Source organism: Erinaceus europaeus, chromosome 9, assembly GCF_950295315.1.
Source record: "Erinaceus europaeus chromosome 9, mEriEur2.1, whole genome shotgun sequence".
NCBI classification, from domain to species: Eukaryota; Metazoa; Chordata; class Mammalia; order Eulipotyphla; family Erinaceidae; genus Erinaceus; species Erinaceus europaeus.
In genome coordinates, this window is record NC_080170.1 from 53,617,620 (window position 1) to 53,737,372 (window position 119,753).

The following is a 119,753-nucleotide window of genomic DNA, read 5'->3' on the forward strand; positions in this document are numbered from 1 at the left end:
TTAGAGATCTAGGCCCAATATTTATATGTGAGAATCCCAAGATTCCCTGATGAGAGCCCTGGATGATGGGGTGGCCTGATAGTGACCAAAAGAACCATCATTAAAGTATGCAGTTCTCTTGCCCTTATCCAGCTTTTGTAGTCCCTACTTGGTCTGACAAAGTTAGCCTTGGATTGAGGGAAGTGAAATAGGAAGTAGTTGAGGAGGGTATCTAGGTCTAAGTAGAAACTATTTGATTAAGTGCTTTATGGTATTTAATTTAAAAAGTGTCTTTTTTAGGTCTTTTTACTTGGTTGCTGCACTTATTGTGTCACTGCAAACTATTGTGCATTTTTACTGTAAGGTATATACTCTCCCCTAACTTATGGATACATGTGCACATGTGCTCTATCTCATGGACCCTGGTCTATATGTAGGTTCTGTGGCTTTGTTAGGAAGTGCACCACCCAATATGGAATTGAGGAGTATTATGAGCTATGAAAGGTCTCACCATAGTAATGGAGCTGAAGAGCTGACATTCTATACCTGGTGTCTCTGAACACAATATGAAATGAAACATGTCGAGGTGGTTTCATTGATTTGGTTGAGATCAGCAGATGCAGTATCAAATGGCAGGGATTGGGAGAAGCATGAAGGAAAATGAGTCACACCCTAGAGGTTCCAGGATTGGGAGATACATGGTTTTTTAAAAAAATTAAAAAGGAAATATTGACAAAACCATAGGATAAGAGGGGTACAACTCCACAAAATTTCTACCACCAGAACTCCATATTCCCTCTCCTCCCCTGATAGCTTTCCTATTCTTTAACCCTCTGGGAGTATGGACTCAAGGTCATTGTGGGATGCAGAGGGTTGAAGGTCTGGCTTCTGTAATTGCTTCCCTGATGAACATGGGCGTTGACAGGTCGATCCATACTTCCTCTCTCTTTCTCTAGTAGGGTGGGGCACTGGGGAAACAGAGCTCCAGGACATATTGGTGGGATTGTCTGTCCAGGGAAGTCTGGTTGGCATCATGCTAGCATATGGCACCTGGTGGCTGAAAAGGGAGTTAACATACAAAGCTAAACAAGTTATTGAACAATCATGAACTTAAAGGCTGGAATAGTGCAGATGAAGATTTGGGGGGTACTCCATTTTGTAGATAGCTAGTAGGCATATTTTAGTTATATTCCAACGGACCTGTGGCTATACTAGTTTTTTTTTTTTTCCCTGAGCCTGAAGTCTGATATGCAGGTGCATCCAAGTTATTGTCTGGGGAGATGATGTCATGGCTGGCAGAAGGACCAGAAAAATTGATCATATTAGCTCTCTAATATGGGAAAGGAGTATAAATATTGTTGACTATAAACTCCATCGATTTGATTTGGTCTGGAGCCCATATTCAGCTTAAGAACCTATGTGACCACTGCATCTCTATAGATCTGAGCTCACATTCTTTGGTCATGAGTAGGAACATTCTAAGCTACCCCCATATCGACCCATCTTCCTCAGGTGTAGCATAGAGTATCTTGTCCATCCTCCCTTCGGAGGATGGAACATTCTCTACTGTTGTTGATCCAAGTTGAGGGCAAGGTCCTATGGGGGGCCCACAAAGGGGTCTATTTTGTTGTTCCTTATAGAGATGACTGGTAACAAGGCAAGAGGAATTTATTTGAGGTCTAGGCCCATCATGACTGTTCGGGAATCTTAGGACTTTCTGAATAGGGCCCCAGTTGATGGAGTGCCCTGATAGTGACTAAAGAGTCATCATTAAAGTATGCCAGTTTTTTGCCCTTATTCAGTTTTTGCAGTCCTTGCTTTGCTAAGGTTAGCTTTGGAGTGAGTGAGAGAACTGTAACAGTAAGTAGGTGAGGAGAGTATCTAAGTCTAATTAGATACTATTTCATTAGGAACTTTATACTGACTCACTGCAGACTATTTTGTACTTTTGCTTTCAGGTATATATTTTGCCCTAATTTATGGATACATGTGGATATATGCTCTATCTCACAGGACCTGGTCTATATCTAGGTTTTGGGACTTTGTTAGGAAGTGAACCACCTGGAATGGAATTAGAGAATACTATGAAAGGAAAGGTCTCACCTGAGTAATGAGGGTGAAGGGTTGACATTCCACGCCTGATGTCTCTGGACACAGTCTGAAGTGAACTTGCCGAGGTGGTACTCATTGCATTGATATATGGGTTTTATAGAGAATGGGGAAGGTTCCTGCTGTCTTAGAGTTTAAAAAGGCAATAGATAGTTATTATTGTAACCAAGTTATTTGGGAACTTGTTTTACTCTGAAAATCTCATGGTAAGACCTGCTGCATCATACAAGACCTCATCATGAATTATGTCATTTAATACTATTTACATATAGCTGTATCTTACATAGTGACACCACCAGTTGCTTCTGGTCACCTTGATCTAAGATTAAGAAGTAGTCATTAGAAATGTATTAACAGTTTAAGCCCACTGTTAAAATTCAATCAGGTTACCAATTTGAAACTTTACATGCTAAGATTGAAGGAATATATGCATTAAAAAGTTCAAGACATTCAATGTATTTTTCCCTTCTTATATTGATTAAATAGTGATTTTTAAGACTCTAATAGGAGTGTATAATAACACTATTCCTGTCACTAAAGGTCTGTATCCCTACCCTCACCTCCCTATAGTGAAGCTATAGGGAAAAAACCTAGAGTTTTTTGCAGAGAGTAGATAGCATAATGATTATGCAAACAGACTCTCATGCCTGAGATTCCAAAGTCCCAGGTTCAATCCTGCGTGAGCCAGAGCTGAACAGTGCTCTGCTAAAAAAAAAAAAAAAAAAAAAAAGTGTATTCATTTCTAGGGCGGAGGGTAGATAGCAAAATGGTTATACAAACAGACTGTCATGCCTGAGGCTCCAAAGTCCCAGGTTCAAGCCCCCGCACCACCATAAGCTAGAGCTGAACAGTACTCTGGTTAAAAAAAAAACAACTAGAGTTTTTCACTTTTATGCAATATTCCAAACTCAGTCAAATTCTACTTTGTGTTTCCCTCTCTGTTCTCCTTTCTCAATTTCTGTTTATGAATGGGATCATCCCATACTTGTCTTTCCCTTTCTGACTTACCTCATTTAATATAATTCCTTCTAGCTCCATCCAAGATGGGTCGGAGAAGGTGGGTTCATTATTCTTAATAGTTTAGTAGTATTCCATTGAATGTATATACACTACCACCTTCTCAGCTGTTGTTCTCACTTGGGTTGCTTCCAGGCTTTGGCTATTACAAATTGTGTTACTATAAACATAGGTACACATATATCTTTTGGGGTGGGTGTTATTGAGTCCTTAGTATATACCCCTAGGAGAGGTATTACTGGGTCATAGGGAAGGTCCATTTATAGCCTTGTGAAATCTCCAGACTGCTCTCCACAGGGGCTGGACATTCCCACCAGCAGTGCAAGAGCATTCCTTTATCTCCATAACCTCTCTAGTATTTGTTGGTGCTGTCATTTTTGATGTATGACATTCTCACAGGGGTGAGGTGGTATCTCATTATTAATCTTATCTTCATAAAAGCTGGAAAGGAATATTCCTGTGTGTTCAACCTTTAGGAAGAGTTTTAAAAGTAGAGATATTAACTCTTCTTTGAAGGTTTTGTAGAATTCATTTGTAAAATCATCTGGTCCAGGACTTTTATTCTTGGGAAGGATAACTGTTTCAATTTCTTTGACTGTGATTGACCTGCTCATATTTTCTAGTTTCTCTTTGTTTAATTTTGGAAATTTGTAGGTATCTAGGAACTCATCCATTTATTCCAGGTTCTTCAGCTTGGTGGCATATAGTTAGTTGTTCATAGAAGCTTCACATGATACTCTGGATTTCTGTGGCATCCATTGTGCTATCTCCTCTATCATTTACAATCCTATTTATTTGAGTCTTCTCCTTTTTGTGTGTGTGTGTGAGTCTGGCTAAGGGTTTGTCAATTTTGTTTACTCTTTCAAAGAATCAACATTTAACTTCATTTATCTTTTGTATGGTTCTCTTATATTCGATGTTATTTACTTCTCCCCTAATTTTAGTTATTTCAGTCCTTCTGGTTGCTTTAGGGTTACTTTGTTCCTCTCTTAAGTCTTTAAGGTGCACAGTCAGATTGTTTACTTAAGTTCTTTCTTGTTTCCTAGTGTGTGCTTGTATGATTATGAATTTCCCTCTCAGTACTGTCTTAGCTGTGTCCCAAATATTTTGATAGCTTGTGTCTTATTTTCACTGGTTTCTCGAAGCTGCTTTTTTTTTTTTTTTTTTTTTGCCTCCAGGGTTATTGCTGGGGTTCCATGCCAGCACTATGAATCTACTGCTCCTGGAGGCTATTTTTCTCATTTTTTTTTTGTTGTGGTTATTACCGTTATTGTTGTTATAGCTGTTGTTGTTGGATAGGACAGAGAGAAATCTAGAGAGGAGGGGAAGACAGAGAGGAGGAAAGAAAGATAGATACCTACAAACCTGCAGGTATCTAGATAGATACCTTCACCACTTGTGAAGCAAGCCCCCTGCAGGTGGGGAGCTGGGTCCTCAAACTGGGATCCTTACGCTGAACCTTGTGTTTTGGGCCATGTGCGCTTAACCCACTGCGCTACTGCCCAGCCCCCTTCTCTAAACATGTTAATTTATTCCTTAATTTCCTCTTTGATCCAGTAGTTGCCAAGTAATATACTATTGAGTTTCCATATTTCCATATAAAATATTTTCCATATTTTACTAATTTTTTTCTTTTTTAAAAGTTTGTTATCTTTATTTATTGGATAGAGACAGATGGGATTTAAGAAGAAGAGGGAGACAGAGACGGAAAGAGACAGAGAGACACCTGTAGCCCTGCTTCACCACTTGCAAAGCTTTCCCCCTGAAGGTGGGGACCAGGGGCTCAAACCTGGGTCATTGAGCATTGTAACATGTGTGCTCAACCAGGTGTGCCACCACCTGGCCTCACTTGTTAAGTGTTACTTCAATTCCACTGTTTTCTGAGAAGATGCTTGGGATAATTTCAATGCTCTTGAATTGGTTCATGTCTTTATGGCCTAACATATTGATCCTTGAGAATATCCCATGTGGACTTGAACAGAATATGTATTCCAGTTTCTTGGGATGAATGACTCTGAAAATGTCCAATAGTTATAGTTTATCTATCTCTTCATTTAATCCCCTTGTTTCTTATTAATTCTATGCTTAGATCTGTCAAATTGAAAGAGTGGGATGTTGAAGTCTCCTACTATTACTGTGTTGTTATTGATATATTGCTGTGGTTCTTTCAGTAGCTGTTTGATGTATTTAGATGGCCCTTCTTTGGGTGCATAGATGTTAATAATCGTTAAGTCCTCTTGGTTGACTGGTCCTCTGAGTATTAAGTAATGTCCATCCCTATCTTTTATTGTTTATTTTATTTTAAATTATATTGTGTTAGATATGAGAATAGTTATTCCTCCCAAATATATTCTATGAAGCCAGTATCACTCTGATCCCAAAGCAGGAAAGAATTGTACAAAAATGATGATAGACCTATATCCTGGATGAACACTGATATAAAAAAAAATCCTCAACATAACCTAGTGGGGTTTGTATTATTATATGAAAAACTGGGAAATATTGTGCATGTACAAACTGTTGTATTTACTGTCGAATATAAAACATTAATTCCTCAATAAAGAAATTAAAAAAAATCCTCAACATGATCTTGGCAAATTGAAATCAATAATATATAAAGAGAATAATCCACCAATACCACATGGGATTCATCCCAGCAATGTAGAGATGGTTTAATATATGCAAATCAACATAATATACTACATCAACAAAAAGAAAGTAACTACATGGTTATTTCAGTATATGTAGAAAAAGCATTTGAGCAGGTGGTGGCACCACACATGGTCAAGTGCACACACTACAGTGTGTAAGGACCTGGGTTCAAGCCCCTGGTCCTCAACTGCAGGGGAAAAGCTTCATGAGTGGTGAAGTAGAGCTACAGCTGTCTCTCTGTCTCTCTCCCTCTTCCCTCCCTCTCAATTTCTTTCTGTCTGTATCCAATAATAAGTAAACAAAAATTTAAAAAAGCATTTGGCAAGATTAAACACCTATTTACGATGAAGACCTTTGAGGAACTGGGACTAGAAGGAACATTTATCAGCATAGTAAAGTCCATATATGACAAGCTCATGACTAACAATCAACAGACAAAAAGTGAAATCTTTTCCACTCAAATCTGACATTAGGTAAGGATGTCCCCTCTCATCACTACTGTTCAACATAGTCCTAGAAATCCTTGCCAGTGTAATCAGGTAAGAAAGGGATATTAAGGGGGTCAGGAGGTAGCGCAGTGGGTTAAGCACACATGGTGCAAAATGCAAGGACCAGTATAAGAAAGGGATATTAAAGGAATCCACATAGGAATGGGAGAAGTTATGCAATCAATATTTGCAGATGATGTGATAATAATCACAGAAAGCCCCAAGGAATTTCACCCCAAACTACTAGAAACTATCAATAAATCCAGTAAAGTGGCAGGGTGCAAATCACTATAAATAAACCTGTGATACTTATATACATAAATGATGAGTTAGAATAAAGAGAAGTGAAGAATGTAACCCCATTTACAATTGAACTGAAAAAGATAAAATATCTTGGAGTAAATCTAACAAGAGAGGTGACAGGCCTTTACAATGAAAACTATTGGACATTGCTAAAAGGAATAGAGGGAAACACAAAGAAACAGAAGAATGTTCTTGTTCATAAATCCAAAGAATAAATATTGTTAAAATGGCAGTTCTATTAAAAGTAATCTAGATTCAATAGAATCCTTATTAAAATCCCAATGACATTTTTTTCCAAAACGTTGAAGAAACAATTCAAAAATTCATGTGGAACCATAAAAGACCACAAGTAGCCAAAGCAATTCTGAGGATGTAATCTGACACAACCTCTATGGAAAACAGTTTGGGGAGTCCTTAAATAAATAAAATGAAAATAATATATGGTTTAGCAACACCACCCCTAGACATGAAAACACTTATTTGAAGGGTTATATGTACCCTGTGTTCATAGCTGAATTATTCCTAAACACCATTGCTAGATGACTAAAGGAGTTACTTGAAAAAATATTCTCCTTCTTTTCTTCCCTCCTTTCATTTCTTCCTTATTTCCTTCCTTCTTTCTTTCCTTCCTTCCTTCCTCCCTCAATCACTTTCTTTCTTTCTTGAATAGAGACAGGCAGAGAGCAATTGATAGGGAATAGAGAGATAGTAAGATTTGCAGCGCCCCAACCCGAACGCCAGGGAGACTGACAAGGTCATCTCCTCTGGACCTGCATTCAGACTTCAAGGAAGCTGGGCAGAAGGATGGGAATGGGTCGACACATTCTCCCCTCCGTTATTGTTACAAACAATTATACTGTCACAATTGATTAATAATGCTTTGGCAGTGCCTGGTGGAAATGGAGAGTTAGAAGCACCCCCTCTCCCTTACACAGGGGCATATTTGAAAGTTACATTATGAAAGTGGAGAAGGTGGGTCAACATAGACAGACAAAAGAAGTCATGTTATGACTTGCCCCTCATAGAAACAATGCAGAGATTGAGGCCTCCCAGGTACAAGTTGACGTATTGAAACAAAGAAAGATTAATAGTTAAACTGTAGCAGAACTAGATGAGCAGTGGTCCACGACTAGGCAAAGATCTGTATGCCCGCCATAGAAGATTAATGGTAGAGATAGCCCTCAGCAAAAGTCTAAAACAATTCTGGGTATGACCTCCCCTGAGAACAGAACGATACAAAGTATTGTACCCACTCTTTACAGTTATAGGGGAGTAACATGTAGCTTGCCGAAGCCACAAGACTATGATGTTTATTGTTACTTCTTTATGAGCTGGTTGCTTAGGCAACCTGAATGTAACCTGAAAAAAGTATAAAAGCTAATGCAGTTTCACTATTAAAATGAGTCCAGATTCACCCTCCAATAGAGTGTGGTGTCTATCTGTTCTCCCTCGCCGACTCCTGACCCACCTGGGAGGTTGCCTTCAAGACCCCTGACCCTCCTGCTACTCATCCACTGTGGTGGTCCGTGGCAAAGATTGAAAGAGAGAGAGTTACAGCACTGCTTCATCATCTGTGAAATTTCCCCTTTGGCATGTAGGATCAGGGTCTTTGCACATGATCATGTGTGTGCAATATCAGGTATGCCAGTGCCTGGCCCCTAAAAGTTATTTTAAAAACATTATATTCTGTCCTATGGGACTAAATGGATGGAACTGGAGGTAAGCATGCTTATTGAAATTACTAAAGAGGTAAAAGATAACTACAGGATTGTTTTACTCACATGTGGACTATAGATAATTAAGGCATATGAACTTGCAAAAAAAAAAAATCAAACAATTTATCTCTCAAATTTTGTGGAACTATGGCACTTGTGAGGGCTATAGAACTTTGATGGTGGGTGTGGTGTGAAACCCTGAAGTCTTACAATTTTGTAAATTATTACTAAATCACTAATAAAAATTAAAGTGAAACAATATTTAAAACACTAATTTGTAGTAATATCTGTACCCCATGTTCATTGCAGTATTATTCATAAAAATGGAGAAAACTCAAGTGCCATGTTCTTGTAAATATTTCTAGTCAAGTAGTAGTCCATTGTGTATACAAACTATATCTTCTTCATTTACTTGCCCTTCATTGGACACTTGGGTTGGCTCCATTTCTTAGCTTCACATAGTCTTTTTTAAAATTAGTGATTTAATAATGACTTACAATATTATAAGATTATAGGGGTATAATGTCCTACCACACTAACCAACAAAGTTCTGTGTCCTCCATATCCATCCCCAATGAAAACCATGATAGTTCTGCAGAGGCTGCTTTTAAAGTTGGTCATAACACATTGAGCCCAGGCCCTTGGGGCCTCCCACCCAGGTGTCCTCTGGCCTTTGTGTAGTGCTCAGGGAGGCTGGTTACTTCAGTGTTGGATGGAAGACAGGCTCTGAAACCAACCAGATTTGGAGTAAGTACCTGATACAGTCTGCTAACATTTAGATTTGACATAAACTAGAGGTAATGAGGCAAAAAGTCATAGCCTATGATTTTGTATTTCTCCCTCATTCCTCCTACCCCCATAAAGTTTCTGCTCATGGTTTCTTCTTACAAATAATATGTAGGTGATGAGCTCTGATAGAGTGTTCTTACTCTGTTCAAATGGCCTCCAGTGGATAATAAACTTAAGTTAATCCTCACACAAACACACAACAAAGAAAGAAAGAAAGACCCCCACACCTATGGACATTTAATCTTTGACAAAGGGGCCCAGACTATTAAATGGGGAAAGCAAAGTCTCTTCAACAAATGGTGTTGGAAACAATGGGTTGAAACATGCAGAAGAATGAAACTGAACCACTGTATTTCACCAAATGCAAAAGTAAGTTCCAAGTGGATCAAGGACTTGGATGTTAGACCACAAACGATCAGATACTTAGAGGAAAATATTGGCAGAACTCTTTTCTGCATAAAATTTAAAGACATCTTCAATGAAACAAATCCAATTACAAAGAAGACTAAGGCAAGGATAAACCTATGTGACCACATCAAATTAAAAAGCTTCTTCACAGCAAAAGAAACCACTACCCAAACCAAGAGACCCCTCACAGAATGGGAGAAGATCTTTACATGCCATACATCAGATAAGAAGCTAATAACCAAAATTAAAAAAAGAGCTTGCCAGACTCAACAACAAGACAACAAATAATCCCATCCAAAAATGGGGGGAGGACATGGACAGAATATTCACCACAAAAGAGATCCAAAAGGCCGAGAAACACATGAAAAAATACTCCAAGTCTCTGATTGTCAGAGAAATGCAAATCAAGACAACAATGAGATATCACTTCACTCCTGTGAGAATGTCATACATCAGAAAAGGTAACAGCAACAAATGCTGGAGAGGTTGTGGGGTCAAAGGAACCCTCCTGCACTGCTGGTGGGAATGTCAATTGGTCCAACCTCTGTGGAGAACAGTCTGGAGAACTCTCAGAAGGCTAGAAATGGACCTACCCTATGATCCTGTAAATCTTCTCCTGGGGATATATCCTAAGGAACCCAACACACCCATCCAAAAAGATCTGTTTACACATATGTTCTTTGCAGCACAATTTGTAGTAGCCAAAACCTGGAAGCAACCCAGGTGTCCAACAACAGAAGAGTGGCTGAGCAAGTTGTGGTATATATACACAATGGAATACTACTCAGCTGTAAAAAATGGTGACTTCACCGTTTTCAGCCGATCTTGGATGGACCTTGAAAAATTCATGTTAAGTGAAATAAGTCAGAAATGGAAGGCTGAATATGGGATGATCTCACTCTCAGGCAGAAGTTGAAAAACAAGATCAGAAAAAGAAAAAACAAACAAACAAGTAGAACCTGAACTGGAATTGGCATATTGCACCAAAGTAAAAGACTCTGGGTGGGGAGAATACAGGTCCAAGAAGGATTCAGAGGACCTAGTGGGGGTTGTATTGTTATATGGGAAACTGGGGAATGTTATGCTTGTACAGACTATTGTATTTACTGTTGAATGTAAAACGTTAATGCCCCAATAATTAAAAAAAAAGAAAGAGAGAGAGAAAGAAAGAAAGAAAGAGAAAGGAAGAAACAAAAAAACACTATAGTTCTCAGTCTTAGAGATGGTTTGCCTCCTCCTCCTCCTCCTCATCCCCTCCTGTCCCCCTTTCCTCCTCTTTTTTCAGTTCCATGTGCTTTTAATTCTTTTTTTAAAAAATTATTTATTGGAGGATTAATGATTCACTGTCAACAGTAAAATACAGTAGTTTGTACATGTGTAACATTTCTCACTTTTCCACTCAAACCCCTACTAGGTCCTCCTCTGCTATCATGTTCTGAGACCTGAACCTGTCCCCCCACCTCAGAGTCTTTTACTTTGATGCAATGTATTTTTAATGATTGATATCCCAAATATGAGTAAAAACATCCAGTAGTTGTCTTTCACCTCCTGACTTACTTCACCTCCAGTTCCATCAATTTTGTCCTAAAGGACACAATGTCATCTTAATTTTTTTATTATTTTTATTTATTGGATAGAGACAGTCCAGTGTCATCTTTTTAATTGCAGGGTAATAATCCATGAAGTAAATATTTGATAATTTATTTATCTAGTCATTCAACAATGGGTATTTAGGTTACTCAGATGTTTCTTATTTTATTATTTTATTATTTTTTTTATAGAGACAGAAAGAAACTGAGAGGGAAGGGGGAGATATAGAGGAAGAGAAAAAAAGGGATGCCTGCAGAAAGGCTTCTCTGCTCATAAGTTTTCCACCTGCAGTTGGGACCACAGGTTTGAACCTTGAAACGTGTGCACTATAGCATGTGCACTCAGCCAGGTGCACACACTCCCACTCACAAGCTGTTTATTATGCAGCATCAGCTCCTAAATTCTCATCTTGCTTTTTGCTCTGGAACCATGACTTTCCCAAGATCATTCCTTTGAGGGCTTGATACAACTACCTCCACACCAGACCTCTATGGAGCACTGATTCTTTCCACCCAATATCCCCCTTAGCTACTGAATTAAATTCTCAAACATTATCTCATCCAGACTTTAATTAGTACTTCTTTTTACACGTAAGAAAACTTGTCAAGACACTATTAAGAACAGAATAATCAAACATGCCTCCTTTCCCCTTTGAAGTGGCAAATTCCTTTGCATTTGAAAATTAGCATAATTATTTAATGTGCATCACTTAAAATTAACACAGTTACCTTATCCTCATGCACATGTATTTTTCTATAAGTTGCAGCTAGTGTGTATTCAAATCTTATATTCAGCTTTTAAAATGTAGCTTCAGAATAATTTTCTGTGTTACCACATTCTTCAAATGAACAGTTTACTGGTGATGGAATAAATGTTTTCCCTTGTGAACATTTAGGTTGTTTCCAGTATGCAGTTGTCCAAGTCAAATCATTAAATTCTGTTTTTTGTTACTATGAAATTAGTTCCTTAGAATAAATTCTCAAGAGTGTTACTATTAAATAAAAGGCTATAAACATTTTTATAGCTTTTGTTGCATGGTGTCACCTTATTAGGCAAAAGGACTATCTAAATCAAAGTGGTCTATACAAGTAAGTAGAGAATTGATGTTTTCGAAAGAAACCAGGATGTTTTCCATTCAGGCGATATGATGAATGTGAAACCTTGAAAGATCCTCAAGATTAGAATAATGAAGATACTGAACAAAACACACACACACACAGAGACACACACACAGACACACACACACACACACACATGTTGTATAATAAATTACAACTCTGGAAAGTAACAGCTTTGTGTCATCTGTTTAACACAGAAATCTACTGCAAAGATTACTTTGTTACCATGTGTGATGGTAGAGACACATTAGCAGTTTGTTCTACTGTTGCTGATATCAAGTTTGATTACTAGATCAAGGTTATTTCTCTCTCTCTTCCCATCATTATCTTTGGGGCTCAGTGGTGCATGAAAAATTCACTGCTACTGGTACTCATTTTTCCTTCCCGTCTCCTTTTACTTTTATTTAATAGGGCAGAGAAATTGAAATGAGAGGGGGAGATAGAGGAAGAGAGAAAAAGAGACACCTGCTTTACCACTCATGAAGCTTCTCCCCCCCCCCCCCCCCCCCCGCCACACACACAGGTAGGAACTGGGGACCTGAATCCCAATCCTTGCTCATGGTAATTTGTGCACTCAACCAGGTGTGCCACCACTCAGCCCCAATTTATCTATAGTAAATATTCCTATTTGAAGTTAGTTATCTGTAAGGTGATACCTTGAAACTCTGAATACCTTATTTTCCCATCATCTTTACCTGATGGCTATACATCTGTGAATAACACTTGCTTTAATAAGATTATTTCTCCCTATTGTTTAAATTTAGTCAAATAAAGATGGACTGTTTGGGTCCACCTGTATTCCTATGACAGTCTGGTGTGTGTGTGTGCACACGTGTGCGTGTGTGTGTGTGTGTGTGTGTGTGTGTGTGTGTGACAGACAGGGACAGGGACAGAGTCACACCAGGGCATCAAGGTTCTAGGCCAACTTTTTTTCCTGATATCAAAGTTTTTATTTGATTGCAAAATATGTGAAATTATGCCCCAGGCTAGCTTTTTCAGATCAAGAAAGACAGACAGAGACAAAGGACCAGAGTTTCCCCCATGTGTGTACTAGGTGCTTGAACTCATTCACACACATGTTAAAGCAGGTGTCCTCCCAGGCGAACTATCTTGCCATCACCAGGCTCCCCAGACCACCATCTTAATATATTTTGCTTTGTTAAGATTTTCTTTAGTTCTGTTAAATATTCCGGAAATACTAAAAACTAGGAGTATATATTTTATTTTTAAATTAAATTTAGAGCACTGCTCAGCTGTGGTTTATGGTGGGGGTGGGGGTGGAAGTGGATGGGGAGACAAACTTGGGACTTTGAAGCTTCAGGCATGAAAGTATTTTTACATAACCATTATGCTATCTCTTCTGACCAAGTAGATCATGTTTACCTTGGAATTTCTATCTTTATATTTTGAGATAAACTGCTTGTTTGCAATAATCTTTTCTAGAACAGGAATATTGTGCTCCATATTTTTAGAACACTTAAACACATTAATAAATTAAGATAGTTCTTTAAATGATCAGCTATGCAAAAGTCACATAATAGCATGCTAAACATTGCAAAAACAAAGCCAAATTTTTTTTGGGATCAATCACTCAACAGAACAAAAGTCAGAAAAAGCTTCTCCTGCTTTGAACTTTTACATAACAAAGGGAAAATAAATATTCAAACTAGTACTAAATGTTGTAGTATTGATGAAAAAAAATGTTAGAGAAAAACATCTCTCATTTCTGCTTATGTAGGTAGGATGCTTAGAATCTTACACAAAATGCTTTCTTTCTTTTTTTTTTAATATTTTATTTATTTTATTTTTGAGAGATATGCAGACAGAGAGAGACATAGAAACACCAGAGCACTGCTCAGCTCTGCCTTATGGTGGTACAGGGGATTGAACCTAGGACTTTGGAGCCTCAGGCATGAGAGTCTGTTTGCATAACCAATTATGCTGTCTCCCCCACCCAAAATGCTTTCTTCATTTCTATCAGCACAACTATTTTCCTTGGAGGAGAACCAGAGCTTATAGAAACACTTGCCTCCTCCTCCTCCTTCTTCTTATTATTAACAAGGTTATCATTCTGGGTTGGTGTCTGCATCATGAGTCCGCTGCTCCTGCTGGTTTCTCTTTTTCCCCCCCTTTCCTCATCCCTCCCTCTCCCTCTTTTTCTGATAGAGACAGAGAGAAATTGAGAGGGAAGCAGGAGATAGGGAGAGAGAAGGAGGTACTTGGAACACTGTTCCATTGCTCAGGAAGCTTCTCCCCTCAAGGAGGGGACCAGGGACTTGAAACCAGGTCCTTGCATGGTAACATCTGAGCTGTACTAGGTATATCACCACCCAGTCCTGAAAACTCTTCTTTTTATAGATATTATTCTATTTTTTTAATATTTTATTTTTTGTATTTATTTATTTATTTATTTTCCCTTTTGTTACCCTTGCTTTTATTGTTGTTGTAGTTATTATTATTGTTGTCATTAAAGTCATTGTTGTTGGATAGGACAGAGAGAAATGGAGAGAGGAGGGGAATACAGAGGGGGAGAGAAATATAGACACCTGCAGACCTGTTTTACTGCTTGTAAAGTGACCCCCCCTACAGGTGGGGAGCCAGGGGCTCCAACCAGAATCTTTACGCAGGTCCTTGCGCCTTGTGCCGTGTGCGCTTAACCCGCTTTGCTACCACCCGGCCCCCAATATTATTCTATTTTATAGGCAATGAGCCTACAGTTCAGTGAGACTTAATAGCCACTCTGAGTTTGTGGCTACATTCAGAATATTTTGCTTTGCTGTCTTTTGCATCACTAAAACAACCACGTTTTTCTACTATTCTGTATTGCTTTCCCAGTAACTTAGCAAAGTAGGCACTTTAGTGAATTATCTGTTAGATAATGAATACCCCAAGGAGCATAATTTTGCTCCAATTCTGGGGCATTTCTGGGGGGAGGAAAATAAGTCATTTCTGATGAAATAAGTGTTTTGTTCTCTTGGATATTTTGGTCCACTCAGGTCACAGAAAGCACTTCATCTGAGAAAGCCCTTCATTTCCCAGAGCCAGGCATGGCTCTCCAAATTCAGGAAACATACACTTGTGAAGAATCCCAGCTAAAGATACCATCTGATAATCCCCTTTCGCCAGACTAGCTGGAGGCCTCTTTCGATGCCATGAAGAGATAAAGCTCAACTTCTTAAAAAGGCATTGTTCCTCTCTTCCTATCTCTCAGAAGCAGAGATGAGTCTTTGCTGGCTTTGTGAAACTACCCTGAAATGTATTCCTGGAACATTCCATGGAGGATGACCTGTGGGTTTTTGAACTCTTGTTTTCTCTCCAAAATCAACAGTGTTGAACAACGAAAAGAACCTTTCACCATCAAAGGTCAAGGAAGTCCACACCCAGAGAGCACTTGGAAATTCCGTTTGGAAGGCAGCCCTGAGTCTTCTTCCACAGTCTCTTTTGTGGATATGTGCACCATCAGATTTATCACTTCATCACCCTGGATGTTCTATTTTATATATGTATACTGACAGCCCCACCTCCACCTCACAACTTAGGGAGACTGTCAAATCTTCCAGAATTCTCTAGTGGGGTTGAGTCCCACTTTCTCTAAATATAGGTTTTACTGGATTTCTACCCACATTATTATTATTTTTTTCCTGAGCACAATTATTGCTGGGGCTCTGTGCCTGCACCATGACTTCATTATTTCCAGCAGTGGCATCCCCCCCACCCCATCTCCACACCTTACTTTCTTTTCTGATAGTGACAGAAAGAACTAAAGAGGGAGAGGAGGAAAGAAAGAGAGACACTTGCAGCACTACTTCACTGCCTGTGACGTTCCCCCTGTGGAGATGGGTATCAGGGTCTTGAACCAAGATCTTCCCATATGGTAGCATATGTGCTCTACCCCGTGTGCCACTACCCGTCCACTCTACACACATTCTTCTTCTCCTTCCTCTTCTCCTCCTCCTCCTCCCCCTCCTGCTTACTTTCTCCTCCTCCCCTCTCTCCTCCTCCTTCTTTTTGTAGAGCACTACTCAGGTCTGGTTTATGGCATTGCAGGGGACTGAACCTGGGATTTTGGAGCTCAGGTATGAGAGCCTTCTTACATAACCGTTATACTATCTACCCCCTCTACTCACATTCTTTTCTCAGGGTCTACTTAGAAAGGAACTCAACCTAAGATCTGACCATATTGTGGACAGGAAGGTTGCTATGAAATTTCTTTTTTATATTTATGAATGAGTTTTTGTTACTGTACATGTACAACATAATGCAAGTTAAAATATAAGCAATACACGAAAGTGTCCATTTCTGCTACCATGTCATATGATTAGTTTTCATTGTGAATATTGTAAAAGCTAATGAAAATTATGCCATAGTGTACCATAATTGTTTTATAACTCTTCTTGTATGTGAAATCTCAACTCATGTAGTAGTGTCTTAAAAATGTCACAAAATGTCAGAAGATGCATAACTTACTAATCCCTTGCTCTGCCCACATTGAAACCTCGATGCTACAAGTGGAATTACAAAATGACCAGGGCAATGAAAACACCTTGAGTCTTATCCAAGTTGAGCAGTGTTCCAAAGGATTCCACATTATAATCAATTATGCAATTGGGAGGCTTTTGTGTTATTTATTTTCCCAGGCACACATATCTGATCTTAAACTTCTTGTTCACAAGGCATTTTATTTTGGATGATAGTATTTAAGGAAGTTTTTTTTTTTTTTTTGTATCTATCTATAAACCAAAAGCTGTCAAATGAGCAAGATGGTCAGTAGTAGCATTTTTTATGCAGAAAAACAAAACAAACAAACAAATTAATTAGCCACAGCATGCCATCTGAGTAAGCATGGAGTCAACATAAGGATGTGGGTTTTAGAATAACATAGATATGGGTTTACAGATCTTATTTGCTATGTTAACTAAAAAAACATAGACAAATTAACCTGAGTGTGTACTTCACCATGTTCAACAACCTGGACTCAAGCCCTGGCACCATATGGGAGTACTATGGAAAGCACTGAAAGGCTCCATGGATCATGTATTATCTGTTTTCTTTCTCTTTATCTTTCCCTTCCTTTATAAACAAAAAACTAGACTGGGCCCAGGAAGGTTCTCAGTGGTATTGTACACGTACAATCCTTTGCTCAAGTAAAATATAAAAGGATGGAATTGAAATAGTTTATTTTTGGACCTGAGAGGTAAAGCATATACCTTATTTTGCATGAGGCCCAGGGTTTGATCCCTGCCACTATGTGGGAGCATCACAGATGGTGTCAAGGGAACTCATGGATGGATGGTGGGTTGGAACTTGGTGCCTCCCCCCCACACCTTTCTCCTTCTCTCTCATTCCCTCTCAAAAAAAGAGATATTCTGGGGCGGGCGGGTGGTGGAGCACTCAGCTAAGCACATACAGTATGAAGTGCAAGGACCCACAGAAGGATCCTGGTTCTAGTTCCCAGCTTCCCACTTGTGGTGGTGGTGGTGATGGGGGTCTTTTTACAAACAGTGAAGCAGATCTGCAGGTATCTATCTTTCTCCTTCACTATCTTCCTCTCCCCTCTCAATTTCTCTCTGTCCTACCCAAAGAGGAAAAAAAATGGCCTCAAGAGCAGTGGATCCATAGTGAAAGCACTGAGCCCCAGTGATAACTCTGGAGGGAAAAAAAATTCTATGAGATGAATATGAGCAATGTACTTGGCACACAGTAGACATAGTATTTCTTTTTAATTAACCAAACACTTCACAACAGGGAAAAATAACAAATATTTGGATTTTAATTCATATCTTTTCCTATATGCACAATACATCATTGCTAGCAGGGACTGTAGTCTCATATCAAAGGGAAATTTGAGTCTTTTAGAGAGATACTGAGACTTAACACCTGTCATAGAGTGAATTAGTGTATAGCAGAAAGCTCCTATTAGCAGACCAGAATTTTTTTCTGATGAGAAGCAATGGGCACAGAGTTAATAATAACTATTTAGGAAACTTCTGGATTACAAAACAAGCAGTGTAGTGCCCAAGAAAAACAAACGAGGGCTTTTCTAAGGTCTGGGGGCATTTGTCCTACTCTGTGAATAACTGTCGGCAAACAGTCTGACTGCATTCAGGAAAAGCTCTGTCAATTTACCACCTACTCACATTTATTTTTTTCTGCTTTGGGAATTCACCAGTGTTGGCTCTGTTTGCAGATATTCCCATTAGGATCTTAGATCCCAAAGCAAAGAATGGAAACTTAAAGTTAAGGCATTGCCAAATAGGAAGTAGGAAGCACATTAAAATTCTAAGTCTCAGAATCATTTAGGAAATTCAGGAGAAGGAATTAGTGGAATTATAGAGTCCTATTAAATAAAAGGAAAGCAGAGAACAAACTGATATTTAGAGAATTGGGTTATTTCCTTAGCAGATATTCTCTTTCTTTGGTTAAGTCCTTATTAAGAAGAACTTATTTTATTTTTTATTTTTATTTTTTAAAATTTCTTTATTGGGGAGTTAATGTTTTAAATTCAACAGTAAATACAATAGTATGTACATGCATAACATTTGCTAGTTTTCCATATAAGAATACAACCACCACTAGGTCCTTTATCATCCTTTTTGGACCTGTATTCCCCCCCCAAAAAAAAAAAAAAAAACCCAGAGTCTTTTACTTTGGTGCAATACGCCAATTCCAGTTCAGGTTCTACTTGTGTTTTCTTTTCTGATCTTGTTTTTCAACTTCTGCCAGAGAGTGAGATCATCCCATATTCAGTCTTCCATTTCTGACTTATTTCACTTAACATGAATTTTTCAAGGTCCATCAAAGATCAGCTGAAAAACGGTAAAGTCACCATTTTTTACAGCTGAGTAGTATTCCATTGTGTATATATACTACAACTTGCTCAGCCACTCATCTGTTGTTGGACACCTGGGTTGCTTCCAGGTTTTGGCTATTACAAATTGTGCTGCAAAGAACATATGTGTACACAGATCTTTTTGGATGGGTGTGTTGAGTTCCTTAGGATATATCCCCAGGAGAGGAATTGCAGGATCATAAGGTAAGTCCATTTCTAGCCTTCTGAGAGTCCTCCAGACTGTTCTCCACAGAGGTTGAACCAATTGACATTCCCACCAGCAGTGCAGGAGGGTTCCTTTGACCCCACAACCTCTCCAGCATTTGTTGCTGTTACCTTTTCTGATGTATGACATTCTCACAGGAGTGAAGTGGTATCTCATTGTTGTCTTGATTTGCATTTCTCTGACAATCAGAGACTTGGAGTATTTTTTCATGTGTTTCTCGGCCTTTTGGATCTCTTTTGTGGTGAATATTCTGTCCATGTCCTCCCCCTATTTTTGGATGGGATTATTTGTTGTCTTGTTGTTGAGTCTGGCAAGCTCTTTTTTTTATTTTGGTTATTAGCCTCTTATCTGATGTATGGCATATAAAGATCTTCTCCCATTCTGTGAGGGGCCTCTTGGTTTGGGTAGTAGTTTCTTAGATGTGCAGAAACTTTTTAATTTGATGTAGTCCCATAGGCTTATACTTGCCTTAGTCTAATAAGAATTTATTTTTACTGAAATAACATTGGTTTAAAATATTACATATGGGCCCAAACTGTCTCTCAGACATGGTGAGAACTATGGTGGTTGTCAGAGGAGGGAAGTACAGTGTGCTGGGTGCTGTGTGGAACAATATCTGTGATCTTATAATCTTGTAAACCATTATTAAATCACTAATTAAACTATATTAAAAAATTACATGTGAGCCAGAAGCTAGCTCTCCTTTAGGATGTGGATTTTGTTTCATGCTTGGCCTAGGTTTGAGTCTTGGTAGAATAGGGAAAAAAAAACAAACAGTGATGTGGTCTCTCTCTCTCTCTCATGTGTGAGTGCTCAAATACAGAGAAAGTAAACAAAAATCAGCTTGGGAGTGGTGAAAGCACACATGTGCAAGGCTCCAGCACCACCAAAAAAATTGTGTAAGTTTCAAGTGTATGGTGTTAAAATTTGACATCTGTATATATAGTACTCTATAATTGTTATCCATAGTCAAGTTTCCCTAATCCTTCCAAACCATTTATTTTTTGTATATCATGATTCAAAGACATGAACTCATTCTCAGCATTCCTTGCAGTATTAGAGATGGAGTCTCTAGATTTCCAGTAGAAAGGGTATCAAACAAATTGCAGGTACATTTTGGTCAAACTTCTGCTCCCAGAGATGAGCACTACTCATAGGGTCTTCTTTATATTTTCTCCCAAAGTAGGTGGTCCTGAGCTAAGATATCTTACAGTATGGAAACATATAGGCATCTGTGTCTCATAATCACCGGAGCTTCATTAATTCATATAGCAAATTTCTTCATCTTACCAAAAAAATCAAAATCTCTGAATGTTGGAACTGAAGATACACATTTTATATGAAAAGCCCACGTGAGTCTTGTGATGACAGAAATCTGTAACCTCATTCTCCCCCTGTGTTATAGGAGCACAGGCCAAGAGAATTTGATATTTCTTCTGTCCCAGATGTTCTAAGATGCCTAAAAATCCCAGATGAGTAAGCATGTCTTCCTGAGGAGTGAATTTATAGGGAACACAATGAACTCCCTATCAAACATGTTTGTGTGCTTGCGTTTTGACAGAGATACCATTCTACACAGTGGTGGTACACTAACACTAATTTCACATCACAATATTAAGTGTGCAAGAAATATCACATTTATATTCTATAAATAGGATCACACCCCTACCATGGACTCTGCAGAAGAACTTTTGATGTTAATTGAATAGAACTGTGGAGAAATTTTTACTTAACAAAAACAAACACGGGGGCTGGGCGGTAGCACACCTGGCTAAGCACACATGGTGCAAAGTGCAAGGACCAGCGCAAGTATCCCGGTTCGAGCCCCTGTCTCCCCATCTGCGGGGTGGGTCATTTCATAAGTGGTGAGGCAGGTCTGTAGATGTCTATTTTTCTCTTCCCTTCGCTGTCTCCCCCTCCTCTCTTGATTTTTCTATGTCCTATCCAATAGCAATAACAATAGCAACAATAACTGCAAGGGCAACAAAAAGGGAAAAATGGCCTCCAGGAGGAGTGGTTTTATAGTGTAGGCACTGAGCCCCAGCAATAACCCTGGAGGCAAATAAATAAATAAATAAATAAATAAAAATAAATAAGCACTTAGCATTACTGCCCAGAGGGAAGGGAACTGAACGATTTCCCAGGCCTTTAGTTCCCTTCAGCAAGAGGGAACCAAATCTAAATCCACATGCTATTTATTTATTTATTTAGGATTTATTTTTAGCAGAACACTGCTCAGCTCTAGCTTATGGTGGTGCTGAAAATTGAACCCGAGACTTAGAGTCACGGGCATGAAACTTGTTTGCATAGCCACTGTGCTTATATTCTCAGCCCAAATTAACACTTTATTAATGGTATGAATTTGTTACTGTAGTTGTCAGTGTGACCTTCTATTAAACCTAATGACCACCAGCCCAGAGCTTTTGTGGGTCACTGGGCAATATGAATTCACTGGTCTTGGGATTCTAATATGTTTTCTCCAACTTTATCTCTCATTACTTCTACCATAAAGGTGAGAATGAGCTGGCCTTTGCACAGAAGCAAAAGTGGTTCAAGTCCTTGAGGCCTCTTTTGGGATTAGGGGTATGGAGAAGGGAGCCAGGGAACTTCCAGGAAAAAGGATGATGAAGACGGAAAATGTGGCGCCACTAAGACCAGTGTCTCTGGTGGTGGGGCACTGCTTTCTTTCCTTTTCTTTCAGCCGCCTCCAAGAGGGAGTTGGAAATGGGGTCCGTGTGAGGCTGGGGTTATGAACTGCAGTCCAGGCATAACTATGTCTTCAGGGCTTGGGAGACTCTGTGGGGTCTAGAGGCATCTCAGATTTTCTGATTATTTGGGTGTGGGGGAGGTCAGTTTATTTGGAAAGGAAAAATAATATTCCTAGCTAGTCAACTGTCACCTTATTTCCTCTTCTACTCATTCTTTTTTTTATTATTTATTTTATTTATTCCCTTTTGTCGCCCTTGTTGTTTTCTTGTTGTAGTTATTGTTGTTATTGATGCCGTCCTTCTTGGATAGGACAGAGAGAAATGGAGAGAGGAGTGGAAGACAGAGAGGGGCAGAGAAAGACAGACACCTGCAGACCTGCTTCACCGCCTGTGAAGCAACTCCCCCGCAGGTGGGGAGCCAGGGGCTGGAACCCGGATCCTTACGCCGGTCCTTCGGTCCTTCGCTTTGCGCCACCTGCGCTTAACCCATTGCGCTACCGCCCGACTCCCTCTTCTACTTATTCTTCCACACCTAGCAAGTGGGTGCCTTACATTTGACAATATCAAGGAAGTGGGTTAAGTTACAGCCTGGCCATGTATTAAATATATACTATATTATCATATTTATGTTATTATTGCCAATCAAGGACCTTCACTCACAAATCTCTTCTCCTAATTTCTTTTATCCCTTTTTCTGGTGTTGGATTCTCTGAAGTTCTCTCAATGCAAATTTATATTAAACATTTTGTCCACTTGATGTTTTATCATTTGACAAGGTGGAGAGATGGACTGGTTATACAATCACCTTAAAGAAATGTCAATATGAAGATACCCTCTGTTGCATTTGAAAACAGGATTCTTTAAACTTTTTTTTTTTCTTCTGTAAAACTAATGGCAGACTGCACACATGTGTGAAACACAGGGATCAGCATAAGGATTCCAGTTCCAGCCCCCTGCTTCCCACTTGCAGGGTGGTCGCTTCGCAATTAGTGAAGCAGGTCTGCAGGTGTCAGTCTATCACTCTCCCTCTCTGTCTTCCCCTCCTCACTCAATTTCTCTCTGTCCTATCCAACAATGACAATGACAACAATAATAACAGTAACAACAATGATAAACAACAAGGGCAACAATAGCAAAAACATAGCCTCCAGGAGCAGTGGATTGGTAGTGCAGGCAGTGAGCCTCAGCAATAACCCTGGAGGCAAAAACCCCCACAAAACCAAAACCAAACAAACAAACAAAAACAGCTAATGACAGACCATTGTAAAAAACTAAAAATAATCATGAAATATATAAACATTAGCCAAAACCATGATATCCAGAAGTAGTTATGGCTAATATGTTGGAATAGTTTTGTTTTTCACTTATTTGTTAAGACAAGTAAAATCTGGGTCAATTAATTATGAGTAAGCATATAGTTTCCATCTTCATTTTTTTCACTAAACAAATAACACATTTGCTAGATATATGGACATCCAGTCTGTCTGCTATTTTTCTTATTTTTAAGAAACAAGGCATTATTTCAAAAAAATAATATTAGGTACTTATTTTTAGTAATTTTGTCATATCTCTGCTCATAATCTGGGGATTAACCTATACCATCTGATTAACTTCTTTAGAAGCTATACCATAAATGGGTTGCTAGTAGGTGAGAGAGGAAAAAAATGAGTAAAGAATCATTATTTCAGGTGATAACATATAGAAAACTAAAGTTATAGCCTACACATTACAAAACTACTATCAGTTTGCTTATTTTTCTAAAAATTTGCCTACTACACACAATTAAACAGATGAGACATTGTTAATCAGCCAAACTTCCTTAAATTTTTAAGAAATTGATTTTATGAAATTAGTATGAAAAACCATGCCTATAAGGAAGATGATTCATGGGGGCCAGGTAGTAGTAGCATACCTGGCTGAGTGCACGCATTATCAAGTGCAAAGACCTGAGTTCAAATCCCCAGTTCTCACCTGCAGGAGAGAAGCTTCATGAGTGTGAAGCAGTGTTGCAAGTTTCTCTTCCTCTATGTGTGTGTCTCTCTCTCCCTCTTTACTTTCCATTCCTCTTTTAATTTCTCTGTCTAATCAAATTAAAACTATAAATATATTATAATTTTTAAAAATTCCTCTTATGTAAGAAGAGTCAAACAAAATATAATCAGCTTTGAAAATTAAAGTTACTGACATCATTGTAGTTGTTAGCATTTTGGATATTCCCAGGAAAGTTTTTTGGATGCTGCCGGGGAATTCCTCTCTCCTTAGTTCGGACACTTCCTCTCATTATTCCCTCACAGGAAGCAGTCTCCTATAAAGGTGCAGGGTAGAAGTCAGGTTCTGCTATTGTTGACTGACTCACATCAGAGCTGCAAAGAGTGACCCAGAGAGACAGAATCAGCAGTGACCCACAAGTACTTGGACACGGGAAAGACTTCTTTGCACCGCAGTAAGTACTGAAGTCTTTCCAAGGGCACTTTTTTTTTTTTCTCCACCAGGGTTAGCGCTGGGGTTTGGTACCGGCTATGAATCCACAGCTCTTGACAGCCATTTTTTATCATCTTTTTATTTTTATTTTTATTTTATTTGATAGAACAGAGAGAAATTGAGGAGGGGAGAGATAAGGAGAGAGGAAGAGAGATACTTGCAGACCTGCTTCACCGCTCTTGAAGCTTCCCCCCTGCAGGGGGTGGGAAGCCTGCATTTGTACCTGGGTCCTTGTGGTGCATGGTAACATGTACACTCAACCGAGTACACAACTGTGTGGTCTTCCCAAGGGTAGTCTTGAGTCATGAGATAGAATTAATCAGTATGGACAGAGATACAAAATGTCTTTTGAGTAAAGATTTGTATAATATACAACTGTATTTAAACTAGACAAAATCTGACTTTCTCTTTGACATAAAGGAAGACATTTAGAGTCTGCATTTATTCCTTTGAGCAAATGTCTTAGAAATAGACAAAAATTGTGCCACTGTGATCTTTTATCTCAAATCTTACAAGACTGCAAACATCACTGTATGTTAAAATGAGCAATTGGCTCCCTAGGATTTCACTCTGAAATTAATTATGCCCTTTTCTCCACCACCCCCCCAGAAATGTATTCCAAGTCTCATCTTTCAGTGAAAAGAACCCCTGTACTCATGGCTGCTTCCTGTCTTCTCAAGATTCTCACTTTGGGTAAGTTAATGCTATTGTAGATCAGAGTTTCTTCTCCTTGTGCTTTGAACATCCAAGGTAGGTCATTTCTCCCGTCAGGGACCCAGTTGTAGAGCACTGAATGGAATGCTTGGACTAGAGACAGTTTACTTATTTTTCTTATCTTCCTTATGAATGCAGATAATAAATGACCTTCTTGGAGGCAGTGTGAGCATTCCATGTTAAGGTTCAAGTAAAGTGCCTCAGACTGTCTTTTTGATTCTTGGATTATGCTCTATTGTCAAACAGGCATACTGATAGGTGAATTTAGGTAAACACAGGTCAGGCATCCCATGAAGGACTGAGCACAAAACAGAGATACAATGCATAGTAATTCCTTCACCTTGCTTTTACTTATTCTGGCAAAGGTAAAGAGTATGAGTCATTCCAAAGCCAAAAATTAGGTGGCAAGCAGCACAGCAGAGTACTTACAGCTGGGTAAACTTTCCCCTTTCCTCTCATTTATCTCCTCAGTGCTCTTCCTGTCTGAAAAGAGTCGTGCCTGGTCTTACCACGCCTCCACCACAAACATGACTTTCGATGAGGCCAGTGCTTACTGTCAGGAGAAATACACACACCTGGTTGCCATTCAAAACCAGGAAGAGATCCAACACCTCAACTCCACATTTGTTTACTCCCCGAGTTACTACTGGATTGGAATCCGCAAGATTAATAAGAAGTGGACCTGGATAGGGACCCAGAAACCTCTGACCAAAGAAGCCCAGAACTGGGCTCCAGGAGAACCAAACAATAAGCGTAAGGGTGAGGACTGTGTGGAGATCTACATCAAGAGAGAACTGGATTCTGGCAAGTGGAATGATGAGAGGTGTGACAAGAAGAAACTTGCTTTGTGCTACACAGGTAGGGTTCTGCAGCAGAGCATGCGGGCATGTCTGACTTTGTGCAGAAACTGGTCTCTCTTGTAGTTGTTTTATCTTTAAAAGGGCATAGTTTTAGAATGCTGGTTAATACAGAGTATTTTGTCTCTTTGAGTGGATATAGACAAGAATGTATGCAGATGTGTGCATGTTTTTCCATCTACAGGCTATGTCTCACATCTGTAGACTATGTCCACATATAAACAATCCACATTTTAGTTAACTGTGTACTTGTGGTTGGGAAACTCTCTTGAGAGTTTGTGATAAAATGAATTTTCTAGTCTTGGTGTCAGTTACTTCTTCTTCCCTAACATCTGTATGCTCACACCAAGGCGTAAAATAGTTTCAAACTTAGCTTAAGGTATAACATAAGCTTCTCTGTATCTGTGGTGATATTTGTTGCACACTGGTGATCCTGAATTAAAAGGGATTCATTACTAACCCTCCTCCTCCTGGACTGTGTTTTCCATAGCTGCCTGCACCAACACCTCCTGCAGTGGCCATGGGGAGTGTGTGGAGACCATCAACAGCTACACTTGCCGTTGTCACCCTGGCTTCAGTGGACTTAGTTGTGAACAAGGTGAGTCCTAGCTCTTACCCCTCCTTATAGTGGAAGCACAATGCCATGTCCCACCTGCCTTTCGAGTGGTAGGGTGTGTGTGTGTGGAGAGTCATATGACAGTAGTACAGTTATGTAGGTAAGAACCTCCTGCGTTCTAATCTCAGACTCACCAGTCCTGATATGTTGATAGAATGGCTATACTCTCTGAGTCCTACCTTTCTTATTATAAAATGAAGATACAATAACACTAACACCAACTTCATAGACTTGCAGTTAGGATTATGTGAACAAATGCAGGCACAGCTGACCTTGAACTGTGTAGATCCATGCCTATATGAATTTTCTTAGAAACAGAAAGTGTAAATTTATGCTATCAATATCTACAGTCTATTTCTGTAAACCTATTTTCTCTTCCTTATGATTTTATCAGTAACTTTTCCTGTTTTCTAGTTTACTTGATTGTAAGAAAATAGGTTCTTAATACATGAAACATACACACAGGTATCTATCGACTGTGATGTCATGGTGAAGTTAGTAGCAGGCTCTTAGTAGTTAGGTTTGGGGGGAGTCATAAATTACAGGTGGACTTTCAACTAGGTGAGGCAGGTTGGGCACCCCTGATGCCAGCACACAAGAGAACATTCAATAAATAGAAATCAGAGTTTCCAGGTTTCCTCCTATCTTCTAAAGTGAAAGGAGGAGCAGGACTGACTTGGTTTCCCTTTTCAGTTGTGACCTGTCAGAAAGCAGAAGACCCAAAGCATGGAAGCCTGAGCTGCACTCATCCTTGGGGGAACTTTAGTTACAATTCTTCCTGCAACCTCAGCTGCCAGAAGGGCTATCTCCCTAGCAGCACTGAGGCCAGACGGTGCATGGCCACAGGAGAATGGAGCACCCCTCCTGCAGTCTGTAAAGGTAAACAAGTCACCGGATGCCAGGACTTTCCAGAGGATTTTCTCATTCTGTCCCCATCACCTTTGTCTTTTACCCAACTTACACTATTTTTAAAATCTAGGGAAAATTCTTGTTTTGCATGGAAATTGTGGTCTTAGCCAATGAGTATGGCAATATGGTATCTGCTAGATTGAAAAAAGTTTCTTCCTTTCTTTCTTTTTTCTTTATGGGGGGTGGGGGGCACTTTCCAAGGCTTCACTACTCTGGGCCTACTTTTCTAGATAAAAGGAGCTAGAAAGAGAGAAAAAGACAAAGGACAGCACCAAGTTTCCTTGCACACTGGCTTGCGCATATGGCAAAGCAGAGCACTACTGAAGTGAAGTATTTTGTCTGTCCAGAGAAGTATCTTTATTCTGGGCTTGTAATGGATGTTTCTGTGGCTCTGATGAAGTGGAAGGGGATACGTAAAATAGTGGAACCCCACTCTAGAAATCTTACTGACTTCCTCATCTTCACTCCTTGTTGAACCCCTTTCTTTTTTTTTTAATTTTTTAAATATTTATTTTATTTATTCATTCCCTTTTGTTGCCCTTGTTGTTTTATTGTTGTAGTTATTATTGTTGTTGTCGTTGTTGGATAGGACAGAGAGAAATGGAGAGAGGGAGGGGAAGACAGAGAGGAGGAGAGGAAGATAGACACCTGCAGACCTGCTTCACCACGTGTGAAGCGACTCCCCTGCAGGTGGGGAGCCGGGGTTTGAACCGGGATCCTTATGCTGGTCCTTGTGCTTTGCGCCACCTGCGCTTAGCCCGCTGCACTACAGCCCGACTCCTGTTGAACCCCTTTCTTGCAGTGGATGAAACTACAACCACAATAATCAAGCAGCTTTGATATTTATTTTTTCTTCTTTCAGTCTTACAAAAAATCAAAACAAAACAGAACAAAACAAGAATTCTTTCCTGCAGGTCTTTCTGGGCCAACATAAATGCATGTCTTGTGTATGTCAATGCTGTTTTCTTCTAGCATCTGGGCTTCTCTCTTCAATTTTTTAAAAAAATATTTATTTTATTTATTTATTCCCTTTTGTTGCCCTTGTTGTTTTATTGTTGTAGTTATTATTGTTGTTGTCGTTGTTGGATAGGACAGAGAGAAATGGAGAGAGGAGGGGAAGACAGAGAGGAGGAGAGAAAGATAGACACCTGCAGACCTGCTTCACCGCTTGTGAGGTGATCTCACTGCAGGTGGGGAGTCGGGGTTCGAACCGGGATCCTTATGCCGGTCCAATTTTTTTTTTTTTTTATGAAAATGAGAAAAGAGAGCAGAAACCACTCAGCATAGTCAAACTAAGAATTAATCAGAGAGGAGAGAAAAAATATCAATAAAAGGCACAAAGGCGGAGACCACGTGGTGGCATACTTGGTTAAGCGCACACATACATTGTCATGTGCAAGGACCAAGGTTCGAGACCCAACTCCCTACCTGCAGTAGGGAAGCTTTATGAGTGATGAGGCAAATATTGCATCTCTCTGTCTCTCTCCTTTTCTATCTCATTCTCCCCCCTCTCAAATTCTCTATGTCCTATTAAAAAAAAAAAGGACAAAATGGCTGAGAGGAGTGGTGGATTCATTGTGCAAGCACCAAGTTGGGGCTAACCCTGATGGCAAACTAATCCCTGATGGCAAATAAAAAAACAAAATAAACAAACAAGGGCCTTATCTTGTGTGGATAAGCATGCAGGTCCCAAAAATTAGCCTAGGATTTGGGGATCAACCTTATTAAGGCTGCTTCCTTGTAAACTCTAACCCAACAGGAAGTGAATCTATTGTTCTGAAAATTCATGGTGTTCTTTCAAATTCCCAGTGGTTGAGTGTGATGACTTGACAAAACCCACCAATGGATCCATAAAATGCTCTCAAGGCCTTCGCAGCTTCCCATGGAACTCGACCTGCAGCTTTGGCTGTGAGAATGGATTTGAACTCTCAGGGGCCCCAGTCCTCCAGTGCTCTTCCTCTGGGAACTGGGACAATGAGAAGCCAACATGTGAAGGTAAATAAATGTTCCACATCAAAGTTTACTGTCAATGTGCCTTTGCTCAGTCTGTTCTTAAAGTGGGCAAGTGGCGCTGCTAATGCCAGTGGGTTCCTATATTGCAGCAGTGGTGTGTGTCGACCCTGGCCAGCCTCAGAATGGCTCCGTGAACTGCAGCCACTCCCTGACAGGAGCATTAACCTACAGGTCCTCCTGTAAGTTCACCTGTGAGGACGGCTTTCAGCTGCAGGGTGCAACGCAGGTGGAGTGCACAGCTGAGCGAAAATGGACACAGGATGTTCCTGTTTGTGAAGGTAGGACTATACTCTCTCCTTTACATGTTCTCTCTTATTTATTTTTTATATTTTTTAATATTTATTTATTATGTATTCCCTTTTGTTGCCCTTGTTGTTTTGTTGTTGTAGTTATTATTGATGTCGTCGTTGTTGGATAGGACAGAGAGAAATGGAGAGAGGAGGGGAAGACAGAGGAGGGAGAGAAAGATAGACACCTGCAGACTTGCTTCACCGCTTGTGAAGCAACTTCCCTGCAGGTGGGGAGCCGGGGGCTTGAACTGGGATCTTTACGCTGCTTGCACTTTGTGCCACCTGCGCTTAACCTGCTGTGCTACCGCCTGACTCCCACATGTTCTCTTTTGTAGAGAGCAGCCTTCTAACCTGGGCAGTTGAAACAGAATCGATACCCAGTGTAACTGTGGAAATTTGGTTTTATGAGCAATATTCATCTGACAGCTTCAAGAATAACATAAAGCACTTGTCCAAGGGAAAGGACCGTCTATAGCTAGAAGGGGTGCTTTCCTGGCATCTTCCTGTACTGAGCTAATCTAACTTTACAGCCATTAGCACAAATCCCAGCTTATGGGGGATTTGAATTAGAATGTAGGGTCATGGCATAATTCTGAATCTCTTGCCGCATTTCTCCTAAAATGGTTCATAAGTCATAGAGATAAGATTGTTTTAAGAATAAAGGCAGTGGTCCCAGAGGTGGTGCAGTGACTCAGGCATTGGACTCCCAAGCATGAGGTCCCAAGTTCAATCCCCAATAGCACATGTACCAGAGTGGTGTCTAGTTCTTTCTCTCTCTCCTCCTAAGGTATCCTTAGAGGGTGTGGAGATACCTCATCTCACAAAGTGCATATTTTGCCATGTGTTAGGACCTGGATTTGAGTCCCCAAACCCACCTCCCACATGGGGAAAATTTCACAAGTGTCAGACCACTGCTATGGTGTCTCCTTCTCTCTCTCTCTCTCTCATCTTCTATCTAATAAGAAGAGTTGTATTGTTAAATGGGAATCTGGGGAATGTTATGCATTACAAACTATTGTATTTACTGTTGAATGTAAAACATTAATTCCCCAATAAAGAAATAAATTATTTTAAAAAAAAGAAGAAGAGTTGATCTAGAGTGGTAGAACTGTGCACGTGCAGATACCAGAGATAGTTCTGCTGGCAAACAAAACAAAGCAAAGGAAAACAAAATTAAAGAAAAGAAAATATAAGGCATGCTTCTGTGGATATATACAGAAACATCAATGTTCTTTTAGCTTAAATCAAGTTAAGGCATCACTAGTTCTGTTGAAGGTTGTTTTTTTAGTTATTAATGATATCATTGTCAGTGAAGTGGCTGAAATTCATAGGAAATATAGCCCTTTTCCCAGGTATCTGGGAAAAAGGAAGAACCTGCAATTTCCTGAGCACTGCTTTGTCTAAAATCAACTGGGTTTTCTGAGACGGAAGGAGTAGGGATGTTGTGGGGTGGGGGGGTGGGGGCAACAACGCCCTATACTGGAGAGAAAGGGCACATTGACGGTGGGTTAGGTGGGCTAGCACATTATTTGGGGGAGATTTGAAATTATGTCCCTGAGCCAACAGCAATCTTATAAAACAAGTTCCTTATTAAAAATAAATTAAAGTAAAACAAACTAGGTATACCCATCAGATGCCAGGTCCTCTGCAATAAATATTTTTTATTGCTGTTGGTGTCTCAGCTTTGTAGTGCAAAGCTCTGTCCATCCCAGAAGCTCTATAAATTATTGTCCTAGTGCTTCTGGAAATTTTTGAAGTGGGGCTAGCTGTGAGTTCAGGAATTCATGTTGAAAGGATCCAGAAGGCTTCAGTGTGGCCCACATGCCAAGGGAGATCTTTTGCCTGCATTCTGTTTTAAGATAGAAACTATAGGGGAGATGGGAAAGTTGCCTTGAGATGCCTGCAGCAACTGAAGAACATGCACAAACATTTCCTGTGCTGTCTCTTCCAGCTGTGAAGTGTGATACTGTTCGCCCACCCCAGGGGGGCTTCATGAACTGCTCCCACCCGCCTACTGGAAACTTCACCTACACATCCTCCTGTGTCTTCAGCTGTGATGAGGGCTTTGAATTGCAAGGCTCAGCTCAACTTGAATGCTCTTCTCAGGGACAGTGGACACAAGAGATTCCCTCCTGCCAAGGTAGGGCTGAATTCAAACTTTAAGATGCATTTCCTATATTTATGAATTGATATTATACTCATGGGGCTAGCTCCTGATTTTCTAGTTGTTGGGGAAACAAAATGAACCAAAAAAAAAAAAAAAACAAACCTTCAAGTTCCATTTATTGGAAACTTTGGGGCAATTTTAGAAGTTTTCCAATAGGTTCCCTTCATCTCTTCATATACCTCTCCTCTGCAGCTGTGTCATGTGCAAGTTTAGAGGTCCCTGCCAAGGCTGAAATGAACTGTAGTGGGGAGCCTGTGTTTGGAGCAGTGTGCACGTTTGCATGTCCCCAGGACTGGGTGCTCAATGGCTCTGCTGCTTTGAAGTGTGAAGCCACAGGACACTGGTCTGGGATTTCACCTACCTGTGAAGGTGAGGCCCCAATTATGGGTAATTGGGGGGAGAGAGGAGAGAAAAGGGAGCTGCCTGCCTACAGTGATGTCCAGGTAGTCATAAAGGATGCCCAGCTTTATGGAGAGAGAAGGGGTTGGGAGTAGAGGAGAAGAGAGAGAGAGAAACAGAGAAAGGGAGAGGGGGAAAGGAAGCCAAAGAGAGAGAGAGATAAAGGGGGAGAGTGGGAAAGATGAATGAGTAAAAGAGGGAGGAAGAGGGGAAGAAGAAATGAGAGAGGGAATGAGAGACATCAAGAGCTAATGTACAAATTCCTGAGGTGTGGTGTGGGCCCTAGAATGGTTTGACTCAGGAGCCACTGCCTAGCAGGGGTGGGGGAAGCCTGCAGAGGTGACAGCTCATGGGAGTAGCTCACAGGCTTTACATGCCGCCTCTCCTTGAGTATCGAACTAGATGGTAACCAATGTAGGAAGAAAAGAACAAAAGGACAAGAAAGAAGGACTTTAACTTTCCTTACCACAACAACGTTCTTCTCTCCCCTAGCTCCCACAGAGTCTGAAATTCCCTTGGCAGTTGGACTTTCTGCTGCTGCAACCTCGCTGCTGACTTTAGGCTCATTTCTCCTTTGGCTTCTGAAACGGCTTTGGCTTCGGAAGAAAGGTGAGGTTTGTGAATGCACCCCCAGACTGGGTTTGAAAATACTTTTCTTCTTATTAGTAAGTTGAGTCTTTGCTATGCAGATACGGAACAGTTGTTCAAACCTACTAAACTTTAAAATTAAAAAAAAATTTTATTTACTTTTTCCCTTTTGTTGCCTTTTTTTTTTTTATTGTTGTTATTATTGATGTCTTTGTTGTTAGATAGGACAGGGAAATGGAGAGAGGAGGAGAAGACGGGGGTGGGGGAAGAAAGACAGACACCTGCAGACCTGCTTCACCACCTGTGAAGTGACTCCCCTGCAGGTGGGGAGCCGAAGGCTGGAACCCGGATTCTTAAGCCCGACCTTGCGCTTCGTGCCACGTGTGCTTAGCCCCCTGCACTACCACCAGACTCCCCCTACTAAACTTTTTCCCCCTTTCTTTCTGTTATACTTGGTAGGACAGGGCAGAGAGAAATTGAGAAGAGAGAGGAGAGGAGGGAAAGAGAGAGATAGACATCTGCAGATCTGCTTCATAGCTTGTGAAGCACCCCCTTGCAGTTTGGGGGCAGGGGCTTGAACCTGGGTCCTTGAGCTTGATAATATGTACACTTAACTGGGTGCACCACACCTGGCCCCAAACTTCAGTTTCATTCTGCAGGAGTTTCAGGGAAGAATTCAGAGAGCAGTTCAAAGTAGGTAGATTCTCAGGGAAACATATGATAAATATTAACTGGGTTATTCTGCAAGTTGTGTGGGGAGTGCGGTTCACATTAGAGTCTATGGCACCCCTTACAGTTGTGCTATGAGGCCGTCATGATCTGTGTTTCTGGGAAAGTAGATAAAATGATCCCCCCAATTACTGAGACTACAGTCTTAAATTTGGGAGAATCTCTTAGGGAATGTGTAAGCATACTTGGTCATTCTTATGTTGTGACCTACAGAGCACTTGAATATTTTAAAATTAAGTTCTGACATTAATGAAACCTGAAATTTCATATACTGGCATCCGGCTTAAGCACACATGTATTATGTGTAAGGAGAGACCTACGCAGGGATCTGGGTTTAAGCCTCTGGTCCCCACCTGCAGCCAGGATGCTTCACAAGTGGTGAAGCTGACCTGCAGGTAGATGTCTATCTTTCTCTCTCCCTATCTTCTTCTCCCCTCTCAATTTCTTTCTGTCACATAGAATAAAGAAAAAAAGGAAAAAAAAATGTCCACTATGAGCAGTGGATTCGTAGTTCTGGTACTGAGACCCAGCCAGTGATAACCCTAGAATAAAATAAAATAAAATAAAATAAACTTATCCAGATTTGGGACTTCTCATAGGAAAATAAAATGAGGAGAGCAAGGTAGGTCTGCAGCTACTTGCTTCTTTGTAAGCTGCTGTTCTCTTCAAATGGGTGTGCTCTGTGCATCTTACCCTAGCTGTTACCAAGTCATTCTTTGGCTCCAAGGTATGAGTTTGCAACCCCTATTGATTGAGTTGTATTGTTTCTGGATTTTTTTTTTAAATTTATTTATTTATTTATTTATCCCTTTTGTTGCCCTTGTTGTTTAACATTGTTGTGGTTATTGATGTTGTTGTTGTTGGATAGGAAAGAGAAAAATGGAGAGGGGGGGAGAGAAAGACAGACACCTGCAGACCTGCTTCACCACTTATGAAGCGACTCCCTTGCAGGTTGAGAGCTGGGGGCTTGAGCCTGGATCCTTTGCCGGTCCTTGTGCTTTGCGCCACGTGCGCTTAACACGCTGCACCACCGCCTGACTCCCTGTTTCTGGATTTTTATGTCAGTAAAGATTATAATCCTTTTTTTTTTTCTCTTGCAGCAAGGAAGTTTACTCCAGCTAGGTAAGTTGCATTCTTGTACAAAGTATGCCATTAGATGTTATAAGCACTTGTCTCTCTTAATGTTGGAAAATGGTATTTTGCTGATTTTTTTATGTCTTTTTTTTTCCAGCAGCTGCCAAAGCCTGGAATCAGATGAATCCAGATATCTTAAGATTTAATTTAAGGCTAAAGGAATCAGGTAAGATTGCAAAATCATATATGGTTTGAAAAGATAATATCCAACTTGCTCCTTGGACTCTACAGACCTGCAGATTTTTGGAGGGAGAGGGATCACCACCTTCACAATTTATGGAAATCTGTTTCATTTGTTTGTAGGGGAGGAAAGGAACAAGAATTTGTCTTTATTGAGCCACTTTGTTTATGAATATTAATAATGACTGCAAATATGTATAAGGCACATGCCCTCTGATCCTGCCCTTCAGTTTACTTGATTACTATTAATGTTTTGCACTAGTGTAGTATTGAGTATTGGTAAACCAATATGTGATTACTAATAGTCACATGCCATAATGGGGCTCACCTTTGCTGCGGCACATTCTAAGTGTTTGACAAATGCATAATGACAAGCATCCACATGAAAGTGTCCTACAGACTAGTATCACTGCTGGACAGAATATGATTTTGATGTTCATATTTGAACAATTATAGAGTGCACACAGTGGTTTGTGCTAATAAGTAAAGTTTCCTATCAATATTTGTATGTGGAATATGTTTTATTTTATTATTTTTGGTAAGTAGAATAGTAAGTGCACTGATGGCATGTACTCTGATATTTGCAGGAACACGTATACAAGCAAGGGCCCAGTGATGAAGATGGCAGAGTTCTCCTTGAGTCTCCTCATTCATCACATCATCTACCTTGATAGTTTGGGACACCCACAAGGACATCAGTCAACCCAAACCCAGTAGTCAACCTGTCTCAACAAAGACACATTTTTTCTTTCCTATTCTCAGGATCTGGAAAGTGCTAGCTTTCAGAAGGAAAGGCTAAAAAGGAAGAGACCATGACTCTGGGATCTCAACATTCGTCTTCTTTTTAAAAACTCTCCCAAGCTTGGGGGTCTGGCAGTAGTGCATCGGGTTAAGCTCACATGGCACAAAGCGCAGGGACTGGAGTAAGGATCCCGGTTCCAGCCCCCGGCCCTCCACCTGGCAGGAGAGTCGATTCACGAGTGGTAAAGCAGGTCTGTGGGTGTCTATCTTTCTCTCTCCTCTCTATCTCCCCTCCTCTCTCCATTTCTCTCTGTCCTATCCAACAATGAGATCAGTGACAACAATAATAACCACAACAACAATAGAACAACAGGGCAACAAAGGGGAAAGGGTAGCCTCCAGGAGCAGTGGATTCGTGGTGCAGGCACCGGATGGAGGCAAAACAAAACAAAACAAAACACCCAAACTCTCCCATGCTCAGTGTGAATTCTGGGTGGAGAAACATACTATTCTGTGTCATTGTTTCTTTCTTCTGCCTCTCCCAGTGTTAACTGCTGATTATGTGGTTGATGTTGTGGGCTTAAGTAATTGTCAAGCATTTAGATGAAACAAATTGGCCAAAGAAATTCAATTGCTAATTAAAAAAAAAAAAGAAGACAAAATTTTAACATTTCCTCAGCAACTGCATGGGGAAGGCTTATTGATGGTGCAAATTCTGTGTAATACACTGTGCCAGGCATGGTTTTCATCACTTTCATCCCTATGGGATTCAGTGTTTTGTTTCTTTTTTAAACAGTGTCCTTATAGATTATGTTTTTTACTTGTACTGGCTATATATCATCTATGATTCTTAAGTCAGTAAAGTATTGTAGGGGCTTTAAAACATGTAAATGCCATGTATGATGAAGCAAAAGTTATATATCCTAGACCTCCACTTTGTTTATTAACAGATTCTGATGTTACAACTACAGTCAGTTTATTTCACAAGAGGTCAAAAGCTATGGTCTAGCTTTAACTTGTGTAAAGTTGTGAATACTTACTACAGTTGCTTTTAGTAATATGAGTAGTAGGGGACAATTGGTGGCTCATTCGATAGAGCGCACACACTACTATGCACAAAGAACTGAGTTTAAGCTCCTGGTCCCCACTTGTAGGGGGAAGCTTCATGAGTATGTTTATCTCTCTATATACTTCCCCTTTTCCTCTCAGCTTCTTTTGAGTTCCACAAAAACAAAAAAGAAAAGAAAAGGGCTTCCAGGAGCTGTGAATTCATAGTGCAGGCACTGAATCCCAGCAATAACCCTGGTGGCAAATAAAATAAAACAGATAAGATAAAAATAAAAACAACTGGGGCCAGGTGGTGGAGCACCTGGTTAAGTGCATGTATTACCATGCAAAAGGACTGGGATTCAAGCCTCTGGTCCCCACCTGCAGGAGAAAAGCCTCATAAGTAGTAAAAACAAGGCTGGAGGTATCTCTCTGTCTCTTTCCCTCTTGACCTCCCCGCCAACATCTCAATTTCTCTCTGTTCTGTCAAAATAAAATAAAGTTTTAAAAAATAAATGTTTAAAAAAGTAAAAACAACAAATATGAGTAGTATCAGGAGAGTAATAACTGAAGACAACAGCTTGTATACTGTCAAGTATTTTTAAAAAGAAATATGTGATTTCCATTATGAGTACCGTTTATGACAGGAATTAACCATGCAAGCCAAAAGTTAATAGGAAAGTATGATAAGAGTCATAACAGAGGCTTTAAGGGGCAAAAGAGCACAGGGAAATAAGAGAGAAAGAAAGCCAACTATTGGGGTCTGGGTGGTAGCACAGCAGGTTAAGCACACATGGCGCACAGCATAAGGATCCTGGTTGGAGTCCCTGGCTCCCCACCTGCAGGGTCTTTCTTTCTTTCTCTTTCTCTTTCTTCCCCTCCCACCTTGATTTTTCTCTGTCCTAACCAACAACAATAACAATAATACTAATAACAACAACAACAATGATAAACAACAAGGGCAACAAAAGGGAAAAAAATAGCCTCCAGGAGCAGTGGATTCATAGTGCATGCACCGAGCCCCATCGATAATCCTGGAAGCAAAAAAAAAAAAAGGGAGTCAGGCAGTATCGCAGTGGATTAAGCGCAGGTGACGGCGCAAGAGCAAGGACCGGCGTAAGGATCTGGGTTCAAGCCCTCGGTTCCCCACTTCACAAGCGGTGAAACAGGTCTTTCTCTCCCCTTCTCCATCTTCCCCTCCTCTTTCCATTTCTCTCTGTCCTATCCAACAGCAACGTCATCAATAGCAACAATAAAGCAGCAAGGGCAACAAAAGGGAATAAATATTAAAAAAACAACTGTAATTAGATTACATACAGAATTAGTAATTATTTTCTCTAAAATTATCTATATGTTGCAAATATTTATATATGCCATACTCTAAATAGCTATGTAAAATCTAAGTGTGGTCTGTGTTTGGGTTTATAAAGTGCTTTAAATTATGTTTTAAAATATTTTATAGTTGTAAAGTATGTATTTATTTAAGCTGATGTCATACTTATTGTATTTGACATGGCATTATAAAGTTTGATAATAAACATGTTTATATTTATCTCTGTGTATAAGTAATTTTTAAAATATACTCTACTGGGGAGGGTTTAATGGTTTATAATACAGTTGGTGACACAAAGGTACAAGCTCTCATCTCCTCCTGAGAGGTGTTTAGGTGTCTGCAAGATAATTGTCCCCCAGTCTAGGTCCTTTCCCCACACCATACACCAGGACCCCAGTGCCCTTCTATCCCGTCCCTTTCCCATCTTCCCCAGAGTCCTTTGCTTTGTCATAATACACCACACCCAGTCTAAGTTTCAACATATGTTTTCCCTTACTGTCCTTGCTTCTTAAATTCCATCTATATTTGAGATTATTAGCTAATGTCCTTCTCTTTCTGTGGGATAACAGCATTGGAAACTTAACTCTGTCCTAATGGGCAGCAATAACAGAACTGGTGATGACTGGGAGGTTCAGAAGGGTAGTATTAAGAAGTACTGTGACAGGAGTTGGGCGGTAACGCAGTGAGTTAAGCAGACGTGGCACAAAGAGCAAGGACTGGCTTAAGGATCCTGGTTTGAGCCTCTGGCTCCCCACCTGCAAGGGAGTCGATTCACAGGCGGTGAAGCAGGTCTGCAGGTGTCTTTCTCTCCTCCTCTCTGTCTTCCCCTCCTCTCTCCATTTCTCTCTGTCCTATCCAACAACAACAACAATATAACTACAATAATAAAACAATAAGGGCAACAAAAAGGAATAAATAAATAAATATTTTTTTTAAAAAAAGAAGTGCTGTGACAGTCCCAGGAGGTGTCACAGTGGATAAAGCACTGGACTCTCAGGCATGAGGTCCTGAGTCAATTTCTGGCATTGCATGTGCCAGAATGATGCTCTGGTTTTCTCTTTTCCTACTGTCTCATTAATAAATAAATCATAAAAGAGGAATTGTATACTGTAGCCCACATGCAATGTTAATTATTGGGTTCAGGCAAAAACTATTAAAGTCACGGGCCCCTTGGAATATACCTAAAATAGACTTCCTAGTTTATTCCCACATGAAGATGCTTAGTTACAGCTGCTCTTTTCTTACCTTTAGGTTCCTGATTATTAAACAATTTGTCCTGATATATATATTTCCAGGGTTATTGCTGGGGCTCTGTGCTTGTATTATGAGTCCACTACTCTTGGAGGCCAGCTTCCAATGGAGAGAATGGGATGTGGAACACTGGGGGTGGGAAATGTATGGAGTTGTACCCCTCTTATCCTACAATCTTTTTTTAAAAATTTATTGATTTAATAATGATCAATAAGACTCTAGGATAAGAGGGGTACAATTCCATACAATTCCCACCACCAGAGTTCTGCATCCCATCCCCTTTTATTGGAAGCTTTTCTATTCTTTATCCCTAGGGAGTATAAACCCAGGATCATTATGGGGCAGAGGGTGGAAGGTTTGGCTTCTCTGCCGGACATGGGCATTAGTAGATTGATCCATATCCCCAGCCTGTTTCTGTCTTTCCCTATTGGGGTAGAGCTCTGGGGAGGTGGGACTCTAGGACACATTGATGAAGTTCTCTGCCCAGGTGAGTCAGATTGGCATCATGGTTTCATCTGCACCTTGATGGCTGGAAAATATTAAGATATAAAGCAGAAAAAATTGTCTAATAATCAGAAACCTAAAGGTAAGAATATAGCAGATGATATTTGGGGTATCCATTTTGGAGGAAGCTAGGAAGTCTAATATATTATTTCCCTCCAGGCAAATTTGCCTGCACCATGAATCCACTGCTCCTGGAGGCCATCCCCTCCTTTTGTTGCCCTTGTTGTAGCCTTATTATGGTTATTATTGTTATTGTTGATGTCATTCGTTGTTGGATAGGACAGAGAGAAATGGAGAGATGAGGGGAAGACAGAGATGGGGAGAGAAAGACAGACACCTGCAGACCTGCTTCATGGCCTGTGAAGCGACTCCCTTGCAGGTGGGGAGCCAGGGGCTCAAAACAGGATCCTTACACTGGTCCTTGCACTTTGTGCCACGTGCGCTTAACCCCCTTTAGGTATATTCTAAGGGGTCCATGACTACTAATTTTTGCCTGTGCCCAATAGCTAACATGCAGGTGGGCTAAAGGTATTGTCTGGGGAGATGGTGTAAGAGTTGGAAATAGGACTAAAAAGCTGAATCAGAGAAGAGAATAGCTCCAAATATGGGAAAAGTATATAAATTCCATTAACTATAAACTCTATTGATCTGATCTGGGGCCCATATTAAGCACAGGAATCTATGTAACCTGTGCAGTCCTGTGGGTCTGAGCTCACATTCTGTGGTCATAGCTAGGAATATTCTAGGTTGCACTTATTGCAGGACCTGTCTTCCTTGAATGGCAAAGCATGTTGACCCAGCCACCCTTTGGAGAGTGGGTAAGTTTCTACCATTGCAGTTCCACATTGAGGGCAAGGCCCTGTAGAGGCCCACAAGAGGGTCCACAGTGCTGTTGCTGATTCAGATGACCAGCGACAGTGGAGAGAGAGATCTGTTAGAGTTCTAGGCCCATCATATCTATGTGGGAATCCCAGGATGCCCTGATGAGAGGCCTGGATGATGGGGTGGCCTGGTAGTGACCGAAGGAGCCATCATTAAAGTATGCAGTTCTCTTGCCCTTATCCAGCTTTCGTAGTCCCTACTTGGTCTGACAAAGTTAGCCTTAGAGTGATTGAGGGAAGTGAAATAGGAAGTAGGTGAAGAGGGTATCTAGGTCTAAGTAGAAAGTATTTGATTAAATACTCTTTTTTGCCTCCAGGGTTATTGCCGGGGTTCAGTGCCTGCACCATGAATCCACCACTCCTGGATGCCACTTTTTCCCTTTTGTTACCCTGGTTGTTTTACTATTGTTGTGGTTATTATTATCATTGTTATTGATGTCATTGTTGTTGGATAGGACAGAGAGAAATGGAGAGAGGAGGGGAAGACAGAGATTGGGAGAGAAAGACAGACACTTGCAGACCTGCTTAACCGCTTGTGAAGCGACTCCCTTGCAGGTGGGAAGCCGGGGCTTGAACTGGGATCCTTAGGTGGTCCCTGCGCTTTGTGCCACGTGCGCTTAACCCACTGCTACCGTCTGACCCCCGATTAAATACTTTTTGATGTCTTTTTTTAGTTCTTTCTACTTTCTTGCTGTACTTATTGTGCCACTGCAAACTATTGTGCACTTTTACTGTAAGGTATATATTTTCTCCTAACTTATGGATACATGTGCACATGTGCTCTATCTCATGGACCCTGGTCCATATGTAGGTTCTGTGGCTTTATTAGGAAGTGGAATATTGAATTGAGGAATATTAGGAGCTAGGAAAAATGAGTAATGAAGTAATGGAGCTCAAGGACTGACATCCCACACCTGTTGTCTCTGGACACAGTCCAAAGTGAAACATGTCGAGGTGGCACTGGTTGCATTGATTCGGTTGAGATTAGCAGATGCAGTATCCAATGGCATGGACTGAGAGAAGCATGAAGGAAAATGAGCCACACTTCAGAGATTCTGGGACTGGTACAAATATTGGTTTTACAGAGAATGGGGAAGATTCCTGCTGTCTTAGAGTTTAAGATGGCAATGGATAATTATTGTTATAAGCAATTTATTTGGGAATTTGGTTTACTTTGAAAATCACATGGCTAGGACCTGCTGCATCTTACAAGACCTCACCATGATTTATGTCATTTAATGCTAATTACAAATAACTGTATCTTATTATTATTTATTTATTTTTTTTGCCTCCAAGGTTATCACTGGGACTTGGTGCCTGAACTATGAATACACTGCTCCTAGAGGCTATTTTTTACCTTTTGTCATCCTATCCAGATATAGACACAGACATAATAGATATTTTCAGAACTCCTATGTTCATAGTATTATTATTCATAATAGACAAACAGAACTAACTTTAATGATGCCCATAATTAATGAATAATGAAGCTGTGGGGTAAAAAGACACTGGTGGTTGGAGCACCATTCAGTTTTAGCTATAGGTAGGACTGGGAATAGAACCTGGAACCTCTTACATGTAAGTCCTGTGTGCTACTGGTGTGCTATCTCCATGGCCCAATAGTTGCTCTTCACAAAGATTAAGTATGGAGATAAATATTAGCTGTTAAGCCTTGGTGCTATTGTTTTATTATTATTTTTATTATTTTTTTTAAATTTCTTTATTGGGGAATTAATGTTTTACATTCAACAGTAAATACAATAGTTTGTACATGCATAATATCCCCCAGTTTCCCATATAACAATAAAACCCCCACTAGGTCCTCTGTCATTCTTCTTGGACCTGTATTCTCCCCACCCACCCACCAACCCCAGAGTCTTTTACTTTGTTGCGATACGCCAATTCCATTTCAGGTTCTACTTGTGTTTTTTTTTTTTTTTCTGATCTTGTTTTTCAACTTCTGCCTGAGAGTGCGATCATCCCATACTCATCCTTCTGTTTCTTTTTCTTTTTTTTTTTAATAAATAATTTATTTCTTTATTGGGGAATTAATGCTTTACATTCAACAGTAAATACAATAGTTTGTATATGCATAACATTCCCCAAATTCCCATTTAAAAATACAACCCCCACTATGTAATTCATCATCTTTCATGGACCTGTATTCTCCCCACCCACCCACCCACCCCAGAGTCTTTTACTTTGGTGTAATACTCCAATTCCATTTCAGGTTCGACTTGTGTTTTCTTTTTCTAATCTTGTTTTTCAACTTCAGCTTGGGAGTGAGATCATCCCATATTCATCCTTCAGTTTCTGACTTATTTCACTCAACATGATTTTTTCAAGGTCCATCCAAGATCGGCTGAAAATGGTGAAGTCACCATTTTTTACAGCTGAGTAATATTCCATTGTGTATATATAACACAACTTGCTCAGCCACTCATCTGTTGTTGGACACCTGGGTTGCTTCCAGGTTTTGGCTATTACAAGTTGTGCTGCCAAGAACATATGTGTACGCAGATCTTTTTGGATGGATGTGTTGGGTTCCTTAGGATATATCCCCAGGAGGGGAATTGCAGGGTCATAGGGTAGGTCCATTTCTAGCCTTCTGAGAGTTCTCCAGACTGTTCTCCACAGAGGTTGGACCAATTGACATTCCCACCAGCAGTGCAGGAGGGTTCCTTTGACCCCACACCCTCTCCAGCATTTGCTGCTGTTACCTTTTCTGATGTATGACATTCTCACAGGAGTGAAGTGATATCTCATTGTTGTCTTGATTTGCATTTCTCTGACAGAGACTTGGAGCATTTTTTCATGTGTTTCTCGGCCTTTTGGATCTCTTCTGTGGTGAATATTCTGTCCAAGTCTTCCCCCCATTTTTGGATGGGGTTATTTGTTGTCTTGTTGTTGAGTCTGACAAGCTCTTTATATATGTTGGTTATTAAACTCTTATCTGATGTATGGCATGTAAAGATCTTCTCCCATTCTGTGAGGGGTCTCTTGGTATGGGTAGTGGTTTCTTTTGCTGTGAAGAAGCTTTTTAATTTGATGTAGTCCCGTAGGTTTATACTTGCCTTAGTCTTCCTTGTAATTGGATTCGTTTCATTGAAAATGTCTTTAAAATGTATGTGGAAAAAAGTTCTGCCAATATTTTCCTCTAAGTATTTGATCGTTTGTGGTCTAACATCCAAGTCTTTGATCCACTTGGAATTTACTTTTGTATTTGGTGAGATACAGTGATTCAGTTTCATTCTTCTGCATGTTTCAACCCGTTGTTTCCAACACCATTTGTTGAAGAGACTCTGCTTTCCCCATGTAATAGTCTGGGCCCCTTTGTCAAAGATTAGATGTCCATAGGTGTGGGGCCTCATTTCTGGGCTCTCAATTCTATTCCACTGGTCAGTGTGTCTGTTCATGTTCCAGTACCAAGCAGTTTTGATGACAATGGCCCTATAATACAAATTGAGATCTGGGAGTGTGATGCCTCTTGTTCTGTTATTTTTTTCTCAAGATTATTTTGGCAATTCTAGGTCTTTTCTGGTTCCAGATAAACATTTGTAGCATTTTTTCTATTCTCCTAAAAATGTGCTTGGGATCTTGATGGGGATAGCATTAAATTTGTAGATGGCTCTGGGTAATATATTCATTTTGATGATGTTAATTCTTCCAACCCATGAACATGGAATATCTTTCCACTTCTTTGTGTCTTTTTCAAATTCTTTGATTAGTGATTCATAATTTTCAGTATATAAGTCTTTCACTTCTTTGGTTAGGTTTACTCCTAGATATTTTATTGTTTTTGTTGCTGTAGAAAAAGAAACAGATTTCTGGATTTCAATTTCTTCTAACTTAGTGTTTGCATAGAGAAATGCCACTGACTTTTGAATGTTAATTTTATAGCCTGACACATTACTGTATTGCCTGATGATTTCCAAAAGCTTCTTGCTGGATTCCTTAGGTTTTTCCATGTATACTATCATGTCATCTGCAAATAGGGAGAGTTTGACTTCTTCTCTTCCAATCTGTATGCCTTTAATTCCTTGCTCCTGCCTGATTGCTATGGCAAGAACTTCCAACACTATGTTGAATAGTAATGGTGATAGTGGGCAGCCCTGTCTAGTACCTGATCTGAGTGGAAATGCTTCCAGTTTTTCACCATTGAGTATGATGTTGGCTGTAGTTTTTGCTATATCTAGACTCCACTATCTTGAGGAATTTTCCATCTATTCCCATTTTTTGTAGTGTTTTGATCATAAAGGGATGTTGTATTTTGTCAAAGGCTTTCTCTGCATCTATTGATATGACCATGTGGTTTTTGGTCTTGCTTTTGTTGATGTGGTGGATCACATTGATTGATTTACGTATATTAAACCAACCTTGCATGTCTGGGATAAACCCCACTTGGTCATGATGAACAATCTTTTTGATATACTGCTGTATCCGGTTGGCTAGAATTTTGTTCAATATTTTTGCATCTATGTTCATCAGAGATATTGGTCTGTAGTTTTCTTTTTTGGTTGTGTCCCTGTCTGCTTTTGGTATCAGGGTGATGTTAGCTTCACAGAAGCTAGCAGGGAGTATTCCAGTGTCTTCAATTTTCTGGAAGACTTTTAAAAGTAGAGGTATTAGTTCTTCTTTGAAAGTTTTGTAGAATTCATTTGTAAAACCATCTGGTCCAGGACATTTATTTTTGGGAAGATTTTTGATAACTGTTTCAATTTCATTAGCTGTGATGGGCCTGTTCATGTTATTCACTTCTTCTTTACTTAGTTTTGGAAGTTGGTAGGTATCTAGGAAATCATTCATTTCTTCCAGTTTCTCTAGCTTGGTGGCATATAGTTGTTCATAGAAGCCTCGCATGATATGTTGAATTTCTGCAGTGTCTGTTGTGATTTCTCCTCTTACATTTACTATCCGATTTATTTGGGTCTTCTCCCTTTTTTGTTTTGTGAGTCTGGCTCAAGGTTTGTCGATTTTGTTTACTCTTTCGAAGAACCAACATTTACTTTCATTGATCTTTTGTATGGCTTTCCTATTCTCAATGTTATTTATTTCTGCCCTAACTTTAGTGATTTCTGTCCTTCTGGTTGCTTTAGGATTCCTTTGTTGTTCTTCTTCTAGGTCTTTAAGATGTGCAATCAGGCTGTTTATTTGTGCCTTTGCTTGTTTCCTAATGTGTGCTTGTATAGCTATGAACTTCCCTCTTAGGACTGCTTTAGCTGTGTCCCAAATATTTTGATAGCTTGTGTCTTCATTTTCATTGAACTCTCGAAACATTTTGATTTCTTCCTTGATTTCCTCTTTGACCCAGAAGTTGTTAAAAAGTGTACTGTTGAGCTTCCACATTTTGAGACTGTTACTAATCTTTTGTTGATTGTTAAGTGTTAGTTTAATTCCACTGTGGTCTGAGAAGATGCTTGGGATGATTTCAGTGCTCTTGAATTGGCTGATGCTGTCTTTGTGGCCTAACATATGGTCTATCCTTGAGAATGATCCATGTGGATTTGAGTAAAATGTGTATTCCAGTTTCTTGGGATGAATGACTCTGAAAATGTCCAATAGTTCTAGTTTATCTATCTCTTCATTTAGCTCCCTTATGTCTTTACTGATTTTCTTCCTGGATGATCTGTCAAGTTGAGATAGTGGGGTGTTGAAGTCCCCTACTATGATTGTGTTACTGTTAATATATTGCTGTAGCTCTTTCAGTAAAAGTTTGATGTATTTAGATGGCTTCTCATTGGGTGTATAGATATTAATAATTGTTAAGTCCTCTTGTTTGACTGATCCTCTGAGCATTAAGTAGTGTCCATTTCTATCTTTTTTAATCTTATCTATTTTAAAGTCTATCATGTCAGATATGAGAATAGCTGTTCCTGCCCTTTTTTGTGGGCCATTGGTTTGTATGATAGTTTTCCATCCTTTCACTTTAAGTCTGTGTTTGTCTTGTTGAGTTAGGTGAGTTTCCTGTAGACAACATATTGTTGGGTTGTGTTTTCTGATCCATCTTCCTACTCTGTGTCTTTTAATAGGTGAATTCAGGCCATTGACATTTATTGATATCAAAGAATGAAGATATTTTAACGCCATTCTTGTAGAGTTTTAGAGTGTTTTGATATATGTCCTATTTGTGGTGGTCTGGTTGTTTATAGGAGACCTTTCAGAACTTCTTTCAGGGCAGGATGGTGATGGTTGCTTCCTTCAGCTGTTGCTTGTCTGAGAAGGTTTTGATGCTTCCATCTAGTCTGAATGACAGTCTAGCAGGATATAGTATTCCTGGCTGAAAGCCTTTCTCATTGAGCACTTGATAGATATCTTGCCATTCTCTTCTGGCCTGTAGTGTTTGTATGGAGAAGTCTGCTGCTAATCTTATGGGTTTTCCTTTGTAGGTGACTCTTTGTTTTTCTCTTGCAGCCTTGAGGATCCTTTCTTTATCCTTATTCCTTTCCATTCTAAGTATGACATGTCTTGGTGTCTTTAGGTCTGGGTTAATTCTGTTTGGGACCCTCTGGGCTTCTTGAATCTTTATGTCTTTGGTGTTGTCTAGACTAGAGAAATTTTCAGGTATTATGGCCTGGAGAATGCTTTCTTCCTCTCCTTCTCTTTCTTCCTCTGGTAAGCCAATAATGTGTATATTGTTTCTTTTGAAGTTATCCCATAGGACTCTGTTGTTGTTTTCAGCATCTCTTAATCTCTTTTTGAGATCTCTTACTTCTTTTTTAGTTGTCTCTAATTCATCCTCAATCTTGCTAATTCTGTCTTCAGCCTCATAGATTCTATTCTCTCTGCCCTCTACTGCTTTCTGGAGTTCATCTATTTTGTTGCCCTGCTCTGATACTGTTTTAGCTTGTTCAGCTAGTTGCCTTCTTAGCTCAGTGATTTCAGCTTTCAGCTCTCTAATAACCATGAGATTATTAGAATTTTCTTCCATATTCTCATTTGTTGTTCCTGCATTTCTGATTACAATTTTTTCAAATTCTTTACTCACTCCTATTATTATTACCTTAGCTAATGTTTGGATGTTGAACTCGTTGTTTTGTGCTTCACCCTCTGGAGGACTTTTAGCTGGACTCTTGTCCTGGTTTGAGTCCCCAATATTTTTTCTTGTTGTTTTAACCATTTTATATATTATGTTATGAGTTCCCTTTATCAGTACTTTTCAAATTATTGATCACTATTGCCTGGATTGACTTGTGTCTAAGTAATTTAATTAAAGGTTTTACCGTGGTGGAAGTTAACAGTTTTTTCAGTCCCTGAGTTGGAGCTCAGTGATGTAAAAGCCTCTTTTTTTTTTTCTTCCCTGTAGGCTATGGGAGCCTGAGGGCTTTTCAACTATCAATAGGCTTCTTAGCTTAATCACTGACTCCTGACCAAGAGATAAAGCAGGGTGTGGCAGAGATAATCCAGTGGTTATGCAAAGAGACTTTCACAGCCCCTCAGCTATGCCACCGAGGTATAGGTCTTCTCCTGAGTTTCCCGGTTAGATCTCTGTCCCCTGGTGTCCCTCCCTGTTGCTGCTCCAGATTCTGAGGGTAGTAGCAATGGAGACTCAGAGTTGTACTTGGTGAGTCTCTGGGGAGTTCTTTCCTCCCTTCAGCTGTCCCCTTGTTGGTGGAGCAGACTGGAGGTGGTGTCTCCACTGATAAACTGTTGAACTGTTAGCAGTCACTTAATCTCTCCTTAGGCCCCTCTCTCCTCTCTGTCACCAGCCACGCGTGTTTGTACTCACGGGTGATTTACTGGGTTCCTGTGGTCAGTCTAGTCCTGTCTTGTTTCGGTCCGGGTGGTCTCCTTTGGTATTCCTAGTTGATCCGGGAGAGGAGACCACCCTTCTGTTTCTGACTTACTTCACTTAACATGAATTTTTCAAGGTCCATCCAAGATGGGCTGAAAACAGTGAAGTCACCATTTTTTATACCTGACTAGTATTCCATTGTGTATATATACCACAACTTGCTCAGCCACTTATTTGTTGTTGGACACCTGGGTTGCTTCCAGGTTTTGGCTATGGTGCTATTGTTTTTATCTCTTTAAATGCCACTCAGCTTCAAATCATGCCTAACATGACAAAATGGCTGGAACCTGAGGTGATTATAGTTTGTGAAATAAGACAGTGAGCAAGAAAAAATTACAAGATGACTTCTCTCATATGCAGAATATAAAATGAAATAAAGGAACTAACAAATTGAAACAAATAATTCTTAGACTCGGTAAAAACCAAGGTGGCTATCAGAAGAGGAAAGGGTGAGAGAAGTAGGAAGGGAGTCAATCTGATAATGAGGATGGCATTAGATCTTTAGTGGTGGGAACAGTTAGATTCATCATACAGAGAAATGTGAAGCTATACTTCTGAAATTTTGTATTGTTGTAACCAGTGGTAAATTAATAGGAAAAATAATAGAGAGAAGCAATGAGCATGGAAGTCCCCCAAAGTTTCTGTGGTTGGAGAGAAATAATCAGAAGGAAGAAAAGCAGGAGGTGGGTGGCCAAATAAGATGAAGATAGTTAACTGAGTCACATTACTTTTTTAAGGGTCTTTCTGCTTCTCTCCAAGTTTCTTTCTTTTTAAGATTTTATTATCTTTATTTATTGAATAGAGATAGTCAGAAATTGACATGGAGGAGAAAGAGGAAGAGAAAAAGGAGGAGGAGGAGGAGGAGGAGAAGGAGGAGGAGAGACACTTGCAGCACTGCTTTGCCACTCGTGACGCTTTCCCCCTGCAGGTGGGGATCCAAAAGCTTCTTAATAAGCACTTAGCCAAACACAAACACTATCAGTATGTCTCAGGTTCTATCTTTTGTTGTGTATGGTGATTCCCATGTGATGCCCGCTCTCAACTCAGGTCCTTGAGTATAGCACAGTCTTCTGCCAGGTGAGCTATCTCCCAGGTCCTATTACGATCTTTTCAAAAATGCAAACCTGATAGTGTCAAGAACTTTCCTTCTCATTGTTGTCCTCCACCATACGGACCCTAATTTCATTCCCCCCCTTTTTGTCACCAGGATTATTGCTGGGCCTCGGTGTGGCCATTTTTCCTCCCCCCCTTTCTATTCTATTTGACATGACAGAGAAAAATTGAGAAGGGAGGGGAATATAGGGAGAAAGAAAGGGGGCCAGGCGATCGTGCACCCGGTTAAATGTGTAAGGACCCGAGCAGAGATCTTGGTTTGTGTTGGTATGCATGAGACCCCTTCTGTTTCATTTGGTTTAAATCCCCCCTGCTTAACACTATTCTATTTACATAACCACTTCATTCTATTTACAAAACCGCTGTTAACAAGCACCTCCCTCCAGGGCATTGGTTCAATCCCCACTGTTTCATGATATGTTTTTGCTCCACCCCCCCTCCTTGTCATACCCTGATCCCTTCTTTGTCACACCCTGATTTTCACCAGTCACTTTTCTCTCCACCCTCTCTATGTCACATCCTGTTTCCACCCTACTTCGCAAGTATATATAAAGACAGCATTGTGAGTTTTACAGTACCTTTAGTTTAGCTCAGCTTGGTTTAGATTGTGCTGCGTCCTGCATGAATAAAGAGATACTGCCTACAGCTCAAGCATGAGTCCCTGGTCGTCTGTTACCCGCCTGTGAAGCCAGCCCGGCGAAAACAACCTAACCCATCGAAAACAACAGTTTGAGCTCCCACTTCTCTACCTGCAGGGGGAAACTTCACAAGGGCAAAGCAGGTCTGCTGGTGTCTATCTTTCTCTCTCCCCCCCTCTCAATTTCTCTCTGTCTTAACCAATAAAATGGAAAAGATGGCCATCAGGAGCTGTGGATTTGTAATGCTGGCCCCGGTCCCAGTGATAACCCTGGAAGAAAAAAAAAAAAGAGAGAGCGAGAGAGAAAGACCTGTTACACTGCCTCTGAAGGCTCGAAACCGGGTACTCACACATGAATCCACTGCTCCTGGAGGCCACCTTTTCCCTTTTCATCTGTTGCCCTTGTTCATTGTTATTATTTTTGTTATTGCTGTTGTTGGATAAGACAGAGCAATCAAGAGAGGAGGGGAAGACAGAGGGGGGAGAGAAAGAGAGACACCTGCAGACCTGCTTCACCATTTGTGAAATGATCCCCCCCCATGCAGGTGGGAAGCTGGGGCCTTGAACCAAGATCCATGAGCCAGTCCTCATACTTCGTGCTATGTACACTTAACCTGGTACACTACCGCCCAGCCCTTGGACCCTACTTTCTTTCATTTTTTAAAAGTTTCTTTATTGGGGGATTAATGTTTTACTTTCAACAGTAAATACAATAGTTTATACATGCATAACATTTCCCAGTTTTCCATATAACAATACAACCACCACTAGGTCCTCTGTCATCCTACTTGGATCTGCATTCTCCCTTCCACCCACCTCAGAGTCCTTTACTTTGGTGCAATATGCCAATTCCATTTCAGGTTCTACTTGTGTTTTCTTTTATGATCTTGTTTTTCAACTTCTGCCAGAGAGTGAGATCATCCCATACTCATCCTTCTGTTTCTGACTTATTTCACTTAACATGAATTTTTCAAGGTCCATCAAAGATCGGCTGAAAACGGTGAAGTCACCATTTTTTACAGCTGAGTAGTATTCCATTGTGTATATATACCACAACTTGCTCAGCCACTCATCTGTTGTTGGACACCTGGGTTACTTCCAGGTTTTGGCTATTACAAATTGTGCTACAAAGAACATACGTGTAAACAGATCTTTTTGGATGGGTGTGTTGGGTTCCTTAGGATATATCCTCAGGAGAGGAATTGCAGGGTCATAGAGGAGGTCCATTTTTAGCCTTCTGAGAGTTCTCCAGACTGTTCTCCACAGAGGTTGGACCAATTGACATTCCCACCAGCAGTGTAGGAGGGTTCCTTTGTCCCCACAAGCTCTCCAGCATTTGTTGCTGTTACCTTTTCTGATGTATGACATTGTCACAGGAGTGAAGTGGTATCTCATTGTTGTCTTGATTTGCATTTCTCTGACAATCAGAGACTTGGAGCATTTTTTTTCATGTGTTTCTCAGCCTTTTGGATCTCTTTTGTGGTGAATATTCTGTCCAAGTCCTCTCCCCATTTTTGAATGGTGTTATTTGTTGTCTTGTTGTTGAGATTTGCAAGTTCTTTATAAATACTGATTATTAGCCTCTTGTCTGATGTATGACATGTAAAGATCTTCTCCCATTCTGTGAGGGGTCTCTTGGTTTGGGTAGTGGTTTCTTTTGCTGTGAAGAAGCTTTTTAATTTGATGTAGTCCCATAGGTTTATGCTTGCCTTAGTCTTCTTTGTAATTGGATTTGTTTCACTGAAGATGTCTTTAAAATTTGTGTGGAAAAGAGTTCTGCCAATATTTCCCTCTAAGTATCTGATAGTTTGTGGTCTAACACCCAGGTCCTTGATCCATTGGAATTTACTTTTGTATTTGGTGAAATATAGTAGTTCAGTTTCATTCTTCTGCATGCTTCGATCCATTTTTTCCAACACCATTTGTTGAAGAGACTCTGCTTTCCACATTTAATAGTCTGAGCTCCTTTGTCAAAGATTAGATGTCCATAGGTGACCTCTTTTTTTTTTAAAGTAATTTCTTATTTATTTATTTATTTTTATTTTTGGGGGGTTTAAAAATGCAGCTTTATTACATTGCAGGTTTATTTAGGTACATAAAAACCATGCCAGCAAAATAAGCAAAGAGTGAAGGACACCTGGTGTGGGCAACAGCCTTTAAGCACTGTTTACAGGCATTCAGCTAAATGGTGCAGGACCCTACTTTCATGTGAAGTTTATCTCCTGTATATTTTGTATTCCAGAAAATAAATAGGGGTTGGTGTTGAGGGGAGGAGAGAAAACAAACAAAATTTGTAATGCTTGTTTCTGCAAAAAAATAAATAAATAAAATAACTGCTTCAGGACTCAATTTTCAGAGGAGCCATTTACAAGAACAACCACCAGGGAGAGCAAAGAGCAAGAGGAAAGAAACATGCTAGTTTGTACATCCTCTTTACCTAAATAAGACAAAACAAAACACCCCAAACCGCCCCCAATACTGTTTTGATGGTCTAGTGCTTGCAATTATCATATTTCCTCTGCCCCTACATATGGAGGCAAGAACTAGCATACTGTTTTTAAAAATAAAGAAGGGGCAGCAAAGTCGCTCACTTGGATAGTGTGCTTACTTTGTTAGGGACGTGACTCAGGTTCAAGCCCAGCCTCCTTCTCATATTGGAGGAAGCCTTAGTGTGGTGGTATCTTTCTTTTTAAAATTATCTTTATTTATTTATTAGTTATTTAATAATGATTAACAAGTTTGTGGGATAAGAGGGGTACAATTCCATATAATTCCCACAGTCAGAGTTCTGTATTCCAACTCCTCCACTAGAAGCTTCCCTATTCTTTATCCCTCTGGGAGTATGGATCAAAGATCTTTATGGGGAGCAGAAGGTGGAAGGTCTGGCTTCTGTAGTTGCTTCTCTGCTGGACATGGGCAGACAGATCAACCCATAGTGGTGGTGTCTTTCTCTCTGTCTCTCCATTTCAGTCTTTCTGTTTGAAAAAGTAGGGCTGGAGCAGTGAAGATCCAGTGGTGAATGGCTAGAGCAGAGACAAAAGAAAACCCATTTTGTGGATGAGAACTAGATTTTGAGGGCTAGTTGTATACCCAGAAGGCATGAAAAGGATCTACTGAGGAGATCCAACATAGACATATCTAGAGACAAAGGCTTATCAGAGAATTAACAGTGGGAGAGTACTGGACACCAAAAATGCCAATTCACAATCTAGAGATAGTCCTCACTATCTCCAGCTCGGCACATGAGTTTGGACCATTGGCCCTGGCTTAAGCTCTTTTTAAATCTTTTTTTAAAAAAACTTTTTTTTGCCATTTTTTTCCTTTTGTTCATCGCTGGTTTTTATTATTGTTATTGCTGTCACTGTTGTTGGAAATAGAGAGATGAGGGGAAGACAGAGAGGAGGAGAGAAAGATAGACACCTGCAGACCTGCTTCACCGCTTGTGAGGTGATCTCACTGCAGGTGGGGAGCCAGGGGCTCAACTCGGGATCCTTGAGCTGGTCCTTGTGTTTTGCACCATGTGCGCTTAACCTGCTGCACTACCACCCAGCCCCCTTAAGCTCTTGCTACATTGCGGTCTACTTTGCTCTCAAGCCACAGAGGACCTTCTTCAGACATGAATCACCACTCCACCTCAGCCACACCCCCTAGCCAGCACTATGTGACAAAATTCTGGCTCAGAAGCAGTCTCTGGGCACTTTCTTTCTTCCTTGACACACTGTAGATATATGGGTTTGCTTTGATGTGCTTATATGTTGCATGCTATATGTTAGTGTGAAATTCCAAGGGAAAGCATTTCAAAAGGTATTCTAAGCTGTACATGGTATTTATCTTCCAGTTAGGCTTTAAATGGAACTGGCCAACTATTAAGTCAGCTCCAGCAGAGTAGCTGGTGACTAAAGGGAAATAATTTGGGTGCCTATGTAGCAGTTAGTTTTTCACCAGACTATGAATAAATTTAGCTATATGTGACACTGACAAAAAGGAGAAGGAAGGGGAGAAAAAAAAAGGAATGGGGAGAGAGTAGAGGAAGAAAGTAAAGGAAGAGTAGAAAGAGAAGAAGGGTAGAATTAACAATAACAGTTTTGGCTAGCAACATCTTTCTCATAGGAGGTTATAGAGGTCGACTAGAAGAGTCCTGGAGAAAGAGGAGTGAGGAGTGAGGTGGGGAAGAGGAAGGGAGGGGAGGAAGAGGATGCGAGACCCAGCTAGAGAGCCAAAAGAAAGCCAAATCATCTGGTGATACTCTGCATTGACTCTTGTAGCACAGAACACCTGTTGTGGTCGACCTCAAGCACCCTGGTGTTGAATTCTGAGAAGCTGAAGGAAGGGTCGCAGGAGAATAAGAAAAGGACTGAGCAAAGACATGGTAAGCTTTTTCAATTTTAAGAGTTTGAGATATTCAGAATCTTTCCTCAGAAAAGCAGAAGCAGAGGGCAAAAGACAAGGAGGAACACATTTTAGCTTGAGTTTTAAAATTTGAACAAATTAATTCCTACCAAAGTTCTGCTTTGCTCTGCTCTGGGTTATGATGGTGGCAGAGACTTTGAAGCCTCAGACCTGAATTTTCCCCCCCATAATTACTATACTGTCTCCGTGAAATAAAGATAGAAAGTCTAAAACAGAGTTCCTCAGAATATCGACTCTTCTTTGAGTTGTTTCTACTGAGATTCTTGGGTAAGTACAATCTTGTTGAAATGTGCATTTTGCAACTAACTACTGAGGCTGCTTGACGAGTGACACATGCAGAGAATATGGTTTTAAGATGTCTATAAATCTTGTGGTTTCATCATTTATATTCCTTTTAGTTGAAGACAAAGGAACCAATTTTCTTTACTGATATCTGTTTGGCTCCCTAATTCCTCTAGGTATTGAGAACATAGATTCATGTTAATAAACTTCAACACTAAATCCATGCATCAACAGTTCATTAAACACCAAAGATTATTAAAAAATGTACATGCTAAAATTAAATAGTTTCATCTAACAGCTCAGTGGAAAAGTAGGTGCCAAAAGTTAGGGGAAAAAATCAGAGCAGTAAACAATCCTCAACTAGAGATGAGACATGAAATAAATAAAACCAGCCGTACATCAGTTTTGAGGCAAATATAATGCTACTTTTTCACCAATGTCTGAGAAATCCATTTCCTTGGAAAGAGAGTAGTCAGCTTATGCATTTTATTTTGTGCATTTTAATCTGTGTGCTTAACCAGGAGTGCCACCACCCAGTCCCCACATTTTATTTTGAACATTAGAAAAGTTGCTGTTAACTTGTGACATAAGAGCATAAATTTAACTGTATACTTTTTTTTTTGTTTACAGATATTTTCATGGAAATGTCAGGGCATTCAAAAGACCTTCTGGGAAATCTTCATGTTTTGGGTTTGGATAGTGCTTTGCTGTGGTATGTTGTAATATCACTATATTGCTAAACCTTTTTCCTATTATGCCCTCCCCCCCTCAAATGTCCACTCATGTACATAATTACAGGAAGAATTATCAGATAGATAGCTGGTAGTTCTACCCTTTCTACAAACATCTCTTTTCTTCCTCTCACCTTCATACCTCTGTAGAAATCTCTCAAACCCGTCATATCATTCAATGCTGGATCCAGTTATTGACTTTTCAAAACCAGTATTTTAATTATGAAGGAATAAAGTCAATTAGATCTCTAGGCAGGTGGTAGTAGAGCACATGATGTGCATTTGGGAAGACTTGAGTCACCAACATTGCATATGCTAAAATGATACTCTGATTCCTGCTCTTGTTAAAACTGATAGTCCTAAAAAAAATGTAACAGGTCATTTATAATCTTTTCTCCTCCTCCTCCTCCTCCTCCTCCTCCTCCTCCTTCTTCTTCTTTTTGCCTCCAGAGTTATTGCTGGGGCTCAGTGCCTATACCATGAATCCACTGCTCCTGGAAACCATTTTTTTCCCCTTTTGTTGCCCTTGTTGTTTTATCATTGTTGTTTTATCATTGTTTATTATTGTTGTTGTTATTGATGTCATTGTGGTTGGATAGGACAGAGAGAAATGGAGAGAGGAAGGGAAGACGGGGGAGAGAAAGACACCTGCAGACCTGCTTCACCGCTTGTGAACCGAAGACCCTTACCCCCCTGCAGGTGGGGAGCCAGGGTCTCCACCTTATGCAGTCCTTGTGCTTTGTGCCATGTGCACTTAACCCGCTACAATACTGCCCAACCCCCAGTCATTTATAATCTAACCTAGATTGCTAGCACAATTCGCTCCATCTCCTCTTTCATTTTCTCTCCCTCTCTCTTCCCCTTTCTCTCTCCCCCTCTGCCTCTCTCTCTCTCTCTTTCTCTCCCTCTCTCTTCTCCCTCTCTCCTTCTCATTCTCGCTCTCTCTCTTTCCATGCTTTAATCAGCACATCAATGCCCTCTCTATGGTTAACTCTATATTTTTATCCTTAACCCAATGATGTGACAAATTTTATGTCTGATTTTTAAACATTTTTTAGTAGATGTTTTGAACTTTCTTTTCAGTTTCCTAAGTAGGTATTATCTTCTTCCCGAGCTTGGGTTATTAGGTGTGGTTAAGTAAACACACTCCTCTTTGCCACTCACACATCCCTATTCCCTATATGTCTCATGCTACCTGAAAACTTAGTGTTCTTTTTATTCACTAAGTGTTTTTTGAGTGCCTACACTTTGCCAGACTCTGTTCTAGACCCTCATGAAAGAGCAAATAGCAAAACCATTTCTTCCTCTTAGAACCTACATTGTAGCAGAATTTTATTTATTAACATTATAATTATTTTTCCAGAGCACTGCTCAGCTCTGGCTTGTGGTGGTGCAGGGGACTGAACATGGGACTTTGGTGCCTTAGGCATGAAAGACTTTTTGCATAACCATTATGCTATCTTCCCAGCCCCATGGTATATTTTTAATATTTTATTTATTTATCAAATAAAAACAGAGAAATTGAGAGGAATGGGGAAATAGAGAAGGGGAGAGAGAGAGGCACCTGCAGTACTATCTCACTGCTCATGAAGCCTTTCTCCTGCAAGTGGGAACCAGAGGTTTGAACCAAGGTCCTTGTACATGGTGACACATATGCTCAATCAAGTGTTTCACCACCTGCCACTTCCCCCTTTTTTTTAGGTTACTCTTATTCATCTTGTCTGTTTCCCAGTGCTTGGTAATTTTTGTCATATTTAATATGATAAATTACATTTTATTCATATCTGTTTTTCCTTGTTTACAGTCCTTGGAAACTGTAAAAATTATATCAGTGTCGGGAGTCGGGCTGTAGCGCAACGGGTTAAGCGCAGGTGGCGCAAAGCACAAGGACCGGCATAAGGATCCTGGTTCGAACCCCGGCTCCCCACCTGCAGGGGAGTCGCTTCACAGGTGGTGAAGCAGGTCTGCAGGTGTCTATCTTTCTCTTCTCCTCTCTGTCTTCCCCTCCTCTCTCCATTTCTCTCTGTCCTATCCAACAACGACAACAACAATAATAACTACAACAATAAAACAACAAGGGCAACAAAAGGGAAATAAATAAATAAAATAAATATAAAAAAAGGACAAAAGTAATAGAAAACAAAGTCTTAAAAAATTATATCAGTGTCCTCTCTGGTATTTCTTCATGACATTTATCCTACACAGCAACAACTCAGTAAGTTACGCTGTCTGTGAAAACTTTTATCTTGCAGTGTAATCATGTTTCACACATATCACACTCTGCTTATAAGAGCATAGGTTATTATTTAACTATCTGCTTTGGTTTCTTAAAAATCCTCACATTTCAAGTGCATTTATGATTATAGACCATCAGCTGAGTATCTTTGAATAAAGAAAATGATACAAATTAATTCATAGCCTTATATTATTTGGTTTTGTAAGTTGTTATTTTTTTTCCTTTTATCCCCAGAGCATGGTTCATTTCTGGCTTATGGTGGTGCCAGGGATTGAATTTGGGACCTCTGGTGCCTCAGGCATGAAAGTCTGCTGTGTAGAGCACTGTGCTATTTCCGGCTCCCAACTGTTCTTTCTCTTAATTGTATAGGTAGATTTATAAGGTTTCTACTGTGTATTAAGGCTTTTCTAGGAGCTGCTCTCCCTATAGCAAAATGCTCTCTCTCTCTCTTTTTTTTCTTTCTTTTTATTTTTTTTTGACTTTTTTTTTTATTGGGGAATTAATGTTTTACATTCAACAGTAAGTACAATGGTTTGTACATGCATACCATCCCCCAGTTTCCCATATAACAATACAACCCCCACTAGGTCCTCTGAATCCTTCTTGGACCTGTATTTTCCCCACCCACCCACCCCAGAGTCTTTTACTTTGGTGCGATATGCCAATTCCATTTCAGGTTCTACTTGTTTTTTTTTTCTGATCTTGTTTTTCAACTTCTGCCTGAGAGTGAGATCATCCCATATTCATCCTTCTGTTTCTTTTTTTTTTAAATTTATTTCTTTATTGGGGAATTAACGTTTTACATTCAACAGTAAATACAATAGTTTATACATGCATAACATTCCCCAGTTTCCCATTTAACAGTACAACCCCCACTATGTCATTTATCATCCTTCACGGACCTGTATTCTCCCCACCCACCCACCCACCCCAGAGTCTTTTACTTTGGTGTAATACTCCAATTCCATTTCAGATTCTACTTGTATTTTCTTTTTTGATCTTGTTTTTCAACTTCTGCCTGAGAGTGAGATCATCCCATATTCATCCTTCTGTTTCTGACTAATTTCACTCAACATGATTTTTTCAAGGTCCATCCAAGATCGGTTGAAAACGGTGAAGTCACCATTTTTTACAGCTGAGTAGTATTCCATTGTGTATATATACCACAACTTGCTCATCTGTTGTTGGACACCTGAGTTGCTTCCAGGTTTTGGCTATTACAAATTGTGCTGCCAAGAACATATGTGTACACAGATTTTTTTGGATGGTTATGTTGGGTTCCTTAGTATATATCCTTAGGAGAGGAATTGCAGGATCATAGAGTAGGTCCATTTCTAGCCTTCTGAGAGTTCTCCAGACTGTTCTCCACAGAGGTTGGACCAATTGACATTCCCACCAGCAGTGTAGGAGGGTTCCTTTGACCCCACACTCTCTCCAACATTTGCTGCTGTTACCTTTTCTGATGTATGACATTCTCACAGGAGTGAAGTGGTATCTCACTGTTGTCTTTATTTGCATTTCTCTGACAATCAGAGACTTGGAGTATTTTTTCATGTGTTTCTCAGCCTTTTGGATCTCTTCTGTGATGAATATTCTGTCCATGTCCTCCCCCCATTTTTGGACGGGATTATTTGTTGTCTTGTTGTTGAGTTTGGCAAGATCTTTATATATGTTGGTTATTAAACTCTTGTCTGGTGTATGGCATGTAAAGATCTTCTCCCATTCTGTGAGGGGTCTCTTGGTATGGGTAGTGGTTTCTTTTGCTGTGAAGAAGCTTTTTAATTTGATGTGGTCACATAGGTTTATACTTGCCTTAGTCTTCTTTGTAATTGGATTTGTTTCATTGAAGATGTCTTTAAAATTTATGCAGAAAAGAGTTCTGCCAATATTTTCCTCTAAGTATCTGATAGTTTGTGGTCTAACATCCAAGTCCTTGATCCACTTGGAACTTACTTTTGCATTTGGTGAAATACAGTGGTTGAGTTTCATTCTTCTGCATGTTTCAACCCATTGTTTCCAACACCATTTGTTGAAGAGACTTTGCTTTCCCCATTTAATAGTCTGGGCCCCTTTGTCAAAGATTAGATGTCCATAGGTGTGGGGGCTCACTTCTGGGCTCTCAATTCTATTCCACTGGTCAGTGTGTCTATTCATGTTCTAGTACCAAGCAGTTTTGATGACAATGGCCCTATAATACAAATTGAGATCTGGGAGTGTGATGCCTCCGGTTCTGTTCTTTCTTCTCAAGATTGTTTTGGTAATTCTAGGATTTTTCTGGTTCCATATAAACATTTGTAGCATTTGTCTATTCTCCTGAAAACTGTGCTTGGGATCTTGATGGGGATAGCATTAAATTTGTAGATGGCTCTTGGTAGTATATTCATTTTGATGATGTCAATTCTACCAACCCATGAACATGGAATATCTTTCAACTTCTTTGTGTCTTTTTCAATTTCCTTGAGTGGTGACTCATAATTTTCAGTATACAAGTCTTTCACTTCTTTGGTTAGGTTTACTCCTAGATATTTTATTGTTTTTGTTGCTATAGTAAAAGAAATTTATTTCTGGATTTCAATTTCTTCTAGCTTAGTGTTTGCATAGAGGAATGCTACTGACTTTTGGATGTTAATTTTATAGCCTGACACCTTACCGTATTGACTGATGATTTCCAAAAGCTTCTTGCTGGATTCCTTAGGTTTTTCTGTGTATACTGTCATGTCATCTGCAAATAGGGAGAGTTTGACTTCTTCTCTTCCAATCTGTATCCCTTTAATTCCTTGCTCCTGCCTGATTGCTATGGTAAGAACTTCCAACACTATGTTGAATAGTAATGGTGATAGTGGGCAGCCCTGTCTAGTACCTGATCTGAGTGGAAATGCTTCCAGTTTTTCACCATTGAGTATGATGTTGGCTGTAGGTTTGCTATATATAGACTCCACTATCTTCAGGAATTTTCCATCTATTCTCATTTGTCGCAGTGTTTTGATCCTAAAGGGATGTTGTATTTTGTCAAAGGCTTTCTCTGCATCTATTGATATGACCAGGTGGTTTTTGGTCTTGCTTTTGTTGATGTGGTGGATCACATTGATTGATTTACGTATATCAAACCAACCTTGCATGCCTGGGAGAAACCCCACTTGGTCATGATAAACAATCTTTTTGATATACTGCTGTATCTGGTTGCCTAGAATTTTGTTCAATATTTCGCATCTATGTTCATCAGAGATATTGGTCTGTAGTTTTCTTTTTTGGTTGTGTCCGTGTCTGCTTTTGGTATCAGAGTGATGTTAGCTTAATAGAAGCTAGAAGGGAGTATTCCAGTGTCTTCAATCTTCTGGAAGACATTTAAAAGTAGAGGTATTAGTTCTTCTTTGAAGGTTTTGTAGAATTCATTTGTAAAACCTTCTGCTCCTGGACTTTTATTTTTGGGAAGATTTTTCATAACTGTTTCAATTTCATTAGCTGTAATGGGCCTGTACATGTTATCTACTTCCTCTTTACTTAGTTTTGGAAGTTGGTAGGTATCTAGGAAATCTCCCATTTCTTCCGGGTTCTCTAGCTTGGTGGCATATAGTTGTTCATAGAAGCCTCGCATGAGATGTTGAATTTCTGTGGTGTCTGTTGTGATATCTCCACTTTCATTTGCTATCTGATTTATTTGGTTCTTCTCCCTTTTTTGTTTTGTGAGTCTGGCTCAAGTTTGTTGATTTTGTTCACTCTTTCTAAGAATCAACATTTACTTTCATTGATCTTCTGTATGGTTTTCTTATTCTCAATGTTATTTATTTCTGCTCTAAATTTAGTGATTTCTGTCCTTCTGGTTGCTTTAGGATTCCTTTGTTGTTCTTCTTCTAGGTCTTTAAGATGTGCAATCAGGCTATTTTTTTGTGATTTTTCTTGTTTCCTGCTGTGTGCTTGTATAGCTATGAACTTCCCTCTCAGTATCGCCTTAGTTGTATCCCAAATATTTTGATAGCTTGTGTCTTCATTTTCATTGAAGTCTGGAAACATTTTGATTTCTTCCTTGATTTCCTCTTTGACCTAGAGGTTGTTAAGAAGTGTACTGTTGAGCTTCCACATTTTGGGACTATTACTAATCTTTTGTTGATTGTTAAGTCTTAGTTTAATTCCAGTGTGGTCTGAGAAGATGTTTGGGATGATTTCAATGCTCTTGAATTGGCTGATGCTGTCTTTGTGCCCTATCATATGGTCTATCCTTGAGAATGACTAATGAGGATTTGAGTAAAATGTGTATTCCAGTTTCTTGGGATGAATGACTCTGAAAATGTCCAATAGTTCTAGTTTATCTCTTCATTTAGCTCCCTTATGTCTTTATTGATTTTCTGCCTGTATGATCTGTCAAATTGAGAGAGTGGAGTGTTGAAGTCCCCTACTATGACTGTGTTGCTATTAACATATTGCTGTAGCTCTTTCAGTAGATGTTTGATGTATTTAGATGGCTTCTCATTGGGTGCATAGATGTTAATGATTGTTAAGTCCTCTTGATTGACTGATCCTCTGAGCATTAAGTAGTGTCCATTCCTATCTTTTTAAATCTTATTTATTTTAAAGTCTATCATGTCAGATATGAGAATAGCTGTTCCTGCCCTTTTTTGTGGGCCATTGGTTTGTATGATAGTTTTCCATCCTTTCACCTTAAGTCTGTGTTTGTCTTGTTTAGTTAGGTGGGTTTCCTGTAGACAGCATATTGTTGGCTTGTATTTTCTGATCCATCTTCCTACTCTATGTCTTTTAATAGGCGTATTCAGGCCATTGACCTTTATTGATATCAAAGATTGAGGATATTTTAATGCCATTCTTGTAGAGTTTTAGAGTGTTCTGATATATGTCCTATTTATGATGGTCTGACTGTTTATAGAAGACCTTTCAGAACTTCTTTCAGGGCAGTCTTGGTGATAGTTGATTCCTTCAACTGTTGCTTGTCTGAGAAGGTTTTGATGCTTCCATCTAGTCTGAATGACAGTCTAGCAGGATATAGTATTCCTGGCTGAAAGCCTTTCTCATTGAGCACTTGATAGATATCTTGCCATTCTCTTCTGGCCTGTAGTGTTTGTATGGAGAAGTCTGCTGCTAATCTTATGGGTTTTCCTTTGTAGGTGACTCTTTGTTTTTCTCTTGCAGCCTTGAGGATCCTTTCTTTATCCTTATTCCTTTCCATTCTAAGTATGACATGTCTTGGTGTCTTTAGGTCTGGGTTAATTCTGTTTGGGACCATTTGGGCTTCTTGAATCTTTATGTCTTTGATGTTGTCTAGACTAGAGAAGTTTTCAGCTATTATGGCCTGAAGAATGCTTTCTTCCTCTCCCTCTCTTTCTTCCTCTGGTAAGCCAATAATGCGTATGTTGTTTCTTTTGAAGTCATCCCATAGGTCTCTGTTGTTGTTTACAGCATCTCTTAATGTCTTTTTGAGATCTCTTACTACTTTTTTAGTTGTTTCTAATTCGTCCTCGATCTTGCTAATTCTGTCTTCAGCCTCATTGATTCCTTTCTTTCTGCCCTCTACTGTTTTCTGAAGTTCATCTATTTTGTTTTCCTGTTCTGATACTGTTTTAGCTTGTTCAGCTAGTTGTGTTCTTAGCTCAGGTATTTCAGCTTTCAGCTCTCTAATAACCTTGAGATAGTGTTTTCTTCCAGAGTTTCATTTGTTGTTCCTGTATTTCTGACTACAATTCTTTCAAACACTTTACTCACTCCTGTGATTATTTCCTTAGCTAATGTTTGGATGTTGAAATCGTTATTTTGTGCTTCACCCTTTGAGAGGCTTTTAGTTGGACTGTTGTCCTGGTTAGTTTCTCCAATACTTCTTCCTTTTGGTTTACCTATTTTATATATTATGTTATGAGTTCCCTCTCTTAGTACTTTTCAAATTACTGATCACTATTTCCTGGATTGACTTGTGTCTAAGTAAGGTAATTAAAGGGTTCACAGTGGTGGAAGTTAACAGTTGTTTCAATAGTCTTTTAATCCCTGAGTTGGAGCTCAGTGATTTAAAAGCCTCTTTTTTTTTTCTTCTCTGTAGGCTATGGGAGCCTGAGGGCTTCTAAACTATAAGTAGGCTTCTTAGCTTAATCAGTGGCTCCTGACCAAGAGATAAGGCAGGGTGTGGCAGAGATAGTCCTGTGGTTATGCAAAGAGACTTTCACAGCCCCACAGCTATGCCACCGAGGTATAGGTCTTCTCCTGATTTTCCTGGATAGATCTCTGTCCCCCAGTGACCCTCCCTGCCGCTGCTCCAGATTCTGAGGGAAGTAGCAATGGAGACTCAGAGTTGTACTTGGTGAGTCTCCCGGGAGTCCTCTCCTCCCTTCAGCTGTCCCCTTGTTTGTGGAACAGACTGGAGGTGGTATCTCAACTGATAAACTGCCGGACTGTTACCAGTCACTTAGTCTCTACCTAGGCTCCTCTCTTGTCACCAGCCACATGTGTTTGCACTCACTGGTGATTTGGTGGGTTCTTGTAGTCGTTCTAGTCCTGCCTTGTTTCAATCCCAGGTGTTTTCCTTTGGTATTCCTAGGTGATCCGGGAGTGGAGAGGAGAAGAGAGGAGAGAAACAGATCTGCTGCTGCTCGTAGACCCCAGAAAGCTTCTTGTCTCTCTCTCTTTTTAAAGACTTTATTTATTTATTTATTAATGAGAATGGTAGGAGGAGACAGAGAGAGAAAGAACCAGACTTCACTTTGGTACATGTGCTGCCAAGGATTGAACTTGGGACTTCATGCTTGAGAGTCCAGTGCTTTATCCACTGTGCTACCTCCTGGACCATGCAAAAAGCTATCTCTTTATATGAAAGATACTACTTAAAAGTATGTTGTCATTCCAGTTTTTTGTTTTTCCTTTATAAACATAAAGATTGACCTGTAGGAATTCATTGAAGGATAACACAGTGGACCATATATTTAGAGTTATATGCTATTATGCTTGGATTCATTTTAAATGATTGGCAGCCATTGAGAAAAATATATACATTTCTAAAATATATTAGTTGAATTTCATTTGAAAGAATCTTGACCACAAGCAATTTTATGAAAGTCAATACCAAATTTATGAAATATAAACAGAAGTATTCTGTTTTTTGGTGAAAGTGCTTAGGACTACTGGGTTGTTGTGAAAATCATGACACATTTTTGCATAGAAAAGTATATCATGACTTTTCCAACAACCCAGTAGAAGGTGGAAGTTCTACTTCTAACCTGCAAGTGATAAATTTTGTGATCCCAAGAAGGTACACTTTTGAGATCTCCATTTTGCTATCATTTAATGCTGGGCTCAGCTGGGATTAATTAGTTTTAATGCATCAATTAGTGTTTTGATATTGTCCTTATTCTTATGTGCTTCTACCTTGAGGGGCTTTTATCTGGGCTTTTGTCCTGGTTCATTTCTCCAATGCTTGTTTTATCCATTGTATATGGTGTGTTATGAGGTCCCCCTCTCAGTACTTTTTAAAAATTTATTTATAAAATGGAAACATTGACAAGACCATAGGATAAGAGAGGTACAGTTCCACACATTGCCCACCCCCAGAGCTCCATATCTGATCCCCTCCCTTGATAGCTTCCCTATTATTTATCCTTCTGGGAGTATGGACCCAGGATCATTATGGGATGCAGTAGGTGGAAGATTTGGCTTCTGTAACTGCTTCTCCACTGGACATGGGTGTTGGCCCATCAATATATAATTCCAGCCTGTCTCTCTCCCTAGTGGGGCAGGGATCTGGGGAGGTGGGGCTCCTCAGACACATGGTGGGGTCCTCTGCCCAAGAAGTCGGGTTAGCATCATGGTATCATCTGGAACCTTGTGGCTGAAAAAGAGTTAAGATATAATGCAGAACAAACTGTTGACTAATCATGAACCTAAAGGCATGAATATTGCAGATGAAGATTGGAGTCTCCATTTTGGAAAAAGCTAGTAGGTCTGTTTTAGGTATATTCCAGAGGGTCCATGACTTTACTAGTTTTTGCCTGAGCCTGCCATCTAATATGCAGGTGTTCTCAGTACTTTTTTAAAAAAATTTTTTTAAAAAATTTTTTATTTTTATTTTATTTATTTATTCCCTTTTGTTGCCCTTGTTGTTTTATTGTTGTAGTTATTATTGTTGTTGTCATTGTTGGATAGGACAGAGAGAAATGGAGAGAGGAGGGGAAGACAGAGAGGGGGAGAGAAAGATAGACACCTGCAGACCTGCTTCACCGCCTGTGAAGCGACTCCCCTGCAGGTGGGGAGCCGGGGTTCGAACCAGGATCCTTATGCCGGTCCTTGTGCTTTGCGCCACCTGCACTTAACCCGCTGCGCTACAGCCCGACTCCCCCTCAGTACTTTTAAATCCACTAATCACACTTGCCTGGATTGACTTGTGTCTAAGTAAGGTACTTAAAGAGCTCACAGTTATGGAAATTAACAGTTGATTCAATGTTGTCTCAATCCTTGAGGTGAGGCATGGTAGTTGTTAAACCCTCTTATGTTCTTTATCTTCCCTGTAGGCTATGGGAGCCTGTGGGCTTTTTTTTTTTTTTTTAACTATAAGTAGATTTTTTTTTTTTAGCTTAATCACTCACTGCTGACCAAGAGATAAAACAGGGTGGGAGAGAGATAGCACAGTGATTATGCAAAGAGTCTTCCATGCTCCAGGGTCTAAAGCCCCGGGCCCAATTCGGATGATCTGCCAGCAGTCAAAGCCAAGCTGGGCAGCAGTCCTTTGCCCTGTGAATTTCTTAACAAATTCTGTTTGTACTACATGAATTCTGAGGCAGTTATTCCCCATATCTCCCAATTCATCAGGGGAACAATTTGGAAAGGCTCCCACTGTACAGCCCCACCTCCAGACCATTGGGAGTGTAGATCTACTGAACTTCTCAGTCAGTTCTCTGCCCCTTGATGCCGACACAGGGCCTCCCTGCTGCTGCTCCAGCATCTAAGGGACAGTAGCAATGGAGACTCAAATTTGCAATCGGTTAGCCTTAGGGGATCCTCTCCTCCCTCAGCAGTCCTTTTGTTGATAGAATTTAGACTGGAGGTGGCGCCTCAGCTGGCAAACTGCCGGACTGTTACCAGCCGCTCCTGAATATGTACAGGCTTTTAACCCCAGGGATGTCTCCTTAAGCTCCTCTCTGTCCATGAGACACACATATTTGTACTCACCTATGACTTGGTAGATTCTCAAAGTAACCATAGTTTTGTCTTGTTGCATTCTCAGGTGATCCTCTTTGCTATGCCTAGTTGATCAGGGGAGAGCAAAATGCAGCTGCTGCTACTCTGTAGCCCCACCTCCGGAAGTCTCCTGGATTAGCTCTAGGTTTTTTTCAGCTGTAACTGTGGCTCTACCTGGTTTGTGCTGATGTCTTTCAGATTTCCTCACATACCATGGAATCGACTGCTGGACCTACCATTATTCTGAACGACCCATGAACTGGATAAATGCTAGAAAGTTCTGCCAAAATAAATACACAGATTTAGTTGCTATACAGAACCAAGAGGAGATTGAGTACCTGAATGAAATACTCCCCTTCAACCGATACTATTACTGGATAGGAATCCGGAAAGTAGGAGGGGTCTGGACTTGGGTGGGAACCAACAAATCTCTCACAAAAGAAGCGACTAACTGGGGGCTTGGGGAACCTAACAACAAGAAGTCAAAAGAGGACTGTGTAGAGATCTACATCAAGAGAGAGAAAGACAAAGGAAAATGGAATGACGATTCTTGCCAGAAATCCAAGATGGCCCTCTGCTACACAGGTGGGAGTGGCCAGATTTCATTACTTAGGAAGGGCCTGAGGGAAGAGAATAATCAAACTGATCCCCTGGAAATGCTGTGGGGTGGAGGTGGTGGAGAAGGCATAATTTCTAGAACAATCTCTTTAACACTTCTACTTTCTCCAAATAAACATGAATCATGCCACTGACAGTAGTGTTAGTATGTGAGACTGGTTACTACACCCCAAAACTATCCCCATAAATCAGGTTACATCAAGAGGAAAAGCAAATTTGGGGAGTAAGGAAGGAGAACTAGATAGTCAGTGATAATATATCAGGGAAGTGGTCACAGAGATGACCTAGTCAGGATTTGAGGTTCACACCCCATTTCTTCATTATAAAGTAAGGTCTTGGTGTTACCTTTCTGTTTTCTGTATATAAAAAAAGTGTTTATCATGCATAGTGCAGAAATTATTAGGGCCAGGTCACCATTGAGGCTACTTACTACATTAAAAACAAGTGGTATTGTTTCCCCAAGGTGTTATAGAGTATTAGCACCTGTAAACTGATCCTCAAAACAAATCTCTGGGGCTTTTGGGTTAGTATCTTACATAAATCAAAAAAATAGTATATGGTTTTATGCCAAAAGTGCTATGACTGTCTAAATAAACCTTTCTGGTTGATTAAAATGGATACAAAGTTCTCTATGTCTAAAGGAACAACTGTGAATGTTAAAGAATTATCACATTGAAATAATTTTTGTTTAATTCCCTTAAAGCTTCTTGTCATTCTCAATCATGCAGTGGTCATGGAGAGTGTATAGAGACCATCAACAATAATACCTGCAACTGTGATGTGGGCTACTATGGTTCCCACTGTGAATTTGGTAAGCCTCTTCCTTTCTATGTTTATTTTCTTGTAAAGTCACTGGAATAGGTCAGGACAAAAATTGACACCAGTAATTCTGAGAAATGAGAAGTTTCTAGCAAGTGGCTATGCTTGCACAATGTTGTGAACTTTTCATAACAATTTCCTAAGCCATCATGAACTTACGTTTTTTTTTTTCTTCTTTTTTTGCTATCAGGGCTATTGCTATGGATTAGTGCCTGTACAACCACTACTTCACTGCTTCCATTGGCCATCCCCCATACCCCCCCCTCTATATATATATTTTACCTACAGGGTTATCACTGAGGCTTGGTGTCTGCACTATGAATCCACTGCTCCTTGAGGTCATTTTCTCCATTTTTGTTGTTGTTATTGTCCTACTTTTTCTTTTAATACAGGGTAACAGAGAGGCAGAGAGGAGTCACCTACAGCACTGCTCCACCATTTACAAAGGTTCCCTTTTGCAGGTGGAGACTGGGGGCTTGAACCTGGGTCCTTGTACATGGTACAGTGCATGTTCTACTGCAGGTACCACCATTGAGTCTCTCAACTAGTCTTTTTGAAAATGACAAATAACAAAAAGTTGGGATAAAAGCTGTAAGAAGTCCAATCATAAACAAGTTATGGTAGATTCTTATCCTTTTTTTTTTTTTTTTAATTGCCACCATGGTTATCACTGGGCTTTGGTGCCTAGACAATGAATCCACCTCTCCTGGTGACCATTTTCTCCTTTTCCATACTGAGAGAGAGAAAGAGAGAGACAGAGAGACCTGCAACACTGCTTTGCTGCTTGTGAAGCTTCCCCCCTACAGGTGGGGGCTGGAGGCTTGAACCCAGGTTCTTGGACGTGGTAATGTGTATACTCAACCCAGTAGCCACCACCTGAAGTTGGTAGATTCCTATTGTCAAGGAGTTCATAATCTAAAAAATTGTGTTGGATTAATCAGTAGATAAAGTGTGAAATAAACTCTACCATTTATTATTAGGAGAATAAGTTACCAAGAAGCTAATATTTTTTTTATTTAAGACAGGATTAATTAACAAAAACATAAGGTAGGAGGGGTACAACTCCACACAATTCCCACCACCCAATCTCCATATCCCACCCCCTCCCCTGATAGCTTTCCCATTTTCCATCCCTCTGGGAGCATGGACCCAGGGTCATTGTGGGTTGCAGAAGGTGGAAGGTCTGGCTTCTGTAATTGCTTCCCCACTGAACATGGGCGTTGACTGGTTGGTCCATACTCCCAGTCTGCCTCTCTCTTTCCCTAGTAGGGTGTGTCTCTGGGGAAGCTGAGCTCCAGGACACATTGGTGGGGTCTTCAATCCAGGGAAGCCTGGCCAGCATCCTGATGGCATTTGGAACCTGGTGACTGAAAAGAGAGTTAACATACGAAGCAAAACAAACTGTTGAGCAATCATGGACCCAAAGCTTGGAATAGTGGAGAGGAAGTGTTAGGGAGGTACTCACTGCAAACTCTAGTGTACTTCTTTCAGGTATATATTTTGCAGTAGTTTATAGATACGTGTGAAGATATGCTCTCTCTCACAGAAACTGGTGTATATCTAGGTTTTGGGACTTTGTTAGAAAGTGAACCACCTGAGATGAAATTAGAGTATAGTATTTTGTTTTTATGAAATCTTTGAAGCCATAACAGGGAAGAACCAAACAGAAAAGGTCATGTAATGGTATGCAGTAGGTTCAGGGATTCATAGTAGTAAATTCAGCACATTAATTTGGGCTGGGAATTTAGGGTACACAAAGACAAATCTAGTCTAGATTCTGTACATAAAGAATTTAAAAATAACTAGTGGAAATTAATGTGCTCATAATTGAGTCTGATGGAAACAAGACAAGCTGGAGTGAGCTTGAAGGTTCTGAATTTTGCTTAATAGAGGAGTTTTACTTTAATCTGGCAACAGGAAGCCACTAAGTGTCGAAACACTTGCAACTAGGGCAGTTAACTTAGAAGCAGTATATAGGATGCTCTGGAGAGCAAAAAGAGAGAAGACAGAGAGAATCACTGGGAGTTTACTGAAATTGTTGAGAATCATGAAAGTAGAAGCAAAAAAAGAGAAAACATAGATTTAAAGACAAGAAGTCTGACTCAGTACACTACTGAAAGAAATGGAAAATCCTTTGTTGTTAGCTAAGTTTGTGTGAAGTATGTTTGAAGTATATAAGGTTTTTTTTTGACGATACATAAAGCAAAAGTTTTGAGGGTTTGAAGATGCACAAAGTAGAAAATTATAAAAAGGAAGATCAATGTTTGCAAAGAATAAAGAACTAAAACCAACATAAATTTAAATGTCAAGAGCTAGAATAACTCTAATTCATTTCACTCCATCCTGGAAATATGAAGCCTGCCAGCACACTATCCCTAAAGTTTATTTTTAAAAATCCTTGCATCATTTACATGCCCTTTAATTCATTTTTAAACATTTCACTTTTTTTTTTTTTGGTCTTGAGTTGCATTCTATTACTCTTTTCTGGTTCTCTTTCTACTTAGGTTCATATCTCTTCAGGTTTCTTAAAAAAGCACTTTCCCAAATTCAAACACTATCAGTATTTTTCAGGTTCTATCTTTTGTCCACTGCATGTGTCTGTTTTAGTTGAACTTACTAACTTCTGGCAACTCAGAAATCTATGTGAATTCCAGTCTTCAACCTTGAATTCCAGATATGCTGAGCAAATCCTTTGATGTTCAGAAGGCTATCAAACCCTTTCCCCCAAATGATCTGCTCCTTTGTATATCCTTATACCACCAAGTATATGCTCAGTGAAAGGTTCTCATTTCCTTTTACTTTTATGCAAGGTAACACACCACTTTTTTGAAACTTTGTATTTCTCCCACTTGTCTTCTGCATGGCAACTCTACTGCTATTCTCATTATCCTCCTCCTAATATACCACATTAACCTCTTAACTGAGTTCCATAAATTTAAATGTTCTCCCTTCAAATAGACATATCACAGGCAGGATGATCAACTGAAAACAAACAACTTGAACAGACAACCACTCATAGTTTAATTTCTTTTCTTCTTCGTCTTCTTCGCCTTCTTCTTCTTCTTCTTCTTCTTCTTCTTCTTCTTCTTCTTCTTCTTCTTCTTCTTCTTCTTTTTTTTTTTTTTTTTTGCCTCCAGGGTTATTGCTGGGGCTCGGTGCCTGTACCATGAATCCACTGTTCCTGGAGGCCATTTCCCCCCATTTTGTTGCCCTTGTTGTTGTAGCCTTGTTGTGGTTACTATTGTTGTTGATGTCGTTTGCTGTTGAATAGGACAGAGAGAAATGGAGAGAGGAGGGGAAGACAGAGGGGTAGAGAAAGATAGACACCTGCAGACCTGCTTCACCACCTGTGAAGCGACTTCCCTGCAGGTGGGGAGCCGGGGGCTTGAGTCGGGATACTTAGCGGGTTTTTGTGTTTTGCGCCATGCACGCTTAACCCGCTGTGCTACCACCCGACCCCCTCACAGTTTAATTTCTGCCTAACACTGGTCCTAGAGGATGAAAACTAATCTCAAGACTCAGAGTAATACTTGATATACAGTAGATATGATGGAAAGAGAACATTTTTTTCCTTCGGACTTATATTTCACCTGAATCACTTAACTTGCCATCTTCTTTCTTTCTAATATTACCAAATTATTGTAGTTTTCTACACATGTGATATGTAATTTGTATATAATTGACTTGTTCATGGCTTTCTTTCTCGTGCATATGACTAAGAAACCTACTCATTTTTTAATCTTTATTTATTTGTTGGACAGAGACAATCAGAAATTGAGAGGGAAAGGGGAGATAGGGAGAGAGACAGAGAGACACCTGCAGCACTGCTTCACCACTTTCCCCCTGCAGGTGGGGACCAGGAGCTCAAACCTGGGTCCTTGTGCACTGTAACATGTGTGCTTAACCAGGTACACCACCACCTGGCCCCACCTACTCATTATTTATTTTTCCTTATTGGAGATTAATGGTTTACAGTCAATAGTAAAATACAGCAGTTTGTACATGTATAACATTTCTCAGTTTTCCACATAATAATTCAACCCCCACTAGGTCTTGCTCTGCCATCTTCTTTCAGGACTTGAACCCTTCCCCCACCCATAGTCTTTTACTTTGGTGCAGTACACCAAACCCAGTCCTACTCATTTTTTTCTTTCTTCTTCTTTTTTGACTCCAAGGTTATTGCTGGGATTTGGTATCTGCATTATGAATCCACTGCTCCTGTGGCCATTTAAAAAAAAATTTTTTTTTGATAGGACAGAGAGAAATTGAAAGGAGATGGGGAGATAGGGAGAAAGAAAGACACCTGTAGACCTGCCTCACTGCTTGTGATATGACTCCCCCTTGTAGGTGGGGAGCCAGGGAGATTGAATGGGATCCTTGTGCCAGTCCTTGTGATTTGTACTATGTGCACTTAACACAGTGCACCACTGCCCAATCCACTCCTATTCATTTAAAAAAATTTTTTTTATTTAAGAAAGGATTAATTAACAAAACCATAGGATAGGAGGGGTACAACTCCACACAATTCCCACCACCCAATCTCCATATCCCACCCCCTCCCCTGATAGCTTTCCCATTCTCTATCCCTCTGGGAGCATAGACCCAGGGTCATTGTGGGTTGCAGAAGGTAGAAGGTCTGGCTTCTGTAATTGCTTCCCTGCTGAACATGGGCATTGACTGGTCAGTCCATACTCCCAGTCTGCCTCTCTCTTTCCCTAGTAGGGTGTGTCTCTGGGGAAGCTGAGCTCTAGGACACATCTAGGACACATAATCCAGGGAAGCCTGGCCAGCATCCTGATGGCATCTGGAACCTGGTGACTGAAAAGAGAGTTAACATACGAAGCCAAACAAATTGTTGAGCAATCATGGACCCAAAGCTTGGAATAGTGGAGAGGAAGTGTTAGGGAGGTACTCACTGCAAACTCTAGTGTACTTCTGCTTTCAGGTATATATTTTGCAGTAGTTTATGGATACGTGTGAACATAAGCTCTCTCTCACAGAAACTGGTGTATATCTAGGTTTTGGGACTTTGTTAGAAAGTGAACCACCTGAGATGAAATTAGAGTGTACTATAAAAGGAAAGGTCTCACCCGAGTAATGACACAATGGAATATTATGCAGCTATCAAGAACAATGAACCCACCTTCTCTGACCCATCTTGGACAGAGCTAGAAGAAATTATGTTAAGTGAGCTAAGTCAGAAAGATAAAGATGAGTATGGGATGATCCCACTCATCAACAGAAGTTGACTAAGAAGATCTGAAAGGGAAACTAAAAGCAGGACCTGATCAAATTGTAAGTAGGGCACCAAAGTAAAAACCCTGTGGTGAGGGGTAGACATGTAGCTTCCTGGGCCAGTGGGGGGTGGGAGTGGGCGGGAGGGATGGGTCACAGTCCTTTGGTGGTGGGAATGGTGTTTATGTACACTCCTAGCAAAATGTAGACATATAAATCAGTAGTTAATTAATATGAGAGGGGGAAAATCAATTGTGTGTCTCAAAGTTTTTCAAAACACAAACTGAATCTTTTTAATATATAGGCTGTGTATTTGATATGCGGAGTCTCTCAAAAGCCTAGACCAAGTAGATTAGAAGCATCCAATAGCACAGCTATATACAAGATACTGGATACTGTACAGCAAACCCTAACAAAAGGACTTTTCAAAGTTAACCCAATTACCAAATAATGTGATGATAACATTAACTATCGATTGTCTTTTTGAACCCTAAGACAGCAGGAACCTCACATCTCCACTATAGAGCCCCTACTTCCCCCAGTCCTGGAACCCTTGGATAGGGCCCACTTTCCCGTATGCCTCTCCCAATCCATACCAAATAATATTGCATCCGCCGATCACAACCTAACCAACGCAACGATTGCCACCTCAACATGCTTCACCTCAGACTGTGTCCTATTCATTTTTTAGACACAATTTAAGACTTTTCTTTGGGAAATTTTCTTTGTACCTAAAACCAGGTTAAGTGCCCCTATTCTAGTAAATCCACATATTTATTTCTTATTTATCTCACATTTGTTGAAATAATCTACTCATTTGTCTGTATCCCCTGGTAGACATCTTCTTGAGATTAGGAAGTAGGATACTTGTCATTCTATCTGTTTAGACTATGCTTAGAATATATTGGGCACTTGCTTGTAGTCATAAAAGTGGACAACCTTAACTTTGGAGCTATACTATATTTGGAAAATACAAAAAAAAATCATTTATCTTGTTCCTTGAGTCCATTGTTCATTGTACTCTTAAGGATAAGGTCACAGCAATATATCTAATTTGATAATGAATAAGGCACAAGAGTTGCTGTATTGGATGGAGCTCGAAGAAATCATGTTCAGTGAAATAAGCCAGAATCAGAAGGATGAATATGGGATGATCTCACTCTCAGGCAGAAGTTGAAAAACAAGATCAGAAAAGAAAACACAAGTAGAGCTTGAAATGGAATTGACGTATTGCAACAAAGTAAAAGACTCTGGGGTGGGAGGCTGGGTGGGGAGAATACAGGTCCAAGAAGGATGACAGAGGACCTAGTGGGGGTTGTATTATTATGTGGAAAACTGAGAAATGTTATGCATGTACAAACGATTATATTTACTGTCAAATGTAAAATGTTAATCCCCCAAGAAACAGGAAAAAAAGAGTTGCTGTATTTGCCCAAATGGCATGATGGGCCTGAAATATGCAGAATGATTTCCAAGTCTTAATTTGATGTACACAGCAACAGTCAGAGCATGAAAATAGATACAAACCCTGAAGAGGGTTGTTAAAATCAGAAAAATTCATGTTCTGTGTTCCGTGAGTTGGCACAGTGGATAAGGCATTGGACTCTCAAGCATCAGGTCCTGAGTTCAATCCCTGGAAGCACGTGCACCAGATGGTTCTTTCTCTCTCTCTCCTCCTCCTATCTGTCTCAATAATACATAAATAAAGAAAGTCTTTTAAAAAAGGAATAAAAAAGTTCATGTTCTGGGACTGAGTCAGAGAGGGTGAAGACAAAGTTCCTTTTGAAGGCCTCTACTTTCTTCTGTCAAAAGGAAGACAAGCTGGATATCCATCCGTTCTTTCTCTGAATCAACTGCTCTGCAAATCTGCAATACTCTAGAATAATTACAGACTCTGATATGATAGATATTGTCAAACTCATATAGTCATTCCCATTTAAACCTATCTAGCTTTTAAATTTCTCCTTTTCAATGATGCTAAAGATAGTAAAACAAACAAAAACCATATAGGTTAATTAATGATTAACTAGAACTCTTTCTGAGCCAATACCTCAGTTCCAAGTCTTTTATTTCCACCAAACCATTTACCTCCCACACCAAATCTAGGAAGTAAATGCAGTGATCATCACTCATTATCGTAAATAAAGAAGCTAAAGCTGGAGGTGTTAAGTTGCCTTGCTTAAAGTCATGACAGTAATGTTATCAAATGGCAGAGTTAGGTCTCAAACTCAAGCATCAGGCTATTCTGACATCATCCAATACTGTTTCTTTGCTTATTGAAGTGATTTCGTGCCAGCCTCTGGAGGCCCCAGAGCTGGGAACCATGACCTGTATTCATCTATTGGGAAACTTCAGGTTCAAATCTCAGTGTACCTTCAACTGCTCTGAGGGAACAGACATGATTGGAATTAAAGAAACCACTTGTGGACCACTTGGAACCTGGTCATCTCTGGAACCAACCTGTCATGGTGAGTAGCTGCTTTTTCTCCAGGTTTTGTCATGGCTGTCTGGAGTTCAAACTGAGAGAACTCAGTAGTGTTTTGTTAAGAATTCTGTACCCAAAAAGGTCCAAAAATGATGACAGTGGACCTAGTGGGGGTTGTATTGTTATGTGGAAAACTGAGAAATGTTATGCATGTACAAACTATTGAATTTACTGCTGAATATAAACCATAAATCGTCCAATAAAGAAATTAAAAAAAAAAAAAGAATTCTGTGCCCAGGGGCAGGGGAAATAACATAAAGGTTACACAGACTTTCATGCCTGAGGCTCCTAGGTCCCAGGTTCAATCAACTGTACCATGATAAGTCAGAACTGAGCAATACTCAGGTGAAGAAAAAAAAATTTGTGTCAAATTGAAGCAGAATTTTGCCCTACTTTGATTCTATTGTGATGCTTTTCAAAGAGTTAATGTTACTGAAATGAAAAAGAAAAACCACAAATGAGAAATAACTACTTAACACCTCTAAGTCACCTACAAGTAAGCATATAATTTTCAGCAGTACAGAGTGATTATATTGTATTTTAAAATTGTTTCTTTTCTTATGGCCATGACATAAATAACCAATCTTGTATAACCTCAGTTAAATTTTGGCTTTTATATCCTCTCAATAACACCTGTTTTATGTGGTGTCTTAATACCAATCAATTTCCTTCTTGGTGGTTGTGGTGGGGTTTGTAGAGATCTGTTTTGATTGTTTTATTTGGCTTATTCTTGAAATTAATTTTGCTTTTCCTCCTCCACGGATTCTCAGGAGAATAACAACCGCTGTGAAAAACAAAACCACAATCTTGATTTTTTTTTTTCTTTGAAATGCAGCAGGTTTTTCTTTTAAATTGTCAAGATTGTCCTTACATAGGCGAAAACTGATGGCAACTGAATTTAAGAAGTTTAGGAGATATTTCCCAAATTTATGCTTCTGGCTTACTACTTTAAGTGGTTTAATTCTCAAAAGAACAATTGTATACATTTATTGATATAATAAAGCTAAATTTTATGGAATTTAAGCGATTCGCCTCAGAGAATTGGGGTGCTTTTCAGGATAGCTTGGGTAGATTTTAGAACACAGAAAGGGTGAAAGTTCTCTACATTCAATGAGCTTAGTCTGTAAGTGCTCTGGAGGCAAAAACTTGTTATATGAACTTCCAGCAGGATCGAAGTGTGACAGGTGGAGTAGCCTGGAGAACTCATCCTTCTACACACCTCCCCCTAGGGATTTCAGTGTTCTCCTGGCTTCTACTCTAATTGGCCACCTCCATAATTTCTTTAAAAAAGATTTTATTTATTAGGAAGACAGAAGGAGAGAAAGAACCAGATATCACTCTGGTACATGTGCTGCCGGAGATCAAACTCAGGATCCCATGTTTGAGAGTCCAATGCTTTATCCACTGCGCCACTTCCTGGATCACACCTCCATCATTCTTAAGAAAGTTATGTTGGAAGCACTATCAGAAGTAATTTTCAAAAAATGGAAATGTCTAGAATAACATAGAAGGTCACACAGTTGAGGCGGGCAGCTTTGGAAAAATTTCTTAGGTCAAGAGAAATTTCTGCTCAGAATGATAACTTTTTTTTTTTTTGTCTTTTCTATCAAAGTGGTTCGGTGTAGCCCTCTAACAGCACCTGAATGGGGGATCATTGATTGCAGTCATCCCCTGGCCAACTTCAGCTTAACCTCAGTGTGTACTTTCAGCTGCTTAGAAGGAGCTGAGATAATTGGGGAGAAGAAAACTACTTGTGGACCATCTGGGAACTGGTCTAACCCCAGTCCAAGATGTCAAAGTGAGTAGTCTGTTCTGATATATGGAAGACTTAAAGATTGAGCTGATGGTGGGATAAGATATAAAGAACTTTTAAATTTCATTTAGCTAAGCATATGCAACTTAAAAGTAAATTTGTACACATCAGTTTACTGAAAAATGATTTGCTATTCTTTCTTCTTCCTTAAGTGACAGCCTATTACCAACTCTTCTTACCTCAGTTCTTAAATCTCAGTCTCCACTGATTTATTTATTTTTTCTAATTCCACTACAATCTGTTAAATATTTATTTATTATTTTTCAATACATACAGAGAATAATTGAGAGAAAGAGAGATGCTTGCAGCACTATTTCACCACTTGTAAAACTCCCCCCTTTGCAGGTAGGGATGGAGGGCTTGAATCCCGCAGTCTCTGCACACTATAGCATGTGTGCTCTACTGGGTGTGCCACCACTGGCCCCCTTTGCTTCCTTTTAAGGTGGGTTAGTGTTCATTTCCTCATTCTCGGACAGCCAACAGGTGCCCTATGATAACTTAAGTCTTGCTATTATATCTTTGGGTGAGAGAACGGAAGTCACAGGAGTGGATTCAGCAAAGTGAAGAACAAAAGACAGTTGGCATGGCACCAATGTGACCAAGTAATTTTCTTCAGATGGAAGACAGATCTTTTTTCATATATGTATTTTTTTTCAATAAGGCCCCCCAAATGACTTAGCTCCCCTTACAAAAGGATACCTCAAGATATCTATTTACTTAATTGTGAAGGAAGTGGAAAAAAGTGGTGGGACTGCATTATTTGAAAGAGATATTAGTGTAGGTTTCTGATATGTGAACAAGAGCATATGTTAGCACAATGTAACTTCCTTTAATGTATTCATTATCTGGTACAGACCACTGGCTTCTATTTTTTTTCCTAAAAATTGTACTATTTTATTTTTTGCTCTTCAGAGGCATAGGGCTAAATAATAAGATGATCTCTTCTTGCCAAAGTTTTTAGATACATCTTCCAGGAATCATTCAAGTCACAGATATGGGCACTACAGTCTAGAAAGCACTGACATATATAAGTTGGCCTCTGTTGCTGGCCTCTCTAGTCAACTCATGATGGACCCTCCAGTGCCAGTCTTCTCATCTGTTAAGTGACATCAGTTAGACTATGACTGGGAGGTGGAAAGAGGAAGGGAATGGATTTTCTTGGATTGGCACTAAGGTAAACTAACTCATAGTCTCTCTGATTTATTTTCCAGAATTGGATAGAAGTTTCTCACAGATAAAGAATGGTGACTATAACCCCCTTTTCATCCCCTTGGCTGTGGTGGTGACTGCCTTTTCTGGGCTGGCATTTATCATTTATCTGGCAAGGAGACTAAAAAAAGGTATGTTGAGTTTGCCTTCATGTGAAAATAATATAAAAATTAAAAAGAAACAGTGCAGAGAAACCTCTAGAAAAACAGCTGTTATGGACTGAGCTGCAGTGGGACACCACACTCGATGACCCAGAGCTATGATGTATGAGGTGACCCAGAACATAGTCTCATGAAAATGAAGTGATTGGTTTTACTTTTAATATGACCAACCTTTTTTAAAATTAATTTTTTATCTTTATTTATTTATTGGAAAGAGACAGCCAGAAATTGAGAGGAGGAGGGAAGCTAGAGAGGGAGAGAGACAGAGAGACACCTGCAGGCCTACTTCACCACTTGCAAAGCTTTTCCCCTGTAGGTGGGGGCCGGGGGTTCGAACCCCAGTTCTTGTGCACTGCAGCATGTGTACTCAACTAGGTGCGCCACCACCCAGCTCCCCTTTTTTTAAATTTTTTATTTATAAAAAGGAAACATTGACAAAACTACAGGATACGAGGGGTACAACTCCACACAATTCCTACCACCAGATCTCTGTATCCTATCCCCTCCCCTGATAGCTTTCCTATTCTTTATCCCTCTGGGAGTATGGACCCAAGGTCATTGTGAGATGCAGAAGGTTGAAGGTCTGGCTTCTGTAATTCCTTCCCCGCTGAACATGGGCGTTGACTTGTCAATCCATACTCCCACCCTGCCTTTCTCTTTTCCTAATAGGGCGGGGCTCTGGAGAAGTGGAGCTCCAGGACATATTGGTGGGGTTGTCTGTCCAGGGAAGTCTGGTTGGCATCATGCTAGCATCTGGAACCTGGAGGGTGAAAAGAAAGTTAACATACAAATCCAAACAAATTGTTGAACAATCATGGACCTAAAGGCTGGAATAGTGCAAATGAAGAGTTGAAGGGGTCCTCTGTTTTGTAGATAGCTAGTAGGCATTTTTTAGTTATATTCCAAAGGGCCTGTGTCTATACTAGTTTTTTTCCCCCCCTGAGCCTGAAATCTGATATGCAGGGGGATCCTAATTATTGTCTGGGGAGGTGATGTCATGGCTGGTAGAAGGACCAGAAAGATGGATCAGGGAAGAGAGTAGCTCCCAAATATGGGAGAGGTGTACAAATATTGTTGATTGTAAACCCCATCAATTTGATGTGATCTGGGACCCATATTCAGCTTAGGAGCCTATGTGACCTTTGCATCCCTGTAGATCTGAGCTCACATTCTGTGGTCATAAGTAGGAACATTCCAAGCTGCCCCAATATCAGGACCCATCTTCCTCAGGTGTAGCATAGAGTATATTGTTCAGCTTCCTTTTGGAGGATGGAGCATTCTCTACCATTGTTGATCCAAGTTGAGGGCAAGGTCCTATTGGGGCCCACAGAAGGGACTATTGTCTTGTTCCTGATAGAGATGACCATAACAATGGAGAGAGGGATTTATTCGAGGTCTAGACCCATCATGCCTGTTTGGGAATCTAAGGACTTCCTGATTAGGGACCCAGCTGATGGGGTGGCTTGATAGTGACTAAAAAGTCATCGTTAAAGTATGCCAGTCTCTTGCCCTTATTCAGCTTTTGCAGTCCTTGCTTTGATGAGGTGACCGACCTTTTAAAAATGCTTACTATTTGCAGTGCCTGGCAGGTGGCTGGTTTTGCTATAAGCACAACTGAAGTTTGAGCCCCTGATATACCATATGGGAGTACTATGGCATGAAGGAAGCTGCAATGTTGTCCTCTCTCTTTTTTTAATAAAGTAGACCTGGAACAGTAATATTTCAGTGAACATAAAATAAAATAATTAAAATGCCTATTATTTTTAAGGCATCTTGCTAGGGTGGTAACAGATATCTGAGCTACTCCAGTGATTTTTTTTTTGTTCTAATATAATTCTGAATAATGTCCTTTGATTTCAGAGCTATAAGTCCACTAAGATTTTCCAGCACTGATTCCATTTGAGTTTCACTTACATAAAATTAACTATTATACATTCTATTCAATGAAGAGAACATGTATAGGGGCAGGTTGGTGGCACACCCAGCAGAGTACACACAGTACCATCTATGCTCTAGGATCTGGGTCCAAGCCCCTGGTTTCCACTTGTAGTGGGAGCAGTATTGAAGGTGTCTCTCTTGATCTCTCCCTTCCCTCTCAATTTCTCTCAGCCTCCCCCCCCTCTTTATCTCTTTATCCCTCCCTCTCTCTCTCTACATATATATGGCAGAGAGCTATAGATTTGTCATGCAGGCATCCAGCTTTAGAAATATCACTGAAGAATATGTAAAGGCTGCCTCCCCATTTCCATTGGGGGAGTTTCAATTCACTTAAATCTGATTTTTCATGCCATATGTAGGATAAGGGTGTTAGATTAATTTTCTTTTTTTCTTTTTATAATTTTTATTTATAAAATGGAAATTTTTACCCAGAAGACCACAGAGAAGAGTACAGTCAATGTGTAGAATTTCATTAACTATAAAGTGAGACTTCTTAGCAGTTAAATGTCCCAGCTTGCACATTTAGACGTTCTGCTAAGATTGCATCTTGAAACTCTTGTGGAACAGTACTAAGTACTTAAGCATTGCACAAAGGCAAAATAAGTGACACTTGACTCCTATAACTAGTTATTGTTACTGAAACTTCAAGACTTGACCTTGATCATCCTTTCTTCCCCTCCTTCCTTGGGTAAAGATGGCAGGATAAAGAGGTAGTGAAGAGTGGTTATAAATGGTTTTCTTGGTTAAGAGGTTAATGGCTAAATGACCTCTAAAGACTTTAAGACTGTAAGTCATCTTAGTAAAGATAACATTTATTCTGCAGTTATTATTATTGTTATTATTTTGCCACCAGGTTTACTGCTTGGGCTCAGTGACTACATGATTCCACTGTTACTGGAGGCCATTTTTTATTTTTCTCTTTTCCTTCTCTCTCTTTTTGGTAGCAGGTGAAAGACAGAGAGGTAGAGAGATAATGAGAGACATCTGCAACACTGCTCTACCACTCATTAAGATTCTCCTTGTATATGGGTATGGGGGCTTGAATCCTGGTCCTTGTGCATAGTAATGTGTGTGCTTTACAGGGTGAGCCACTATTCAATCTCAACTCCAAAATATTTTAATAAATGTTAGCAGAATTCAAAGAATAGGCTAAAGTCACATTTATCTGGTGGGAGAGGAGTGCTCGTTCACAAAGACTGATCTATGAGTAGTTGTGAGAACAGAAGTGGGTTGTTGTTTTTAATTTTTTTTTTTTACCTTGGAGTCATTTCTGTACCAGATTTCAAGTTGATAAACTGACAACTACATACCCCTGCTGTGGGAATCAGTACGGGGCAAACAGGAAACAGACAACGGGCAGTCAGGCTTGTTACCCTGGTGCCAACACAGAGAGCAGGAACCCCAAGAGCTCACTGACTGGTAGGAAAAGCAGGTGCCTCTAGCATGACATTTACATAGTCTTCATAGCACCAGTGAAATAGCTTCTGATTTTTTTTTTTTTAACTCTCGAGTGGCATTGCCCTTTAAGTTAGTTCTTTGAATCATGCAGACTTTTTTTTCCTACAGAAATTATGGCTAGTTTCCCAGGCTCAGCCTTCAGAGATTTTTTTTAACACAGTGCATTAGATGCATTTATAAGAATAAAAATAAAAAACAATAATATTGCATTTACGACTAGCAACTGCATAGGGTTTGAAAACTAGAAAAAGGGGACAGGTGGATATTTATAGCTTAGTAGACAATAAAATGACCAGAATCTTGACTCCTGTCCTTCTGTCCTCAAAAAGCTTTTCTGACCCTGTACTTTGATCCATGCCTTGGATGTCTTGATATCCACACTTTGGAATGGCTGTGTGTATGTGTACATGGGGGTGGGGGCTCCAGAAACATGTGCTCTGTGCATAGGCTAAACTTGAATCCTTTTTTCTCTCCCGTCATATTTCTCTGATTAGTCACTATCACAATCCTGATAGGGGAATGGGGAAATGGAGATAATGAATCTCTAAGATTCCACATGAACAGATGTCAGAGTCAAAAATCAGACTCCTTCTTGACCATGACACCTTGGTCCTCAGGTTCATTAAACTCTTATTTATTTTCTTGATTGGAAGACATTTCTGCCTGAACTGACCCACAGGGTTAGAATTTAACATGAAACTGAAGACATGCCCTCAAGTTCCCCTTTCTTCAAAAAGTTCTATTGTTCCTAAAATACACACACACACGCACACGCACACGCACACACACACTTTCTACAAAGATAAACAGAATAAGAAATAAATTCAGTTTTGAGTTTTTTATGTGTGTATATTTGGTTCATGTTACAGAAGACTCAGTCTTGGAAGAAATATTTGAAATAGTAATTTTAAATATATTTAAAACAGTAAATTTAAATATATTTAAAACAGTAGTTGAGTACCATATCTAAGTGTCAGGTCCTGCTCTAAAGAATTTGAAAACATTTCATTCTGTAAACTCAGTAAGGCATAACTGTTATGCCCTTTTCAAAAATGAAGAACATAATGTTTGAGATAAGATATACTCTTCAAAGTCACTCTATGGATAGTAAGATAGCACTTGCACCCAGCAGAGAGGTGCAGAAAAGACTAGTTTCTTTGTCTGTTTCCTCAGAATTTCATTCTATAGTCCATTCATTCATTCATTTATACTAAACTTAAAAAAAAGATATTTTACAAAAGCATTCAAGATATCTAGTTAAACCTAGGTTAAAAGTAAGAATAAAATGTTAAACTTAAAAAATAATATTGAGCTTTAGGATAAAAATAGATTGGAACAATGTGGATGGAGTTAGGATACAAAACATATCACAAAGTTCTACACAGATGCTAGAAGAGGGTCTCAGACCTACCTCTGTGATTCCTCACAGCTAGGGAACTACATAACCAGACAGGAAACCGCTTAGTGTGCAAAATATAAATACTGTGTGATGGGCTGGGGGAGATAGCGTAGTGGTTAAGCAAAAAGACTTTCATGCCTGAGTAAACAAATGTCCCAGGTTCAATCCCTAGCACCACTATAAGCCAGCAGAGTTTAGCTGTCCTCTGGTTAAAGAAAAGAGAAATACTATGAGATGCTGGATTTATTGTGATCATCATTTTAGATCCATTTTATAATTTGTACATATATGAGCATTTATGTTGTGTACCTGAAATGAATAAATTGTTATATGCCAACTACATGTAATTTTTAAAAATCCTCCCACATGATTAAGCAAAGGAAAAGAAAACTAATGCATCAGATTCAGATATGTATTCCCTACCCAGGACCTGAGTGATACTTTTCTTGTGAATTCTCACAGACCTACTCACACAGAACTCTCCCACAGTGTTCCAGGAATTCTGGGGAAGGATCTGCAGGCCAGATGGGATGGAGGTGGGGAAAATATGAACATGTGAATGGGTAGATTGAGTCTGACCCTGGGCCAATTCAGGCTGGACTCTGTCTTTATGAGCTACACAGAGGAGGGGCTGGGACTCTGAGAAGCATTTACTTCCTGAACATCAACTAGTGTTTGACTCAGAACAGCAAGGCAGTACTTCAAATCCTCCACTTACTTACACAGAACAACTCCATGAATAAATGCATAATACACTACAAAGGGCAGTTTTAAGGATTGGTATCTCCCTGCTTTCTTAAGAATAAAGAAAATGTTTGCTTTTGCTGATGTCATTTCTTTCTCTCTCTTATTTTTAGGTAAAAGGTCTCAGGAAAGGTGAGTGTTATCAGCAGAACTCTTCTACACCTATTGAACTCTTGTCTACCTTCTTTAACATACTTCCAGCTATAGCTAAGCGCAAGAAGTCCTTAGTATTTCTTTATATGGGGTAACATTCAAGTGAAGTTTCTAGATAAAGTGATAGACCCACTAGTCTCCTTTAAAAGCTATAATTTTATAGTGCCAATGAAGTAAACTGAACAAGTAATGCTCTATTAGAAAGGGGTTGTTATGTAAAAGGAAGTCTTCCTGTTAGCCCTTCAATTTTGTTTGAAGATTGACAATATTGCAGTACCGTGTAGTTCTTTTGGCTAAGAAGGTAGATTATATTGAAAATAGAATTCAGGAAACATTCATTTGAATACAACATTTATTGAGGAACCCATGTATCCCAGATCCTTAGGAGAAAGTTTAACAGCAGATTCCAGGTCTTCAGTGCCTGAGACAAGAGGGAAATAACTACTATTCTGATAAACACTGACTTTATTTCTTTTTTTTAAAGAATTTATTAATTTATTAATTAATTTATTGATGAGAAAGATAGGAGGAGAGAGAGAAAGAACCAGACATCACTCTGGTACATGTGCTTCCGGGGATTAAACTCAGGACCTCATGCTTGAGAGTCCGAAGCTTTATCCACTCTGCCGCCTCCCGGACCACAAACACTGACTTTCTGAGGTGTGGAAAGTTGAGGACATGAATTCTACTTGTAGTTTCCTCAAAGAGGCAACTCTTCAGTTTGTTCCTGAGCATCCAGGTTTTCCAACCTAACAAATACACAATGAGACATCTGAAAATATGTGACTCACTGCCATCAGTGAAGACAGCAAAACATTTCTCAATGTCAAAGTTTTAGCAACTTGCTTTGAACTTTTAGGAACAAGAGCATAAGTCAATAGAACTATGGAGAAGCAATTTCATATAAGTACTGTGGGTTAACCAATTGTGTGACTGGAGCTCTGGAGAAGTAATTCAATATCATGTAAAGCACCCAGCTAGACCAATGCTCTCCTTATAAAATGCTGGAGTGGAGATAAGATGATCCTCATGGAGTCTGGCAGTTCTTAGAACCATGATACAAACCACAAACTACTATTGAGATTTTTACTTGAGTGGGCTTGGCTTAAAGTACAAAAGAGAAATTGAGGGTAGGGGTGGAGGAGATGGCAAAGTAAGCTAGATTATGGAATACAGACTTTATCTTGAAGTCTTTGGAGTATCACTTCAGGGGTTTGAACAGTTGAGTGTTTGACTAGAATTTGCATATTAAGGATCTTTGCATTTAAGGATCATTCTACACAGAAATGTGCAAACAGCAGAAGTGGTACATCTGGAGGCAAAGAACTATTTCATAGAAATTGAAGTTATTAGTTGAAAGAGCTATTTTGCAAGGAGCTGAAGTTATTAGGTAGAAGTCAACAGAGCTTGTTAAGAGTGATAGTGAGGATGAGTTAATGAGGTAAGAGGAGCTCAAATCAACTTAATATGGTTATTCATTGGCTAAGAGGGATAGAGTAGAATGGAAGAAGTCACCATGGTTCAGATTTGGGAACTGATGGATGGAACTTTGTATACTAATTACTGAGAATGGAAATGGAAGTGGAGGCGGGAGTGAGGACAGGAACCAGAGCAATGTTATGCTGAACAAGTCAGCCAAGGAGAGTAGAAGATGAACAGGCTATCAGAGAGGGAGAAGAGTGGGAAGAAGGTGGGGTGGTTAATATCAAGGAAAAAATAAATGGAAATTGTTTCAAATGCTGCTAGGACAACCACTTTCCACAGGATGTAACAAGGGCCTTATTGGGGAAATTGCTTTCAGTGCTGAGGTCATGACCAGAGTCTGATAGTGAGGGGTTGAGTAGAAGGTGGAAAAAGCACAGGCAGAATATGTAAGTCCTCTTCTTTGAAAATAATGACTAGAAGGAGATGAAAGAGATATAGGGGTAAACTGGACGGGGTAATGAAGTCAGTGGAGGTTCTTTTATTCTTTTTATTTTACTTAATAGTGTGGTCTTCCATTTGATGGCATAGATGGGGTTCTAGACCTTTCTCCAGATTGGTTGCCCTGTGTCTGTGGGGAGGATGTCCACTAGATGTATAAGTCTCTTTCTCCTACTGGATGGAAACCTTATCTAGCATAATGCACCTAGAGGATTTTTTTTCTGGCCATAAGGACTACCTGTGTTTTAATTACCACTAGATAGAAGCAGGTCAGACAATTTTCTAGATGTATTTGGACAACAAAAAGAGATGCTGGAAGGAAGGGTGTTATCATTCAGGTAATTGCCATACTAAGCCAATGGATATATTAAGATCAATGATTCAGTTTTCACAATGATTCTACCAATACTTAATTATTGAACATTTTTGTGTTAGAACAATGTTAAGTTTAAGATTCTAAGAGAAGTAAGTCCTTTGTCTTTGACATCAGGGAGATATTGAGAAAATAAGTCAAGAATATAAGGGGGAAAGTAAGACAAATGTAAGGCAGAATACAGGCATAGTTAGTGAATTCTGTATTAGAGAAAATACTTCAATAGACCTAAGTTTAGTGATGATGGCACATGTTATGAAGAAGGTGGAACTTGGGTTGTATTTTGACAGATGCATAGGATTTAGATGAATAGAGAGTATCAAGGAAGGCTGTGTAGGAGGGGATGATGTAAATGGTCTTACTGGAAAAAGAAAGTCATCATGCTTGGGGTAGTGAGTGGAACTGCTGCAGTATCAGGTGTGTTTAAGAGCCATGAACAGAAGTTAGAGGGGAATGTTGACCCCCCCCCCATTCCTATATGTTTTAAATGCTTCACCAGATGAGATAGAAGAATCTTTTGTCTTGGGATACCTGCCACTTATTGACCAAGGTGACTCTAATTGATAGAATTTTAGGTTTGTATAAGACTTCTGAGAATAGTATGTTCAAACTCTCCTGGACCCCAAGCTAGTGAAAGAGTTAAGATACAATAATAAACATGTGACAAATGCTAGTTACAAGCTGTATACCACTGTGTTTAACATGTCTTAAATTATTCAACATTACCTACAAGCCTCTGTTAGGTACAATAAATATCCCCACTTTACAGGTAAAAGAATAGAAGCATAGAAATGGCTAGCAAAGGTCACTGTATAATAGCAAAGTTGAGAGCTTTATTCACATCTAGAACCAAAAGTCATGCTTTTGATCTTGATGTTTATAGAATTCTGGGCTTTGGACTCCCATTTTAGAGCTCTAAGTTCAGATACCTTCCTCTAGTATATATATATTACACTGAAATCACTGTTTGATGGCACTGAGGAAGGGTGGGGTGGAAGGAGTAGGATGTGTTTCTAGAACAAGTTTAAGGTAGAATGAACACTATCACAGCAAACACACCACACATCAGTTTTTTTCTTTTTCTTTTTTTTTCCTCTTTTCTTCTTCTTCCTCTTCTTTTTTTTTTTTTTAGCTCTGAGTTAACACTTAAAGTCCTTTGTATTCATTCTTGTTAATTTTTGGTTGGTGAATGACCCACTCTTGGGGCATTGTGGTTTACACTCTGGCTGGGTTATTTTGACTCTTCTGCAAATGAGTTCTGTTTATCACCTCATTTGGTTTCTAGTATCTAAATTCTGCCAGTGTAAAAACCCAAGATACACAGGAAGATACGATGCCAACTTCAGAGGAGCATCTAATGTGAAATTTCGTTTTCTGAAATCATATTTTTATCTGGCGAGCATGTTTGCAGCTGCTGAACTGTGGTTTACACTGGCAGTTCATCCTGAGAGTGTGAGAATCTAGTTAACCCTTTGAAAGGAGCTGTTATCGCAGACCCTATTGGGTTCTTCTCTGTCCTTTCTGAGAATGCGATGGTTTCACACACCAAAAATGTCATTATTATTCTTCATTAAACAAAAGGTGTCATCATATCCTTAAATCACATCCCATCAGAATGTGACATTTAGAACTACTGCCTTATGTTTATCAGATTTTGGCTTACTCTAATTTCTTTAAAAAAATTTTTTATTTATAAAATGGAAACACTGACAAGACCATAGGATAAGTGGGTACAATCCCACACAATTCCCACCACTAGAACTCCATATCCCATCCCCTCCCCTGATAGCTTTCCTATTGCCCTCTGGGCGTATGGTTTATTCTAATTTCTTTTGTCATTTGAACATGTCTATTTTCTGGCTTTCTACTGTTGAACATCTATCTGAAATGTCCTTCATGCTCATTAGATCCAAGGACAAAGCTTACACCACATACAGGTCTCTTAGTGTTTCAGCAGACAGGGTTTAGGATTTATCAGGTAGCTGTTTTGAGATATGGATCTTGGATCCCAGCCAGACCTAGTGATCAGCCTTCAGTGGCAAGCACCAGACAGTGTGAGGAACACTGTTTCAGGTTTCTGTTCTCATTCCCTCGCCTTTGCTGACGCTTCATTTTCTCCAACCCATCTGAAAGGCATTTTCTTTTCTTTGCTTCTCACCTTGGGAAATTTTACACCTCAATTTAAGTTTTATCAGTTTTAAGTTCTTTAATTTATATTATCTTGTTTGTCATTTAGCAGGGATGACTTATATTAAACCGGCCTCTGGGGAAAAAAAGAAAGTTCTTGGGATACTCAAATCACTGGAACCTAAAATATCATTCCTGTCCTGCCACATGATAAGTGCTGCATGCAGTGTCACTGAAGATGAAGTGTTTCTGTGCCTGTGAAGAGATTTTCCTCTGACCAGCGGCTCCTCCAGCTCCCATCCCTATTCTGTGGTTGTGGTTTTGTAGCTCAACATTTATTTTCTTTTTCATGGAGAAATGAGACCACAATGAAAAGGATCGATATGGAATATAAATAAGCCTTACTTCATTATCCTTCTTGACTTTTTTTTTCCTTAAAAAAAATGCCTTGATTCATCTGTAGAGAGGAAGCTTCACGAGTAGTGAAGCAGGGCTGCAGGTGTCTCCTTTTCTCATCCAATTTCTCTATCTTAGTGATAATAAAACATTTTTAAATGAACAAAAAAAAAGTTCTTGATTTGTCCTTAGTTTACTATAGTAGATAAATTTTAGTGGTACAACTTCATACCTCTCTATTTGGCTAAGCCTCACTATACCCACCACTAAAGTTCTAGTGAGAGGGAAATCTCCAAAATTAGAGACCTGAGTGTACTTACAAGGTGCCTCAGTAGATTTATAAGATGTTTATTCAGAGTGTGCCTTTATTTAGTGTGTTTATGAAGATGCCCTGAGAAAGTGTTATTGAAAACATGTTTATTAAGAGTGTTTACTAAGAGTGGTTATTAAAGGGTGTTTATAGTTCAGAGCTTAAAATTTGATGAGTATGGGCCCCATAGGTAAGAAAGGCACCTGCTTCCCAGTACTGGGAAAAGAGCCAAGTCCACCTGCACCGTTATGCAGGTGAAGACATCTAGAGCTGACCACTTTAGCCTGGAGTGGTTCCAGAGACTTTTCTATGAACCCAGCAGCTATTGGGGTGGCAACTTCTGGTTGGAAAGAGGCCAGGACTGGGAAGGGGGCCAAACTGCTAATCACATGTGTCACATCTGCTTCTGTAAACTGAGCTTGCTTCTGCATTGCCAGAGAGTATAAAACTGGAACTGTGCCCTTGTTCTGGGCTGTGAGTTTACAGAGTGACTTGGACTCTCGATGTGCATGAATAGACTCCTTTCTCCTTCACTTACCTCAACTCCAGTTTCTTCAATATCCAGCAGAATCCCTTAACCCTAGTGCCAGGGCTAGATGGTGGTGCACCTGGTTAAGCACATAAATTACCAAGCACAAGGACCTGGGTTTGAGCTCCCGCTCTTCTCCTGCAAGGGTGGGGGGTGCTTCATGAGTGGAAAAGTGTGTATGTAGGTGTCTCTCTTTCTCTCTTTATCTATCTCCCATCCATTTCTCAATTTTTCTCTGTCCTATTAATAAAAATTAGAAAGGGCAGGGGGAGGGAAAAAATGGCAGCCAAGAATAGTGGATTCATAGTGCCAACACTGAGCCCCAGCAACAAATGGCCCTGGTGGCAAAAAAAAAAAAAAGTTTTATTGCTATTCCCACAATCAGATTGACCTTGAGTCTTGTTTCCAGTCTTGAGTCAGGATTGTATCAGATAATACATACTTCGACATACTTCTAAATACAGTGACAATTGCCCCCCCACTGTGTGTGTGTGTGTGTGTGTATGTGTGTATATATATATATATATTCAGCTTTGCAACAAATATTATTTTTCTTTCCTGGCCCTCCAGTATACTATGGAATTCCATTCTTATACAAAGTTTACAAGATTCCTTGTTATCCTTGCTTCAATCCCAGTGAACTGATAGGGTTCTGCTCATGCTGGAAAATCCTATTGGCACTGTGGCCCTACCCTCTGGAATTGATGAGGGGCATCCAATTTCACCATCTCTGACTTCCTTATCTTTTCCCACCTCCCTTTCTTAGCTGGTTGACTTCCATATATTTTGGGACCACCAAAAAAAGAGTGGAAAAAGAAAGACAGTCTGCACTGCAGTCTTCAGTTTTAGATTTTGATATCTTTTTTCATAGGTTAGCCAGATTTTGTGTGTGTTATGGCTTTATTATTATTATTATTATTACCATTCTACTATTAACAAAGAAGAATCTCTGGAATGCTAGCTGCAGTCAACATCTCTGCTACACGAAAGAGATAAAGTAGACAGAAAAAGATTCTTGGATGCTGCTAAAATGCGTCCCATTCCTGCTCCCCAATCTCTTTACTTAGAGATAGAGAGCTCTTCTTTGGAATTCACCTCTGTTTCCCTTACCCTGCTACCTTTTCCATAACTAGCCCTGAATGAGTCTAACTCAAGATGACTCCCCTGCTTGGTCTCCTACTTGCAAGATTAGTCTGTAGCAACACATAGTTTTGCACATGAAGAATATTTATTTTTTCCTACCTGAGGTTCTCTAGGGCTATATGCCTGAATAATTACATTGCCTTTTTTCGTTTTCCAGATAGTAGAAGGTGAGAGACAGGCAGGGAGAGAGACACACATGGAGAAGGAAAGATACCACAGCACTACTCCACTGCATGTGAAATTTCCCCTTTGTATGGTGCTCCCATGTGGTGACTTGAGATGAGAGCGCACCAGGACCCAGGTCCATTTTATTTAAAAAATTAAAAAAAATTATCTTTATTTATTTATTGGGTAGCGACAGAAATTGAGAGGGAAGGGGGAGAGAGAGAGAGAGGAAGAGAGACAAAGAGACGCCTGCAGCCTTGCTTCAACACTTGCAAAGCTTTCCCCCTACAGGTGGGGACGAGGGGCTTGAACCTGGGTCCCTGTGCATTGTAACATGTGTGCTTAACCAGGTGTGCTACCACCCGACCCCCCCATCTGTTTTTGCTGATTTTTAAAAAAATATTACTTAAAAAAAATCATATGCATGTTTTCCCTTCAGTGCAATTATACTCCCATTAAAGACAGAGATCATGAACATTCCCTGAGGGTCAAATTCAATTACAAGGGCACCTGTAGTAGGAGAATTGTGGCTTTCAATTGCCCCATTAAATATCTGAAATAGCTTGTGAACACACTGAGGAGATCTTCCCTGATGGTCCAGCAATGTAGAATCAGAAGTAGGAGAAAAACCTCTCAAACTGCTAGTTTAGGCTATGTGTTCTGTGGTAGGTTGAGCACAGGAGCTCAGAGATACAGCAGTCATAGGCAGCATGGGTCACTTGTATAGGACAATTGAGCCTGTAAGTAGTTAAATTTGGATCCTGGATAATATCTAATTAGAAGCCAGGAGGAAAGTTCAGTAGCCAAGACAAAAGATATTGAAGTAAGAGATGTCATCCAAGAAGCAGCAGCAGAAAAAGCAGAAAAAAGTCGGATAGTAGAGCAGCGGGCTAAGTGCATATGGTGCCAAGCGCAAGGGCAAGGACTGGTTTAAGGATCCCGGTTGGAGCCCCCTCTCCCCACCTGCAGGGGAGTCGCTTCACTGGCGGTGAAGCAGGTCTGCAGGTGTCTATCTTTCTCTCCCCCTCTCTGTCTTCCCCTCCGCTCTCAATTTCTTTCTGTCCTATCCAACGACAGCAACAGCAGCAACAACAACAATAAACACAACAACGATAAAACGACAAGGGCAACAAAAGGGGGAAAAATGGTCTCTAGGAGCAGTGGATTTGTGGTGCAGGCACCAAGCTCTGGCAATAACCCTGGAGGCAAAAAAAAAAAAAAAAGAAAAAAAAAGAAAAGAAACCAGAAAAAGCAGAGATTAGTTTTAAATCCCAGACCAATGCTTGTGAAGGTTTTTTTTTTTTTTTCCTTCTTTTCTAGTTTCTGGGAAAACTTGAATGAGGTAGGGACAGGATCTTGATGATTTTCTGGGAAGATAAATAGTCTCCAAAGATTTGGGAGTGGAGAGGAACGGAAACAAGGAGACTGGCCAAAAAATGTAATTGTTCAGGAATCACAATGAGGATGGGACTGGGAAGAGTGGAGTGGGAAGTCTTGTGAAGCCCATGTCTCTGCCTAATTGGGACCAAGATATAGATAGTGGGGCATGCAGCAAGGGAGTCACAAAGTACACAGAAAGGGAAGGCACAGAACCAAGATTCTGTTAAATATGTTTTATGCAAATGTTCCTTTTATTCAAAGATCTTGTAGGAAAGTCCCTCCTTTGTTATATTTCCTCTGCATGAACAGATACCCTTTATTCTTCAGGTAGTCAACCATGTAGTCAAAACTGTTGGAATCCTGGAGAAAATGGTTGATATTGAGATTGGGAAAAGCCCCTAAACCAGTTTGAGCTTTTGAGAAACATTGGCATCACTTTAGGAAGTATATGCCCATAGGCTTTTCTATTATGATGAACACATATTAAAGTTAAAAATTGTGAAATATTATTTTTACTACCCACTAATTGAGAAATGTAGGTGTATATACAGATTTAAGAAAAGAGTTCTTTCTCATGAGGCAAGTTGAAGCCCAAAGATTAGAAATCACTTCTTGTTACATCCTGCAATCTCTTTGAACATCCAGTCTAATAGCTAGCATTTATTTTTTCAAATCTTCCTCAGACTGTATGTTTATCTGCAATCCCATGCAAAAAAACTTTTGCCTCATTTTATGCATCTCTTAGCACCTACTTGATTCTATAGTACATTCATATACATAGAAATAGGATACAAGAAGGCTATAAAGCAAGTGTCAAAAGATTTTAAGGAACCAAAATCATACAAATCAGACTTTCTTTTTTAAAATGTATTTATCTGTTTAATTTTGGATAGAGACAGAGAAACTGAGAGGGAAGGAAGGTGGAGGAAGAGAGAGAGGGAGACTACTGAAGCACTAGTTCACAGCTTGTGAAGCTTCCTGCATGCAGGTGGGGACCAGGGGCTTGAACCCGGGTTCTTAGGCACAATAATGTGTGCATTCAACCAGGTGTTCCCAAAGTTTATTTTTATTAATGTGTGCATTCAACCACGTGTGCCACCACCTGGTTCCCAAAGTTTATTTTTATTAAGTTAATAATAAAAAAGAAACTTTTGTGCTAGGGAGAAAGCATAATGGCTATGCAAAAGACTTTGATGCCTGAGGCTCTGAGGTCCCAGGTTCAATCCCTAGTGCCACCATAAGCTGGAGGTAAGCAGTGCTCTCTGCTCTTTCTCTCTTTATCCTTCTCTGAATCTCTCAATAAAACCAAAATAAATAAAATATTTTTAAAAGACAAACTTTCAAAAGTTTCACCATGCTTAATTAAAAAAAAAAGTTAAATATCATGCCAAAATATCACAAAGAAAAGTTTGCATTATTTTAATTGAATAATAACAAATCATATATACACCTACATTTCTACATATCAATAGTTGTGGAATTTAGCAAAAGGAATGTCAAGGAAAAATTTTTATCACTTTAATGTTTATGTCAGAAAAAGCAAAAAAAAAAAAAAAGCTAAAAGTTAAACCCCCAAATTAAGAACTTAGATAAGAAGAGGGTGGGTGTTGGCTCACCTGGTGAGCACACACATTACCAGGCACAAAGACCATTCAAGCCTCAGTCCACACTTGTAGGGGAGAAGCTTCACAAGCAGCCAAGAAGCGCTTCAGGTGTCTCTCTTTCTCTCTCCCTCTCCTCCCAATTTCTCTCTTTCCTATCGAATGAATGAATGAATAAATAAATATTTAAAAACAACTTAGAGAAAATAGAATAAGTTGGAGGAAGTGGAAGGTAGAGAAATAGAAGTTTAAGAGCAGAAGTTAAACTATAGAAACAAAGAATAGCTACAGATAGATGAGTCAAAAAAAATAGATAAACAGGATTCTAGGCAGTGGTGCACCTGGTTGAGTGCACATGTTACAGTGTGCAGGGACATGGGCTCAAGCCTCCAGTTCCCACCTGCAGGGGGAAAGCTTCAGAAGTGTGAAGCAGGTATATCTCTCTTCTTGTCAGTTGCTTTCTTCCCTCTTGATTTCTCTCTGACTCTATCCAATAAATAAATAAATAAATGAATAAATAAACAACATTCAAAAAGAAACAGAAACGATCACGACTTTTTTAAAGCAGATAAACTAATCAAGAGAGATAATGATGTTAAGTTTACATAGGTAGGAATACAACAAGGATAATCACAAACACATAGCTGATGATTTTTCATAGAAAATATCAAGATAACTTAATGAAGCATATTTTTAGTAGTCAAAACAAACCAACCTAAAACAACTTACTCACAAAATTTACTCTGAATAAATAGAAAGTCTGAATGGTGTTTTTCTTTTTTAATTTGGAATTAAAACTCCAAGATAGAAACAGCTGAGGGTATGGATCGACCTGTCAATACCCATGTCCAGTGGAGAAGCAATTACAGAAGTTAGACCTCCCCCCTTCTGCACCCCATAAAGATCTTTGGTCCATACTCCCAGAGGGATAAAGACTAGGGACCCTTCCAATGGAGAGGAGGGTATATGGAACTCTGGTGGTGGGAATTATATGGAATTGTACCCCTTATCCCACAATCTGGTTGATCATTATTAAATCACTAATAAAACAAACAAATAAATAAAACTCTTTACATAAAAATAGCAGGCTCAAAAGTATTACCAATTTTCGGTAAAATTTCAGACTTTTCTAAATACAGTCAACATTTTCTAGAAAGGACTATTTCTCCCAATTATTCCACAATGCCAAAATGTTCTTGATTCAAAACCCAAAGTTTTTGCAAGAAAGGATAGCTATAGTGCAGTATCTTCCATAAACTTGTGTGAAAATTTATTAAATCTAGTGTTAGCAAGGTAAGTGTGGTAGAAAACAAAAATATATAACCTCACATTCAGTTTAGATTTATTTATGGAATATAAGAGTAGAAAGTGTATTCGAAAATCTCTAATCATAAGCCACCATATCAATAGATTGAAGGAGAAAAACCATATAACCTATCCTCTCAATGTTGGGGAAGAAAAGAATTCACGAATCTTTTAAAAAATATTTTTTAAATTTATTTATTTGATAGACAGAGAGAAATCAAGAAGGAAGGGGGAGGCAGAGGGGAAAGAGAGAGAGAGAGAGAGGGAGAGAGAGAGAGAGAGAGACCTGCAGCACTGCTTCACCACTTGATAAGATTTTCCCCTGCATGTGGGGACCGTGGCTTTGAACCTGGGTTCTTAAGCATTGTAATGTGTGCTCTCAGCTATGTTTGCGATTGCCTAGCCCCAAATTCATGAATCTTAAAGAGGAATATAAAAATCTTTAGCAAGTCAGAGAGGAAATTTCCTTAACCAGAAAAAGTATACCTAGGAAAATACTGTAATATACATCATCCTTATAAGTGAAGCACTAGCAGCTGTACTTCTTTAATCAAGGGTCATTCAGTGACAGTGACCCACCAAAATCCATGAAGACCACCTCTCAGAACTCCTGATTCAAGAGTAAATTGACAATCCAGTTGTTACCCATCTGGATCCAATATTACTTTCACACCGAGCCTGGATCTCTCTGCCAAAGACTAACTTGCCACATTTGTTGAACCAGTGCAAACCTGTCCTACAGAGGTGGAACTCTCCCAGTCTGAAAAACTTCCCGTACTGCCTGTTTTCCTTTCTTCCTTTCCTTTCCTTCCTTCCTTCCTTCCTTCCTTCCTTCCTTCCTTCCTTCCTTCCTTCCTTCCTTCCTTCCTTCCTTTCCTCCTTCATCTTCTTCCCCCTTTCCTGTGTAGTTGCCATCTTGAAGACTCTTGTTAGCTCCTTTTGCTTTACTCCCTTTAGCCCTTGCAGTCTTTTTTTTTTTGCCTCCAAGGTTATTGCTGTGGCTCAGAGTCTTCACTATGAGTCCACTGCTCCTGGAGGTCATTTCCCCCCCATTTTTATTACCCTTTTTATTATTGTTGTTGTTATTGCTGTCATTGTTGTTGGATAGCACAAACAGAAATCAAGAGGAGGGGGAAGACAGAGGGGGGAGAGAAATATAGACATCTGCAGACCTACTTCACTGCTTGTGAGACTTCCCTGCAGGTGGGGAGCCAGGGGCTCGAACTGGGATCCTTACGCCAGTCTGTGCTTTCATGCCGTATGTGCTTAACGTTGTATGCTACTGCCCTGCCCGCCACAGTCATCTTTTCTAACACAGCTCTTACATGTCTATGCATCTAATGGTCAGTTTATTGGAGAGCCAAGACATTCTTATAGCTTTCTCCCCCTGTTGAACCATATTGACTGGAATTGACAGTTTCTGATTGCTGACTTAAATTCTCAAGTGTTTGCTTTTCTTTGAACTCAACCATGTTTTGATTTTTCTAAATTCAACTTGATGTGCTACCTTCAACCCCCATCTCCTTTTTAAATTTTTTAAATTTCTTTATTGGGGAATTAATGTTTTACATTCAACAGTAAATACAATAGTTTGTATATGCATAACATTCCCCAGATTCCCATTTAACAATACAACCCCCACTAGGTCCTCTGTCATCCTTTTTGAACCTATATTCTCCTCCCCACCAACCCCAGAGTCTTTTAAGCCAATTCCAACTCAGGTTCTACTTGTGTTTTCTCTTCTGATCTTGTTTTTTAACTTCTGCTTGAGAGTGAGATCATCTCATATTCATCCTTCTGTTTCTGACTTATTTCACTTAACATGAATTTTTCAAGGTCCATCCAAGATTGGCTGAAAACGGTGAAGTCACCATTTTTATAGCTGAGTAGTATGCCATTGAGTATGTATACCACAACTTGCTCAGCCACTCATCTGTTGTTGGACACCTGGGTTGCTTCCAGGTTTTGGCTATTACAAATTGTGCTGCAAAGAACATATGTGTACACAGATCATTTTGGATGGGTGTGTTGGGTTCCTTAGTATATATCCCAAGGAGAGGAATTGCAGGGTCATAGGGGAGGTCCATTTCTAGCCTTCTGAGAGTTCTCCAGACTGTTCTCCACAGAGGTTGGACCAACTGACATTCCCACCAGCAGTGCAGGAGGGTTTCTTTGACCCCACAACCTCTCCAGCATTTGCTGCTGTTACCTTTTCTGATGTATGACATTCTCACAGGAGTGAAGTGGTATCTCATTGTTGTCTTTATTTGCATTTTTCCGACAATCAAAGACTTGGAGTATTTTTTCATGTGTTTCTCGGCCTTTTGGATCTCTTCTGTGGTGAATATTCTGTCCAAGTCCTCTCCCCATTTTTGGATGGGGTTATTTGTTGTCTTGTTGTTGAGTTTGGCAAGCTCTTTATATATTTTGGTTATTAGCCTCTTGTCTGATGTATAGCATGTAAAGATCTTCTCCCATTCTTTGAGGGGTCTCTTGGGTCTTCTTTTGATGTGCAGAAGATTTGTAATTTGATGTAGTCCCATAGGTTTATGCTTGCCTTAGTCTTCTTTTGTAATTCAATTTGCTTCATTAAAGATGTCTTAAAAATTTATGTGGAAAAGAGTTCTGCCAATATTTTCCCCTAAGTATTTGATAGTTTGTGGTCTAACATCCAGGTCCTTGATCCACTTGGAATTTACTTTTGTATTTGGTGAAATATAGTAGTTCAGTTTCATTCTTCTGCATGTTTCAACCCATTGTTTCCAACACCATTTGTTGAAGAGACTCTGCTTTCACCATTTAATAGTCTGGGCACCCTTGTCAAAGATTAAATGACCACAGGTGTGGGGGCTTACTTCTGGGCTCTCAGTTCTATTACAAAGGTCAGTGTGTCTATTCAAGCTCTAGTACCAAGCAGTTTTGATGACAATGGCCCAATAATACAATTTGAGATCTGGGAGTGTGATGCCTCCGGTTCTGTTCTTTCTTCTCAAGATTGTTTTGGCAATTCTAGGTCTTTTCTGGTTCCAGATAAACATTTGTAGCATTTGTTTTATTCTCCTAAAAAATGTGCTTGGGATCTTGATGGGGATAGCATTAAATTTGTAGATGGCTCTGGGTAGTATATTCATTTTGATGATGTTAATTTTTCCAACCCATGAACATGGAATATCCTTCCACTTCTTTGTGTCTTTTTCAATTTCCTTGGGTAATGACTCATAATTTTCAGTATACAAGTCTTTCACTTCTTTGGTTAGGTTTACTCCTAGATATTTTATTGTTTTTGTTGCTATAGTAAAAGGAATTGATTTCTGGATTTCGACTTCTTCTAATTTAGTGTTTGCATAGAGGAATGCCAGCTGTAGCTCTTTCAGTAGATGTTTGGTATATTTTGATGGCTTCTCATTGGGTGCATAGATGTTAATAATTGTCAAGTCCTCTTGATTGACTGGTTCTCTGAGCATTAAGTAGTGTCCATCCCTGCTGGGAAATTGTTCTGATGCAGTCACATCTGCCATGTTGTCCCCTCAGGCTACTGCTAGTTCCCGCAAGAGTTGGGACATTCTCAGAGTGTCTGTTCAGCCATGTTGTGCCCTCAGGGCATTGTCTATATCCCCGCGATATTTGGAGTACTTTGGTTACTCCCCCCTCCCATTCTCAGGAGAGTTATTGTCCTATCCTGGAGTGCTATGGTTACTCCTCCCCCTTCCCATTCTCGCGAAAGCTACTCCTATAAAAGCCCTTCTTCTTCCGCACCTTGCTCTCTTGCCAGCGCTTCACTCCGGTGTTCAGATGCAGGAAAGGTTACTGCATGAGGCGGCCATTTTCGCTACCTCCACATGGCCCAACCTGCCTCTCTAGCACCCAACTCTGAGGTGCCAGCGCAAATAAAGATTTGTGTTTCCTCTTCAATCCAGACCCCCTCTCTCTCTTCTCTGCGGCCTGCACACAACAACACATCCCTATCTTTTGAATTTTATTTATTTTAAAGCCTATCATGTCAGATATGAGAATAACTGTTTTTGCCCTTTTTGTGGGCCATTGGCCTGTATGATAGTTTTCCATCCTTTCACTTTGAGTCTGTGTTTGTCTTGTTGAGTTAGGTGGGTTACCTGTAGACAGCATATTGTTGGGTTGTGTTTTCTGATCCATCTTCCTACTCTGTGCCTCTTAGTAGGTGAGTTCAGGCCATTGATATTTATTGATATCAAAGATTGAAGTTATTTTAATGCCATTCTTATAGAGTTTTAGAGTATTCTGATATATGGCCTATTTATGTTGGTCTGACTGTTTATAGGACACCTTTCAGAACTTCTTTCAGGGCAGGCTTGGTGATAGTTGATTCCTTCAACTGTTGCTTGTCTGAGAAGGTTTTGATGCCTCGATCTAGTCTGAATGACAGTCTAGCAGGATACAGTATTCTTGGTTGAAAGTCTTTCTCATTGAGTACTCAATAGATATCTTGCCATTCTTTTCTCACCTGTAGTGTTTGTGTGGAGTTGTCTGCTGCTATTCTTATGGGGTTTTCTCTGTAGGTGACTCTTTATTTTTCTCTTGCAGCTTTCAGGATCCTTTCTTTATCCTTATTCCTTTCCATTCTAAATATGATGTGTCTTGGTGTCTTTAGGTCTGGGTTAATTCTGTTTGGGACCCTCTGGGTTTCTTGAATCTTTATGTCTTTGATGTTGTCTAGACTAGAGAAGTTTTCAGCTATTATGTTCTAAAGAACGCTTTCTTCCCTTCCCTCTCTTTCTTCCTCTGGTAAGCCAATAATGCACATATTATTTTTTTGAAGTCATCTCACATGTCTCTGTTGTTGTTTTCAGTATTTCTTAATCTCTTTTGGAGATCTCATTTCTTTTTTAGGTCGCTAATTTGTCGTCGATCTTGCTAATTCTGTCTTCAGCCTCATTTATTCTATTCTCTCTACCCTCTGCTGTTTTCTAGATTTCATCTATTTTGTTACTGTATTCTGATACTGTTTTAGCTTGTTCAGGTAGTTGTGTTCTTAGCTCAGCTATTTCAGCCTTCAGTTCTCTAATAACCTTGAGATAATTACTGTTTTCTTCCAGAGTCTCATTTGTTGTTTCTGCATCTCTGATGACAATTTTTTCAAACTCTTTACTCACTCCTGTGATTATTTCCTTAACTAGTGTTTGGATGTTGACCTCATTATTTTGTGGTTCAAACTTTGGGGGGGTTTTAGCTGGACTCTTGTCCTGGTTCATTTCCCCAATATTTCTTCTTTTATATAGTATGTTATGCATTCCCTCTCTCAGTACTTTTCAAATTACTGATCACTATTGCCTGGATTGACTTGTGTCTAAGTAGGGTACTTAAAGGGTTCACAGTTGTGAAAATTGACAGTTGTTTCACTAGTATTTTCATCCCTGAGTTGGAGCTCAGTGGCTTAAAAGCCTCTTTTGTTCTTTTTCTTCCCTGTAGGCTATGGAAGCCTGAGGGCTTTTATACTATAAGTAGGCTTCTTAGCTTAATCACTGACTGCTGACCAAGACATAAAGCAGCATGGGTAGAGATAATCCAGTGATTATGCAAAGAGACTTTCACAGCCCCACTGCTAAACCACTGAGGTCTGATCTTCTCCTGGGTTTCCTGGTTAGTTCTCTGTCCCCTTGTGTCAGCCCAGGGCCTCCCTGCTGCTGCTCCAGATTCTGAGGGCAGTAGCAATGGAGACTCACAGTTGCATTTGGTGAGTCTCAGGGGAGTCCTCTCCTCCCTTCAACCTTCTTTTTATTTTGGTGAAACAGACTGGAGGTATTATCTTAACTGGTAAATTGCTGGACTGTTACCAGCCACTTAATCTCTCCCTAGGCTCCTCTCTGACCACCAGCCACACTTTTTTGCCCTCACTGGTGATTTAGTGGGTTCCTGAAGTTGTTCTAGTCCCTTTTTGCTGTCCCAGGTATTCTCCTTTGGTAATGCTAGTTGACCTGGGAGAGGATAGGAGAGAAATACAGCTGCTGCTGCTCTATAGTCCCGCCTCCAGAAGTCCCCCCCCCTTTTTTTTTTAATGTTCAGTCTAGCCTAACTTACAAGACCCACCTCATGCAAAGGGATTGGATTTCTTCAAGTTTTCAAAGTCTTTAGCACTTGTGGAATAGCAGTGCTGACCACAGTCTGCCACACATATCTCTGTTTATCAACTCCTGAAATATTGGCTAAGTCACTAACTGCTGAAAACTGCTTTCAGTTTGTGTTCAATAAACCAAGATAAAAATCAAGTCCAGGGTGGAGGAGACAGCATATTGGTTATGCAAAAAGACTCTCATGCCTGAAGCTCTGAGATTCCAGGTTCAACCTCATCACCAACACTACCACTACCATAAGCCTGAGCTGAACAGGGCTCTGGTAAAAATAAATAAAGTAATAAATAAAGTGGGGAGTCGGGCTGTAGTGCAGCGGGTTAAGCGCACGTGGCACAAAGCACAAGGACCGGCATGAGGATCCCGGTTCGAACCCCGGCTCCCCACCTGCAGGGGAGTTGCTTCACAGGCAGTGAAGCAGGTCTGCAGGTGTCTATCTTTCTCTCCTCCTCTCTGTCTTCCCCTCCCTCTCTCCATTTCTCTCTGTCCTATCCAACAACGACAACAACAATAATAACTACAACAATAAAACAACAAGGGCGACAAAAGGGAATAAATAAAAATAAATAAAGTGTATGTATTAATTCATCTATGTATATCTTGCAAGTAATAAAAACACATAAATATCAAACATTTTCTCTTGTCCCACCATAATTTACTACAAGAACAATGGTATAAGTGCAGAGCTTTGGCTATTTGTAGCATCCTATCAGTTTTCTTTCTTTGAACAGGACCCTGCACAGTTTTCCCCTGAACAAATCTTTCTAATATGTAATCACAACTAGTATTCAGGAAGTTCTTCTTAACATATAGCTGAAAAAACTCTTCCTCCAAGCCTGGTATCATTTTTCTTCTTTAGGGGAATTGTACCTAAAAAATGTGATTGACTTACTCTTCCAAGAGGGGAGAATCAATGTCTTAGCATTTATTGCTACCAAAAACCTGGGTGCATGCACACATTGAACAGAATAGAATCTGGTGGAGGTCCTGACCTGTGACTCAGGTCAGATCAAGTAAGGCTGCTTCTCTGGATTAGTTTTGTATTTCCTAAGTATAGTTTGCGCTGGACTGAGCTATTTCCTCTGAATGAGAGATTGAGTTGGATCTTATGCAAAGGTTCCCTGAGATTACAGGCTACCACTTCCTCTTTCTGCTCTATTGAAATGCAATGCCTTGTGCTTGCCAAAGTTTCCTTGGCCAAACCCTGACCAGCCCCTGACTGACCTTTTTTGGGCCAACCTCTTAACTACCACCAAACAATTTAAGATGATTGCCCATGCCTGGGGAGTATTGTGTTGGGGTCCCTATTCCTGGGAACATTGCCCTGGTAGCAATGACAGTAGATGAAAACCAACAAGAATTCTGGGCAATGCATGTGTGTTGCTCTAAATGGAGGAAGTTAATTTCTAATTTTGCAGTACTAAAAAGAAACACATCAAGAAACCCACTTCTCCGAAGCAACTTTTATTGCCAGATATCCTGTTATCTGATTGTTAAGGAGTTTGTTTGTGTCCTACAATTCCATCCCAACCATGGAATTGAACTGCAGTTGAACTGTATCCTTCCCAGGAGGCAGGAAAGAGTTGGGGTTCAGAATGGAGTTAGTTGTTCTCAAGTTCTAAAGCATCTGACTGATGTTGAGTAATGGACACGTGAGCATGCAGCACAAACAGAAGTGCTAATTTGTTTACTCAGGAAGCTGACTTTCTCTTCCCATGTCACTGTATTTATTGAGTTTTACATAATAGTGAACTTAGAATTTAAACTCAAGTCCAGAGTTTAAACTAGGTCTCTGTAGCTGAGTCTATCCTGAAATTACTCTTATCAGGTGTTGGACACAGAGGCTATATTTTCATAAGAAAAGGACAAAATAACTATTATGCTCCCTTAAAAGGACAAAATAAATATCAAGAAATAAACCTATGTTGCTGTGATATGTGGAGAATCTGATCCAATAAATCTAAATTCTGATTTTTTCCCCCTTCAGTTTGTCCCTTCTTCCAGATTGGTCCATTTAAGAAATGATTTACTGTCTCTTTTCTGGGAAGGTGATAGCTATGATCAAGGAAGAATGTGAGGCTATTCTATATTATTTTTTATAAAAAATTACCATTGGAGGGGCCAGGTAGTGGTGCACATGGTTGAGTGTACATGTTACAATGGACAAAGACCTGGGTTTGAGCCCCTGTTACCTACCTGCAGGGGGAAGCTTCATGAGTGGTGAATCATTGCTGCAGGTGTCTCTATGTCTCTCTCCCTCTTTAAATTTTTTAATTATCTTTATTTATTTATTGGACAGAGAAAGCTAGAAATCAAGAGGGAAGTGGGGGATAGAGAGGAAGAGAGACAGAGAGACCTCCAGCACTGCTTCATCACTCATGAAGCATTCCCCCTGCAAGTGAGGACTAGAGACTTGAACCTGGGTCCTTACGCATTGTAACATGTGTGCTCAGCCAGGTGTGCCACCACCCAGCCCCCTGTTGCTCTCCCTCTCTATCTCCCCTTCTTTCTCAAATTCTGGCTGTCTAACCAATAATAAATAAAGATGATTTTAAAATTTTAAAAAAAGAAATTACCATTTGAATCTTGTGGAAGTGTAACAAACAAATGAGAAAGCATACTTGTCAAGTGTGTACAACTAGATGAATTTGTACAAACCAAGCATTTTTTTTTTTTACAACTTGCATCCAGATCAAGAAAGAGATCACTGAATCTCAGAAGCTTCCCTCATGGCTTCGTCCCCCTCCTGATTTTTAGCACAGTGGACTGGTCTCTCCTGCTTTTAAGCTTGACAGAGAACTTTATGATGCCTTTTATTTTGAGGAAGAAGGGCTGTTTTCTTTCATTGAGCATTTTCTCCACAAAAACCATTCATGTTGGGTATAGATGATTCACTATCATTACTTTCTAGCATCCTGGTGACTGTGAAAAAATTTTTGATCAATTACTCACTCTCAATACTAAAAAAGAGTTCAGTATTCACACCCAAGCCTCTTTCTCCCAATTTCCTAACTCCCCCAAATACAGTTTCCTATAAGAATTAGGCAAGGAAACTTTTTACCACTAAGAGGAAAATGTTGGATTCCTGTTAATCCTAGTTTGTTTAGATTTTTCCATTAGGGGAGGTGTTAACAGAGGAAGTGGACGCCTGACTGGGAAAGGCATCATGGCTTATGTTTATCCTTTGCGTTGGCCAAGTCACTGTAACCGACTTCCTATGAAGTACCCTGAGTGCTTGAAGACAGGAAATGCCATCTTATTCCTCCTGCCATGGTGCCCAAACCAAAGCTGAGACTTAGATCAACTGTAACCAAGTTTAGATTAATCTCTGATGCCACCCCATTGTCCTTATTATCCTCTTCTGGCTCCTCTTTCTCAGCAAGGAAGGAACTTATGATTCAGTTCTTTTCTTTGTTGATAGCCACACACCCTAAAAGTGATTTAACTCAGGGGTTTCCAATAATTTCTTCACCACTGGGGTGTGTGTGGAGGGGGAGCGAAGCAGTGGGATCTTAGAGACAGTGTAATGTAATTTTCCTGAGCAATGCCATAAATGCTAAAACCCTTTGTAGTAGTTGCACCTGTGTCATAGAACCTTGTAAACACTGTTTTTTCCAAATGGAATTTCAGTTAACCAATTTCATAAGATACAGGGAACCCTAGTAAAAATTTGAATTTTCTAACATGATGAGGTTATGGATTGACCTTCCAATGCCCATGTCCAGCAGAGAAGCAATTACAGAAGCCAGAACTCCAACCTTCTGCACCCCCAAAAGAATTTTGGTCCATATTTCCAGTGGGGGAGAAGATGACTTAAAGACTCTGAACTTCAGCTTTGTCAGGAGACAAATAAGGAAAAAGGGAGGGGCATTTGGAAGTTGTAATAGGTATAGGTGTGATGTGGAAAGGAAGAGAAGATGGTATAATGGAAGAAAAATGGTCAGATGTATACAAATGTAGACAGATAGTTGTAGAAATGATAGTTAATCCATATCTGAAACCTTGGGAGAACTGCTTCCAATGGAGGGAATGGGATACAGAATTCTGGTGGTGGGAACAGAGCAGAATTATATCCCTGCCATCTTATAATTTTATAAATCAATATTAAATCAGTAATAATTTTTAATTTGAATTTTCAAGAGCAATGGTAAGATATTAGTAATTATATACCTAAGAGGAGGGCCTGATAATACCATGAGCATCTTCCAGAATGGTATAGTTGGTCATGTGCATGGAGATGGGAGTCCCAAATTGGTCCTTCTCTTCATGCATGTCTGCCAGGTGATCCTTTATTGAAACATTTCCTTTGATCTGCTCTGACTGGATATTCCACTGCATCACTATTAATGTCACAAAGGGTGGTTGCCATCAGTACTGCAGCCCATCTACTGAACTATTCCCAGGAATTCTTTCATGGTTCTGGAGAATTCTAAAGATGAGTGCTACCTCTGTTGTTGTTGACAAGCTCATCAAAAGTAATAGCTCCAAGGTGTTTCTTTTGGTGTCTTAATGGCTCCTTGAAGGTTTTGATGATGAGGGTAGAGGGTGTCCTTAATTTGAGAAAGAACCTTCTCAGCCTGTGCCTGTGCACATTTTGAATGGCCAGCTTCACTGTCATCGTCAGGCCGTTCCAATCACTAGCCAGTGCTAATGGTGCTTTGTTTATGTCATTCATTACCAGGACAGGGGCACATTTTAGGGACAAGGGTAGATGCCATTTATTCACTTTCCCGCTAGTACACCTCATGTGCATTAGTTTGACTTCCTTGTGGTTGAACTTTGGTGGCCTGGAGGAAGCAGCTGGTGTCGATGAACTGAGATCAGGCATATGGAAAGTCAAACTAACTTCTTACAAAAGCTGAGAGTCCTGTGTGTCTCTCTGGATCTGGCATTTCCACGGTTGCACTGGTAAAAACTCAGTCATTCACTCTTCAAAATAGTGGTTGTCTCTTTACTGTTCTTATGTTGTTGTTTAATAAACTTGCATTCTATAGATAAGATATTTAATAATAATGGTAATGGAGCAGTACTCAAAGTGGTGTTTGGAAGATGCTGTGGATCCCTGGCTCTTATGATCACTCTGTTTCTCAGAACCTTGGATCTATCCTCCCAGAGGATAGATGGAGGTCTAGGGTAGGCAGTGGCTCATTGTGACTGGGTTGGGCTTGGCAGTCTCCTCAAGGCAATGCCTTAGCAGGATGATTCAGGCTAGAAGTACCATTGAATGGTCAATAGTCTTGAGATAGCATAGGAAAGTCTGCCTTCAACATTCAGTTCACCTATTGCTATTCTGTGATGGATTTTGATCCAATCATAGAAGTTTCATATGCCATTATCTGTCAAGCTCAGGCAAAAATTAGTAAAGTCATGGAGCCCTTAGAATATACCTAAAATAGACTTCCTACCTTCTTCCAGTGTAAAGATCCCAAATCTCATCTGCTATATTCTTACCTTTAAGCTCCTGATTATTAAATCATTTGTTCTGCTTTATATCTTAATGCTTCTCAGTCACCAAGTTGTAGATACTACCATGACACCAGCCTGACTTCTCTAAGCAGATGACCTCACCAGTGTGTCCTGGAACCCTGTGTGATGAGAGCCCTACCCCATTAGTGAAAGATAGAAATAGGCTGGGGGTATGGATCAACCTGTCAATACCCATGTCCAGTGGAGAAGTAATTGCAAAAGCCAGACCTTCCACCTTCTGCACCCCATAAAAATCTTTGGTACATACTCCTAGAGGGATAAAGAATAGGGAAGCTTCCAATTGAGGGATGGAATATGGAACTCTTGTGGTGGGAATTGTCAACCATTATCAAATTACTAAGAAAATAAAAAAGAAAGAAAATATTTGAAGTCTAAATGCATGTATTACATATACAAAGTAGATTTTACAGTATATATGTAAAAAAAAAAAGAAGTTTCATGTGCAAACCAGTGTGTGATAGACAAAAGAACAGATTGACTGGGTATTCTGGATATAGCAGGACAAGAAGAGTTGAACATGCACTTGTGAATATATGAATTAAATAATTATATAATAGTGACATAATGGATGTTTTTTACTTCTGTTTGTCTTTCTGTATGACCTGCATCTTTTTATAAGTTAATGTTACTTTCATATCAGCAAAATATTCTTTTCTTTTTTTGGAGATTTTTTCTGTGAATCACATTGACAAATGGGCTACAAAATTTTAGTTTTATTTTAATAGCAAAGAGCCAAACAACAAACTTGCACTATAAAAAAGAGAAAAGTTAACTACACTCTAAGTACAAAGTCACCCAAATTAAAGAGCTCAAATCATGCTCCTTCCTGTTTTTTTTTTTTAAAAGGAAATGTAATCCCCAGAGGCTACTCTTGGTGGAGACAATTCCCTCTTATCAGAAGCCAGGATCACAGAATTATTTGATGATTAAAATTTTGGATTTATTTGATTACTTCCAAGTAGGTGACTTTTATACAGTTTATTTTTCTGATTATTTAATTTATTATAATCCATTGTTTAGTGTCAAAGCTGGAATTTATTTGAATTTCAGTAGTTCTCCTATTTTGATAACCAAGATATTTACTAAAAGAGGAAGTAATTTTTATCACATATGTCAATTTAAAATGCAGTTCAAAATTACCTGTCCATTTGTAGGACTCATTCAGGAACCCTCAGTCCAGTGGAAGGTGTAATTCAAATTGTAACTGTAGTCACACTAAATAATTTGCATCCAAGGTGCAGGAACATACCTGGTCTAAGTGCACTAGTCAACTTTTCCTAGTCTCTACTTTCCAGCAGAGTTACTGATAATGTACAGGGTTTCTGTTAACTTGCCACAAAAGATGATAAAGAACAGGGTTCTGTCTATGGCCACCCTAAACACACCCAATCTCATCTGATCTCAGAGAACAGGGTTCCAGGAAGACAAAAGAAAGCACTGTCTCAATTCTGGGTATAGGTTCTTGTTACTGTCCAAAGAACTCAGGGCCAAAGACACCAGTGAATGACATATTAAATTTATTAGAGGAGGGGAGAGGGTGCCAGGTGGTACTTCACCTGGTAAAGCACACTGATTACCCTATAAGAGGACCGGGGTTCAAGCTCCTAGCTTCCACTTACAGGAAGGAGACTTCATGAGTGGTGGAGCAGTGCATGCGACTCTCCTTCCCTCTATCTCTTTCTGTCTCTCACTTTATATTTAAAAAAAAGGGGGGGGGGAGGGAAGTAAGGAAGACAGATAGGGGGATAACAAGTGGCCACTGGGAACAGCAAAAAAATATTTATTAGAATGGAGAAAGCAAAAGTACATACTTGGAAGGGAGTATGGGTACATTCTAAGGCGAGTTGTATGCCACTAGTTTCAGAGATTCAGCTTACATGGGGGTCTATGTTAGTTAGGCAGGGCTTTCTTGGGCAAGGTGGGATAACCATTGTTCATTAGGGGGCTGTAATAGCAGGAGAGGTTTCCTGGAAAAGGTGGCATTTTCCTAGAATTTGGTCCTCCTCTTTTCTGAACATATTTGTCTATTTTGAAACTGTCTTGGTAGCAAGTGCAGGATGGAACTCCTTCCAAACAGCATGAAAATTTTATTGTAATGATGCTATCAATATAATGAGGCTCATGGTTGTGTAGTAAACATTTCAGTCAACCTCTTGATTTCTTCCATGTTTTTACCACTTGCACTTTAAGAAGGTCTATCAGTCTTATGTCTAGTGAGTTTTTCTACGTTTGAGTTAATATGGCAGTGGAGATGGGTGTTCTCTCCTGACTAATCTAGCCTGACTCACTAATTCTCAGAAAACTATTTCCAAAACTAGCTCTTCAAATGTACCTGGAAAAATATAGTATGCTTTAAAATTTTTTTACTACATTTTTATTCAAATGAAAAGGTGTGTGTGTAATGGTTAGGGTGTGATAGGAGGGGACATGAGCTCCTGGTTCAGAACATGAAGTTCTGAATGCCTATCAGATGATGACAGATAAAGAAGCTCTAGGCCCATAGGCCCATAGGAAAGGTTGCCACCCTCAGATGCCAACCACAGATACAATACTTACACTAATTCCACATTAACTAACTGTCCTTTTTGCCAGTACAAGGTCAGGGTCCTCAGAGACATCATACATTCTTGAGTCTTATTTAGGGAACTATTATAGGGACAAGTATTAAAGATAAAATTTGACAATTGGGGCTGGGGAGATAGCATAATGGTTCCACTAAAGACTTTCAAGCCTGAGGTGCTGAGGTCCCAGGTTCAATCCCCAGGAGCTTCATAAACCAGAGCTCTGGTCTCTCTCTATATATATCTCTTTCATTAAATTAAATTAAATAATTAACATTCACCAGACTGACATGAAATTTATTATGGGGGCTGGCAGGTGAGTCACCCAGTAGAGCATAGAGGCTACCATTGTGAGACTGAATTTGAGCCCCAGGTCCCAACATGAGAGTGTCTGCAGGGGGGTAGTAGCTTCATGAATGAAATGGCAGTCTCTCTCTCTCTCCCTCTTTCCTCTCCCTCATTCTCTGTATCTCTAATCCTTTGTCTAGAGAAAAGAAGCAAATGGTTACTGGGATCAGTGGAGTCATGCAGGCAACAGAGCCCCAGTGATAATGCTGGTGGCAATAACTAACTAACTAACTAACTAACTAACTAAATAAATAAATAAATAGAAAGATAGAATGAAAGAAAGAAAGAAAGAAAGAAAGAAAAAAAGAAGAGTTATTGTAGGGGGCCAGGCAGTAGCGCAGTGGGTTAAGCGCACGTGGTGCAAAGCACAAGGACTAGTGTAAGGATTCCGGTTCAAGCCCCTGGTTCCCCACCTGGAGTCACTTCACAGGGAGTGAAGCAGGTCTGCAGGTGTCTATCTTTCTTTCCCCCTCCCTGTCTTCCTCTCCTTTCTCAATTTCTCTCTGTCTTATCCAACAACAATGACAACAATACCAATAAACAACAAGGGCAACAAAAAGGAAAAAATGGCCTCCATGGGCAGTGGATTCATAGCCCAGGCATTGAGCCCCAGCAATAACCCTGGAGGCAAAAAAAAAAAAAAAAAAAGAAAGAAAAAAAGAAAGAAAGAAAGAAGAAAAGAAAAGAAAAGAGTTACTATATTTGAAAAGTAGAGGGAGTCGGGCTGTAGCACAGCAGGTTAAGCGCAGGTGGTGCAAAGCACAAGGACCGGCATAAGGATACCGGTTCGAGCCCCGACTCCCCACCTGCGGGGGAGTCGCTTCACAGGCGGTGATGCAGGTCTGCAGGTGTCTGTCTTTCTCTCCTCCTCTCTGTCTTCCCCTCCTCTCTCCATTTCTCTCTGTCCTATCCAACAATGACAACAACAATAATAACTACAACAATAAAACAACAAGGGCAACAAAGAAAATAAAATAAATAAAATAAATATTAAAAAAAAAGAAAAGTAGGGGCAGGGGTAGATAGCATAATGGTTATGCAAAAAGACTCTTATATCTGAGGTTCCAATGTCCCAGGTTCAATCCCCTATACCACCATAAGCCAGAGCTGAGTTGTGCTCTGGTTAAAAAAAAATTAATGTAAAAGAAAAGTAGTATTTATTCAGGTTATCTGGACACTGAGCAATCTGGGAGGTGGTATAGTGGGAAAATGAAAGCTTCTCAAGCATGAGGTTATCTGGACATAAAAGAGACTATTCTACTTCCCTCTGGATTCTTCAGAAGCTGGAGAAAAATCAAGAGGCAAAATGATAAAAATGAAAATTAAAGAGAAATGTATTACTAATAAGTGTACTTTCTGCACATATGGGAGAGATGCAGAAAAGCTGAGTCACTCACCTACACAACCTCTCCAAATAGCTTTGCTAATGCAGAGGATTTTGAAAGAGAAACAAAAGACCAGTAAGGAAGATTACTTAAAAGGCCACATTAAAGAAAGGCATAAAGGGGGCCGGGTGGTAATGCACCGGGTTAAACACACATAGTACAAAGTGCAAAACCTCGTAGAAGGATCTGGGTTTGAGTCCCTGGCTCCCCACTTGCGGGAGGGGGGGTGTCACTTCACAAGCAGTGAAGCAGGTCTGTAGATGTCTATCTTTTCCTCTCCCTCTAAATCTCTCCCTCCTCTCTCTGTTCTATCTGAAAAAAAAAAATCAGAAAAATGGCTGCCAGGAGCAGTGTCTTTGCAGTGTAGGCACTGAGTCCCAATGATAACCTTGGAGGCAATAAAATAAAATAAAATAAAATAAAATAAAATAAAATAAAGGCATAAAGACCTAAGTTCTACATTCTCCATTGACTGGATCCTTTCTGAGGGATGCCCTTATGTCAAAGGTCATCTCCATCTTGTCTTCAGGATCCTACCTATAAAATAAACTCTTTGCTAAAGACATACTTGGGGGTGGGATGGGGCGAGTATGACAGATTCTTGCTTCTCTACAAGGCAAAGAAAGCATCACTGCTCTGAAAGGAGGATCTACACAGAGAGGAAACATCTCAGAGGAGGGGAGTCTGATTTGAATTGTGTTGATTTTTTTTTTTGGCTGGGGGAAGATACTCAGTGGCAGGAGCTATAAAAGGGGAAGACTGGGCCCTGTGCTGGAGAGGGAGGCCTGTGTCCAGGTATATCCAGCAGAGGCAATGGGTGTGGGTCACTGGGTAACAGGTATCTAACCATGTCCTCTTTCCAGGTCTGCAGGGGATCCTCTGGTTGCACTCATGTGCCCACTTAGCACCTGCTATGTTAAGATCTACCAAAGCACAGCTCTTCCTCCACATAGTAGTGTTGCAGGTACTCAGAGAACTACCTCAGCTGTCAAGCCAGTCTTATATACCTCTCATTCTCAGACCCTCTGTTAAATTTCCCTTTTAGAAAGAAGTGAACATTTGTTTCTCAAATGTTCATCCTGATTCTTCTGCACCTGAGCTAGTCTGACCAGAAAGGAGTTAGCTCCTGTGCAGCTCTGCCCCTTGACCTTCAGAAGTTTTTTTAGAAAGTTGTATATATATATGATAGAGACAACCAGAAATTGAAAGGGGATGGGAAGATAGAGAGGGAGAGAGACAGAAACACTTGCAGTACTGCTTCACCACTTGCAAAGCTTTTCCCCTGCAGGTGGGGACCAGGTTCCTTGTGCATTGTAACGTGTGTGCATAGCCAGCTGTGCCACCACCCAACCCCCCTGCCCCTTGACCTTCACATCCTTACAAGGTCTTTCTTCTCCTACCCTCTAACTTTGATGTTACCCAGGACTTCCTGGCTTTAAATCTTAGATCTCCTTGAAGATTTGGGTTTGGGCTTGCCCATTTGTTGGCAATGCAAAGTGACAGGAAGAAAGTAGTGAAATACTGTCTCCTGCCCGGCTGGTATGGTATGAAAGAAAACTGCACTTTCTCTTCTCAGACATTTGCTTCTATGTATGATGGGGAGCTAGACTTCTGTCTGGTAACAGAAGCACTCTTTCTCATCATCTGTCCACTAGTAAACTGAATAAACTGTATGACCTCACATAGGACTACTATGTCTATTCACTGCCTCTACTGTCATCTTGGTTTCTGTACCTGGCTCTTGAAGACAGGTGTAGTCTTCATCATTTCTATGTTTCCATGGCATTGCTAAGAAGCTAGCACAGAATAGGCCCTCCCAATAATGTATTAGATGAAATCCCTGGCGTAGGAGGAGAGGAGGACTGAGTGGATATAAATAAGGTGGGGCTGTGTCCTAATCATGCAATTTCTATTTAAGGTTAAGAAATGGGCAGCTTTCTGAAGGTTCATGTTTACTGCGTGAGAACTTTGCCAAGATGATTTACTTCCTTGCCTTGCCTTTCCTTCCCTTTCAAAGGCTGCAGAGCAAAGATAGAGAAAAGTAATTTTGAGGCTAACACCACAGACCCATTGAGACAGTTTCAGCAGGAAGAGCCAAAAGTTCTTGCAATTTGTGCAAGATTAGCTTCTCCTTGGGGAGAACTGACATCTTAGTCCAGGAGGAGAGGGGCTGACGTTGAGTCAAAGGTCTATCTTTGGGGAATTTGGATAAGACCAATTAAGCTTTGGAAGACTAAAGTAGTCCCTCATTTCTTCTTCTTCTCCTTCTTCTCCTTCTTCTCCTTCTTCTCCTTCTTCTCCTCCTCCTCCTCCTCCTCCTTCTTCTTCTCCTCCTTCATCTTCTCCTTCTTCTCCTTCTCCTTCTCCTTCTTCTTCTTCTTCTTCTTCTTCTTCTTCTTCTTCTTCTTCTTCTTCTTCTTCCTCTCCTTCTTCATCTTCTCCTTCTCCTTCTCCTTCTTCATCTTCTCCTTCTCCTTCATCTTCTCCTTCATCTTCTCCTTCATCTTCTCCTTCTCCTCCTCCTCCTCCTCCTCCTCCTCCTTCTTCTTCTTCTTCTTCATCTCCTCCTCCTCCTCCTCCTCCTCCTCCTCCTCCTCCTCCTCCTCTTCTTCCTTCTTTTTCTTCTAAATGGCGGGGCTGAAGGGGATTGTATTTGGGGCCTCTGGTGTTTTAGGCATGAAAGACTGTTGTGTTATCTCTATGGTCCCTAATGCCCCACTTTTCATCTTTATGTTTTGTCTCGTTTCTTTTTAATTTTTTAAAATTTATTTATAAAAAGGAGACATTAACAAAACCATAGGATAAGAGGGGTACAGCTCCACACAATTCCCACCACCAGGTCTCCGTATCCCATCCCCTCCCCTGATAGCTTTCCTATTCTTTATCCCTCTGAGAGTATAGACCCAAGGTCACTGTGGGATGCAGATGGTAGAAGGTCTGGCTTCTGAAATTGCTTCCCTGCTGAACATGGGAGTTGACTGGTCAATCCATACTCCCAGCCTGCTTCTCTTTTTCCCTAGTAGGGTGGGGCTCTGGAGAAGCAGAGCTCCAGGACACTTTGGTGGGATTGTCTGTCCAGGGAAGTCTGGTTGGCATCATGCTAGCATCTGGAAGCTGGTGGTTGACAAGAGAGTTAACATACAAAGCCAAACAAAATATTGAACAATCATGGACCTAATGACTGGAATAGAGCAGAAAATGTTGGGGGGGGGTCCTCCATTTTGTAGCTAGCTAGTAGGCATATTTTAGTTATATTCCAATGGGCTTGTAGCTATACTAGTTTTTTTTTTTTTCCCTGAGCCTGAAATCTGATATGCAGGTGGATCCAAGTTATTGTCTGGGGAGATGATGTCATGGCTGGAAAAGGGACAGAAAGATGGATCAGGGAAGAGAGTAGTAGCTCCCTAATGTGGGGAGAGGGGTATAAATATTGTTGACTATAAACCCCATTGATTTGATTTGGTCTGGGGCCATATTCAGCTTAGGAGCCTATATGACCTCTGCATCCCTGTAGATCTGAGCTCACAGTCTGTGGTCATAAGTAGGAACATTCCAAGCTGCCCCCATATCGACCCATCTTCCTCAGGTGTAGCATAGAGTATGTTGTCCATCCTCCCTTTGGAGGATGGAACATTGTCTACCATTGTTGATCTAAGTTGAGGGCAAAGTCCTATGGGGGGCCCACAAAGGGGTCTATTTTGCTTTTTTCTGATAGAGATGACTCGTAACAATGGAGAGGGATTTATTTGAGGTCTAGGCCCATCATATCTGTTTGGGAATCTCAGGACTCTCTGAATAGGGCCCCAGCTGATGGGGTGGCCTGGAAGAGTTATCGTTAAAGTATGCCAGTCTCTTGCCCTTATTCAACTTTTGCATAAAAAAATAAATATTTTTTAAATCTTTATTTACTGGATAGAGGCAACCAGAAATCAAGAGGGAAGGGGTGATAGTGAGGGAGAGAGACAGAGAGACACCTGCAGCACTGCTTCACCACTTGCAAAGCTTTCCCCCTACAGGTGGGGACCAGGGACTCGAACCCTGGTCCTTGCGCATTGTAATACATGTGCTCAACCATGTGCACCACTATCTGGCCCCTTGTTTTATCTCATTCCTATCTTTAAATTTACTTAAAATATTTTAGGATAGTTGTAACTAGAGCAGAAATACATTTTACAACACCAGAAGGGTTTATTATATGTCACCACATAAAAACATAGATTTTAAAACTTAATGTCCAATGTAATTCCCTTCCCATATGTGACAACATTATAGATAATTTCTTCCTCTTTTAAATTTCAATTTTTTTACAATAAACACATATTAGACTACTCAGCTGTAAAAAATGTGACTTCACCATTTTCAGCCGATCTTAGATGTACCTTGAAAAATTCATGTTATGTGAAATAAGTCAGAAACAGAAGGATGAATATGGGATGATCTCACTCTCAGGCAGAAGTTGAAAAATGAGATCAGAAATGAAAACACAAGTAGAACCTGAAATGTAATTGGAATATCACACCAAAGTTAAAGACTTTGGGGTGGGTGGGTGGGGAGAATACAGGTCCATGAAGGATGATAAATGACATAGTGGGGGTTGTATTGTTAAATGGGAAACTGGGGAATGTTATGCATGTACAAACTATTGTATTTATTGTTGAATGTAAAACATTAATTCCCCAATAAAGAAATAAATTTTAAAAAACGCATATTAGGAAAAAGTCACGTTCTTTTTTTGTGTGTGTGTGCTATAATATGTCTTTCTTAGGTGTAGTCTATATAAAATTCCCCAGCAGCTCAGGAGGTTTCTTAGCAGGTAGTGTTCAGGACTTGCATATGTGATGGCATATAGGGTAGAGTGGCATTTTATGTTCTTTCTCACTTATAAAATAAGTAAACATAAAATGAAAAAGTTCTTCATCTCTCTGAATAGAGGAGTTCCTATCATGGGTGAATAGAAATTAAGAACCATCAGTACTTGACTAGAATTCCCACAGCAAAGAATGGAGTATAGTTTCCTGACTTGAAGTTAATTGGTCCTTGATTTCCTGTCTGATATAAAATCTGAATAGTAATAATAATAATAACAACAATAAAAATAGCCAACATTTGTGGAGTGCCAACTATATGCCAGGTGCTGTTTCAGATTCTATCCATGTGTTATTTCATTAATCACACTGAAACCCTGTGGGGATAGCACCTCCTCCTCCTTAAGATTCACTTATCTATTTTCATGAGAAAGAGAGAGACTAGGGTATTGCTCAGTTCTGCCATGTGGTGATGCTGGGCATTAACCCTGGGACTTTTGGACTCTCAAGCATGCAAGTTTAGTGAATTGCCACAATGTTATCTCTCTAGCTCTTATCATTCTTTTCTTTTCTTCTCTTCTTTTTTTAAAATTAAAAATAATAATTTATTTATTTTCCCTTTCCTTGCCCTTGTTGTATTTTTTTAATTGTTGTTGTAGTTATTATTATTGTTGTTATTGATGTCATCATTGTTGTATAGGACAGAGAGAAATGGAGAGAGTTGGGGAAGACAGAGAGAGGGAGAGAAAAACAGAAACCCGCAGACCTGCTTCACTGCCTGTGAAGTGACTCCCCTGCAGGTGGGGAGCCAGAGGCTCGTAACAGGGATCCTTCTGACTGTCCTTGCACTTTGCCTTTTCTTTTCTTCTCTTCTCTTTTCTTTTTCTCTTTCTTTTCTTTTTCTTTCTTTCTTTATTTTTCTCTTTCTTTTCTTTTTCTCTTTCTTTTTTTCTTTTTCCCCTTCCTTTCCCTTCCCTCCCCTTCCCTTCCCCTCCCTTCCCTTCTCTTTTCTAGATATAGGCAGATAGATAGTGAAAGATGTCTTAGCACTGCAGCTGCCTTTAATGTGGTAGAGGCAGGGTTTGAACCTAGGTAGCACACATGGCAACACACTAAGTGAGCTATTTTACTAGACCATTCTCATTCTCATTCTTTTTCATAGCTGAAAAACAGGTAGAGGTATTCAGGCAGTGATGCACCTGGTTGAGCCCACATAATACCATGCATAAGGACCTGGGTTAGAGCCTCCACTTCCCACAGGCAGGGGAGATGCTTCATAAGTGGTGAAGTAGGCCTGCAGATGTTTCTCTCTCTCCATCTCTGTCTTCCCCTCCCCTTTCAATTTCTCTCTGTCCTATCAAATAAAATAAAATAAAACATGAGAGAGAGAGAGAGAGGGAGAGGGAGAGGGAGAGGGAGGGGGAGGGGGAGGGGGAGGGGAAGAGGGAGAGGGAGAGGGAGAGGGAGAGGGAGAGGGAGAGGGAGAGGGAGAGGGAGAGGGAGAGGGAGAGGGAGAGGGAGAAAGATAGCTGCTAGGAGCAGTTGATTTATAGAGTAGAAACTAAGCCCCAGTGATAACCCTGGTGACAAAAACAACAACAACACACACAAGTAGAGGATCTAAGTATTCTTTTTTTTTCTTTATTGGGGGGATTAATGGTTTACAGTCAATAGTAAAATATAGTAGTTTGTACATGTGTAACATTATTCAGTATCCTACATAACAATTCAACCCCCAGTAGGTCCTCTGCCATCATGTTACAGGACCTGAACCCTGCCCCACCCCGACCCCAGAGTCTTTTACTTTGATGCCATACACCAAACCCAGTCAAGTTCTGCTTAGTGTTTTCTTATCTTTTATTATTAATAATAATTTTATAATGATCTACAATATTGTGGGATAAGAGGGATACACTTCATACAATTCCCACCACCAGAGTGTCACATCCCATCCTCCCCCCCACCCCCGGAAGCTTCCCTAAAGAACTGCCAGGTGGAACCAAGAAAAGTCTCAGGTAGTTGAATGATATATCTTCTATTCCATTGATCTGTGTGTCTATTCCACCACTCCCTTTTTAATTTTTCTGTTTTTATTGTTAATAGTACCCTGTTTTAATTACTATTGCTATATGCTCTAATTTTAAGTTACAAGAATACATTTATTAGGGTTTGGTCAAGTGAGGCATGGAATGAGCAAGTTGAGGAGACAGAGATTCAAACACCCAAATGTTATTAGAATGGGGGAATTATTTAGAAATAGTAACCAAAAGAGATGAATTGGATGTCAAAGGGGTTTTCTGAGTAAGCAGAAAAATTTAGAGAAGCAGAGAGAAGATGCCTTGTCTACCACCCCTCTTTCCAAGGGAAGGAGCAGTAGAGTGCCAGCAAGGCAGTCACAAAGAACTGCTTTTAAGTTAAGATTAAGGGGCTGGGTGGTGGCCCACCTGGTTGAGTGCACATGTTACAGTGCCGAAGGACCCGAGTTTGTGTCCCCGGTCCACACCTGCTGGGGGAAAGCTTCGAGAGTAGTGAAGAAGGATTGCATGTGTCTCTCTATCTCTCTCTCCCCTCTCTATTTCTGACTATCTCTAGCCAATAAATAAATAAATAAAGATAATAAAAAAAGAAATCCTTTAAAAAATAAGTTA

At 39.9% G+C, this 119,753-nt stretch overlaps 2 protein-coding genes across 8 annotated transcripts; both read left to right on the plus strand.

The window, feature by feature from the left end:
- Window positions 1-24,284: 24,284 nt before the first annotated feature.
- On the plus strand, window positions 24,285-36,209 carry SELE (selectin E). 2 transcript variants are annotated; one of them, XM_060197931.1, is made up of 13 exons: window positions 24,285-24,374; window positions 25,022-25,105; window positions 25,598-25,984; window positions 26,474-26,581; window positions 27,293-27,478; window positions 29,318-29,503; window positions 29,611-29,799; window positions 31,763-31,951; window positions 32,171-32,347; window positions 32,870-32,986; window positions 34,795-34,816; window positions 34,926-34,994; window positions 35,596-36,209. In XM_060197931.1, exons 2-12 carry the CDS (start codon window positions 25,024-25,026, stop codon window positions 34,972-34,974), a joined length of 1,692 nt encoding a protein of 563 aa, XP_060053914.1. In that variant the 5' UTR covers window positions 24,285-24,374; window positions 25,022-25,023; the 3' UTR covers window positions 34,975-34,994; window positions 35,596-36,209. The 2 variants fall into 2 exon arrangements, with proteins under 2 accessions (XP_060053914.1, XP_060053915.1); XM_060197932.1 differs by having other exon boundaries at window positions 34,929-34,994.
- A 17,765-nt stretch (window positions 36,210-53,974) lies between these two features.
- SELL (selectin L) lies at window positions 53,975-90,149 on the plus strand. 6 transcript variants are annotated; one of them, XM_016191983.2, is made up of 10 exons: window positions 53,975-54,111; window positions 54,573-54,676; window positions 55,630-55,711; window positions 67,330-67,716; window positions 68,453-68,560; window positions 76,086-76,271; window positions 77,901-78,086; window positions 79,313-79,441; window positions 85,124-85,142; window positions 89,696-90,149. In XM_016191983.2, the coding sequence occupies exons 2-10, from the start codon at window positions 54,674-54,676 to the stop codon at window positions 89,712-89,714; spliced, it is 1,119 nt and encodes a 372-aa protein (XP_016047469.1). In that variant the 5' UTR covers window positions 53,975-54,111; window positions 54,573-54,673; the 3' UTR covers window positions 89,715-90,149. The 6 variants fall into 6 exon arrangements, with proteins under 6 accessions (XP_016047469.1, XP_060053918.1, XP_060053917.1 ...); XM_060197933.1 differs by lacking the exon at window positions 53,975-54,111 and adding an exon at window positions 54,337-54,471; XM_060197935.1 differs by lacking the exon at window positions 55,630-55,711.
- The last annotated feature ends 29,604 nt before the right edge of the window (window positions 90,150-119,753 follow it).

Coding starts and splice junctions, on each gene's coding strand:
- SELE (XM_060197931.1), top strand. CDS start 25,024: ATGTATTCCAAGTCTCATCTTTCAGTGAAAAGAACCCCTGTACTCATG. Junction 29,504..29,610: donor TGAGAAGCCAACATGTGAAG/GTAAATAAATGT, acceptor CCTATATTGCAG/CAGTGGTGTGTGTCGACCCT. Junction 32,987..34,794: donor GCTTTGGCTTCGGAAGAAAG/GTGAGGTTTGTG, acceptor TTTCTCTTGCAG/CAAGGAAGTTTACTCCAGCT.
- SELL (XM_016191983.2), top strand. Junction 76,272..77,900: donor TCTGGAACCAACCTGTCATG/GTGAGTAGCTGC, acceptor TTTCTATCAAAG/TGGTTCGGTGTAGCCCTCTA. Junction 78,087..79,312: donor CCCCAGTCCAAGATGTCAAA/GTGAGTAGTCTG, acceptor TTTATTTTCCAG/AATTGGATAGAAGTTTCTCA.